Here is a 143,187-nt window from a genome sequence, read left to right on the forward strand (position 1 = left end):
CCGCCACGGCCAGCACGCTGCGGCCGGCGCACCGCGCTGATCCGATGGCAGGAGCCAGGTACTTATCCTGGTCTCCCATGCGGGTGCAGGGCCCAAGGACTTGGGCCATCCTCCACTGCACTCCTGGCCACAGCAGAGAGCTGGCCTGGAAGAGGGGCAACCGGGACAGAATCCGGCACCCCGACCGGGACTAGAACCTGGTGTGCCGGCGCCGCAAGGCGGAGGATTAGCCTAGTGAGCCATGGCGCCGGCAGATCCTGAGCATCTTTTCATGTGTCTGTTGGCCATTTAGATTTCCTCATTTGAAAAATATCTGTTTAAGTCCTTTTGATTTCTCCTATAACCCACTGACCATTCAGGAGCATATTGTTCAGTCTCCATGTGTTTGCATATGTTCTAGAGATTCCTGAGTTGTTCATTTACAGCTTCATCCTATTGTAGTCAAAGAAGATGCATGGTATGATTGCAATTTTTTGGAATTTTCTGAGTCTTGCTTTATGGCCTAGCATGTTGTCTATCCTAGAGAGAGTTCCATGCACTGCTGAGAAGAATGTGTATTCTGCATCTGTAGCATGGAAAGTTATACAGACATCTGTTAGGTCCATTTGGTCTATAGTCCCTATTAACTCTGCTGTTTCCTTGCTGATTTTCTGTCTGGTTGGTCTCTCCATTGCTGAAAGTGAAGTATTGAAGTCCCCCATTACTACTGGATTAGAGTCCATGTCTCCCTTTAGATCCATGAACATTTCTTTTAAATAGCAAAATTCCCTGTATTTAGGTGCATATATGTTTATAATAGTCATATCTTCCTGTTGAATCGATCCCTTAATCATTACATAGTGCTCTTCTTTGTCTCTTTTAAGAGTTTTTGTGTTAAAGTCTATTTTGTCTGATATTAGGAGGGCCACATCAGCTACTTTTTGGTTTCTGTTAGGATGGAATATCTTTTTCCATCCTTTCACTTTCTGTCTGCCTGTATCTTTGTTGGTGAGATGTGTTTCTTGTAGGCAGGAAATAGTTGGGTTTTGTTTTTTAATCCATTCTCCCAATCTATCTTTTAACTGAAGAGATGAGGCCATTTACATTCAATGTGACTATTGATGAGTTGGGATTTTGTCCTGCCATTTTTCCATTACCATTCCTCTTGTTTACTTTGGATTTCCTTTGTACTTTCACTGGGAGATTTTCTGCCTTCACCTTTCATAGTGATGACCATGTTTCTGTGTTTCTGTGTGTAGCACATCCTTGAGCATTTTTTTGTTTTAAAGATTTTTATTTATTTATTTGAAAGTCAGAGTTACAGAGAGAGGAGAGGCAGAGAGAGAGAGAGAAGTCTTCCATCTGATCGTTCACTCCCCAATTGGCCACAATGGCTGGAGCTGCACTGATCTGAAGCCAGGAGCCAGGAGCTTCTTCCAGGTCTCCTTACATGGGTGCAGGGGCCCAAGGACTTGGACCATCTTCTACTGCTTTTCCAGGCCATAGCAGAGAGTTGGATTGGAAGAGGAGCAGCTGGGAGTCGAACTGGCACCTATATGGGATGCTGGTGCTTCAGACCAGGGCATTAACCTGATATGCCACAGCACCGGCCCCTCTTGAGCATCTTTTGTAAGGCGGAATTGTGGTGATTTATTTGAAAGGTAGAGTTAAAGAGAGGCAGAGGCAGAGGCAGAGGCAGAGAGAGAGAGAGAGAGAGAGAGAGAGAGATCTTCCATCTGCTGGTTAATTCCACAAACTGTCAGAATGGCTTGAGCTGTGCTGACCCGAAGCCAGGAACCAGAGCTTTTTCCGGATCCCCGATATGGGTGCAGGGGCCCAAGGACTTGGGCCATCTTCTACTGCTTTCCCAGGCCATAGCAGAGAGCTGGATCAGAAGTGGAGCAGCTGAGACTTGAACCGGAGTCCATATGGGATGCCAGCACTGCAGGCAGTGGCTTTACCCACTATACCATAGCACCAGCCCTGGAAGGTCTTTATTTCACCTTCATTCATAAATGAGAGCTTTGCAGGGTACAGTATTCTGGGTTGACAGTTTTTTTCCCTTAAGACTTGGAATATAGCTCGTCATTTGCTCCTAGCCTGTAAGGTTTCTGATGAGAATCAGCTGTGAGTCTAATTGGAGATCTTCTGAAAGTAATCTGGTGTTTCTCTCCTGCACATTTTAGAATCTTTTTTTTTTATGTTTTACTGTGGAGAGTTTGACTACAATGTATAGTGGTGAGGATCTTCTCTGGTCATGTCTGTTAGGAGTTCTATGTGCCTCCTGTTCTTGGAGGTCCCTTTCTTTCTCCAAACTAAGGAGGTTTTCTGTAAATATTTCGTTAAAAAGACCTTAACCTATTAACCATTAGCATGCGATTTGGGGAGGGGTCAATCCCCAATACCTTGGGGCCTTTGGAGGACTTCTAAACTATGACCCCAACCAAAGCATGTTGCATCCTGCCCATTTCCTGTGGTGGCTTCTCAGGCCTGATCCCTTTCCTCTTGCACTTTTACAAGGGAATTGCTTTGTCCTTATTGGCTTCTTCCACCCTGTGCCTCAGGGTCTGTTCTTGGCAGGGCTTCGTCTATCCGAGCTGCCTGTGGAGCAGCTTCTTGGGGAGTCACTCTTGAGTCATAGCACTGGGTTTGAAGCCCTGGCCCCATCACTTCTGTAGCTGTTCGGTATCGTGACGCTAACTTATCTTTTTGAGCCACCTGCTACTTCTCTAACTGTCAAAAGAGAAAATAAGGGGAGGGCTTTTGGCACAGCTGTGGCTTGGGACGCCCACACTCCCTATCAGAGTGCGGAGTTAGAGTGCCTTCCTGCTAATGTGCCTCCTGGAGGGCGGCAGGTGTTGGCTCAAGTACTTGTCCTCCTGCTGCCCATGCGGGAGACCTGGCTGAAGTTCTGTGCCTCTGGCTTCAGGCTGGCCCAGCCCTGACTGCTGTGGGCATTTGGAAGATTTCTGTGTGTCTGTTTTTCTTTCTTTGTCTCTTTGCCTTTGAAATAAACTTAAAATAAGTAAACAACTTAAAAAGAGAAAATAATGATTGTTTCCTGTGTAGAAGAGAGATGACTTGTACAGGATGCATTGCAGATAAATAACTGGAGGTGACTGTGATCCTGACCATCAGCCCAGACGTCGCGACTTCAGGAGCTCCACACTTACAATTCTCTCTGTTCATACTAATAATTATTCTAATTGTAGCCACTGTTCTTCCCCAGTAAAATTTCAATCTCTTATATCAAGATTTTTCTTTCTCTTTTTTATCAGCTTTGCCCATATTTTCTTACATATATTTTTTGAATCCACAGGCTAAATTGCTGGCTCTGTTTTATTTGGGACCAAGTAACTGATTGGAAGAGTTAAGTAATTCCCAGTTCTGTGACATTTATAGTACAAAATGAATGTGTCCATAATCCATGTTAACGTGTCTCTTTGCTTTTACCAAGAATCAGTAGGTGTCATCATCGAGTGATGTGTGGGGAATTTGGAGCTTCCTGGATTTTCCACATTGCTCTTTAACTTGCTGATTTAAATGCAGGCATCAGGGAGATTGTTCTGGAACTGGAAGAGAAGTAGGGGCCGTGGAAGTAAAGGTCAGGAGTGCTATAGCTATAGCCAACGGAATTCCAGTGCCTGATTCAAAGGGTCCTGCACGTTGGACCGAGCTGAAGCCGCAGCTGCAGAAGCATGCATTGCCTTGCGCGGGATGGGCAGGGGACACATGGAGGCTTCAACTCTGCATCGTGCTGTCTCACTGTGGCTCCATCCTGTGTCTAGAGAGCTCATCTCTCCAGGAGGCTTCTGGAAGTCCTCCCTGAGTGAGCAAGTTCCTGGTGAGAGGGGAGTTCAAGAGTGGGTGCGGGGCAAGGGCTCAGGTTCCTAGAATGCAAAGGTGATACGATTGCTGACATGCAGTCCACCCAGTGTTTGGGATACTATACACCCTGCTCTGAAAGCATTTTAGTTTTGGCTGGTGGAGTGGATGAGTTGATAAACCAGGTGACACTCTAAAAATGCAGTGTTATCTGGAGAGGGGATCACAGACTCTGGGTAGCTTTAGGGTTACTGCTAACAGCTGGCAAGTCTGAAGGCTTTCACAGCACTTTCGATAGACTTAGTAAATATGAATTATTTATCAGCAAATACTAACTTCACAGAGGACGATTACGTTGAATAAAATGCAACTTTATTTAAAGACATCATTAATCTCAGTGAAACTTTTTCTTACCCACATTTTTATTGATGCATTCCAAAAAGTACCTACTGCTATCCTTTTAGTCTTTTAAATTATCATATATAACTTTTTAAGGAAATGGATCTACTTACCAAAATACTATTGAGAGGAACTGATTTAGTTGATTTTTTCAACATTGTATTAAAACAAATACCCTTTTAAGGAATGCTTTTTTATCTTCATCTACTTGAAAGGCAGAACAGGAGAGAGAGAGAGAGAGAGAGAGAGAGAGAGAGAGAGAGAGAGAGAGAGAATCTTCCACCTGCTGGTTCACTCCCCAAACCAGCAACAGGGCTGGACCAGGCTGAAGCCAGGAGCCCAGAATTCCATCCAGGTCCCTCCCATGGGTGACTGGAGTCCAAACACTGTAGCCTTCATCTGCTGCCTGCCACGTGCATCAGCAGGAAGCTGGATCTGAAGCTGAGTAGCCAGGACTCAAACCTCCCCCAATAAAACTTCATGTGAATTAACACTCAGGGTGGAGGAAGTGTAATCTGGCATTGTAGATTCCTTTTGGGGATGGGGACTAGACTTGACAGTAGAGGATTTTTCTTCTGATTCCTCAGTAATTTTAAAAGCTCCTGAAGTGCTCTGTGGTGAGGTGGAGTGAAATGTGGGGAAACAGACCCACGTAATGTAGTTTCCATTTGTGTCGGATCAGGAAGGACGTGAGTTGTTAAATCTGCGCATCCTCAGTTCTTGTGTCTTTTTTTTTTTTTTTTTTTTTTTGACAGGCAGAGTGGACAGTGAGAGAGAGAGAGACAGAGAGAAAGGTCTTCCTTTGCCGTTGGTTCACCCTCTAATGGCCGCCACGGCCGGCAGACCGCGCTGATCAGAAGGCAGGAGCCAGGTGCTTCTCCTGGTCTCCCATGGGGTGCAGGGCCCAAGCACTTGGGCCATCCTCCACTGCACTCCCTGGCCACAGCAGAGAGCTGGCCTGGAAGAGGGGCAACCGGGACAGAATCCGGTGCCCCGACGGGAACTAGAACCCTGTGTGCCGGCGCCGCAAGGCAGAGGATTAGCCTATTGAGCTGCGGCACCGGTCCAGTTCTTGTGTCTTGGACCAACATATGGGGTAGGGTTCTGATGGGATGTAGGTGGTATTCTCCAACTGGGACACTCTCGGAAGAGCAGGGAGAGTTTAGGAAAGCAAGGTGGCTTGGTACCCTGGGGCCTGAAGGAGAAGAGGAGGGGAAAGGGCTGGCCCGGAGGAGCTGTGGGTCCAGGAGACGCTTCCAGCTCAGGAGCCAGCCTGGCCTCTGCATTTCCTCACAGTGACTCTCTGGACACTCTCCGGGAAGACAAGGGCAGGGAGCCGGGCGTAAAGCAGAGTGCAGAAAGGTGGACTGTGGCTCTGCAGGGACCAGTGGGAGACACTCACCACCTCCAGATCTGCTGGGGAGCTCAGACAGTGCCCACTTCCAGTGTAGGCAAGGGGGTGTGGAACAGGCTCTGGACTCACACCAGTCATGATTTGGTTTTGTATGGTTGTGAACCTATGTGTTTTCACATCAATCCCTCAATGTCTTTGAGTTTTTGTTTTTCATTTGTAAAATGTATATAGAAGACTTAATGTCCCCAAGTTGCTCTCGGGTTTGATGTGTTGATTAGAACACAGTAAAGTCTGTTTTGATATTGAAACATTTGGAGAAGGAACTTTTTTAAAGTAAAGATTTATTTATTTGAAAGGCAGAGTAACAGAGCAACAAGGAGAGGAAGAGAGAGAGAGAGAGAGAGAGAGAGAGAGAGAGAGATCGAGATCCAGAGATCTTCCACCTGCTGGTTCACTCCCCAAAAGCCCACAACAGCTGGAACTGGGCTAGGCTGAAGCTCAGAGCCTGGAACTCCACCCAGGTCTCTCCTGTGGATGGCAGGGACCCGAGTACTTGAGCCCTCATCTGCTGCCTCCCAGCACACTAGCAGGGAGCTGGAATGGAGAGCTGAGCTGGGAGTGAATCTGATACAGGGAGCAGGCCTCCCAAGCAGCGACTTAACCTGCTGGACCTCAGTGCCCACCTGAGGAAGGGACCTTTGGACTTAGATATCAGCATCTTTGCTCTCGCCCGTCAGCTACCAAGTGTCTCCTACAGGCTCTGTGCTTAGGAATTTTATGTTCTCTGCAGTTTTGAACTTGGGCATGTATTCTATGGGGGATGTCAAACTTGTATGTTGTACAAGCATCAGCTGTGGTCTGATCTTAGTAAGGGTCCTGAACACATATTTTTTTACTAGTATTCAATTTTGCTTTTGTGCTGATGTGATTAATAAGATACAAACTTATTTAAGAGTGTTACAAAGTCACAGCATTTTTTTGCAAGTCATGGCGTATTTTCCTCTATCACAGGGTCCCCAGAGGCACACTGTCACGCTGTGGGTTGAGAAGCATCCTTTTTTCAGATTCTAAAAGGAGTCTTTGCAGATAAAGCATTTCAGAACCACGGTTGTATTTGGGCTTCATGAATCAACTTTACACGTCAGTGTCTTGAGCCAACCCCTTCCTGTGCTGCACACTTACCCTGAAGGCAGTGCTAGGCCCCGTTCAATAGCGATTTGTAAATGAAGACTCCCCCACCTTCAAACTCTCCGTGTAGACCCTAAACGGGAAAAAGTCAATTTTACAGCAACGCCCCAATAGGGGAATGGGAACGAACTCTGGAAAAGCAGGGGTGCACGTCCTAAGTGCATCTCCCCCACGTGCAGTAAGAACAAGGAAGCAACGCAGCCTCCTGCTCTTCCATCAGGGGCTCCGGGGCAACCGGGCTGTCCTGGTCCTGCTACGGCTCTGGGCGCAGTGTGACCAGAGGGGCGACTGTGCATGTGACCAAGCCTGGCTTTGCACTCCTGAGAGCAGGAGACCGGGGTGGGGGGTGGGGGTGGGGAATCTGGACAACTGACTTCTAACTGGGGCTGATGCACAAACAGTCCTGTTACAAGGTTATTTTTACTTTCCACAAGATAGCTCCACATTGTAGGGATGGAAACATTTCCTTCTCTACATGCCATGGTTCCAAGAAATCTTATTACAGAATGTCAGGACTGGAAGACTCTCTGCAGTCTGAATTTCTTTTCGAGAATCTTCCATCCGGTGGTTCACTCTCCAGATGGCCACAGTGCGCAATGGCCAGGGCTGGGCCAGGCCAAGTACAGGCCTGGACCTCCACCCAGGTCTCCCAGGCAGGTGGCGGGGCCCAAACTCGGGCCATCTTGGCTGCTATGCACAGACACCGGAATCCCCACTCTTTGGGGCTCTGCTCTCGGGCTTCGGTGTAACCCTACGCCACAAGGCGGCCCCACGGATTTTTACTTTAAAGCTGGAAGCCTACCTAAAGAGGCGAGTGGACCCCTGGACAGCCACACAAGTCGTGGTAAAATTCGGACCCTAACTCATTTGGGCGAGAACACACGTTCGCCACCCTACCGAGGGTGAAGCAAGCAGGCCGCGGTCTGGGCTCTGGGGACCCACCTCAGAACACACGCCCTGAGCTGCGACCCACGGAGGAGGGCGAGGGCTGACCCTTGTACTTAGTACAAGGAGGCCACCCTACCAGGTAGGCCTGATGGCCTCACCGCGGAGTAGTTTGGCCAATTATCCGGGTCTCCACCTCTGCGTAGGAGCCGCTCTCCCAGTGAGGTGCAACGGCAGACTTTAAAATCCAGGGAGAGGCGGGGATCTGCATTGGTGGGGGGCACTGCGCTCAAACCGGTTACCAAGCTGAGAACAAGCCAAGCCCTTACGTGCAGCCCAGCAGCCAAGGTCACCCCGGGCCCGCGCGCGCTGGTCCTGCTCAGCACTTGCAGGCTGGCGCCGCAGAGCTGGTGGCCGCCTCCCTCCGCGGCGCGCTCTCGCTCGCACCCGCGCCCGCGTCCCTGCCCCGCCCGGGCCTGCGCAGGCCCCGCCCCGCGCGCCGGTTGGCGCTCGCGGACATGATGAAACCGCGCGCACGCCTTACGCGAGCGGGCGAGCCCCGAGCGCGCCGCAGCCCGAGCCCTCGCGCGCAGGTGAGCCGGGCCCGCCGCGGCACCGGGGAGCGGGGCGGAGGATGCGCGGCCCACGCCGGGCGCGCGGGGCGGGGCGGGGCGCACCTGCCGGCCGGGGTGCTCGGGGGACCGCGCGGCCGCAGCCGGGAGCCCGGGGTGCCCCGCACAGGAGGTGCGGGAGGCCGGCCCTTGGAGACGCGGTGCAGTCGTTAGCTGATGGCGCCGAGGCCCGGGGCGCTTCTCTCATCCGAGGGCTCTGCGGCCGGCTGGCTGCAGCGCGCACGTGGCCACGCGGTCGCTCTCCCCGGGCCGGGAGGGAGGGTGCTGTCGTTGACAGCTGGCAGTCACAGCCCGCTGTGCGCGTTCCCCTGGCCGGCTCCGGGACCGCCCCAGCAGAGAGAGCTGCTCCGGGCGGTGGGAAGGCCAAGGGGGCTGGCGTTGCTGTTTTTCCGTGGCTAGCTCCGGGTGGACGTTACAGTTTCAAATAAAGGGGCGGTTTCTTCGCGGCCCGTGGTCTCCGTTATCTTTTCAGGGTCGGGTGCCGGATCGGCTCATGTTTTGGAAGCACCGACCGCTGCTTTTGCAGGGATCAATCGCAGTCATCAGAAATAGAGCGGGCCTTGCACCTGTCCAGGGTGGGTCAGTGAGGCCTTACGGTGAAAGTGAAATGCTAGGCGGGGCCTCGGGACTTGCTGCAGACCTGAACTGTGCCGAAGCGGCGCTGTCCAGTTCCGGAGGCGCTAATTGCACACTTGCGAACTGATGGCTGCTGCAGGGGTAAAATATACTGGATTTTGACTACCAAAGAGTTGCAGCTCCTGTCACGGTTTTATGTTGATTATGTGCTGTAGCAGTACTGTTTCTTGTACATTGTGTTAAATTGTTTAAAAGTGATTTGTTTTAATGGGGGGCTATGAATAGATTGGACATTACATAGGTGGCTCCCGTTTCTGTTGAATAGCACTGCGGTAGAAGTTAATGAGGAAGTGCAGAAATTGCTGGAACAGGCGGCAGCAGTGGGGACGAGCATTGCGAGCAGGGGCTTTGTGCTCCTCTAAGAGTGATCCCTATAACAACGATGGGTTGTAGTTTTAATTTGCTTTCTTCTTGCTGAGAAACAGGTGCAGGTCACGGACTTGTTCGCAGTCTTCCCCTGAGCTCCGTGTAGCGGTCAGTATGTGTTTCCTCTCACTAAGCAGTGAGAAGACTTTGGTCGATGGTTCCCCGACGGCCAACTTCATTTTCAAAGCACTTCCCCAGCCCATTTTTCGTTGGAGTAGGTCGGAGGTAGATTGCTTGTTAGTAGTCACTTTGTTACCGCTGATGGAACCCCGGGGACTTGTTCTATTAGTGAGCAGATGAGAAGGTCACGTTGGCCTAGCTGATTGGGGAAAGTGAAGAGACAGAAATTCCTACACCTGATAGACGGGGCGGCGTCTCCGAAAAGGGCTGGGGACCCAGTCTGCATTCAGCCTGGGCTTTTATGGACATGAGGATGGGTCCCCCATGCCCTCTCCCCTCCTCTGTCTTCTGGGAGAGTCTGGGTGGGAGAATTTGGATGTGGAATTCCCCTAGACAGATCCCTGTGGGCAGTACTGGCCGCCAGGGGTCTTATCTATTGGAGAGGCACAGGACTCCTGCAGTCCAGTAGGGCCAGTTGCTTCACTCCCTCAACTCAGCGAATTCCCGTTGCTGAAGGATGGGCAGGGGGCACCTTGGGCAGGGAGACGGACAGCAGGCTGCGTCCTGCTTTAAGGACTCGTGTCCTCACTCCGTTGCAATTCAGTTTATTTTCTTATCATTGTCTTCGGCCCCTCTTACACACATAGGCCAATATTTGCTGGCTGCTTTAACAGCCTCACTTAAATCTGCATTTTCTTCCCAGCTCTTAAAGTCAGTCTTCATTGTCGGCTCTTGGGCCAGGTGTGTGGAAGAGACTCCCTAAGGCTTCATTTCCAAGTTACTGAAATGCTACAATTTTCCATAACTTCAGTTTGGTCTTAGTGAAAGGCCAGCCAGAGCATTGGTTCATTCAGATAACAAAAATGAAATCGCTTCCAAGGATTGCTCCTAGTGAGATATCTATATATAGATTTAAATCTATAAATCAATCAATCTCTTTAGAGTTTCCCCAGATTATCTAGGCATTTGATGAAGACTTGGCAATTTTTGAAAATGCCAGAATAGTTACTTTCCAAGGCATGGATTTTGGTAAAATAGCTGATAGCATCCAACTACAGTTGCTTCTTATTTCACAGCTTAGAATTTGAAATTGAAAAGGAATTAATGTTTGTAGAAATTTGGTGTTTGCTTCTTGGCCTACAGGGATGAGCTGAGTTGCTTTTTAAGGCTGCTGCATCTGTGTATGTCCTGCCTACCTTGATTATTTTATACTTTCTGAATATTCTTTTTTTTCAGATTTCTTTTACTTTATTAAAGAATTTTACATTTATGTGCAGGAGCTACCTTGATTTCTTACTGAGCAAGCTAACTTTGAGACAGAAATGTTTGAGAACATTTTTGTCATTTAGAGCATGCGTTTGTTTTGTTTTGCTTTAAAGATTTATTTATTTGAAAGGCAGAGTGATAGAGAGAAAGAGGGAAACAGAGGAAGAGATCTTCTGTCTTCTGGTTCACTCCCCAGGTGGCCACAACAGTGAGGATTGGGCCAGGCCAAAGCCAGGAGCCTAGAACTCCATTCAGGTCTTCCACATGGATGGCAGAGGCCTGAGTACTTAGGCTATTATTCATTGCCTTCTCCAGCGTTAGCAGGGAGCTGGATTGGAAGTGGAGCAGCTGGGACTTGAACCAGTGCTCTGATATGGGATGCCGATGTCGTAGGCAGCAGCTTAAACTGCTGGGCCACCATGCTGGTCCTGGGACGAGAACATTTTTAATAATTAATATTTATTTATTTGAAAAGCAGGGAGATATTTCTTATCTGATGGTTCAGTCCAGATGGCCACAATGGGCCAGGCCAAAGCCAGGAGCCAGGATCTCAGTCTGGGTGGCAGGGACCCCAAGTACTTGAGCCATTACCTGCTGCCTCCCAGAGTGTGCATTTAGCAGGAAGCCGGTATGTGAAGCAGGGCCAGGGCTCAAACCCAGGCACTCTGAACTGGGATGTGGGTGTCCAAAGCTGCATCTTTGTATTATTATTATTATTATTTTAAAAGGATTCATTCATTTATTTGAAAGGCAGAGTTAGAGAGGGGGGAGGCAGAGAGAGAGAGAGAGAGAGAGAGAGAGAGAGAGAGATCATCCATGTGCTGGTTTACTCCCCAAATGGCTGCACTGGCCATGGATGGGCCAGGCTAAACCAGGAGCCTGGAACTCCTCTGGGTCTCCCACATGGGTGGCAAGGGGCCCAAACACTTGGGCCATCCTCTGTTGCTTTCCCAGACACATTGGCAGAGAGCTGGATCAGAAGCAGAGTAGCCGGAACTAGAACCGGCACTCAAATGGGATGCCGACCTCGCAGGCAGCGGCTTAACCCCCTGCACCACAATGCGGGCCCTCACAGCTGCGTCTTAACCACTGCACCAAATGCCCACGCCAGGACATTTGGATACCCAACATTTTGTATTTTCTGTCAACATGTTTTGTTTGTTACACACGTATTTCATTACATTGCTTTCTTTTTCTCTTTAGACTTTGGATCGTCACAGTTGAACAGATCACTTGGAGGTAAGCTAGACATTGCAAAATGCTTGTAAGGGCTTTGTATCTTAATATTCCCCTGTGGCAGTGTGTATGATCTTCTTGTCTGCCCACTATATTCTGCCTACGCTTTGTCCAGGGAAAGAAAGGGCATATTACATTGTCAAGGAGACCCAAGAGAAGACAAGTAAGGTGCAGAGTCTCCTCCACCTTTGAAAGATTTTGAGATTTTGGGGGTGGGGAAAGTTGAATCTGGGCTCCGGTTGGAGTCAGCTGCAGGTTGACCTGAGCCCTTGGGGGCAGACTCAGGATGCAGAACGTGAACAGCCTGCGTGCTGCCTGTTCTAACCAACCACCAAATCCCCAAGTCGGGGAGATACAGGCTGTGGTGGCTGCCAAGCTGTTGTGTAGCTGGTTGGATGTAAAGGTTATTCATCTTTTCTAAATACTTGTAAGTAAATGAAGTCATTCTCTACTCTTGTGCTCCTGCCACCCTAATGGAAAAATCACTATAGATAAGGTGGCTTGTCTCAGTGTTGGGAGTGTTAGGCAAGTTTCTGGCATCAGGGCTTAATGCAGACTCGGACTGGATATTGAATATTTGTCCTGCTCTTCTCTCCGTAGAGAGCCCGTAGCTCCGTTGCACCATGTGTGGCATTTGGGCCCTCTTTGGCAGTGACGACTGCCTGTCCGTGCAGTGTCTGAGTGCCATGAAAATCGCACACAGGGGTCCAGATGCATTTCGTTTCGAGAATGTCAATGGATACACCAACTGCTGCTTTGGATTTCATCGGTTGGCAGTGGTTGACCAGTTGTTTGGAATGCAGCCAATTCGAGTGAAGAAATACCCTTATTTGTGGCTTTGTTACAACGGAGAAATCTACAACCACAAGGCGGTAAGCGAGTTGAAAGCAGGCGATGTCTGGAGGGGATGTAACCTCAGAGCTAGTTGGTCATAATAGTATTACACGCTCCGTGTGATGCCTTCTACTTTCAAAGCCCTTTTCTTGTCCATTATCTCATTTGTTTCAGTTATACAGATAGACAAGGCACTGATACACCAAGAGAGAAGTCGGTCACACAAACACACACAAAATAAAAGTCACAGAAACTGAAGTTACCATTTGGGCCTTTGACTCTCAGAATATGTTTTTCTGTTAGGAATATAAATATTACCTAAGGGCCGTGCTAGGCTCACTGTCCTCTGCTCTGGGCTGGGCATGGTGGGGCAAATGAGAGCTGTCAGTTGCCTGAGGAGATTATTCTCTCCGGGGACAGAGGGAGAGTCGTTGCTCATGCCACGGGTGTTCTGGAAGAATGAATGCAGAATTGCTGAGCAGGGGAGGTCCACTGTGAGGAACGGTGGTTGGAAGCCTCCTGGAGAAGCGACGCTTGGCTGAGACCTGGCAGTCAAGGATCAGCTCATGAGGCCAGAAGCACTTCCTGCAGCAGGAAGAGCGTGTGGAAGCCCCAATGTGGGCGGCAGCCCTGGGAGTGCAGTGAGCAGTAGGCAGGTGGGAAGGCTGAGCTTAAGTGGAAGCAGGGCCACTAAGCAGCTCTTTTTTTTTTTTTTTAAGATTTATTCGTTGGGGCCAACGCAGTGGTGTAGTGGGTAAAGCTGCCACCTGCAGTGTCTGCATCCCATTTGGGCTCTGGTTCAAGTCCCAGCTGCTCCACTTCCAATCCAGCTCTCTGCAATGTCCTGGGAAAGCAGTATAGGATGGCCCAAGTCCTTGGGCCCCTGCACCCGCGTGGGAGACCCAGGAGAAGCTTCTAGCTCCTGGCTTCAGATTGGTGCAGCTCCAGCCATTGTGGCCATTTGGGGAGTAAACCAGGGGATGGAAGACCTTTCTCTCTCTCTCTCTCTTCCTCTCTGCCTCCCAGTAACTCTGTCTTTCAAATAAATAAAATCTTAAAAAAAGATTTGTTAATTTGAGAGGCAGAGTTACAGAGAGGCAATGGCAGGGGGGTGGGGGAGAGGAGATAGAGATCCACTGGCTCACTCCACAAATGGGTGCAGTGGCCGGAGCTGGGCCGATCCAAAGCCAGGAGCCAGGAGCTTCTTCCCAGTCTCCCATGTGGGTGCAGGGGCCCAAGGACTTGGGCCATCCTATACTGCTTTCCCAGGCACATTAGCAGGGAGCTGGATTGGAAGTGGAGCAGCCAGGACACGAACCATAGCCTGATGTGGCACTGCAGGCGGCAGCTGTGTCTGCTACACCACAGTGCTGGCCCCCCTAAGCAAGTCTTTGTAGCTATGGTCAGCAATGGGAATACCATCTAAGAGCGGTGGCAGTTGAGGACTTTAAGGGAGATATTGGGGATGATCATGCTTACAGCTTTTATATAATGCTGCCACTGATATCTCCCGGCATCCGCCTACCTCACTGATCAGAGCCAGAGGGCAGAAAGGTGGCCTGCAGCAAGTTAGACTCGCAGCAGCACTGGGATCACAGATGCCTCCCATCTGGCGAAAGCTTCCGCTTAAAGTGTGGGTGGTGGGTAAAGGAAATTCTGACCCTAGGAACCAAAGGAACTTCCAATCGGATTATTTGGCTAGTGTTTCATGAGAAAAAAAATTTTAAATCTGTGGCTGACAGTTTCCTTTTTGTTTATCACCACTGTCCAACTTTCAATGTGGAAATCCTTTCAAATATAGAGAACAGAGCAGTGAATTCCTGGATTGACCAATCCTAAATGTTTTGCCCTATTTGCTTTTTCTCTGTTTCTGTGTGCACACTTTCAATCTTGGGCTGAATCGCTTGAGAGTATGTTGCAGGTATTATGGTACTTTTCCTTCAACATGTAAGCATTTATCTTCAAAGAACAAGCACATTTTTTCTACTTAAGCAATACTATTAAACCTAAGAACTATAATACCTTCCAACATTTAGTTCGTATTTAAATTTTCCCAAGTGTCCCAAGAATTTTTTTTTTTTTTAAGATGTCATTTAATTTATTTGGCAGACTTACACAGGGAGTGTGAGAGAGAAATCTTCCATCCACTGGTTCACTTCCCAAATGGCTGCAAGCAGGAGCTGGGCCAATCCAAAGCCAGGAGCCAGGAGCTTTGGGCCATCTTCTGTTACCCTCCTAGGTGCATTAGCAGGGAGCTGGATCAGAAGTGGAGCAGCCCGTATGGGATGCTGGTGCTGCAGGCAGAGGCTCAACCTCATCCAGGATTTTCAGTTGGTTTTACATTAACTTTTTTTCTCTGCAGCCTCAACTGAAAACATTGAGTGCAAGTACGAAGAGGACGAGGGAGGCCTTGGCTCATCAGGGTTGGCAGGGGCAGGGGAGAGCCACAGAGCTTTGGGTGCAGCTTCCTGGGACCTGCTCTGCGTGTGGCGTCAGCGACAGCCTCTGCTGTTCCGCTGGGGCTTGGGCTGAAAAAGCTTCACTAGGAGTTTGTCCGTGAGAAGTGGGGGTGGAAGGACCTCCCTCTGATGACCAGCACGTTTGTCTTGGACCACATGTCTGCCGTTGTGCTGGGACATTTATTTTTCAGGGAATGTTGCCAAGTTCTCTGTATCCCTGTGCTCTGTATTTTCATGGGTAGGTGTTTGAGGCTGAACTGGCAGAACCTTGGCTTATGCTGTTTCCCAAACCAGAAGTTTACAATCGCAGAAAACACCTTTTGAGTGGCTTGGCAACCAGGCAACCTATGTTCTTAACACACATTTATATGTGGATCATGTTACCTGCCTCGTATGGCCGTGTATGGTAGGCACATGCTTCCCTCCACGTGTCACTCTTCTGGTATGTTACCATGCATTCTCCTTTTCAGAATGCAACTGAAAGGTTCACCATTCGGCTTTGTGTTGTAAGAAATGAAACAAGCTCTGTTTTGATAATGCCTTGATTCTTCCAAATCACTGAAGTGCATATAAGACTCACTGAGCACGGAAGTCACTGAGGTTACTTCGGCATAAAACGTCTAGCGAATGCACGAGGATTCTAATGTTTTGTTTTGCTGTTGCCTCCCCAAGATGCAACATCACTTTGAATTTGAATACCAGACCAAAGTGGATGGAGAGATCATCCTTCATCTTTACGACAAAGGAGGAATTGAGCAGACAATTTGTATGCTGGACGGAGTGTTCGCATTTATTTTACTGGATACGGCCAATAAGAAAGTGTTCCTGGGTCGAGACACTTACGGCGTCAGACCTTTGTTTAAAGCCATGACTGAAGATGGATTTTTGGCTGTGTGTTCAGAAGCTAAAGGTACTGATAGCATTTGTCTACAGCTCCTCATTGTTGTCGTAGCCTTGGGTTTTCTTCGAGAGCATAGCTGCAAATTCCATGTGGGCAGTTGGAAACTTTATGAGTGACCGCGTAAATGCTGGATCCTCTGAGCTTGGCTTTTTGCACAAAACAAAGGCGATGGGTCCTCGCTTCCACCACTCAGACTCTGACTCCTTGAGGGATGGTGAGCCTGTGTAGGCTCACCTCCTTTTCTGTCAGGCTAATAGCTTTGCATCTGATTAGATCCTGTATCTCTTCAGTTTACCTGTGTCATTGTGTAATGGGAGGATTGGGTCTGCAGTTACTGCACCGTGATACCTTGCCGCACTTAGATCCCGAGCAAACAGGAGCATTTTAAAAACAGCTGCATGGATCTGTAATTCACATACCAAGTATTTCACCCTCTTAAAGTATGTGATTTAATGGCTTTTAGTATATTCACAAATATCTGTAAGCCCAATCCATTTTAGATTTTTTTTAAAGATTTATTTTTATTTATTTGATTTGTTTTTTGTTTGTTTGTTTTTTTTTTTTTTTTTTTTTTTTTTTTTTTTTTTTGACAGGCAGAGTGGACAGTGAGAGAGAGAGAGACAGAGAGAAAGGTCTTCCTTTGCCGTTGGTTCACCCTCCAATGGCCGCCGCTGCAGCCGGCGCACCGCGCTGATCCTGGCAGGAGCCAGGAGCCAGGTGCTTTTTCCTGGTCTCCCATGGGGTGCAGGGCCCAAGCACCTGGGCCATCCTCCACTGCACTCCCTGGCCATAGCAGAGAGCTGGCCTGGAAGAGGGGCAACCGGGACAGAATCCGGCGCCCCAACCGGGACTAGAACCCGGTGTGCCGGCGCCGCAAGGTGGAGGATTAGCCTATTGAGCCACGGCGCCGGCTTATTTTTATTTATTTGAAAGACAGAGTTACAGAGAGAGGTTGAGTTAGAGAGAGAGGTCTTCCATCCACTGGTTCACTCCCCAGATGGCTGCAACAGCCAGAGCTGCACCGATCCGAAGCCAGGAGCTTCTTCCGGGTCTCCCAGGGGGGTGCAGGGGCCTAGGGACGTGGGCCATCTTCTACTGCCTTCCCAGGCCATAGCAGAGAGCTGGATTGGAAGTGGAGCAGCCAGGACTAGACCTGGAGTCCCTATAGGAGGCTGGTGCTTCAGGCCAGGGCTTTAACCCACTGCACCACAGTGCCGGCCCCCATTTTAGATTTTTTAACAATCACTTCACAAAGGCATACTGTGCCCGTTAGCCATCACTCTCACCCTTCCTGGTTTATCCCATATGTCTCCTACCCTCCCAGTCAGCCTCCCGCAGTCACCAGGTCTCCTTCTGTCACTGTGGTTCCCCATTCTGCACGTTTCATATGAATGAAATCATATCATAGTGTGGACCATTGTGACCAGATTCTCTCGCTCAGCATAACATTTCCAATATTTGCCTATGTTGTAAAATGTTTTAGTACTTATTTTTTAAAAATTAATTTTTTTGAGAGGCAGAAAGAGAAAGAGTGCTCCCATCTGTAGGTTCACTCCCAAACACCCACAACAGCTGCGTCTGGGCCAGGTGGAAGCCAGGCGCTAGAAACTCGACCCAGGTCTCCTGCATGAGTGGCTGGGACCCGTTTACCAGAGCCATCGCCTGCCCTCTTCCAGGAAGCTGGGGTTGGCAGGAGAGCTGGGAGTCGAACCCAGACACGTTGATACAGTATGCTGACCTCCCGAGCGGCATCTTGGCAGTCAAGCTAAACGCCACTCCTGTACTTACTGTAAAGGCCAAATGCTGTCCCACTGCATGGGCAGAGCACGCTTTGTGGTTCTGCCAGTTGGTGGACTTTGGTGCTCCTTCCCCCTTTTTGGCTATTATGAATGACGCTGTTGGTGTGTGGGCACACGTTTTCTTTGTCTTGGATGTGTACCTAGGTGTGGAGTTGCTGAGGCATGGCTAAGTTTGTTTGGCAGAGTGACCGCTTCCATTTGTATTCCCTCCCGTAGTACAGAGAGGGTGCAGTTTTCTTGCACCCTCCTGCTCGCCTGACTTTGAGTAGGCAGCCTCCTGTGTGCAGTGCTATCTCATTGTGGCTTTGATTGCATTTCCCTGGTGACTGCAGCATCAGGCATCTTTTCCATTGTGGATTGGCCATTTTCATTTCTTCTTGAAGAACTGTCTCTACAGAGACTTCAAACGCCTCCCCCCACCCTTCCTGGAGGTCATTTATTCAAAATAAAAACGAATGGAATATTTGTGTAGAGCAGTTTTAGGTTTCAAGAAAATTGAGCAGAAAAGGCAGAGAGCTCCCATGTGCTCGCTCTGCTCGGCCAGTGTTCCTACCATCCATGCTCTTTGTTACTGTGCTACTTTTGTTAGAATTTATGGACTGATACTGCTACATTGGTGTTAATTAAGTCCATAGTTTTATCATGTATCCACCATTCCAGTATCATATAGAATAGTTTCCTTGTCCTAAAAATCTCCCATGATCCACTTACTCATTCCCCACCCCCTTCCTTGTCCTGTATGCCTGTCAATACAGGCATACCCTGATCCACTATGATGTTGCCTTTCCTAGGATATCATAAATGTGGAATCACACAGGAGGCAGTCTTTGCAGACTGGCTTCTTTCACTTAGTAATATGTGTTTAAAATTCCTCCACATCTTCTCATGGCTTAATCACTCATTTCATTTTATCACTGAATAACATCCATTGTATAGCTGTGCCACAGTTTGCTTATCCATTTTTGAACTGTTCATCTTTTAGTTGTTGATCTTTTTACGATTTAATTGCAATAGTCCCTTATGTATTCTAGACACCAATCAGCAGGACGGTCCTCAGGGTTGCAGGATATAAGCTCAGTGTACACCAGCAGCTGTACTAGATGCAGCAAGCACTCTCCCCTAGCAGGGAACAAACAGAAAACAGCTGCATTTGTAGTAGCAATCAAAAAGGATAGAATTTAACAACACAAGTGTAAGACTTGTACTCTGGAAATTCTAAAACAGGGTTAAAAGAGAAAAGAGAGAAGGTCTAAATAAATGGAAAAGTGTCCCATGAATCAAAGAAACTTGGCTATAACTCAGCAATTCCAATCCAGCTCCCTGCTGCGGCCTGGGAAAGCAATGGAAGATGGTCCAAGTGCCTGGGTCCCTGCACCCATGTGGGAGACCCAGAAGAAGCTCCTGGCTCCTGGATTTGGATTGGTCCAGCTCTGACTTTTGTGGCCATTTGGGGAGTGAAGCAGCAGATGGAAGACTTTCTCTGTGACTCCCTCTCTGTAACTCTACCTCTTAAAAAAAAAAAAAAAGGTTACTATGATGTCAGTTTGGTTACTACCTATAAGGACTTACTGAGGAAATTATAAATATCTAGTGTTATACATAGCGGATTTCGGCTTTGAGTTCTAAAGATCAGGTGTTAAAGCTCCTGACAGCAAATCATTTTGCTTGCTAAAGGATTAGAGCCAGGCAATTTTTTAAAAACACCTCAGTGATGACCAAAAACAAAAACAAAAACAAAACCCAGCTAGTTTTTATATGTTTGCTTTATTACAGAACATAGATTTTCTTTTCTTTTTTAATGTGTGTACACGAGAGGAAAGAAGTAGACAGAGAGCCCCCATCTGCTCACTCTGCACATGCCCATGAAGGCCAGAGATTTGCCGGAGCAAGGCCGCCCTCCAAGAACTCAGCCCAGTCCTCCCACATGGGAGGCCAAGACCCAAGTATCTCAGACATCACTGCCGCCTCCCAGGTTCCAACCTCGCAGGAAGCTGGAGTCAGGAGCCAGAAGTGGATGTTGAACCCAGGCAGTCCCGTGGGTGATGTGGGCGTGCAGCTGTCATCTTTTTTTTTTTTTTTTTTTTGACAGGCAGAGTTAGAGAGAGAAAAGTCTTCCTTCCGTTGGTTCACCCCCCGAAATGGCTGTTATGGCCGGCTCGCTGTGCTGATCCGAAGCCAGGAGCCAGGTGCTTCCCCCTGGCCTCCCATGGGGTGCAGGGCCCAAGGACTTGGGCCATCCTCCACTGCACTCCCTGGCCACAGCAGAGAGCTGTCCTGGAAGAGGGGCAACCGGGACAGAATCCAATGCCCCAACCAGGACTAGAACCCGGGGTGCCGGCGCCGCAGGTGGAGGACTAGCCAAGTGAGCCGCGGCGCCGGCCCAGCTGTCATCTTATTCGCTAGGCCAGATGTCTTCATCAGAAATGCCAGGAAGGGGGAAGGAACTCAATCCAGGAGAGTGCCTGTAGCTTTGAGTAGCAGTGTAGCGTGGCGTATGTTCCTGTGCCGCTCTCCTCTTGCAGGTGGGTAGATGGCAGGGCTTTGGGTAATTGAAAGTGTTTTCCTTTTTTGCATATATAACGGGCATGTGTGGTACTGGAGAAAGTACACTGGCGTTTAGAGGCTATCACCTGCCCACGTTGAGTCTGAATAAAGCCCCGCTCTGACCCCGCAGGTCTGGTCACGCTGAAGCACTCCACGACCCCCTTTCTGAAAGTGGAGCCTTTTCTTCCCGGCCACTACGAAGTGTTGGACTTAAAGCCGAACGGCAAGGTCGCGTCGGTGGAGATGGTCAAATACCATCACTGCAGGGACGAGCCCCTGCACGCCCTCTATGACAGCGTGGAGAAACTCTTCCCAGGTAGCGGAGCCCGCCCCCTGCTCCCGCCCCGCGGGAGTGGCTGCCTCTGGCCACAGTGGGCCTGGATGTGGCAGCCTCTGTGGCTGCGCGGACACGGCAGGTGTCTGTGACTGTGGCCGTGGCCGTGGCTCTGGCCATGGCAGGCGCGCACCTCGAGCCACGAGCCCAGTCTGCCCTGGCTCTGCTGGAGCCGTGTCCTGTGCTTGCTGTTTGTAGGCTTCGAGATAGAGACGGTGAAGAGCAACCTGCGAATCCTGTTTGAGAACGCGATTAAGAAGCGGTTGATGACAGATAGAAGGATTGGCTGCCTCTTATCAGGTGAGGCCGATTAAGAAAACCTAGCAACTGGGAAAGAAAGGATTTGTAGCTGTCCCTGAGGTTCCCACTATGAAATACTGGCTGTAGGATTAATCTCTCATTGCATTTACTATTCCTAGTTATACTACAGCATATTTGTGCATATGTGTGTTACTGATATAAGGATGAGCTACATTTCTTTAGAATACTGTGTAGTTTTTTTTTTTTTTTAAATTCATTTATTTATTGGAAAGACAGAGTGAGAGAGACAGAGAGAGATCTTCCTGCATTAATTCACTCCCCAAACAGCCACAACAGCCCGAGCTGGCCTGGCCGAAACCAGGAGCCAGGACCTCCATGGGGTCTCCCATGTGGGGAGCAGGGTCCAGGTGCTTGGGCTGTCCTGTGCTGTCTTCCAGGGGAAGGATGCTGGATCGGAAGCATAGTAGCTGGGACTTGGGCCAGGCACTGTGTTATAGGACGGAGGTGTCCCAGACAGTGGCTTTACCTGCTTCATTGCAAGGTGCACCCCCATGCATTGCTTATTAAGCCAACTCAAATACACTTACCATCTTCACAGGTTATTGTTCAGTTTTCCCCTTGTCAAAGTTGATTTTCAGTTTAGAAAACTTGAGGGTCTTAAAGGATCAAACTGCCATGGATGTTTAGCCGGAATGTGAGTTGTGTGTGTCCCTGTGTTATGCACGGTTCCTGGGTAACCAGCACACTTGCTCTCTTCCCTGTAGGGGGCTTGGACTCCAGCTTGGTCGCTGCATCACTATTGAGGCAGCTGAAGGAGGCCCAGGTGCAGTACGCTCTGCAGACGTTTGCCATTGGCATGGAAGACAGCCCCGACTTACTGGCTGCGAGAAAGGTAGGGACCATTCCACCTGTGATGTACTTAGGATGGCCTTGAGGCTGGAGTAAGAACCGGGTCTGTAACCAATGATTCCTTTTCTGCTGCTGTAGTGACTCAGGTCATTTTTATTTTAAGATTTATTTTATTTATTTGAAAGGCAGAGTTAGAGCACGCAAGAGAGACACAGAGAGGTCTTATCTGTTGGTTCACTCCCCAAATGGCAGCAAGAGCTGGGGTTGGGCCAGGCAGAAGCCAGGAGCAAGAAGCTTCCTCTGGGTCTCTCTCATGGGTGCAGGGGCCCACGCACTTGGGCCATCTTCCACTGCTTTCCCAGGCCACTGCAGAGAGCTGAATAGGAAGTGAGGCAACTGGGACTCAAACCAGCAGCCATATAGAATGCAGGCATTGCAGGCAGTGGCTTAACCTGCCATGCCACAATGCTGGCTCCAGGGTAATTTTTTTTTTTTTTTAATTAACTGTAGTAAAATGAGTGCGATGTCTGAATCTCCACTGTACTGTACACTGGACTCTGGGCTTTTTCTCTGCCTTGACCCAATCGGTCCTCCTTGGGAAAGTGAGCGCCCGGAGTGGTGGGAAGGCTGAGGCGTTAGAGTCTGGTTACCGGCTCCTGGCTATGCCGCTGGTCCTCACATGATGGCAGTAGCTTGTCCAGGATGGTGCAGTTTTGAGGGGAAAATGATATCTTTCGTACAAAGTACATAGGATGGAACCTAGCATGTATCATATACCTAGCGAATGTTAGCTGTTTTTGTTATTTTTTGTTGTCTATAAGCACTGTGTTTAGAACCATGGGCAGAGGGGACCTTGTACCCATTCAGTGTGCGGGAGACTGAGCCCTACTCTGGAAGAACTGAGAAGGGAGGAGAAAGACCTTAGGCACAGGCCCAGGGCAAGTGATCCATATGGGAGAATCCAGGAGAGCCCCAGACAGCAGAATGAGAGGAGGGCTGTTCCATGTGGCGTTAACGTGTAGATGTCAGGGAGGCACAAGGAGACCACATTTAGCAGGGCACTGTGTTGGACCAGAGAGGCGGGGCAGGTTAGGTGAATGGGCGGGGAGGAGGGGGCACCAAGTGCCTGTTGGTGGAAGCCTCGGGGTGGGAAGAGCTGGTGGGAGGTTGGCTTCCTGTGGCTGAGCACGGGGCGGAGACATTGGTGGGCACGGGCCCCTGGCTGGGCAGTTGCGTGTGTGGCCTGGTGAATCGTTTCCGCTTGTTTTCTGCTATTGTTAATGCACAGTGCTTTCTGAACTACCATCCTGTTTCGTTTCGTTTCGTTTCGTTTCTTTTCTTTTCTTTTCTTTTCTTTTCTTTTCTTTTCTTTTCTTTTTTTCTTTCATTATTGATTGAGAGGCAGAGAGGGAAAGAGAGAAAAACAGTTGCACAGAGTTCCCATCCATTGGTTCACTTCCCAAATGTCCCCAAAGAGCTGAGGCTGGGTCAGGCCAAAGCCAGGAGCTGGGAACTCAGACTGGTTCTCCCATGTGGGTGGCAGGGGCCCAATTACCTGAGCCATCACCTGCTGCCCCCTAGGGTGTGCAGTAGCAGGAAGCTGGACTTGGGAGTGTAGCCAGGACTCCAACCCCACCATTCTGGAATGGGATTCTAGCATCCTCAGCAGCGCCTTAGTCACTGTGCCAAACGCCTGCCCCCTGTGTGATGTTCAGAGGGCGTTCTTTATAACAAGTGTATGGGTGTTTATTTAACCAGGTAGCAAATCACATTGGAAGTGAGCACCATGAAGTCCTCTTTAACTCTGAGGAGGGCATTCAGGCCCTGGATGAAGTCATATTTTCCTTGGAAACTTACGACATCACAACCGTTCGTGCTTCAGTGGGTAAGGCATTTTATGGTACTCAAAAAGATTTTATTTTTTTTATACGGGAGAAGAATTAGGCTTTAACAAAATGCTATTTCAAGCAGCAGTGTAAGAACTATTATTGATGAGTGAATACAGATAAGATTCCTGTGTGACTAATTAATTGTTCAAGACCATTTGAGAAGTCCTTGATGTCTTTTTAGTGAACAGAAGGATACCTGGTTCAGCCTCCACATCTCGGGGGTCAATGTCTGTGCTCCCCGGTGTGGACACCTGTTTCCTGCCCCTCCCTTTCCCTTCCTAGTTTCTTTCTGTAACATTTCCTGGGCTGAAGTCTGAGTGAGATGGGGAAGTGGTTCTCCGACATCATGCATTTTCAGTAAGGACTCCTTATTTTAGACGTATTTTGGTAAATACCCCATCACACAACCTTTCAATCACTAGGCTAGCGCTCCCTGCGAACAGTACTGGTTTTATCCTGGGGTCTCCTGCGGACACTGGAGTAAACCCCAAGTCAGATGGGGCCCATGTTGGTGAGCCTCTAATGTCATTTTAATTTTTAAAACTTATTTGAGAGGCGGAGAAAGAGAGGGAGAGGGAAAGAGAGAAAGAGAACAAGAACATGTGCCCAAGTGCTGGACCATCCCCAGTGCTTCTGAGAGCTGGAGCCGGGCTGGGCCTGAAGCTGGCAGCCAGGGACTCCGTCCAAGAGTCCCAAATGGATGGCAAGGAACCCAAATATTTGAGCCATCCCGCCTGCGCCCCAGGGTCTGTGTTGACAGGCAGCTGGAGTCGGAGCCAGAGCTGGGGACTGAAGTGGAATGGAGGCATCTTAACCACTAGACAAGAGCCCCCATACCCCCTGATATGCCTGTCTTTGAAAAGACTTGCAACGGAGGGCAAAACAGTCTTAGATATGACAAAGGTTTTAGGCCCTGCAAAGCATCATAGTAAATAACAGACATATCCTAGATCTGCATTGCTACAGTTTCATAACATGGCGTGGGATTAGGAAAAACAAATTTTGAAAGCTCCTTAGGGGGGTGATAGTAAAACAAAGTTGAGAAGAAATACATGTTTAGAGGAATGTAGGGTAGCCACCCAGCAGGCAGGGCGTAATAAATTAAGTAGTCTCCTCAACTACATGTGAAATTTGGGAAATGAGAAGCAGTAGTAGGAAATAAAAACAAAATTAACAATTACCCAAGTCCTCCATATCTTTGTGTAGTCACACCAGGGTGAAAGGCAGGATTTTTAGGTGTGAGAGTCACTGTTCAGTTTAGCCAGATTTCAGGGTGCTCCTTCTTGGTCTAAAACACTAGAATTTTAAAACTTTTTCTGAATTACAGAATGGTTCTGGGTTATGCTATTGCAACAGGGCAGGGTAGCTTACGAGGTCATTATTCTAGAAACCGCGAAGGTCAGTGCAGTCGTAAAGCTTGCAGTTGCTTCTGAAAACCGATTCATAAAAGGCATCTTGGGAGGGGCTTATGTTGACATTGATTTCTCTCGTCTAAGGCATGTATTTAATTTCCAAGTACATTCGGAAGAACACAGACAGCGTGGTGATCTTCTCTGGGGAGGGATCCGATGAGCTTACGCAGGGTTACATATATTTTCACAAGGTAAGGCCGCTGTATGGATGGATCTCTGAGCTCCACTAAGGAAAGCATGAACTGTTTGATCTTTTCTGTTGTCTGTGCTTTTGGCGTGACAGTCAGATCTCTGAGTATCCCGCGAGCTTAGAAGGGGAACTCTGAATACCTGCTTTATGTTTCCTTGGGGAAGGAAGAAGTCACAGAATTTCCATTCTTTAGTGAGGTGGGGTGGGCGCTGCATTTAGCCACCACTTGTGACTCCGGCATCCCCTATTGCAGTGCCGCCTTGAGTCCTGGCTGCTCTGCTTGCGTTCCAGCTCTCTGCTGATGCACCTGGGAAGGCAGCAGTAGGTGGCCCAAATACTCGGGCCCCTGCCGCCCCGGTGGGAGACCTGCCATGTGGTCCCTGATTCCTCGCTTCTGCCTGGCTCCGCCCTGGCTGCTGCATCCACTGGACAGTGAACAAGCAGATGGAAGATCTCTCTGTCTCTGTCCTTTTCCTTCTGTCACTGTGCCTTGCAAATAAATAAGTAAATAAATGAAGTAAATACTACCAACAAAGCTAGTTAAGCATGGGAATCACCATTCTGTCATTCCTTAGGCTCCTGTGGCATTATGGCTGCTGCACAGGGTGTCTGTTTTAAGATTTATTTACTTATTTGAAAGGCAGACAGACAGGGAGAGGCAGAGATCTTCCACCTGCTGGCTCACTCCCCAGAAACATTCTTCCACACGGGTAGCAGAGGCCCAAGCACCCGAGCCGTCCTCCACTGCCTTCGCAGGTGCGATAGCTGGGGGCTGGGTCGGAAGCAGAGGAGCCTGGCCCGGGACGCGCTGCGATGCGGGATGTGGGTGACCCACGCCGTGGCGTGGCCCTCTGCGCTAACGCTGGTTCCTGTGCCGCCTGTTCTGGTGCTCCCAGCTGTGGGCGGAGGGAAGGGGTGGAGCCTTCGGGAAACCTGTGGTCTCTCCCGCGTTGAGTGTTGAGATCTCGGCACGACCTGTTGGTGTTTCCGTGACCTGAGCTGTTTGTGTGTCTTAGGCCCCTTCTCCCGAGGAGGCCGAGGAGGAGAGCGAGAGGCTGCTGAAGGAGCTCTACCTGTTTGACGTGCTCCGAGCAGACCGAACCACTGCCGCGCACGGGTAACTCGGGCTTCTCGGAAGCCACTGCAAACAGGAAGAAAACAAAAGCAAAAATGAAAAACAAACTCCGAAGCCAAAAGCTCAGTAGCTGATTTTTTTTTATTCAGTTGGCTAAATGCTGTGTGTATGGCTTCTATAGAGAAAACAAAGCTGTCTCTTAACACGGCCCGAAAGGCTGAGGCCGATTGCAAAGTGCTGCTGTGCTGAAGGGCAGAGGTGTTGTGTGGGTTGTTTTAGATGCAGTGTCCATTTTTAGTTACTTTTTAGACTTATGACTTATTTGAAAGGTAGAGAGATGGAAAGACAGAGGGACAGAAGTCTCCCATCAGCTGCGGCAGTGGCCATGAGAAGAGGCAGTGAGAGGTTTGACTCTTATAAGCCCATGGTTCTTTGGGTTTAAAGTTTCACATCTTTGCTGGTTATGTTAGAGAATTGAGGATTCCTACTATTCACGATCAGCAACGGATATTCCATGTTTTAGTTGCTTCCATGGAATCACTGTTAGACTAGGACATGATTGAATATGGGCCTGAGGAATGAACTGAACTTGTCGCTCAATATGGGCTCTGGTTCAAGTCCTGGCTGCTGTACTTCTGATCCAACCCCTGCTAATGGCCTGGGAAAACAGTGGAAGATGGCCCAAGGGCTTGGGCCCCTGCACACATGCTTTGGTCTGGTCCAGCCCTGGCCTTTGCAACCATCTGAAAGACCTCTCTCTATGCCTCTGCCTCTCTCTCTGTAACTGCCTTTCAAATAAATAAAATGAATCTTAAAAAAGAGTCACTAGGATTCAGGGGACAACCAAGGTGGCATTTGATGCAATGAGGCAATACTGTGGAATGCTGGTTTATATTGCTTACTGTGTGTGAATTATTCACCACTTAGTAGTAGAAGTGGAGAGTTGTTACTGCAGTTGTTAATAGGAGATGGGCTCTTCTAGAGAAACCTCTGAGTTGGAAGAGTTTGGGCAAGGTGCATTCTTAATGATCAGACTTGTGTTTAAGTGTTCAGGGCAAGAGAAGTGAAACTCACCACGTCCAGTGGTTGATTTCATGTCCCGGCTGGGTTAATATGCATTGTTTTGAATGAAGATTTTTGGATTTCTCCATCAGTGTAGGGAAGCCATGAAGAGGGCTGTGAGCTGACCCTGTAGTGTTAGCATCACTGCGAATCTGGTTGAATTACGGGCAGCTCCACTCCTGAAGGCAGAGTGACAGGCGCTGCACACCCATTCTGACACAGACTTTTCTTCTCTCCTGGAAGCCTTGAACTGAGAGTCCCATTTCTGGATCACCGCTTCTGCTCCTATTACTTGTCTCTGCCCCCGGAAATGCGGATTCCTAAGGTAGGTAAACCAGCTCAGGGGCCGCGCCGTCCCTGCTGTCAGGTTACCCTGGCGACTTGGATGTTCCTTTTGTTTCCGCTTCAGAATGGGATAGAAAAACATCTCCTGCGAGAGGCCTTTGAGGACTCGAACCTGATCCCCAAGGAGATTCTCTGGCGACCAAAAGAAGCCTTCAGTGATGGGATAACCTCCGAAAAGAACTCCTGGTTTCGGATTTTGCAGGAATATGTTGAACATCAGGTAAAATGGCCTTAAAAGATGTTTTCAATAGAACATTTTGGAAAGAGCTCGAACCGTTTATCCATTTTGCCTTTAGTTTGGGCATTTTATATAGGCAGGCATGAGTCGTAGTTCCTAAAGCCGGTTTTATAAGAACTATGTAAGAATTAAATGGTGTGGAAAACTATAGAGAAACTATAGAGTAGTGTCCAGAATCTAAGGAGGGAGGGCTCCCTGATTTGTCCTCCCAGGCCTTCCTCTGACACCCGGGGGACGTCTGCTGGTCTCGGTATTGTTAGACACCACTGACTCCAACGCTCAGCGCCTCCAAGCATAACCGTGCACGTGAAGGTCCCCTCGTGTCCTGCGGCTGTTTCAGCGTTTTCCAAGTGATGTGTGATTCGGAGCCCGTTTGTGAACTCCAGAGACCTGCCGTGCCTTCCGTCTCTGGCTCCGTGAAGCCAGCTCAAGAGTACAGGGATTCGCGTGCCCTTCCTTTAACGACCGTCTGGCTCCTCCGCTTTCTCTCCTGCAGGTTGATGATACTATGATGGAGGCAGCAGCCCAGAGATTCCCCTTCAATACTCCGAAAACCAAAGAGGGCTACTACTACCGGCAGATCTTCGAGCGCCACTACCCGGGCCGGGCTGACTGGCTGACCCATTACTGGATGCCCAAGTGGATCAGTGCCACGGACCCTTCCGCCCGCACTCTCTCCCATTACAAGTCCGCCGCCAAAGCTTAGCTGCTTTCCCTGATGTCCAGGGAGACTAACCGTTCCTTTTGGTGTGAGGGTAAGGGGCTGGGGACGGATATGGGGACGGTGAGGGCCAACCACTGAGGCTTGCCTGAGCGGGAACAAAATAAACGTCTTACATCTACAACGTCGCGCTAGTTGTATCTCTTCATTCAGACCCTGGCTTAGAGGTCAGTGAGTTGGCAGCTTTTCCTGTGTCAAGGGGAGGCTGTGGGCGAGCCAGCTCCTGCCAGAGCTGCTCAAGATGTCTGGGTCTGGGGCCAGTGTTGGGGTGAAGCCACCACTTCCCAGATGAGCACTGCTGGTTTGCGTCCCGGCTGCTCCACTTCCAATCCGGCTCCCAGCTAATGTGCCTGGGAAGGGACTAGAAGATGGCCCAAGCACTCGGGCCCCTGCACCCGCCCCTGCACCCATGTGGGAGACCCGGATGGAATTCCTGGCTCATGGCTTCTGTTGCATTTGGGGTGTTGAACCAGCAGATGGAAGATCTCTCTGTCTCCCCCTCTCGAAGTCAACTTTAAAGAAGCCTGTTTCTCTCTCACACACATTCTGCTTCCAGGCCTGCCTCTTCTTTGTCTGCCTTGGTTCCGGCCTCGCTCCCAACAGCTGACTAGGTCGACCCTGGAGCCCAGAGTCCTTCAGTACTGCATTCCAAGATAGCTCATTTTTTCTTTCTTTAGGCTGAGCCAGCATCTCTCTGGAGACTGCTATCTAGGGCAAGGGCTGAGCTTTATTTAATTATTGGACATGTTTGAATTTTGCTAGTCATAACATAATCAGAAATTAAGTGTTATAAATAGTGGCAATTGTCACATGTGAAAACAGCAAAATAAGATAAACCTGGAAATTCTTTTAGGCATACAAAGTGTTCCCAATTCTACAGAAAGTAAAAACAGCAGTGAGTGACAGCGGTGACATTTTAATGTATTTGAATTGTAAATAAGACTTTTATAAAACAAGACTCTGGTATTTGTGTACAGTCACTTTCTGTATTTATACTAAAAAGCTATTTCTTACCTCAAGTATATTGAAAATTTCCCTTAACTAAAATGAACCTGTAGAATATTATGTAAACTAGGTCACCAAGAAAATGATAAAACAACCTCAGATCACATCACTTCTCATCTGCACTTGAACTACAATCAGTTCATCCTAACTTGCTTGGAATTTGATACTACTGGATCAGGTTTGTGGCCTGATTACAAAAGTTTAAGCACCAAGCTGATTGAAGAGAATTGTGATTAGTGCCTTTTTATTTTTCATTGAAAAATTCAAAGTTGTATCCAAATAGATCCTTTTATGTATGAAGCAAGCATTTACTATTCCAGCGACTTTGCTAATGAAATGTGTGCTTGCCCTGTTACTGAAATACTTAACCAAATTTTGTTTTTTAACTCTTTTAGGCTCTTGGACCTCCGCTGGAAGCAACAGCTCTACCGTTGGGGTATGAAGCAGTTGCTTGGATAATATGCCAACAAATGGGCACGTCTGTGTTCTGTTAAAACTATAAAAACATGTAGAAGTGGGGCAGGTGTTTGGCTGAGCATTAAGACCCCACTTGGAGTGTCTGTACCCATATCAAAGTGCCTGGGTCCCAGCTCAGCTCCCCAATCCAGCTTTCTGCTAATTTGTACTCTGGGAGGCAATGGTGATGACTCAAGTGGTTGGGTCCTTACCATCCACATGGGAGACCTGGATTGTGTCCTGGGATCCTGGTGTGGGCCTGACCCAGCACTGGCTGATAGAAGCATTTGTGGAGTAAACCAGTGAATGGAAGCTCTCTTCCTGCCCATTCTGTTTGCCTCTCAAATAAAAATAATACAAACTAATGAACAGAAAAACGGGTTAATTCTGATATGGTCCTTGAGCTGTAGTTTGTTGACTTCTGCCCTATAAGAGCCCACACTAAGCATTTTGGGTACAAGGAAAGTCATCTAAACTTGACTTGGGGAAGTAGATTTTCATTTGAATGCTCATTGGTGATTCAGGGACAATATATGGAAACACATTGTGAATTTAGTTATTAGGAACTTTTGAAAAAGGAACAAGTAGCACACAAATAGAAGAATGCTTGGTTGGAAAGGCAAGTAGGACAGGGATGAATCTACTTGGCAAGTGGAAAATCAAGAGTGTTGGAGGCAAGGCGTGGGCCATCACCTACAATTTATTTATTTATTTAAAGATTTATTTTATTTATTTGAAAGAGTTAGAGAGGGAGAGACACAGAGAGAGGTCTTCCATCTGCTGGTTCACTTCCTAGATGGCCGCAATGGCCGGAGCTGAGCCTACCCGAAGCCAGGAGCTTCTTCTGGGTCTCCCATGCTGGTGCAGGGGCCCAAGGACTTGGGCCATCTTCTGCTACCCCAGGCCATAGCAGAGAGCTGGATGGGAAGAGGAGCAGCCGGGACTAGAACCGGCGCCCATATGGGATGCCAGTGCTTCAGGCCAGGGCTTTAACCCACTGTGCCACAGCGCCGGCCCCCATCACCTACAATTTAAAAACATTTCCCCAAAACTCTGGAAACGCCACTCGTGGCTTGGTTCCCGGCATACCCACTCCTGGTAAAACCTCCCTCTGCCAAGCTACAAGATGCCAAAAACACTTTGGGAAGGTGGTTGATGGTGATTACCCAGCATGCAGTGCAGGACTGAGGGATGACATCAGCAGGATGTCAGTGTGCAGTGGCAGGGGCTCCAGGTGTTTAAGCTTCAGTGACCGTGTGTTCCTGTCCTATTTAGATACCTCCCAGAAATCCTGACAGTACAGATACTGAAGCCAATTTTATAGCAGCAAAGTGCAGGCCCATCTCAATGGCAGCCGCTTGCTGGATTTCTGATCACACACAAGACCTATGTAAGGGGCAGGTGTTTCTCCTGATGGTTAAGGCGCTGGTTGAGACACCTGCATCCCATTTTGAGGCATCCGAGGCTCCTCAGTGTGCGGCTCTGGCTCCCAATTCCAGCTCGGTGATGGCTCAAGTGTTGGGTCCCTGCCACCCATGAGGGAGACTGGACTCAGGTGCCTGGCTCCTGACTATGGCCTGGCCACCGCTGGCCATTGCAGGCATTTAGGGAGGGAACCACCATGGAACTCTGTGTCTAATTGTCTAATTGTCTGCCCCTACATAAGGTTCAGTGTAACATTAGCCTTTCCTCTGTGACTTCAATAGTGGAAGCTTTAGGAGATGGTGGCCCTGGGATCCTGTGCACAGGACCCGGTGGCCTGCTGTCCTGGACCGTATTCCTGGTAATTCAGTGCCGACGGGCAGGTGGTGTCTAATCCACACAGCATGCTGGCAACAGACAACCCGGTGCTTTCACGCAGGACCTGGAAGGTGATTAGCCGTCAGTGTCCCGTATCAGCCTGAGTGCACTCCCCAGGGGACCTGCCCTTTGAAAGTCCCACTTGCTTTTAATATCTGCTGTAATGGTATACTTCTATTTAAAAACGACAGGCAAAAGCCACCTAGAATCGCAACGCTCTTGTAAACAGGCTTGGCATTTTTCATGCAACCCCCTCACTGCAAGGCCTAAGTAGGCAGACTTGGTTGCCAGGGCCTGAGAGCTTGTCAAGTCCTGTAGAAGGAGCATATGGAAAGGCATGAGGCTAGGCCCCACACGCTCTGAGGTGGGTGCGTGGGTCCCCCGAGACGGCCAAGTCAGCGCACGCTCTGCGTTGGGGGTGCTTTCGTTTGGTCTGGGGTCCGCGACCCGGATCCTTGGGTCCCCTGGCCTTGAGGCAGCAGGACAGAGGCTGGGCAGGGCGCCCGCAGCGTGTGGCTGCAGATCTAGGCAGTGCAGGAATCACTAGCACCTGCGCTCTGCGCTTGGCTGCGTTAGCTCCTGCCGCCTGCAGGGGGCGGAGTGTGGCCAGGGCAGCGTTGCTGGCTCCACGCACAACCTCCAAGCCCGGGCGGCTGCTCCTGCTTCCTGGAGCCCGGCAGTGTGTTCTGATTGCCCGGGCGCTGCGTGACTTCTGAGGCCAGGTCACAAAAGGTGCTTTCTCTTTAAAAATTTGCTTCTCTTGCCTTGCGGCGCCGGCACACCGGGTTCTAGTCTCGGTCGGGGCACCGGATTCTGTCCCGGTTGTCACTCTTCCAGGCCACTCTCTGCTGTGGCCAGGGAGTGCAGTGGAGGATGGCCCAAGTCCTTGGGCCCTGCACCCCATGGGAGACCAGGAGAAGCACCTGGCTCCTGCCATCGGATCAGCGCGGTGCGCTGGCCACGGCGGCCATTGGAGGGTGAACCAACGGCAAAGGAAGACCTTTCTGTCTCTCTCACTATCCACTCTGCCTGTCAAAAAAAAAAAAAAAAATTTGCTTCTCTTTATTTGATAGGCAGGGCCACAGAGACAGGCGGGAGTTGGGAGAGATTGTCCATCCCCTGTTTCACTCCCAAATGCCTGCAACAGCCAAGGCTGGACCAGGCCAAAGCAGGAGACGGGAACTCCATCCAGGTCGCCTACCCGGGTGGCAGGAGCCATCATCTGCAGCCTCCCGGCGTGTTAGCAGGAAGCTGGGTCCCTGGCATTCCGGTATGGGATGTGCACATCCGCGTGGCAGCTTGCCCTGCTGTGCCAGGAACCCCAGGCTGGCTCGCTCTCCTGAGGCCCCGCCTACACGGAGGAGCTGTGTGGGAGTCTGGGCTCCGGGCTCCCAGGGAAGGCTGCCGTGAGAGCCACCATCAATCGCCAGGCACGTGCGGGAGGGAGCCGCAGTCCTCCAGCTAGGCCCCAGGCCGGGGCAGTGAGAGAGGCCTGCCCTGCCCAAGCTCTTCACCAGGAGTCTGTGAGTATCAGAGACGGCTGTGTGACAGGTGGGGGGTGGCGTCGTGAGCAAGGAGAGTCGCGGAAACGGGGAGACTCGTGACCCCTGCCTTGCCCAGGTTAAATAAATCGCCAACACGAGGTGGTTTTCAGTTAATTGCTTAGAGCTGCAGCCAGAGACGCTGGCTCAGGTCCGAGGCGGTGCTTCCAGGGCGCTGGTGCTGCCTGCAGACGCTGCAGCCCGGGTCTGGGCTGGGAATCGGGGTCAGGGGCAGCGGCTTCTCTGCGCGCCTGCTGAGAGCGGGAATGGGGGAGCAGGCCACCTCCCGGACAACCGCACCGCGCTGAGCCTCTCCTGCCACGCACTGGCTGCAAGACGCTGGGAAAAGAGGCCTCGCATTTCGCTGTCTTGCCACGTGGAAGTCATTCGTTCTCAAACCGGACGTCCATCCTGGCCTGTGGAGGCCGCTGCTGGCTGCAGAGGGGGCAGGGGCCGCCAGAGGCTCCTTCTAGACCACACGTGTCTGCCATCAGCAAGGCAGCGGGTGGGGAAGGTGGTCCATCACGCACCCAAACCTGCAGCTCCTACTGCAAAGGGAACGTTCCTCGCGTTCCATACAAGTCACACGGCTGCACCTCACTCAGCCGGGGCTGCTCCAGAAAGGAGAACCACACACTCGGGGAGCAGCAGCGAGACGCCCGAGTCCGTTCCCGTCACCCAGGAACTCGCGCCCCTGTGTTTCCTGCGTGCGAGACACACTCAGCCTCTCTCTCGGGAAGCCAGGTGAAGATTCCATCCCGTTGTGGGCGCCCACCCAGAGGCTGGCCAGGAGCCCGGAGGGGCCCTGATGTGGGAGCTGGTTCCGGGGCTGGAGCTGGCCCTTCTGCAGCACTCGGAAGAAGCCGTGCCTGTTGCCCACATCATAGGGCAGAGCAGAGATACTTCAACACGAAAGCTCATTCTGGTGCCCCGGGGGGCAGAGGGGACACGGCGAAGCCCGGCAGCAGTGCCGTCTCCGGCAGAAAGCTGCCCTCAGACGGCACCCCAGCTGACGGGGGTGTTTGCGGAAGCGGTCAGGAGTGAAAGAGCCTGGGCAGCGGTGAGAAACGAGGAACACGTGGGGTGGGGTGGGGCTTCAGCGGCTGATTGCTAACAATAAAGTGATGGCTCCTGGCAACCTCGTTTTGGTGACACAATGGGAGTCACTGTTTACTGATCATCCTGGTGGCCCAGGACCCCTCTAAAAGCTATAATCAATTTTTTTAAATTTAAAGATTTATCTATGTATTTATTTGAAAGAGTGGCAGAGAGAAAGACAAGATCAATTTTCCATCTGGTGGTTCATTCCCCACAGTGGCTGCAACAGCCAGGTCTGTGCCAGGCCACAGCCAGGAGCCTGGAACTCCATCCTGGTCCCCTACATGGGAGGCAGGGCTCAAGCACCTGTGCCATCTTCTGCTGCCTTCTCAGCAACATTGGCATGGAGCTGGGGCGGAGGCAGAGTAGCCTGGACTTGAACTGGGGCTCCAAATGGATGCTGGCATTGCAGATGGCGGCACGTGCTGGCTCTTGCTGTGATCCGTCCTCAGAATTGCCCTGTGCGGGATGCACCCTTGATGTCATCCACATTTTGTGGGTGAGGGGTGTGATGTGCAGGGGGCTGGTGCTGCACGCTGAGGTCACAGAGTTGATACTGGGAGTGGACTTTGTCTTTAACCTCTACTCTTTGTGACCTTTCCAAGGGATAGAAATATCAAATATGATGGCATATGTGGAAAAACAAAATTGCATAATTTTTTCTAATTCATTTTAATGGCGACATAGTTCATTTACGGGTAGCTCATGTTAGCACATGTACTAATTTAAGATACATGACGATTTTTAAAATTCGTAATGTACCCACCTATGCATGTATTCTTTCTGTGGTTTGGGTCTTCTGTGAATTCTTCCCTGATTTCCGGCTCCATCTGGTCAGGAAGTGAATGCCATTAATTTATGGTCCTCTTTGCAACTTGGAGAATGTTTATACTATTCAGAAAATAAGCTGCTCTCATAAATTGTCAGTGTCTTTCAGAAACTGGTTTTGCAGCAAAGGTATTTGATTTCCGAGTGTTTGGAAGATAATGCACAAAACCACAAGGTGGCACCCATGACATGTTTGTCCTGTTCAGGCATGTTTGCATATTTCTAGAAGGCAGGGAGAGAAGAAACTCATTTGTGCCAAAGCGTGGAGATGACATGTTCATTCATAGAATCAGCTCCAGCACAGAACCTCTGCAGGTGCCATGAGGTACTTAGGGGACAGCTCTAACCTGTGCAGAGCTTAGGAAATTAAGTGAGGGGGCTCTGAAAGTTCACAGGAAATTCTCATGATCTTCTCATTCCATTTCTCCACAAACTGAGCCTTATATCTCCCTCTCCTTTGACCCTCCATCCTAACCACATCTGCAGAAAGCACTTTCTGAGAAAAGTGAGATCCCTTACACCCCAGAGGCTAGGAAGGGTGTGAACAACCCCAGGTCAGCTTTGATTTGCTTTTTGAATGCATTCAAAAATCCACATCGGCTCATTTTCATAATCACCCGTTCTGCTTACCCTGACTCATCCATTGAAATGCTGCTGCTAACAGATCAAATCTGTTTTAAATTCTCTGCACAGAATCCCAGCTACCACGTCCTGATGACTTGCTGTGCCCCTGACATGGTCTAGGATCCTTCTCAGTCTCCAGCAGTCTTGACAGGGACCCACTATTGCTGCTATTCCCAAGCAACCCAAGAATTGAAGAAGAAAATAGCCAGCTCATGGCCAATGGAGTTGCCTGTTGATGATAAGAGGCGCCCTGCATATCAGGGCAAATTTCATAGCTGGTCCAGTGACCCATGGCCATTGGGTGGGTCTCCCCGGCACTGACCATCAGCCTTTGCAAGAAGGGTCTTCTTTAGTTCTTTCCAATAAAGTGGGGGCTTCTCCCATTGACAGTACTTGATGAGGTTGAGCTCATGGACCAGGGCTTTCATGGGATTGCTAGCCATTGGGAGCAGAGGTTTTGAAAGTGAAGGGGCAGGGAAGGCCCCGGGTGGATGTTGTTCTGTTTCAGGCGTGAGAAGAAAACACAGCTGGAAGGAATGAGTCCTTGGGTCACGTGGCAGGAGGTGTGGGGCTGTGCATCCAGCAGCAACCAGATAAAATTCCATGAGCTGCTGGCTTGGGGTCTTCGTGAATACACTGAAGGCAACATGAGCTTAAACCAGGTCCCTTCTGCTGTAGCTGGCGCTGGGGTTCTCTGGGTTGTGGAGCTCTCAGATGACCACAAGGTGGGGCTAGAGGATATTTGATGGACTGGCTCACGCGTGTGGTGGGAGTTTTGCTGTCAAATTCAACACTGGAATCTTGAAAGCATGTGTGCATTTGCAGTTTGTTTTTGTGGCCTTAGATATATGAGAAGACACAACCCCAGGTGGTGACCTTGTCATCTTTGCTGTATTGGATCATGTGACAGTGATGTCATAGAGGGTGGCTTGCTTCGCAAAGCCAGCTCTCTCCCACCAGCCTGAGCTTGAAGTAAACCCACCAACTGTTCTTTCCTAAATCTGTGACTCACCTTGACAGGTGGAGGGGGAAGGTGGTCTCCCCAACTCAGATCCCCACTGAGACGGGGGATGAAAGAGGAAGTGGGGGTGGGGAGACGTGAGCTCTGTGTTGTGCGGACAGCAGCAGACAGGTGAGCATGCATGGTGCTGTCACATTCGCAGAACCCACACACCCCGATGCTGAGAGGAGGCAGCCTGGGGAGCTGCAGCCAGTAACAGCAAGTGTAGCTCCTGGGACCCAGCCCTTCCACGCCGAGTGCCAGCTCTGCTGTTCTTTGTAGGAGAATCCAGAAATCCAGAGCTTTGTGGAAAATCTCCTGATTTAAAACTATTGATTAAAATATGAATTTTGTATCAAAGAAAACATGTCCTACATGCTAACAATAACCTGTGTAAATTAACCTGGACAGTTCACACAGCTCAGTAATCCACCCTGACTCCTGTTCTTAATATAAAGGTCGAGAAGCACATTAGTAACTACAAGTAAGAATATTTTAATAGAAAACTTTTATTTAATAAATTTCAAAAGTACAAATTTGGATTATAATGGTTCTTCCCCCTATAATCACCCACCCACCAGCAAACCATCCCATCTCCTACTCCCTCTCCCATCTCATTCTTCATTAAGATTCATTTTTAATTATCTTCATATTACAAGTAAGATTTTTTAAAAAAAATTTTATTTTATTTGAAAGGGAGAGAGAGACAAAGACACACAGAGAGATCTTTCAGCCATTGGTTTTCTCCCTAGAGCCCTACAACAGCCAGGGCTGGGCCAGGCCGAAGCCGGGAGCCCAGAACTCAGTCTGGGTCTCGCATGTGGGTGCAGGGACCCAAGCACTTGAGCCATCACCCTGTCTCCCAGCGTGTGCATGAGCAGGACCCAGAGTGGAGGAGCTGGGACATGAGCCAGACATCACCAGGCGACATGCAAGTGTCGCATGTGGCAAATGCCCTGCCCAAGAAAGGGTTTTGAGGCGGTTCTGTTCTCTCCATCAGCAAACCTGTGCTGAGAGCCTTTGTGGCCAGGATGTTGCGCTCCTCAGAGAACAACCCAGTGTGTGTGTGCAGGGGAGGAAGCATGTTTTTCTCCACCATCTTCAGCTCATGGCCAAGGCACCTATGACAAAAGGCTAACAAGAAAGGCATACATGTGTGTTTAAGTCTTATGTGACACAGGTGTCCTAATTGGAAACGAAGCCGTGCAGAAGCACTTAGGGTGAGTGAGTGTTACGGGTTTGGTGAACGGTGGAACATGCTGCAAGGCAAACAGGACTTGGTCTAATAGTAATCCGCAGAGACAAGCTTAGCAGATCTGTGTGTTCAGTTCTCTGGGTGTAGCGAGGGCCTGTGTCACACCAGGGTCTTGTGAACTGCTTCCGGAAAGACCCGAAAATCCCCCCTAGTTTTTATGACCTGCTTTTGGGAAGGCCGGAGAGAGCTTCTTGGTTCTGTGGCTCATCAAGATGCCAAAGTGGCGTAGCTTGGGATGGCATGTCCTGAGCCCCACCTATGTGCGTGCTTTGTTCTGTTTGGGTATTTTGGTTCTCTTGTCTCCTGCTGTCAAGTGTTAATTCCCCATGATCAGGCATCAGAGCTCTTTAGCCTGAAATGTGGTGTGGAGATTAATTTAGGATCGTGGTAATAACCAACTCTTAATAGAGATGTTGATTGAGTTACTTACCATGTTGTGTGCATTCAAAAGACATCTATAATGTCTCTATTTTGCAGATAGAGATGTGAAGTTTTTAAAATTATTTTTTTATTTTTATTTTTTATTTTAGTATTTTTTATTTTTGACAGGCGGAGTGGACAGTGAGAGAGAGAGAGAGAGAGAGAGAGAGACAGAGAGAAAGGTCTTCCTTTTTGCCATTGGTTCACCCTCCAATGGCCGCTGCGGCCGGCGCGCTATGGCTGACGTGCTACGGCCGGCGCACTACGGCCGGCGCATTGCGCTGATCCGAAGCCAGGAGCCAGGTGCTTTTCCTGGTCTCCCATGTGGGTGCAGGGCCCAAGGACTTGGGCCATCCTCCACTGCACTCCCGGGCCATAGCAGAGAGCTGGCCTGGAAGAGGGGCAACCGGGACAGAATCCAGCGCCCCGACTGGGACTAGAACCTGGTGTGCTAGCACCGCAAGGCGGAGGATTAGCCTATTGAGCCACGGTGCTGGCCTTAAAATTATTTTAAAGATTATTTATTTATTTGAAAGGTAGAGGTAGATCTGGGCTGATCAGAAGCCAGGAGCCAGGAGCTTCTTCCAGGTCTCCCATGTGGGTGCAGGGGCCCAAGGACTTGGACCATCTTCTACTGCTTTCTCAGGCCACAGCAGAGAGCTGGACTGGAAGAGGAGCAGCTGGGATGTGAAGTGGTGCCCATATGGGATGCCGGCGCTGCAGGTGGAGGCTTAGCCTACTATGCCACAGCAGCAGCCCCTGAAGTTGTTTGTATGTTTGCTATAAGATTTATTTGAAAGGAAGAGCAATGGGGGGTGGGAGGGAGGAAGGGAGGGAGACAGAGTGAGAGAGAGAGAGAGAGAGACTCCCCAAATGGCTGCCATGGTCAGGGAGGGGCCAGGCTGAAGTGAGGAGCATGGAAATCCATCTGGGTCTCTCCCATGGGCGACAGGGACCCAGGGACACCGGATATCATGTGCTGTCTCCCCAGGTGCATTAGCAGGAAGTGGGAGCTGAAGTGCAGTAGCCAGGACTTGACCAGCACTCCAGCGTGGGCTGTGGCCTCCCAAGCAGCAGCTTAACCCGCTGAGCCACAAGGCCGGCCCCAGCCACGAAGCCTTTTTAGGCTGTGGAGCAACCATCAGAGCAAGAGAAACAGGGTGCATCCCACCCCCCCCCCCCCGAGCCTTTCTCTTACTTGCTCTGAAAGGAAAGCCTCATCGGGGGTGTGGCTTTCAGTGTGCCAGTGACAACAGCGTGGGCACTGTGGACTCGGGACTCGGGCCGACTTCCCCACGGGCACCCCAGACCTCTGCTGTCATCTCAAACTGTCCAGGACTCACACCCCCACCCCACTTTATGTTCCATGCCCTAGCTCAACGGAGGATCTGAGTTGGGGAGGCTGCCCCCCCCCAACATGGCCAAGGTGAGGCACAGCAGGGGAGGGAGCAGTGGGTGTGCTGTACTTCACCCCGAGGCCGAGAGGAGGGGGCAGGCTTTGCAGCGCAACCCAAGGTCTGAGGAAGACCCAGAGGCTGGGCCCTCCTGAGTGCGGCTGATAGAGCTCGCTCAGACTTTCTGGACGCTGCGACGGTGGATTTCAGGGCAGGAGGACAACCTGTTCTCTTAGCGGTTGTGCCTAGGTTATGTGCTGCTTATGCGGGCGCAGGGACGTGGGACTCTGTTTGGGCTTTTGTTCCGACCCCTACAATGTTAGCAAGGTTGGAGTGATACTCCCGTGGAGGCGACAGTCTCCTGACTTTTCTTTATTTTAGCCTCCAAGTCTGGCTTTGCACCTGGATTCTTTCTGATTGATCCATTCTTTCTTTCTTTTCTTTTTTAAAAAGATTTAATTATTTGAAAGAGTTTCAGAGAAGGAGAAAGAGAGACAGAGAGACAGAAATTTCTTTCACTCCCTAAATGGCTGCAATGGCTAGAATTGTGCCAGGCTGAAGCCAGGAGCTGTTTCCGGGTCTCCCACGTGGGTGCAGGGACCCAAGCACTTGGGCCATCCTCCACTGCTTTCCTGGGTGCATTAGCAGGGAGCAGGATCGGAAGTGGAGCAGCCAGGACTCGAACCGGCGTCTATGTGGAATGCCAGCCCCCTTTCCAGCTTTAAGACCGGCTTACTCAGACATCAGTTTCTCTGGGAAGCCCGTGTGATCCTTTTAAAGCTGGGAGTTTTCTGCTACTCAGCCTCATAAAACCAGACAGACTGCCCCTCTCAAACCAGGGCAGTGCAGGAGAGCTGTCTCACCACGCATCTGCAACACTCAGGGTCTCACCAGGTGAACCACTCCCTGCGCTCTGGGCATAAAGGGTTTGCTCTGAGGAATTAGGGGCTGGCTTACCTAGGCGGAGAGCTGGGGAGTCATGAAGGCCAGGGAACCCAACTGTGACCGCTCTGTAGTTGGGTTACTTTTGTCCACCTGGGAGACCTGGACTGGCTCAGTCATGGCCATTGCAGGCATTTGGAGAGTGACCAGCAAATGGGAGCGCTCTTGGGAGAAATGAAGTCAGAGACGTTCCCCACTGTGCGCCCAGTCTCAAGGTGTCCCAGGACACACACTGTTCTCCAGAGCTCGCCAGGGAGCTGCTGGGAGCCTCACTGGCTTTGTAGGCTGGGGGTGGTTGCCGCGGGCAAGTGCAGCTTCTTTCTTCCACAGTTCCAGTGCCTTCCCACGGCTTCCCACGGCCGCGCCCCCTTCCGGGACAGGGAGTTGTGGGAGCAGACTTTCAGGGGTTGTTGGTTTTTCCCAGTTACCAACAGAACATCTCCTCTGCCAAAAGACAACCTCTCTACTGACTTAGTTCAGTGATCTAATTGGGATTATTTTCAGTATGTGAGCCAGGTGGCATTTCATCTAGACAGCCAGGCTGCCGTTTCTTAGTGCAGTTGGAGCAGTAACCAGGAAACAGCATAGTAGGGAAAGCAAATTCCCTAACATCTGGTCACTGCAGGTTCCTTCCCAGGTAAGCATTATGCGGGCACTTGCTTTTCATGCACACTAAAACCAGCCGGTCTGGGGATTCGGCTTCTCTCTCTCCCCCTCCCCCTCCCCTCCCCCTCCCCTTCCATCCTTCCCTCTCCCCCTCCCCCTCCCCCTGCCCCTCCCCCTGCCCCTCCCCCTCCCTCTCCCCCTGCCCCTCCCCCTCCCTCTCCCTCTCCCCCTCCCCCTGCCCCTCCCCCTCCCTCTCCCTCTCCCCCTCCCCCTCCCCCTCCGTTCTTCCCTCTCCCCCTCCCTCTCCTGATTTCTCAGAAAGCACAGAGACAACTTAGTTTCAGTTTGGTGATATGCAACTTGAGCTTGATTGACTTTTATTTTAAAAATTACATTTTTTACACTTTTTTAAAGATTGACTTTTACCTATTTGAAAGGGAGAGATTGTCCACCTGCTGGTTAGCTCCCCAAATGGCCACCATGGCCTGGGCTGCAGGCAGAAGCCTAGAACTCCATCCAGGTCTCCCACATGAGTGGCAGGGGCCCAAGCACTTGCTTATCTTCCTCAGGCTCATCAGAACTTTCACATTCTTGAAATCTAAAATTCTATGTAGGAAGGAAGCTTTGCAAGTCAGGCCACTGGACCTGGTGAGGCCAGAGGGCCAAGTCTCCAATATTAGTTACTGGATGACTATTCCAAGGCACTGTGCCTATTAAGTGAACTGCCACTAGGTGGTGCTCTTGCTTGTTTGTTGTGATAAGATCCCTGCCTTTTTCAAAGAGGATTGATTTAAACCAAGTCAGGAAGGTTACAACTCTTTTAAAGCAAATGAACTGTCCCTCAATAAGGGTGGGGGGGGGGAAGGGGGAAGGGAGGGAGGGAGGGAATATCATTATGTCCTTAGAATTGTATCTACAAATCACATGGAATCTGCTAAAAACTAATTAAAAATTAAAATTAAAAAATTAAATAACTGTTGGCCTGAAGTGCACATGTTGTTTCAAACAAGAACCTAGGGAGGAGGAGCATTGTTAGGCTTCATTACAAATTATACTTGAGAATTAACACCTTTGTATCTTTTTAAAAGATTTTTATCTTTTTATTTGAAAGATAGAGTGACAGATTGACAGAGGCAAGGAGGGAGGGAGAATATCTTCCATCCACTGGTACACTCCCCAGATGGGCCCTACAGCCAGGCCTGGCCTCGGCTGAAGCCAGGAGCCCGGAACTCCATCAGGGTCTCCACAGGGCTGGCTGGGGTCCAAGCACTGGGGCCAGCTTTGCTGCTCGCCCAGGTGCATAGCAAGGAGCTGGATGGGGAGCGGAGCAGCTGGTACACAGATGAGCGTGCATATGGGATGCTGGCATGGCGGCTTCAAGTGCTGAGCCACTGGCTCCTCTCCTTTGTATCTTTGATTTAGAATTTCTTGAAAGAATCCTTAACCATACAATTAGGAAATTACCTATGAAATTCTTCAACTCCTTTTGGGAAACCTTACAAAAGGCTTTTAATTTGGAAGGAGGCCAGCACCATTTCCCTAGGGGCTATTTTGAAATGTATGGGAGCACTGTTGGTGGTCCAAGACTGGGAGAATCCACTTGTGCCTGGAGGATGGGCACCCGGATGCTGAACATCACGGAACAGGAGGCACTGTTCTTCCTGAATGCCAGTCGCAGCTCCTTTGGGAACCACCGAGTCACACGTCATCCAGGGACATCTTATAAAGCCCATTTTTTGAAAGCCTTGTATCAAAAAGGGTTTCTAGTTGGGATATATTAGTAGTTTTTCTACACTCTATTTATATGTGCAAACTTAATGGACTGCGGCACTCCAAACCTTTGCTTTAATAACAAACATAGCCTTCTGCTAGGCACGAACTCTGATAGCCCAACCAGTATCAATTTGATTTATCAAGTGAGTTAAATTAGTAATTTGCTCAGCAAGGTTGCACTGGTAGTTGAAATCAATTAATTAGATTTGTGAACAGAGTAGTTAGTGGTGCTCCGAGAGAAACACCACTGGGGACACATCTATCTCCCATTCTCATCGGGGGCTCCCCCTGGGTCCTCCAGCAGAGACAGTGACCCTACGGTGGCCAGCATTTGCCGCAGTATTTGCTCAGTGTTACCCTGAGTGCTTTGGGTGCAGTTTGTTCTGTGGCAAATGTGGAGGGCAGGAAGTAACCAAGTCTGTTTTCCTCTGTGAGTGCATTGTTCCTGGAAATATAATTATTCTGTTCATTTGCAATTGCCTGTCATCTAACAACACATTAGTCTAAGCCGAAGGATTTTTCTTGTTGGCTGCAAATGGCTGTGATCATTAACTTGTCACTCTAAACACACCGTGTCGGTTTTCCCCAGGAGTTCCAGGGTGCCGTATTAATAGTAGGGTTTACCGTGTTCTAGCACAAATTAGTGAGACTCACACGCTGCTTTGGGAGGACAGGGCTGAATTTCTTTGCTTAACATGATGCCATTTAAAATATTAGGTGGCCAGATGTGGAACACAAAAGACTTATTTAATTAACATATTTCACCTGATTATGCAAAATACTGAATAGTGACAAAAGAGCTTGAGAACAGGATTTGATTATTGTGGCCAAACTCCTGTAATGTTTTCTGGGGAAATTAGCTCCCAAAGCATGGCTGATGTGTTGTAAACTTTGTGCTCTAAGTTTCAGCTCCAGAGCAGGACGTGGTGAAGGTTGGCTGTCCTTCGCAGATGCTGGAGAGAGGCATTCTGGGATGCAGACAACACACACGGAAGCAGTCATCAGAAAGGTAGTGGAACTCCAACCACAACACCATCCTCCTCTTGTGTGCGGGACAGTACCCACAATGCTTCAGTAGTGAGGGCAAACTGGCAAGCTGAGTCTCTAGCGAGATGAGGAAGGGGGAGTGGACGTGTAATCAGAATCTTTTTTTTTTTTAATGGTCATTGGAACTTTCTTGGTCTTTCAAGGGAGTTAACGTGAGGCCCATTTAGGGAAGTTCTGCGTTCCGATGTGTACGTTCTGTGTGTTGAGAGTGTGTAGAAGATAAAAACGCACACGTGGTTAATCAAGGTGATGTGCTCAAATATGGTACTTGGTTAAAAAAAGTTTTAAAAGGGAGGAAATGGAAGTTTTGTGGGTACATCGCTGGTCTTCTGAGAAGGTGGCTGAGTGAGCACAGCTCTGCCTTTGTCCTCTCTGGGGACAGCCCACTTGAGCTGGGAGGACTTGAAGTTCAACTCCATGCCAGTGCTTACGTTCCTGTTGTCACGGGGGTTAGAAATCAGTCTGGAAACAAACATCCAAAATGACCTACTAGCACGAATCTACAGTCTCTGATGTATTGGACAGTCTTACTGGGGAAGCTCAGGGGAGGCCGGATACAATCTTGTTGGAGATGCCGGAGGACATTTATACATTAGACGTGGCCAGATTAGATTTGTAATTTGATGACTTACTTTTTCAGTTGGCCTTTTAAGAGAGTACAGTAGGATCAAGATTATGTAATGCTTTGATTTGTAATAGACAACGGAGCTTCTGACTCTTTTCATTTCCTTATTTCCCTCTCTCCAAACTGAACCTCACTTACTTACTCACTTGATGCTTGGCAGCTCCCACTATGAGCCAGCATTATAGGCCAACAGTAGTTTTTTTTTTAATGCTTATTTGTTTAGCAGGTAAATTATGATAACTAGTAGTAAGACAAAAAGATTAAACCAGTTCCCTTCCTCACATGGGCAGAAAGAAAATAATGAAAAAAGAGGAACAGAATTGCAAAGTTGAGATATAGATCTCTTAAGGAAAGAACCATAATAACAGTGCACTGTGATTTTTCCCAAATGCTACATTAGCATCATTGCATAGATTTTGAAATGCTGTGTTCTTATTTTCATCTGTTCAAAATATTTTCTGATTTCCCTTTTGGTTGCTTCTTTGACCTATGGATTTCCTAAAAGTGTGCTATTTAGTGTTCAAGCATTTGAAGATTTTCCAGGTTTCTTTCTGTTGCTTATTTGCTAATTTAGTTCCACTGGGGTCAGAAAGAATACTTTGTATGATTTGAATATTGTTTTTATTTATTTTTAATGCCTGCACAGAATGGAACTCTTTGGACTTGAGTAGTGTATTGCCAGATTAAATGAAATGAGCTGCTGTAACTCACAAATCTTTGTGGCTTCACGCAATAAATGTTTTCATATTTTTCCCAGCCCAGAGAGTGTTTGCTAGGCGACCTTTCTAGTGATGATTCAGGCAATTAACTGCTTCATTTAGTGGTGCTGTCACTGTCTCTTCCCATCTCTTCACTGGCGTCTCTGTACCTAGGTGCCCAGTGAGTGCAGAGAAAGAGCAGGGAGCTTATACAGGAAGCTCTAGAAGCTGATGTTGGAAGTTCCTTCCGCCACTTCCACTCGCTTTCTACTGGCTGTCACCCAATCAGGTAGCTCAGCCTCCCAGTCAGGAGGGCAGAAGATGTCGCTAGGTGTTCTCAGGAAGAGGAGGCAACAGATATGGAAGACGCTGGCATCCTGTGCTGAAGTACGTTCCTGATCATCTGGAATGAGGCTACCTTTGGTAAGTGTGGGGAGCAACTGAGACTAGACTAAATTACTGGAATTAAGACTTATTCTATGCATCTGCTCTCCCACAATATGGCGCTGGGGAGGAGTAAACTTCTACGCAGCTGCCTCTCGCCAATTTGACTGATAAGCTGCAGGAGCTGATCCTGCTCCTGATTGGAGGAGAGCAGCGTGCTCGGCGTGTGGGCAGCAGAGTTGGGATTGGTGGAAGAGGACTATAAAGGAGGAGAGAGACAACATGCACCAGGAACATCTGAAGGAACACCTGAGCAGCCCCCGAGAGAGCCGGCCGGTGGTGTGCCGCTCCCCCGCGGAAGTGGGGAAAGTGGCAGGGGGAACCGCCCTTCCACGGAGGTGGAGGGGTCGGCAGCCAACCCGGGAAGGGCCGAGCAGACAAAAGAACAGCGCAGGGTCCTGTGTTGTTCCTCCACGAATGGGGGAGCGACAGGAAAGGTGTATTCTTATATTCTTTGATCTTACAGAGTTTTGGAAGATACTGATTATTTTTATCTCTAAAATCTCTCAAGCGCTCTTCCTGTAAAACTGCAGGAAAGTGCAGTGAGTCTTTGTAGGCTTAATGCTCTCTGCTCACAAACCCAGTGGCTGTTCCTGGCTTTGGATGTTTCGTTTCTGCGACTGCAGGTTGCCCCCTTCATTGGATCTGGGTTGTGGCTCCTTTCTTCATCATCTACGAACACACAGACAGAGACAGACACTGGGTGGTAGTGAAGACCTAGCTGGATGGGCAAGGGGAATTCCAACATGGAAAAGACAGACACTTGCATTGCTGTTTTGACGTTCCTGCAACCAGGCTCTAGTACACAAGGCTCCACTGGTCATTTCCAGATGTTGGGATTGGGCCTCCTGGCATGAATGTCAAAACAACTCTAAGGCCATCCCCCACCTCCCAAATTTTCTGTGTCTTTCCCCAAAGCACTTACATAAACAAACAATCCAAACAACTGTTTCTCAACTGCCAGAAGAATTCAACAAAATGTTCCCTTGATACAACCAAAACCACTGGCCAACTTAGCAACCAAAGAACAAAACCAACAGGAAGCAACCTCTTTTTGCCAGAGGGGAGCATCTTTTTCCTAATTGCGCTGGACAGTTTCAGCCCTGTGAAGACTCAACATTTGCTATACAACACCCTTTGGTTATTGATTTGTCCCTCAAAAAAGCTTTTAAGTAATTCCCCCAAGTAACAGTTTTATCCTCTCACTTCCTTAAAAAAAGCCACTTTTCCTGTCTTTGCATTTGTTGTTTGATTCCCTTTGTCATTTCCCCCTGTTACTCCAGTATTATGTCTAATAAGAATTCCAGAATTTTAAGACATTGTTTGCAAAGTGAAGGAAATCTGAGTTTTCAGTCTTCAACTCTGGCAGATTCTCAACCTGCTCTGCATATTAGAATCACTTGGGGAGCTTCTCAAACCCTTGGCCCTTGGCCCTTGGCCCTTGGCCCACACTCCAGACCAATAAAACTTGATTGGGAGCTGGGACAGGAGGTAGATATAAAGGTCTTCATGTGACTTCAATGTATTGCCAAGATGGGAGGCTTACGGAATTGGACAGATCCATCTTCAATTTTGAGGAGTTAACTTTTAGATTATGGTTAAATTGCAATAAGATATATGCGCTTTGCAGAGCAGAGTGTACCTTGAGAGCCATTTCTCTTGGGAAATAGCCTGCAATTCTCTTGGATTGGCACTGTTTGAAGATGCTGACACTGGGATATGAAGTATTGACTTCCAGAGGGAGTTAGACTTCTGTTTTGTCTGCAAGCAAAAGCATCAACCACAGTAATAATTTGTCAAATTTTCACCCTTCCAACCTGGGTCTGAGTTCCTTTACCAGGTGAATTTTGTCTGGTAATTAAAACACTTCACAGTAAATACAACTTAAAGACAAGGATATTTTATTGAATTTCACCTGGCTAAGGTGATTAGCAAGTTGATAAAGCTTAGAATCCTCGATAGGAAGGAAATATAAGGATGATGAAATAATTGCATAGATACCTAAACTCTCAGCCCACCCACTGTAGTATTAGTCAAGCCCACTCTGTGCTATTAGTAAGTTAATTCCAACACTGCTTTTCTGAGCCCCAGGTTATCTACTCAAAACAGTGAAAGTTGTCTGAATTCCATGAATTTCACCTTTTGCATAATTCAGTATTTACAAAGGAATTGGAGAGTGACATGATAATGCCTTTGGATGTCTTTCTTAGCCAAGAAGTACTTCCAGTTCCTACCTGTCAGGGACTGGTAGAGGGGTTGTCTTCCTCCTGTTGTGGCTCCCAGTCTGTTATTTCTTATCTGTTTGGAATCAGCTCATCTTAGTTCCCCAATTAGAAATTTTCAACATAGTTAACATAACTTGCTTCTCACTTTGGAATATCTTTCAGGTGTTTTGCTTCCTCTACTGTTCAACTACCATGCTTAAAAAAAAAAAAAAAAAACAACGATTTTTTTGAAAGGCAGAGTGACAGCGAGGATGAGACAGGGAGAGAGAGATTGTCCATCTGCTAGTTCACCCCCCAAAAGGCCATGATCATAGGGTCTGGGCCATAGTGGTCTCCCGGGACGCAGGGATCCAAGTACTTGGGCCATCTTCTGCTGCCTTCCTAAGCACATCAGCAGGGAGCTGGCTTGGAAGCAGAGCAGTGGGACTGGAACTGATGCTATGATGTGGGATGTCAACATCATAGGCTGTGGCTTAACCTGATACACACAATATTGGCACCTCGACTGCCACTTGGTGTGGATCAGGCCTTTGCCCCTGAACTTCTTAGCTGATGTCCCAGCTCTGTCAGACTCTGACTTGTTCATTAGCCCTTGTTGACTACTTGTTTACTTGTCTACTTGAATTTTAACTTCTTGGACAATTCTAACACAGCCACAAATTTCACATTCCTAAGCTGGCTTCCTAAGGCCTTTCATAAGCAGAGCTTCTAATTCTCTGACATATTTCCTACTGTACCAGCCTCCAGATTTTTCCATAGGAAAGTCTTACATTTATTTTATTTTTTATTTATACAAAGTGAACACATTTTATGTATTTCATATATACAGGTTTAAAAACATAATGCTCCTTCTCGCCCCACCCTCTTTCCCTCACTCTCACTCTCTCTCCTCCTGTCTTATTTTCTTTTAATTTTTACAATGGCACACTTTCAATTTACTTTATAATTATAAGCTTAACCCTCCACTAAATAAATAACTCAACAAGTGGTAAGTAGAAAAACAACTGCTGTTTCTCAAGTATCCTCAAGATATTATATAAATAATAATCAAATCTCAAAATGTCAATTTCACTCATATACATTACATTTTTTGTACTTTGTATATTAGTTAGAAATTAGAAATTGGGGAAAATATGTGAAGTTTGTCTTTTTGAAACTGACTTTTTTCATTAAGCATAATAGTTTCCAGTTGCATCCATTTTGTTTTGAAAGACAGGATTTCATTCATTTTATGGCTGGGTAGTATTCTATTGTCTATATATACCACAATTTCTTTGTCTAGTCATTAGTTGTTAGACATCTGTGTTGATTCCATATCTAGCTCTTGTGAATTGAGCTGCTATAAACAAGGGGATGCAGATAACTCTTTCTTATGCTGGTTTCATTTCCTTTGGGTAAATTTCCAGAAATGGAATAGCTGGGTCATATGGTAGATCTATTTTCAGATTTCTGAGAAATCCCCTTACTATCTTCCATAATATTTGTACTGTTTACATTCCCACCAACAGTGTTTTGGGGTACCTTTTCCTCCACGTCCTCACCAGCATTTGTTATTTTTTGATTGTTGGATGATAGCTATTCTAACTGAGGTGAGGTGAAACCTCATTGTGGTTTTTGTTCACATTTCCCTGATGGCTGGTGATCCTGAGTATCTTTTCATATGTCTGTTCATATCCTTAGCTCATTTCTTTTTTTTAAAGTTTTTATTTAACGAATGCATTTTTCATAGAACAACTTTAGGAATATAGTGGTTCTTTCCCCCATACCCACCCTCCTACCCTGACTCCCATCCCACCTCCCTCTCCCTCTCCCATCTCCTTCTTCATTATGGTTCATTTTTAGTTTGATTTTTTTATATATGGAGGACAAACTCCATGTTAAGCACAGATTTCAACAGTTTGCACCCACACATATAGAGTACACTTTGAGAACAAGATTTGCAGTCAATTCTCATAGTACAACTCATTAAGGATGGAGGTCCTACACGAGAAGTAAGTGCACAGTGACTTCTGTTGTTCCATTAACAATTAAAACTCTAATTTATGATGTCAGTGATCACCTGAGGCTCTTGCCATTGGCTGCCAAGGCTATGGAAGCCTTTTGTGACCACAGACTCCATCGGTATTTGGAGGCATCCAGAAGCAAAGTGGAAGTTCTCTCCTCCCTTCAGAGAAAAGTATATCCTTCTTTGAAGGCCCTTTCTTTCCACTGAGGTCTCATAGAGATCCTTTGTGTAGAATATTTTTTGCCACAGAGTCTTGACCTTAGCCCATTTCTTAACTGATTACTTGTTTTATTGTTGTTGAGTTTCTTGAGCTCCTTGTATATGCTGGTATTAATCTTTTATCAGATGTATAATTTGCAAATATTTTCTCCCATTCTGTCAGTTGCCTCTTCAATTTGTTGAGTGTTTCCTTTTCTGTACAGAAGCTTCCTGGCTTGATGTGATCTCGTTTTCTATTTTTGCCTGTATTGCCTGTACTTCTGGGGTTTTGTCCAAGAAGTCTTTGACTATGCCAATGTTTTGCACTGTTTCTCCTATGTTTTCCTCTAGAAATATGATGGTTTCAGATATTAGATTTAGGTCTCTGATCCATTGTGAGTTGATTTGTGTATAGAATGTAAGGCAGTTTTTTTTTTTAAAGGGTTATTTATTAGGCCAGTGCTGTGGCTCACTAGGCTAATCCTCTGCCTTGCGGCGCCGGCACCCCAGCTTCTAGTCCCAGTCGGGGGAACCGGATTCTGTCCCGGTTGCCCCTCTTCCAGGCCAGCTCTCTGCTATGGCCAGGGAGTGCAATGGAGGATGGCCCAAGTGCTTGGGCCCTGCACCCCATGGGAGACCAGGAGAAGCACCTGGCTCCTGCCATCGGATCAGCGTGGTGCGCTGGCTGCAGCGCGCTGGCCGCGGCGGCCATTGGAGGGTGAACCAACGGCTAAAGGAAGACCTTTCTCTCTGTCTCTCTCTCTCACTGTCCACTCTGCCTGTCAAAAAAAAAAAAGAGTTATTTATTTATTTGAAAGGCAGAGTTACAGAGAGGCAGAAGCAGAGGCAAAGAGAGAGAGAGAGAGAGAGGGAGAGAGAGAGAGGTCTTATATCCGCTGGTTCACTCCCCAAATGGTCGCGATGGCCGGAGCTGCACCAATCTGAAGCCAGGAGGCAGAAGCTTCTTCCTGGTCTCCCATGTGGGTACAGAGGCCCAGGGACTTGGGCCATCTTCTACTGCTTTCCTGGGCCATAGCAGAGAGCTGGATCAGAAGTGGAGCAGCCAGGACTTGAACCAGTGCCCATTAGGTTGCAGGTTTCACCTGCTGAGTCACAGCGCTGGCCCCAGTAGGTAGGGGTTTTGTTTCATACTTCTGTATTCAGAGATACAGTTTTCCTAGCACCATTTGTTGAAGAGACTGTCCTTTCTCCAGGGATTGATTTTAGCTCCTTTGTGAAAGATTAGTTGGTTGTAGATGTGTGGATTAATTTCTGGGGTCTGTAATCTGTTTTGATTGATCCACATGTCTATTCTTCTGCCAGTACTAGGCTGTTTTGATTATAACTGCCTTGTAATATGTCTTGAAATCTGGTATTGTGATACCTTGAGCTTTATTTTTTATTGTTTATGATTGCTTTAGCTATTCAGGGTCTCTTGCAATTACATATGAATTTTAGAATGAAAGTCATATATTTTCTTTTTTTAAGATTTATTTATTTATTTGAAAGTCAGAGTTACACTGAGAGAGGAGAGGGAGAGGGAGAGGGAGAGAGAGAGAAGTGTCTTTCATCTGTTGGTTCACTCCCCAATTGGCTGCAACAGCTGGAGCTATGCTGATCCAAAGCCAGGAGTCAGGAACCAGGAGCCTCCTCTGGGTCTTCCCATGTGGGTGTAGGGGCCCAAGGACTTGGACCACCTTCTACTGCTTTCCCAGGCAATAGCAGAGAGCTGGATTGGAAGTGGAGCAGCTGGGTCTTGAACCGGCACCCATATGGGATGCTGGCACTCCAGGCAGCAGCTTTACCCGCTTTGCCACAGCGCTGGCTCTGAAAGTCGTATATTTTCAAAAGAGGGAATGGGATACTTAATGATAACTATTAGTTATCTTGAACATTGCTTTCAGTGCAGTGAAATTCTCTGAAGATCAAGTCTAGTTGATTTATTAAAATACAATTCATTCATTTCCCCTGGAACCTATTGCTCTTGCCTTGGGTAAATCACTTTGTCACTTGTCTGGCTACAAAGGTATGATGGTAACTCCTCATTTCCATTCTGTCCTTGTAACAGTGAGCAGTCCAGGGAGATGTAGACAAGCAGGATTCTTGACAAGTGATGAAGAGAAGATGCTATCGTTTTTGAGATGCACGTACAGCTGACTGATTGGAGAACAGCTCCTCCCACCCCAGAAAACAGCACTAGGGTCCCTGTCTAGTGTGTCTGCCTCTCAGTCCTCCATCTCCAGGGATGTGGCCAGTTCTCAACTCCACTGAGGGGGGCAGGCTCAGGTGATCAAGTCTTCTACTTTATAAGCTACTCTTCCCAGCTCTTTGGACCCAGGGTGAGTAGATAGCATCCTAGTCTACTTAGGGAGCTGTAACAAAATGCCATAGGTCAGATAGCTTCTTAACACATTTATTTCTCATAGTCCTGGAAGCTGCAAAGCCCAAGATCAAGGTGCTGGCAAATTTGGTGTCTGGCAAGGGCCTGCTTTCTGGGATACAAGGCTTCTAGCTGTGCCATCACACAGTGGAAGGGGATTTCTCTGGTCTTGTCAGGCCCTTGTAAGTGCACTAATCCCAATCTCAAGGGCTCCACTTTGATCATCTAATCACCTCCTAATCTGATCACACTGGGGATTAGTTTCAACACAGGGATTGAGGGTAGGGGGAACCACAGGCATTCAGACCACAGCAGACCATCAACCCAAACATAGGGAAACCACAGAGCTGGGCCAGTGGACTACAGCGGGGTGGAGTCAATTATATTTACTCATCAAGGCATCTGCGCTAAGTTATACGGCTACCTGTTAATGGTAGTAACAGAAGGTACAAAGGAAATGCACAAAAACGCACAATTGCCTCAGCATTTTGCAGTTTGCTTTATCTATGGCGTTCATCACCACCTTCTTCTCTTTCTTCTTTTTCTATCTTCCTCAGTATTTGTTTGTTTATTTGAAAAGCAGAGTGACATAAAGGGAGAGACAAAGAGAGAAATATTTCATCCACTGGTTCAACAGCCAGGGATAGGCCAGGCCAAACCCAGGAGCCAGGAACTCCATCTGTCTCGTGCAAGGGTGGCAGAGACTCAAGGATTTGAGCCAACATCCTTATCCAGCACAATGCTGGATAAGAAGTGGAGCAGCTGGGACTCAAACCGACACCCTGAAGGGATGGTAGTGTTGCAGGTGGTGTCTTAGTCCACTGTGCCACAACACAGGCCCTATCTTCCATTAACTTTCTAAAGCAAATCCTGTGTATCATGTTATTTCATCAGTTTTTCTCTAAATGCTTCATTATTTAAAAACAGTTTTATGGAATTAATAGTAATTTTTAAGTATAATCTTATACCCAGTACATATTCAAGATGTCTCAATCAGAAACCAGAAGCCAAGAACTTCTGGGTTTCCCATGTAGGCACAACACTGGGCCATCCTCCCCTGCTTTCCCAGGTGCGTTAGCAGGGAGCTGGATTGGAAGTGGAGCAGCCGGGACTCGAACCGCCGCCCATTTGGGATGTTTGGCATCACAGGTGGGGACTTTACCTGCTGTGCCACGTTGTTGGCCCCCATCTTGTAGCTTCTTTAACCTTTTAAGGGTTAAACTTTTTATTCTAATTCTTACATTTTCTAGGGAGGGAGAGTTAGAGGCTTGACTGAATATTCAGGCATTATTTTGGGGCAAGATTACATGAAAGCTACTGTTGTAGGTTTTGTGTTGGGTCATGTTCTGCAGCACATCCTGGGGTTGTCCTGCTTGTAGAAATGCAGAGGCATGTTAGGTATGGCCACATACTGTCTGCCCCTCTCCCTGTGGACAGGTGGACACCCTCTCCTCCCTTCAGTCTGGTCAGCTCTTGTGTCCTACTGGGCCTTAGAACCCTACACTGGTAGCCACAGGGACAGGTTCTAAGAAACTTGGCTAAAGCTGCTTTGGGGAAGCTGCTCTGTCTGTGGCTCCCCCATCCTCTTTTTCTACTCCTACTCTCAGAGAGCATTTTTATTAACTCTTGATTTACCCTCCCATTGCCTATTTATGAAAATCTACATATATAAACATATATAATCTTCTTTATCCCTTTTAAAATATAATACTATCCATAGTATATCATACATTGCTTTTTTTTTTTCACTTTGCAGTATAACCCAAGCATCATTCCATGTCAGTAAAAAATGTTCTCACTCCTTTCTCTGGCTGTGCATTCCTACATTGTGCGGCTGTCTGAGAGTCTGCTCCACCAGTCCCCTTTTGCTGGAAGTTGGGTTGTTCTCAGCTTTAACCTTTTACAGATGATGCCACAATGGATCTTGTGGTATGACTACCGCTTGGTGCTTTTGCCAGCATGTCTTTGAGCTATATTTCCAGGAGAGAGATCGATGTGTTTTCAGAAGGGCATGTGTATGTGTAATGCTGCTGGCTGTGGTCAGCTGAAACTGGGGAAAGCAAAGGGAGACTTACAGGAGAGTTGAGAAGGCGACGGAAGTTTGGAAATGACGACAAACGTGGAGACCCAGAGGAAGCTTGTGGTGGTTCCCCAGAGGGCCATGGAGGGCAGGCAGTTGCCAGAGCTATCCGAGTATCCCATGGGGGCCAGGTCCCTACTTGGGGTCCAGTACACCTGCATCCTTAAAAAATTATCCCTTCCCCCCTTCCCCCTCCCTCCCCCTCCCCCCCTTCCTTCTCTCCTTCCCTCCTTCCTTCTGCCTGCCCATCCGTCCGTCCGTCCGTCTGTCTTTCTGTCTTTCTCTTTCTTGTGACCTAATTGGGTCTGTGGGCCTCGGCCCCAAGAGTCTCACTGGAATACTCACACAGTAACCTTCTTTGAAAAGGTTCTGCCATGATTATGGAAACTTCACCCAGTCTCCAATATTTTCTGATGAAAAATTTCACACTGCAAAATTGAAACAATAGTGCAACAAGTGTTTCTGTGTCCATGACTCAAATTCAACAATTACAAATCTTTTTCATTTGTACTTTTTTTTTTTGTGAGAGTATTTGGAACAGAGTTTTAGATATGATATTTCAGTCCCTGAGTACTTCGTATGCATTTCCTAAGAATAAGAACATTTTCCTTAACAGGCACTCTTATCAGAATTAACAAAATCAGCAATAACTTCCTAATATCCCCTGATAGCTCATCCATATTAAAGTTTTCCCATTATTTGCAGAATTTTGTAGCTCCCTTTTTGTTCAAGGCATACTAGAATAATGTACTACATTTGCTAAATATATATATGAAATATCTAATTATTGTATCTATATTCTATCATGTGAGTATACATCAGAATGTTCATGGAAAATACAATTAAAAGATAAGTTTATTTTGGTACAAAATTTGTGAAATCCATATTTTTTTTTTGACAGGCAAAGTAGACAGTGAGAGAGAGACAGACAGAAAGGTCTTCCTTTTCCATTGGTTCATCCCCAAAATGCCGCTACGGCTGGCTTGCTGCACTGATCTGAAGCCAGGAGCCTACTTCCTCCTGGTCTCCCATGCGGGTGCAGGGCCCAAGCACTTGGGCCATTCTCCACTGCCTTTCCAGGCCACAGCAGAGAGCTGGACGGAAAGAGGAGCGACCGGGACAGAATTCGGCGCCCCAACCGGGACTAGAAGCCAGGGTGCCGGAGCTGCAGGCGGAGGAGGATTAGCCTACCACGGCGCCGGCCCGAAATCCACATTTATTTGCAGTTTGCATGAACCTCATGAAGGCACCCTCACATAGATAAGCCATGAATTCATGTTAAGGAAATATGTTTAATATGCATCAAGTGGGATATGTCCACAGAGAACATGCGATAGGATATAAAATCAATGCACAAAAATCAACAGCCTTTGTATACACAGGCAATGCCATGGCTGAGAAAGAACTTCTAAGATCAATCCCATTCACAATAGCCACAAAAACAATCAAATACCTTGGAATAAACTTAACCAAGTTAAAGATCTCTACGATGAGAATTACAAAATCTTAAAGAAAGAAATAGAAGAGGATACCAAAAATTGGAAAAATCTTCCATGCTCATGGATTGGAAGAATCAGTATCATCAAAATGTCCATTCTCCCAAAAGCAATTTATAGGTTCAATGCGATACCAATCAAAATACCAAAGACATTCTTCTCAGATCTGGAAAAAATGATGCTGAAATTCATATGGAGACACAGGAGACCTCAAATAGCTAAAGCAATCTGTACAACAAAAACAAAGCCAGAAGCATCACAATACCAGATTTCAGGACATACTACAGGGCAGTTGTAATCAAAACAGCATGGTACTGGTACAGAAACAGATGGATAGACCAATGGAACAGAATTGAAACACCAGAAATCAATCCAAACATCCATAGCCAACTTATATTTGATCAAGGATCTAAAACCAATCCCTGGAGCAAGGACAGTCTATTCAATAAATGGTGCTGGGAAAACTGGATTTCCACGTGCAGAAGCATGAAGCAAGACCCCTACCTTACACCTTACACAAAAATCCACTCAACATGGATTAGAGACCTAACTTTATTAAGTTTTATTAAAAAAAGTTTTAAATTCCTAGTGAATAAATTTTATCATCTATGGAGAAGACCAAATGATTTTTCTCCCTTTATATCTTAATATGAGTATAACAAATTTTATATTAATGTATTTCCAATATAAACTATTTCCTTTCAAGTCCACTTGGTCATGCTATGTTTTGATAAGGTTGCTGTTGGGTTTTGTTTGCTAATATTCTACTTAAGATTTTTTCATTGCTGTGAGTGTGAGTGGTTCCTGGTTTTCTGTGTGTGTGTATATGTGTGTGCATGCATATGTTTGTGTGTAGTGTTTATTAGATTTTTATTAAAATGTTACACCCATGTCAAACTCTTGGAGTTTTCTTCAATACCTGTGTTTTGGAACATTCTAAATAAATTGGTATTAGTCACCTTTTGGGTATTGGTGTGTTTCCTCTGTGGCGGTTTTATACACCTGGTATTTTCAAGGGAGTAGCAATAAACTTGATTATTGTTGCTGTTTCTTCTATTAAAAAGCGACATATTTAAACATATTTTTAAAAATATTTCTGGGGTTAGTTTTGCTATATGAAGTTTTGTTAGGAGATCACCAATTTCATTGCAGTTTTCAATGCGTTCATTTTTTGACATACATGCAAATAATGTCTTGATTCTTAATTTGTCCTGTGAAGAGTTACTTCCTCATTGCAATTTAATATTTTGAGTCTATGTGATTTGGAGTGTCCCATTCTCTTGATGAGGTGACTAGACTAATTGTTTATTTTTTCAAATCCTTTCAAATATCTTTTAAATTTTAAATTATTTTTAATAATATTAAGTTATGCTTTCATTTATTCCTTCTGAGTTTTGAGTTAATTACTTTCTTATTCTAACTTTTTGAGTTGAGTGTTTAATTGATTTTCATCTCATTTATATTTAATGCGACTGATTTCCCTCTAGTCATTGCTTTAATTATACTCTATAGATTCTGATTTGTGATATTTATGTAGAAATTTTTTAGAAATTTTAGTATGTATTTCTACTTCAATCCATGTGAAATATTGAGTTTTTAAATTTCCAAGTGGAAGGGCCTTTAAAACATTTATTATAAATTTCTGGTTTATTGCACTGATGATTATATAATATTTTTGACTGTCTTTACTCTGATAATATTTAGGAAGATTTTCTTTGTGACTAAATATATGGTCAATTTTTATTAGTATCCTGTGTTTACTTGGAAACCAAAGTGATGTTATCTAAGTTTAGTCTATTCTTGCTTCTCCCATAACTTCTCCCATAGCTTCTGAGTTTTTTTTCAGTATTTAGTCATTTATTTTAATTTTATTCAGAAAGAGACAGTGACAAAAGATACACAGAGAGACAGACATACGGAGGGAAAGAGTTCAATCCATCCATCCCTTGGTGCAGCCCCAAAAAAAGGCTTGCAACAGACAGGGCTGGGCCAAGCTGCAGCCAGGAGCCTGGAACTCAGTCTAAGTCTCTCCAATATGGGTGGCAGGGACTCTAGGACCTCTCTTATCACCTGCTGCCCCCCAGGGTACATTAGCAGGCAGCTGGACTGGGACTCAAAACAGGCACTCTGATGTGGGATGTGGGTATCTGAAGTGGTGCTTTAATTTCTAGGGCAAATTCTTGTCCTGCATTTGCGTTTTGAAGCTTGCTGTTAATGTCACTTGGGAACACTAGATATATTATATAAATCATGCCCTTAAACATTAAAACTTGTCCTTGTCTTGTTTCATACCTTTTGGGTTGAAGTTTACACTGCCAGATACCCAGATCTCCAGGTTTTGTTTGTACTTTCCTACACTTTGATCATCCATTTAGCTTTAGCCTCTCTGAGTCCTTTTAAATGTGTCTCAAATTTTACAATTATGTTTTTTTGTGAGTCAGTCTGAACATTTAAAAAAGTCTTCTTATTATGAAAGTAATGAGTGATTACTGTAAAACAATTGGGAGCTACAGAAAATATAAAGGAGAAAAAAACAGGCACTTCTAATTCTCTACTCCAAGGACAACTACTGTAGGCATTTGGTTGTATTTCATTTCATTACTTTTCTGTTCTTTATTAAATATTTGTTATGACGCATTTCTGTTTGGTGTGGTGCCTGTTTTAAGAGAGTGCTATTTTTTAGGATGAACTGCATTTCCATTTGTTTTTGGAACCATTGAGTGCAATGTACTCACTTTTTCTGTGCTCTCACATTCAGGTACTCAGAATGCCCACTGATAGATTTATCCTGAAGTTCTCATATGAGTTTTTTTTTTTTTTTTTGACAGGCAGAGTGGACATTGAGAGAGAGAGAGACAGAGAGAAAGGTCTTCCTTTGCCGTTGGTTCACCCTCCAATGGCCGCCGCGGCCAGCGCGCTGTGGCCGGCGCACCGCGCTGATCCGAAGGCAGGAGCCAGGTGCTTCTCCTGGTCTCCCATGGGGTGCAGGGCCCAAGCACTTGGGCCATCCTCCACTGCACTCCCTGGCCACAGCAGAGAGCTGGCCTGGAAGAGAGGCAACCAGGACAGAATCCAGTGCCCTGACCGGGACTAGAACCCAGTGTGCTGGTGCCACAGGAGGAGGATTAGCCTAGTGAGCCGCGGCACCGACCTCTCATATAAGTTTTTTTAAAAAACTACCATTGGCTTTCTCATGAAACATTTGAGTCTTGCACATTTTGTGGTTAGGTGGAGTGTACCCTGTGCTCTGCTGGGCTTTTGACTGGTAGGTCAAGATTAGTAGAGAGAGCGTGTAATACATCTCTACACTGGGACTATATTGAAGGGAAGGGTGCTATTAAGATTTAGCTCAGGATAAGAGGCATAAACTGAGACGATCCTGGGCACACTGGGTTCTCCTAATCACGATGGAGATGAGAAGCTCCATGCTGGGGTTACCACCCCATGTTCCTTCTGCCGGGCTGCCTTCATTCTCATACAGCTGAGAAAAATGGGGTTTTGGATCTTCTCCGTCTCTCTCTTGCTCTTGGGCTCGCACGTGCTCTCTCTTGCTCTCTCGCTCTCTCACTCTCTCTTGCTCTCTTTTGATGCACACATTCTTCTCTTTCAGACATACAATTGTTGTCTAGTTGATATTGTCATAAGTCAACTCAATGTAGCACTCACCAGTTGAGAATCTGTGGTTGTGATCATTATTGATCTTGTTTTTCAATTTCTGTTCTGGTCTTCACGATGAGGGCGTAGTGTCTGAGAAAGTTCTTGGAAATCAGCTTGTGTCTCTGCTCCTCATCTTGCTGGCTATAAACTTGATCTCTTCTTTGCTCCTGTGGCCTTTGTCAGAATCTCATGTTCTTGCACTGTACCCTGGCACTCAGCAGACACTGCAGGCATCCACACCAGGTTCCTGAATCTGAGCAGCATCTGCGAGCTCAAACATATCGTTACTCTTGGTTACTGCACATTCAACTTTATAAGCCCCAGTAGGCACACCAGGCTGATTGTTAAAGTAGATAATGATGATTTGTGCCTACTTGGCATAATGTTGGTGCCAGCAATTACAAAACAAAGGAAAGAGCTAAAAAGTGTAATAAATACTAGATATGGTCAGATTTTTTTCTGCAGCTAAGATGGTTATCGAGATAGCTGTACCATAAGCAACAGATGTATCAGTGTTGATTCTCTTGTTTACATTTTTAGTATTGAGGAAGTCCTGAAGAAGCTTCTGAAGCTTGGCAATGTGGGTAGGGCCACCGAGCAGACAGCCATGGACCTATGATTTGTCCTTGTTGACTTGATGTAGGGTCTCTTCACAGGATTCAGCAAGCCACAAAACAACTTGGATTTCAATTTCACATTGATTAAACACTTGATGTAGATACCTCCAGTGTCTGCTAAACACAAGGGTATTTTGAAAGAGGATAAGGTTATGACAAAGGGCACTCAAGTAATGAAGAGATTGAAGTGGAAGTGGAAAAATACAAAGACAGAGAAAATTAATCTATGCTTTGTGCTGAAAAGCATTTGTTTAGCTTGTTTATCAGCCTTCTCATTCTAATGTCCTTTTTTTATGTTACACTTGACCTTGCCACTGAAATTGTTGATCTTTTGTTAAGGAAGTCGTTTCCACCCAAGCAGATGTCTCTAGCTGAAGAGTGCACATCAAGGATTCTGTCTTCAGGGGAGAGCAAGGCTACATCAAACGTGCTACTCCTGTGCCCAGGATCAACACATTTTGTTTGGCAGTGAATGTTCTGTCAAAGCCGTAAGCAATGGTGGTGGCAGTTGGCTTGTTGACAATGCAGAGACCAGTGATGTTTCTAGTGTTGTTTGTGCTCTAGCACTGGGAGTCATTAAAACGATGCTACTGTGAAAATCCCCCAGTTTGACAAAGTTGGCTTCTGTAATTTCATTTATCTTCTTCACACCAAAGTTTAGGTAGAAGTTTTCAATCCCTTCCTTTTATATTCCATTACAACCTTTGGCCTGCCTATCTTTTGGAGAATGAATAATCACATTGGTGTCCAGTCATGTGCTTAGCACCAAAAGTCATATTGTGGGGTTCATGATAACTTGATCAATGATCAATCATTTTACTGCCTGTAAAGGTGACATAGCATGGATGATCTTCCTTTCTGTAAGCTCCGGAATGGTCTGAACCTCCTCTTCCGGGGAGACACCCTCTTCGTAACAGGTTGCATAGTAACGGCTGGTGTGGGATTAGTGCCAGCTGCAGGTGTCTTCAGTATGATGCTTCAGGGGTTGGTGGAACTCTTCAGGGACAGACAGCAGAGATGCTGCTGCACGCCATAGCGTGAAGACGCGAATATGCACAAAGAACCGAATGATGAACCCGACTCTCGAATTCAGCATCTCCTCATGTGTCACATGATACTTTCTGCCAAGTCATTTAAAATGTTGAGTGTAGCTGTGTTTTTCTTGCTTGTTGTCATCTTTGACTTGTGTTTCTAACTCAGCATTTGTGGGATTTGTAGGCTGCTATGTATATATTGCTAATTCCTGTACTGTTGTAAATCCTTCCATTGTTGGATTATATTTGAATTTATTTATTCATTTTCCATGTTCCTGGTTATTTGTTAATAGGATGCATCCATTTTTTATTATTAAAAACAATGCTGTTGTGATTATGAAAGCAAGGATCAACAGATTCAATTATATTAAAATAGACATTGTATCAAAAACGTCTTAAGGAGATAGAAAAGACAGTGCGTAGAATATATTTGAGGCGCATAAAACCACCAGCAGAGTGTTAGTGTTCAGGTTGCATAAGGAAATCCTACAGATCAAAATGAAGAATATAAAAGTCTTAGTAAAAATGGGAAAAAGTTATGAGACACTTTACAGAAGAGCATAAGAGTAAACCTGAATGACCAATAAAAATGCTGAAAGATGTGCTCTCTCACTTACAAATCAAGAAGAATGCAAATAAAACCCACAATAACTATACTCTTCACACTAAAATTTAGACATGAAGCCCAAGTGCTAGTGAAGATATAGATTGATGAAAACCCATTTTGCCTGTCTCAAGGATGTTGAAATTTGTACATTGATGAGGAGAGTGAACTGGCACTACCTGTAAGACCAGTTTTAAGAATACCACTTGGAGCTGGCACTGTGGCATAATAGTTTGAGACTCTGCCTGTGGTGCTGGCATCCCATATGGGGCCCCATTCATATCCCAGCTGCACCTCTTCTGATCCAGCTCTCTGCTGTGGCCTGGGAAAGCAGTGGAAGATGGCCCAAGTCTTGGGTCCCTGCAACCACGTGGGAGACCTGGAAGAAGCTCCTGGCTCCTGGCTTTGGATCAGCTTAACTCCAGCCATTGTAGACATTTTGGGAGGGAACCAGTAGATGGAAGACCTCCCTCTCTGTCTCTCTGTCTCTGTGTGTGTCTGTAATGCTGCCTCTCAAATAAATAAATATCTTTAAAAAAATACCACTTGCTCAGTACTTCTATGTTAAGGATGTACCTGAGAGAAACTCTTACCCAGGCATTCAGAGAAAGGCTTTCAAATGCCCTTGATGATATTTGGTTTTAATGAGCATTTCTGTGTTAGCAAAAATTTATATCATTCAGCTCACACTAACTTTTAAACTAGAATGATTATTTTCATCTTTAATTCAGTGAATGTGTGTTAATATATAAATCGATCAGCAAAAACTCAGTGGTTCTAACTGGTCATTTTCTTTTAAATGTATTATATGCCTGCCACATGTTAGGTGCTGGAGTGGGTAAGGCAGAGTAGCCACTGATTGTTACTTCTAAGCTTTTGAAATTTACACAGTTACTCCTCTTTCTGTTCATATGAACACCTCTGTGCCAGAAGGTGATTTCTGGCTCTTGAGGGCGTGGCACGTTATCTGGATTACGCTGCCCGTGTTTGCTGCCATGAGCATCGAGGATGCTCCGTGATCACGGGTCGCTGGTGAGCAGTGATGCAGCTCTGCCTGCCCGTCCTCTGGGCTCTCGTCTGTGCAGATACATTAAAGACATCCATCTCGTCACTAGCAGGAAATGAATAAACAGACGCAGAATGGCTGGTGAAATTAGGAGGCTCAGACGAGAAGCGTTCCCTGAAGTTCCATCTTCTGGAGCTGTTCCATCCCCAGCTGCTGAGATGCAGGGGAAATAAGAATAATAAAATACAATGAAGGAGGAAGAGAAGAGGAAGCGTTTCTGTATGCTCTTAAGTGCACCAGCTAATGCAGTGCCTTTCAGAGAGAACATGAAATGCATTTTAAAAAGATTTTTCTTTAAATCAAAGAAGGATGTTGACATCATTTACATCCTAGGTATCAAAAACTGTATTCGATGTGTGTCAGAGAAACTCATTTTTACATTCTACTTATTCACCAAATTTTTGAACACTTCTCTCTCAGTTGGCGAAGTGGATTTTAATTATATAAATCTGATTTCAGAGCTGTCAGTGTCGATCTCATCAAACCCACTAGAATGGCAGAAATACTGCAGGCAAGTAATGTCTTCTATTATTACATATATTCTATTGATCCATTATTTAAGAATAATTTTGTGTGAACTTTTAGGCAAAATCACGTCAGTGTCCAGGCAGTATAAACTCCCTACTGTGACAAAGTGATCACTGGTCTGTGGCGTGCCTGTCCCGCTGAGCCCTTCTGGATTTTTCCTGTTCTGAGAAGTAGTAATGAGGTGCAAGAATACATCTTGATTTTCCTCCAAACAAACTGGTGAGATTCAGGAGATGGTCACCAGTACCCAGAGCGAGACTTTGTTCATTTCACAGCAACCATGTGTGGCAGAGAGAGAGCCAATAAACACTCAGCATGTTACACCTTCCCTGATCTTTATAGAACACTTTGGTAGAACGTGTGCTGTCCACCATGGCCTCCTTTGCCCTATTGCTGCTGAACTTGGACTACATCTGGGGGTCATGGGGTGAGAAGGTGTCTCTTCTGTCCTGATACACTGTATGTCATTCCCACTCTGCAGAAGCAGGATTCGCTATCCGGATCAGTGACACACACACGCACGCACGCACGCACGGCAGGAAATGATTGTTATATAATGAGGCTTTCTCCACAGGCGAGCAAGGCTTAAGAGAGGAAAGAAAGGAGAGTGACTTGGGGTTCTTGTGGTGGGTAGTGTTTGGGCCTGGGCTGAGAGTACCTGCACCTAAGCAGATATTTAGGTATCTTGGATTTCCTGCTAGAGCCAAAGGAGGGAGCCCTGGAGATTTGTTATGGGCTTGTGCAGATGTGGGGCGTGGCAGGAGGTGTAAAAGATGTCATCCATCAATAGGGGGAGTCTCTGTTACACTGTGTGTGCCCCTGCTTCTAAGAGGCAGATCACAGTCCTCACATACGTCAGGTTGCTCGGAAATCGCTGTCCCTTGATGTTCAGTGTGCAGGAAATCATTGCTTCTTTCACATGGGCTACTTGTCTCTATTTATTGGTAACATCATGCATTATATTAAACTTTCTCTAAATTCGACCTTTCCATGTTTTCAATTGCCTGAGCTCTCCAGTACTTACTGAGTTCAAGTGAAGCAATAAAATACACACTTCTTAACCCAATCTGGTGAAGCCATTGAAAAACGCTTTCAATCCTAGGCTGAGCAGGACATCTGGTTCTGAGCCACACACTACTCCCAGAATCCCTGAGGGGCAGATGATGTAGGCAGAAGAAAGCAGGGAGGAAAGAGGGCTTTGTTACCTCCTAGAGAAGTGGAAAAACAAAACATTACAGTAGCAGAGAAGGTCTTTCTTCCTCTCCTTGGCGAGGAGGAAAGGTTTGTAGACAGGTGGAGGAAGGGAACCAGAGAGGAGGACGCTGGGGCTCATGGCAGCTGTGGTTGGGAAGCCATTGTGCACAGAGAGACGGATGGATGTGTCCAGACTCGCCATAGGCAAAGCTCTGCCCTGGGACTGGACCAGGCTCCTCGTCCTGGGAACAGAGTGGCTCAGCTCCAACACCAGGGGCTTTTCTGGACCATGGCTCAGCAGAAAGATGATGAGAAGCTAACAAAGGCTCTTAGGAAGCTCACGAGGCTAGGGAAGAAGATGAAGGACAGGAGACTCACAGACAATGTTAACTAGAAATATAAGGAAAGGGGGAAACTTGCTAGGAAAAAAAAACATGGAATTGATACTTCGTGGAGTCATGCTTGATATCAGCTAGTGATGGATGCATAGAAGTGGAGAAGATGGGGCACAGTAGGTCAAGCCACTGCTGGCGATGGCAGCATCCCGTATTGGAGTGCTGCTCTGCCTTCAATCCAGTTCTCTGCTAATGTGCCTGGAAAAGCAGTGAATGATGGTCCTAGTGCTTGGACCCCTGTCATCCACATGGGAGACCTGGATGAAATTCCAGAATCCTGGCTTCTGGCTGGCCCAGCCCCAGCCAGTGTGGCCATTTGGGGAGTGAATCATCAGATGGAAGATTTTTCTCTCCCATCTATCCTTTTTTTTTTTTTTTTTGACAGGCAGAGTGGACAGTGAGAGAGAGAGACAGAGAGAAAGGTCTTCCTTTGCCATTGGTTCACCCGTGCCGCAGCCAGTGCACCGCGCTGATCCGATGGCAGGAGCCAGGCGCTTCTCCTGGTCTCCCATGGGGTGCAGGGCCCAAGTACTTGGGCCATCCTCCACTGCACTCCCTGGCCACAGCAGAGAGCTGGCCTGGAAGAGGGGCAACTGGGACAGAATCCGGTGCCCCAACCGGGACTAGAACCCGGCGTGCCGGTGCTGCAAGGCGGAGGATTAGCCTAGTGAGCCGTGGCGCCAGCCTCTCCCATCTATCCTTCTCTTTCTCTCTTTCTGTGTTACTGTGCCTTTCAAATACATATTTACATACATACATACATAAATCTTTTTGAAAAGATACCAAGTAATTCTCAGGAGAAAAATAGCAAGATAGTTGGGCACAAAATTCTAAATTATATTCATTTACATACTCATTCATTCAAAAACATTTTTATTGAGTGCTTATTATGTTTGGTGCCTTGTTTTAGGCACAAAGAATAAAATGGGAAAGATGACAAATCTATCTTCCAGAAGTTTATGGTTGAGTCTAGTGCCTGGAAGAACAGAAGGTTGAAAATTACACAGGGGCACACCCAGGAGAATCCAGGGATAGAACAAAACTGATTTGCCTACACTTTAGGAAAGGGAATACATTTTTTTTTTGAAATTTATATCTTACTCTGGATATATTTTTCTAGAAACCAAACATACTTTTTATAAGTCTTTATAGCCATGAGTCACTTGATGATAGGGATGCAGTCTGAGAATGTGTTGGTGATTTCATTGTCAAGGGAGCATCAGAAATGGTACTTATAAAAACCGTGGATGATGGCCGGCGCCGTGGCTCAATAGGCTAATCCTCCACCTTGCGGCGCCGGCACACCGGGTTCTAGTCCCGGTTGGGGCGCCGGATTCTGTCCCGGTTGCCCCTCTTCCAGGCCAGCTCTCTGCTATGGCCAGGGAGTGCAGTGGAGGATGGCCCAGGTGCTTGGGCCCTGCACCCCATGGGAGACCAGGAAAAAGCACCTGGCTCCTGGCTCCTGCCAGGATCAGCGCGGTGCGCCGGCTGCAGTGGCGGCCATTGGAGGGTGAACCAACGGCAAAGGAAGACCTTTCTCTCTCTGTCTCTCTCTCTCACTGTCCACTCTGCCTGTCAAAAAAAAAAAAAATAAATAAAAAAAAAAAAAAAAAAAAAACCGTGGATGACGTCACTCTGTCATATAACCCTATGGGACTTCCACTGTATATGCAGCCTGTTATTGTCTGAAAAGTCACTACATAGCACAGGACTGCATAGCAATGCAACGTAAACCTCAGTGAGGGGCTTCCCTCCAGCCCTTGAGGCCTACGTAGCAAGGATGTGGAGCTCAGTTCTCTGTGAACGTCCAGAGGCGGGAGAGGGGCAGGGCTGACGCATGATCTTAGAGTCACCCTTCTCTGGAGTACGGCTCCTCACTGGCCAGCTCTTGCCTGGAACTCCGCCTTTTCCTCAGGTTCTGCCTCTGCACACCAAGCAGTCTTCACACACAAGGAAAAATAGTCACCAAGATTAAGCAGAGGTTCCTGACTCCAGCCCTGTCGATATTTTGGGCTGGAGAGATTCTTGATCTTGGAGTTTGTGCCATGCATTGTATGGTGTTTAATATCCTGGGTCTCTGCTCGTGAAATGGAATTGGCAACCCTCCCTCAAACCCCGAATTGTGACAACCAGTTAATAATCACCTGGCTTATATCATATACCAACTGTTCTTTACCTTGAAGTGCGGTTCTGACAATGGCAGTGGTCTGGTGGGGGGATTGTGGCGTGGATCTTGAGTATAGAAAAGCACTGGTCCAGGGTCACCCTGTTGGGCTACTTAGGAGGGAATGGTTCCACTGTGTCTTGTCAACAGCACCCTGTGTGCATTCTGTGTGAATGGCACTCCCGAGAAATGTCTCAGTAGTTACCTGCCCAATACACAGCTGCCCTTCTGTCTGCCATGAGAGACCCAGGCACTGAGGTGTCGTGAGGGGTAGCCCAGACACAGCTGCAGATTCATCTGTAGTGTCCCCAGCCTTCCCTGTCAATATGTCTTGGCTTTCTTCCCTCCTGCTTCTGCCCTCCAGTTTCTTGCACCTACTGCCCTCCTGACAGCGACAAATTTCTCTGTTAGCAAATGTCCACTGTGAATTACTGTCCTGGGTCTGAGGGGCCCTGATAAAGGACTGAATTTCTAAGGGTGGAAACGCTGGCCCTATCACACCTGGTAGTAGTGACAATGATAGTATTTGTTAGCTCGGCAACTGCTTACTGCATGCCAGTTTTTTTGCTGGAAATGTGTGCTTCATTTAGGATTAACTGTTGTTTTAGGAGGTGAGTGGGGTCATCATTCCCACAGAGCTGTGCTAAGTAGCAACAGCTTACGGATATGGTGATGGAGCTTCTCAAATCATACGATGTATGTCCTCATGGTGCCGGTACCCACTTCTGCACTGGGTCTAAGTCTAGCCTTGCCCATTCTGATCACTAAGACAGAGACAGGGAACCAAAGTCGCACCTATGCTCACTTTCAGGGGTCAAGGTTGGGGCTTGGGGAAACTGGGGGAAATCACCAGCTGGCTGACCGTGGGACAGTCTCAAAGCCAGACTCCAGCCAGAAGGGATGTTACTCGGGCAGCTAGAAATTGAATCAGGGTGGAGGGTGAGGCCAGAGTGGGCCTGGGGTGGGGAGAATAGAAGCCCTGAGGGGCCTAAAGTCTCCAACCGGAAGCTAAGAAGATCCAAAGGCAGATGTGGAAATGAGGTGCAGTGTGACCTAAGATGTGGTTCCGTGTCCAGGTCACCAGAGTGCTCATTGCTGCCTGTCTCAGCAGCTGGCTATGCTGGGAGAGTAGGCCTGACGAAGTCACAGGCAGAGGATTGGGCCAGCCTCACTGTTCACTCCATCTTGTCCCACGGGCAGATCGCATAATTCAAGTCTCCTGAGGGTAGCAACCACAAAACTAGACAAGTAAGTAGGACCTGGGCCAATTCACTGTATAATCTCAGAGGGAGATGGAATTATCAATTATTCAATAGGGCAACCAAAAGAGTGTCTTTAGTTCTCAAAATGCCTCTCTATGTGCACGTAAAATTTCACCATGGAAGATTGATTTACTTGGGTTAGAGCTGATGTACATGTCTGGGGAAACTGGAGTGGAGAGAACTTCATTTTCCATTAAGATCTGAAGAGAGGATGGATTTCCATCGTGAAGAGAGAGTGAGTGCTAATGAAAGGGTTGCAGAGCAGGTAATGTTTTGTTTTGTTTTTTTTTTTTTTGTTTTTGTTTTTGAAGGGCAGAGAGAGAGCTCTGTCCAGTGGTTTACTCCTCAAATACCAACAGTAGCTGGGGCTTGGCTGGGACCAAAGCCCCGAGCTGGGAACTCCATCCAGATCTCCAGGGAGGGTGGCAGGAACCTAATTACTTGAGCCACCACCTGCTGCCCCCAGGATGCACATTAGCAGGAAGCTGGAGTCAGGAGCCAGAGCCAGGGAATCCAACCCAGGCACTTCCATAGGGGACACAGGCGTCTTAGATGCTAAACCAAATTCCCACTCCAGAATGGGTGAGTTTGATGCTGGCTTGTGAGAGAAAGATGGAATCTGGATATTAGAAAATGCCCAGTGAGAGCCAGACAAGGAGGGCACAGCTGAACTGCTTCGTTTTTGTAGGAGGCAGACTGTGGGGGAGTTAGATCAGGGGGCTGGTGACACATCAGACCTTGACTAGATAGTGATCCCAGCATTTGAAGATCCCAACTCTTTGACTACGTTCTTTTCAGTCATTGAGCTTCATTTGAATTATTTTTCTCCACTGATTTTTTTTTACTATGTTACATCTTTCTTTGTCATTTTAGGTTAACCTCTGGGTATGGCAATATCACTTAGTTTCAGTAATGAGGACCAAACATTTTCCTGTAAAATGTCCTTGCGAATTGCCAGGAAATCCAAACTTTTTCAGAAATTCAAAATGTCCTTTGGTAGAAATTGAGGAGGGATGTGCAGCAAAACCTTCTCAAAGATGAAGGATTGTGGCATCATTTCACCAAATGCTAGTTCAGCTCTGGATTCTGTGCGCAAGGACTACAGGAAATAGTTCCGATGGTGGCAGTAAAATCCCAGAGCATTTTTGCACTTAACTATTAAACATAGAATTATAGATATTTAGGCAGAATACCAAATGGGAAAGCTCGCTTTGTATGTGAACAAGGACTATTTAAGAATACAAGTCACTCTACAGACACCATCTGAGGTTCAGTAATGAGAACATTTCATAAATGCTCATAGTGGGAGGAATGTTTTATTAATACCACACCACTGGTAGTTTCAGAAATGTCTCTCAAAGTTCCTCCTGAAGCATTCCATGAAGTCAGGTTGTTGCGTAGACAATGGAAATAGCAGATGTGGTCCGAGGTCTGTTCTGAAGGAAGATGCCGTAGGGTGGGAGTGGCTGGGTAGGGGCAGAGGACAAGGCACACAGGGGAGGGGTGTTTCCCGAGGACAGATATGAGGAAGGAGGAGCAGGGCTCCTGGGTAAGGGAATGAATGCTGCAGTAGGAGGCAGGAGCCTGTCCCCTGGGAAGGGGTCTCTACTCAGTGTACATTGTGCACTTGGAGGTGGGTTGTCTTGTCCAGGGCTTCAAAGAGCAGTCTTGGGACTGGCACTGTGGGTAGTAGGTTAAGCCTCTGCCTGCAGTGCCAGCATCCCTTGTGGGCTCTGGTTCATGTCCTGGGTGTTTCTCTTCTGAACCAGCTCTCTGATGATGGCCAGGGAAGGCAGTAGAAGATGGCCCAAGTGCTTGGGCTCCTGCACCCATGTAGGAGACCTGAAAGAAGCTCCTGGCTCCTGGCTTTGGATCAACCCAGCTCTGGCCATTGGGGCCATTTGGGGAGTGAACTAATGGATGGAAGAACTCTCCCTCTCTCTCTGTAACTCTGCCTCTTAAATAAATAAATAAATCACTTTTTTAGAGCAGTCTTTTCATTAGAATGCTCTGTCCATACTATTCTATTTTAGATCTATGTAATTTTTAAAACCATGGATTTAAAAGACAATATGAGAGAGAGAGCTAGTGAGTGAGATCCCATTCTCTGGTTCACTATCCAAATGCCTACAATGGCCAGTGAGGCTGAAGCCTGGAGCCAGGAACTCTAATACAGGTCACCCATGTGAGTGGAAAAACCCAATTTCTTGAGCCCTCACCACTGCCTCCCAGGGTAAGAATTAGCAGAAAGTGGGAGTCGGGAACTGTAACTCTAATGTGTGATGTGGGAGTCTTAACTGGTGGTTCAATAGCTAGGCCAAAATCAAATTGTTTTAAATAGATTTTTAACCTTAAGTATCAACTATTTCAGGTATACAAATAGGGATTAAGAGGCTAATGAACACCCATATTTGAATTTCGCAGCTTCAGAAATAGCACAGTGCATATATTGTTCAGGCCCATCTCCAAAGTAGCAAAGCATAGCCAAGTGTGTAACATGGACATTCTACTACTAAGTGGGTATTCTTGGGAAACTTTGCCCTTTGTGGATGAGGAGACAGCTACTGAATATTTACGGGAGCATTGTTCATAATGAGGAAGAAACTGGAAAACCCAAGTGTGCATGAACAGCAAGATGCATGCACAAGTAAGGACTGATCCTATGGTAAAGTACAATACCTCAGGGAAAAGGAGTCACTTGCAGTGTGCATATCAACGCGGATCTCAAAGGCATCAACAGCAGAAGAAGGAAGTCACGGGAGAAGAGACAGCATGATTCCATTGCAAGTATTCACACAGAGCATACAACCAGAGTGTGACTGCAGACAATTGCAGAGTAGAAGTTCCCTCTGGGCACTGAGGGGCCATGCAATCATGGAGCGGCTGCTGGCCCTGCTATGGTTCTGTTGTTGGCCTGGGTAGTGGGTCTGTGGGGGTTTACTTATTGTTGCTCTGTAAACTGTGCAAACACTCTCTACATACTTGCATGTCGGTTGTATTTTATAATTCTTACACAAGGAACCTATGGACAAGGCAATAACCTCCCTCAAGTTTAAGGTCAGCTTCACTTGCTCCTGATGCCATTAATTTGGCTGTTTCAGCCCAGCCCTCCCCTGTTCACTCTGTAGGCTCCTGATGCTTTTAGTTTCCCAGTCCTCCATCGTCCTGGGTCTCCCGGACTCCTTAGTACCCTGCTCACCTGCCACACCCTGTGAACCCATCGCAGGGGTTCCCTCCCTTGTCTAGGCCAGCAGTAGCATGCAGTGCTCCATGAGGCAAGAACTAGTTCACACTTAAGAACAGAACTATGGAAAGTGATAAATGAATTACCGAAGCTCCTTTCCATCAGAGACCTGCTGTGTAGTGAGTGGTGTGCGAAGTGTTGGGATACAGCCCTTGTATGCAGCCGGGACCCCAGCCTCTTACAAGCCAGCAGGCAGGCTTCCCCTGGCTCCCCAACACCAGTTACTTGGCAGTGGCTGCTGCTGCCAGACCTCTCTTGGTGAGGATTTCTGTCCGCCACAGGGGAAGAGGCAGCATCTGTGTAATATGAGATTTGCTATCCCTGGTTCTAAAGTCTAAACACATGAAAGGAAGGTGAGGAGGACAGGGTCACTTCTCTAAACACTGTTTGATGCATCAACATGCACAAACACGTTACCTACAGGTGCCTGGACACCATGTGGACAAAGTCAACGTCTGCCCAGTAAACCCTGTGGAATCTTTATCCTGCGAGCTTCCCGGGTGCTGTTTGTGCTTCCCGTTTATTCAGCACTGACCACGAACCCTTTTGTCTTTACTCCGTGTTTGCATTATCTGTTCAACTCAGGTATCAGCTTTGTAAAGGATAGAGAAGCTGCATTTGTATCACATTTGTGTCCCCCACTGAGATTAACTGATAACTCTTGTCTAGGAGGGGACCTGTAAAAGCTCATGCAAAATGCAACTGTCTTTTTTTTTTTTTAAAGATTTATTTATTTATTTGAAAGGCAGAGTTACAGAGAGGCAGAGGCAGAAGGAAAAAGAGAGAGAGGTCTTCCATCTGCTGGTTCACTCACCAAATGGCTGCAATGGCCGGAGCTGGGCGGATCTGAAGCCAGGAACCAGAAGCTTCTTCTGGGTCTCCCATGTGGATGGAGGGGCCCAAGGACTTGGGCTATCCTCCACTGCTTGCTTCAGGCCATAGCAGGGAGCTAGATTGGAAGTGGAGCAGTGGAGACTCGAACTGGTGTCCACATGGGATGCCTGCACTGTGCACTGCAGGTGGTGGCTTTACCTGCTATACCACAGTGCCGGCCCCACAGCTGTCTTTTAATTCTGTCTTTCCACAAACTTATTGAAGTAACCTCATATTAGATTTGTAAATGAGCTTTTATGATTTCAACACCAGGACTGATGCAAATGTTAAGTACCATTTAGCTATAATGGGTCATGACAAACCCAATTCACCTTGCTGGTTTAATTTTCTAAGGGATGGCTTACATTTCCTGGAAATGCAGCAGCCTTGAAACCTGAGGTTCTAACTTGGAAACCAATGATAAAGTTAATAGCATATAGGAAAACTGATACTTAGTATTTTAATTGTTGCTTCCTTAAAGAAGTGTTTTTAAAGGTTGAAATAGTGTTAACACTATACTTTTAAAATAGCATCCCACCTATATAGTATAATTTAAGGTAAGTACCTTATAGCATATTTAAAATACAGGCTGTCATTTTAAATATATACCCTTTACTTTGTTGCTGAAAGTTGGGGGTTTGTGCACTGCAGAACATAACTTGTTCCTTTGGACAGAACAATGTAAATAGTAGAAAATGGAAATCAGCCGTAGAAAAAGCTGGGGCACACAATATAGCTTAAATATGCTGTACAATGTTTCTGGTGGGAGAGTGAGATTTGGGAAAGATATCTTAGAATCAATGGGGGAAGAGAAAACGCAAGTAAGGTAACATATTGAGAACCTGAGCTACTTAAAATTTTAGTGAAAGAAAAGCAAGAGATTTTTATTTTTAGAGACCACTTGAGTTCCAAAGATGGACTTGATGGAGTACTGGCCTCATCGATCTACTTTCGTTGTAATTTCAGGTACATATGTGATTCCAAAAGCAGGCCCATCTGATGGCTGATTCTGTAAAGACAGCAGGTGACCCAGGCATTCCACCTTGGGTTTAAGGTGAAAGTGAAGGTGTCCTGGGAGGAAACACCACAGCCAGACCTCTGTTACTGATAACCGATCCTTAAGCAGAACAGATTATGGTGGAAGGGAAGCAGAGAGAGCGTAGGAACGATCATGTGAATTATGGAAAATCCAAACTGGAAACATATCTATCCATTGTGACTTCCTAAGCAAATTCAATCGACAGCTATTTTTCTTCTCAAATGTCTGTGTCGAAGTAAAAATTCTAAAGTGCACATGTGTGTGCACAAGTGTGCATGTGCTTATGGGTTGTGTGAAATATGTCATACCTTACCTGTTTAGAAATGACAACTGTTTCTACATTGACTGTCCCTAGTCCCCTGTAACTACTGAGTTCCTTATCACATTCCAATCCCGGGAATAAGCTGGGAACAAGATGCTTTTTAAGAAACACAGAACAGTCTCCCTCTTCTACATGCCTATGCCATGGGATGCAGGTGGAAATCTGCTGCTTTCTCCCTTGGAAGCTCTGTTGGGGAGTGAGTCAGTGTTTTCCTGACCAATTTTATTATAACTCTTCCTGTGTGTATGTGTACATATATAGTTAGTATCACATAATTTTCATTTTAGTGTATTTCTCATAATTGATATGATAAAATTAACATTCAGTAAATGAGAAATGGTTTATTATTTGTATGACAGACAGTTGGTAAAATGCTAGTTAAAAATTGAGGATATTGAAAATAAAACTTGAATTTTCTGCTGCAGACATAAAACCAACCTAAATTTTGTCTAGCTTATAGATAGCCAGTTTCAGAATATATGTTCCAGACAAAATCCATTGAGTGGGTTGGGGCAGTTCAACTGCATGTTGTGAGCAGATATTTTTCCTGACTATTTAGATTTTGAGAGAAATTTCTCTTTATCAAGTAAGCAATGATTTGGCTACAGGAAAAAAAAGGAAATACTGTTAAATTTCCTGCAGAGGGGAATTAAAGTTGGGTATTAATGACATGATGAAAATTAAAATTTGGATAAAGTCCATGAGCTAAAAACACCTGACAACTAAGATTTGGAAATGGTTGCGTTAAACCAGGGTGTTGGAGAAATGACCTTGGAGCAGCCCCTGGTGTTTCAGAGCTCCTACACCTGTTATAAACCCAGGGTGGCTGCAGGGATCTTGACTTACCCAGGGGAATGGCTCTGCCTTTGGTCCTGAATATATGGTTGAAAGGACACATGCTCATAGAGCTTCCCAAAATATTATTGTTATCTAAGTAGGTAATACAGTTTTTGTTTTGGAAGCAAGTAAAGGGTGAAGTCAGCATGGGTTAATGTTTTAGGAGAAATTTCTTATTAGGATAATAGATGGAAAAGGAGCTACAAAAATTCAACTCAAATGTTTTGCAAATTTATCTAAAATAAATAGTAAACATCAACAATCATATCAAAATTAAGTATAATCTATTACAATTGGCCACCATCAATGAAACTTGGCAAGATTCTTGTATTCACATGTATAGAGAACAGTAGAGGAAGGTAAATTCTTAATTTCCACTATCCAGAAAGCATTCTGGTGAGTCTGATGTATCTTGGCAATATTTACTACAAAGAAAAAATAGCAAAATTCTTTGAAATGGGTAAAAAAAAGTGAGAGGAAAAACCAGACAATAGTTGAGTTGTCCCTTCCATATGAGCTCTACCTTTCACTGTCTTTGAGCTACTTTACAAGCCTGTAATTTCTAGGAAATTGATAGGAATGTAAATTGTTCTTGTCAGTAGGGATATAAATTATATCTAGTGTAATGCAACTGGTTATCGCTCAGTGGACTTACAACAGTTTTGCTAGTTTCTTATCTACTTAGATTGATCTTAGCATTCCTTATGATTTATGTGCATAGAGGTACTCCAAAAATTCATGAAAAAGTAGAATTAAAAGATGTTTATTTTGATGCCTCCAATTTTTGAAATCCATGTTTTTTTCATAATACACATTTTCCATGAACTTTGTGAAGACCCCTCATTTGCATCGATTTCAAACATTATGGGCACCAAAATAAACATGGTTAGTTCCACTTTCCATGAACATGTTGAAATGTGCTAGTATAGGATCTTTTGGAATTCTTCTACAATTTAAATGGGTTGTAACATGTTACAGGGTCCTTCATTAACTGAGTTAAATTGGACCTTTGGCATGTATTTATTTTGTATTGATACGCGAATCATGATTATACCCTCTGTTGAGAATTATCCTTTAATATGACCAAATTCTCAACCTGGAAAAGAAGACACTGAGCAGGTATCCTGGGGTTTTTCTTCTGCTGACTGATGAGTCGTAGAAACTTCTGCCAGGAACAAGTAGATGCGATGCATAAAGTGGACTGTGGAACTGATTCATTTTTTTTACATTAACATTTTTTTTTGTAATTTTTTTAAATCTTATTTAATGAATATAAATTTACAAAGTAAAGCTTATGGATTACAATGGCTTTCCCCCACACAACTTCCCTCCCACCCTCAACCCTCCCCCTTCCCTCTCCCTCCCCGCTTCCATTCACATCAAGATTCGTTTTCAATTCTCTTTATATACAGAAGATCAGTTTAGCATACATTAAGTAAAGGTCTCAACAGTTTGCACCCACATAGAAACACAGAGTGAAAAATACTGTTTGAGTACTAGTTATAGCATTAAATCACAATGTGCAGCACATTAAGGACAGAGATCCTACATGAGGAGTAAGTGCACAGTGAGTCCTATCGTTCACTTAACAAATTGACACTCTTGTTTATGGCACCAGTAATCACCCTAGGCTCTTGTCATGAGTTGCCGTAGCTATGGAAGCCTTTTTTTTTTAACTTTTATTTAATGAATATAAATTTCCAAAGTACGGCTTATGGATTACAATGGCTTCCCCCCCATAACGTCCCTCCCACCCACAACCCTCCCCTTTCCCATTCCCTCTCCCCTTCCATTCACATGAGGATTCATTTTCAATTCTCTTTATATACAGAAGATCAGTTTAGCATACATTAAGTAAAGATTTCAACAGTTTGCTCCCACACAGAAACATAAAGTGAAAAATAATAGATGATTTTTTAAATGAAGATGAAATCAGATCAGACCTATTGTCATGTTTAATCCCAGTGAGAGTCAAGTTGGGAATTGATAATTTCTTCTTTTTCTTTTTTAACAGAAGATCAGTTTAGTATACATTAAGTAAAGCTTTCAACAGTTTGCACCCCCATAGAAACACAAAGTGAAATATACTGTTTGAGTACTCGTTATAGCATTAAGTCTCAATGTACAGCACGCTAAGGACAGAGATCCTACATGAGGAGTAAGTGCACAGTGACTCCTGTTGTTGACTTTACCAATTGACACTCTTGTTTATGGCATCAGTAATCTCCCTATGCACCAGTAATGAGTTTCCAAGGCTATGGAAGCCCCTTGATTTCTCCGAGTCTTATCTTGTTTAGACAAGGTCATAGTCAAAGAGGAGGTTCTCTCCTCCCTTCAGAGAAAGGTACCTCCTTCTTTGAAGACCTGTTCTTTCCACGCCTGAAATACTCTCATGGGCTTTTCAGCCAGCTCCGAATGCCTTTAGGGCTGATTCTGAGGCCAGAGTGCTGTTTAGGACATCTGCCATTCTATGAGTCTGCTGTATCTCTCACTTCCCATGTTGGATCACTCTCCCCTTTATTTATTCTATCGGTTAGTATTTGCAGACACTAGTCTTATTTATGTGATCCCTTTGACTCTTAGTCCTTTCATTATGATCAATTGTGAACTGAAATTGATCACTTGGACTAGTGAGATGGCATTGGTACATGCCACCTTGATGGGATTGAATTGGAGTCCCCTGGTATGTTTCTAACTCTACCATTTGGGGCAAGTCAGCTTGAGCATGTCCCAAATTGTACATCTCTTCCCTCTCTTATTCCCACTCTTATGTTTACCAGGGATCACATTTCAGTTAAATTTCAACACTTAAGAATAACTGTGTATTAATTACAGAATTCAACCAGTCATATTAAGTAGAACAGACAAAAAAATACTAAGAGGGATAATGTATTAAGTTGTGCATTAACAGTCAGGGCTATGCTGATCAAGTCACCATTTCTCATAGTGTCCATTTCACTTTAACAGGTTTCCTTTTTGGTGCTGCTCTACCCATCTCCTTCACAGCGCAGCCAGACCACCAGCTGCCTGAATCTCCTCCTTACCATTTTCTCTGAATCTAGAGGAGGCTTCTCTATCAGGTGAGGATGACTGAACACTGCTCAGAGCAAGCCTTGGCTGAATGACACATGGTAGCTGATGTGTAAAGACACCAGTGGCTTTATCCTTTAGTTTTGAGATACACACATACACACATATTTATATATAATTATTTTCAAATGTTGGGTTAATGTGTAATACTTATATGTTTTTAAGGAGTAATGTGTGATATTTCAGTATATGTATACACACACACACACACACACATATATATACACACACACAATATAAGCTAATACTACCAGGAAATTAGCCTTTCAACTTCCTTATCTTTTTTTTATGTTTAGAGCCTACCAACTCCTCAGTTCAATTCTTTGCACAGAATCTAATAATTTTTCATGAGCTATCACCAGCCCACTGTGTTGCAAAACACAAGTACCTGTTAGATTTTAAGACACGTACTTGGAATTACTGCCCATATCTTGCACAAGGTGTTATGGCTGACGTTGTCTACAGTTGTGCCTGGTTTCACAGTCACAGTATTTGCTGAGTGACTATCCTTCCAGCTTCTTCCTGTACTCTCTGTTGGATTTCTGTACCTCTCCAAGAAATTATTTGCTATCGAACACTTGCCTCGGGATGTACTTCACAGGAACCCAAATTAAGACAAGCACCAAGAAATCATTCACCCTATTCCAGAGCAAATGGAGTGCTTGGGCCAGGCTGTCTGACTTCATCAGTCAGAATTTTAGAGGAATGATAGCAAAGTCAATAGTTTTAACTGAAGAGCACCTTGTGAAGGAACTGTTTACCAAGATGTGAATCGTGGCAAGGAAACCAACGAAATATAGTAAAGCATCCTTGGACAAGCAATGCCAGAAAGCCTTTTCTGAAAGGGAAGAAGGGCAGGAATTGTGTTAGCAGACTCACATGGCAGGGGCCCACCTGGCAGATGACAGTAAATGAATGTAGCGATCGCAGTGCCATAGCAGAGGAAGGAAGGAGTTGGGAGAATGAGGACCATTCTCTCTCTTCCAGCAAAGTAAAAAAAGGGAAATCAAAATACAACTAAGTGAGGACAGAATCCACTCTGTCATAAAACCTAAACTGAGGGATATATGCTTGACACATTGAATCACTTAGTAACAACTTGAATCTAAGAAAGAGCTCAAAGGTGCTAAAGATGGAAAGGAAACCTGTAAACCTGAGAGAATAATTTCAGGATCAAGTTCTGATAACCAAAGAACTAGTAACTGTATAGAAAAGCCCATAAATATACTTGGTACAGATGATAGAATTCATGACAATGAGAAAAGAATAACAGGTAATATTAATGAAAAGCTTATAAAGATTAAAACTATCATGACACCAATAGATATTAATAACAAATCTTACATGGAAATTAGAGATATCTTTTAAGTAAAGCACAAGAAACTAAAATAAGTATTTAAAAATATAATACGAACAAATATCCTAGAAATAAAAGAAGGAAATATTAAAAATGAAAATGCATAATCATGAACTGGCGCTGTGGCTCAGCAGGTTAAAGCCCTGGCCTGAAGCACCAGCATCCCATATGGGCGCCAGTTCTAGTCCCAGATGCTCCTCTTCTGATCCAGTTATCTACTATGGCCTGGGAAAGCAGTAGAAGATGGCCCAAGTCCTTGGGCCCCTGCACCCACGTGGGAGACCTGGAAGAAGCCCCTGGCTTTTGGCTTCAGATCAGTGCAGCTCCGTCCATTGTGACCATCTGGGGAGTGAATCAGGTGATGGAAGACCTCTCTCTGTAACTCTGTCTTTCTAATAAATAAAATCAATCTTAAAGAAAATAAATAATCACAAATTTCATCCAGAATATTCAACATTGAGACATATTCTAGTTACACTGTTATACCTTAAGGAGGAAGAACATGCCAAGCATCTACATAGAACAATCTAATCCTCATCAAAGAGAAAAAATGAAAAAAAAGTAGGATATGAAATTTCTCAACTGGAAATTGCAAACTGGAGAAGATTGGAGCAATCGCTGTTCTGCAGGAAATCTAGTGTAACTCAAGGATATTTTACTGAGCAGGATGTTGTTCAAGGGGAAATACAGTGGGTGGATGTTCTCAGCATTGCTAGTAAAGGGTCCTGAAAGAGCTGGTCTTTGAGAACATCTTGACAGTAGACTTCGAACAGCTTGAAAGGGAATAAGGAGTCTTTTGAGAGAAGAAAAATGATTATTAACAAATATGGGTGGGGAGACTCTTAAAGACAACATGCAAACCATGGCTGGAATTGAGAGTATACATGTATGAGGTGGCACGGTGAGGTAAGACAGGGACAAATCATGGAAGATCTTTACAGTTAGGGGGAAAATGACTTGTTTTATTGGGTTAAGAATGGATCAATGAAGAATCCTGAGACGACAGCTGACAAATCAACCTTGCATTGCTGGTGGGTATTTGTAGTTGCCATGTTTTGGAGAGCTTGGGACTCTCATCATCACTTCACTTAGTACCATGTTATCACGTTAATATTACTACTATCAATTCTCAGTATATTAGTTTCCTTAAGTGCTCAGGTCAACCAATGCAATTATAGCCCTGCTTGTAAACTTGATGTCTAGAAATATTTGTGGACTCTTTCAGTTTATTGGACAGGCAGAGTGGAAGAGTGGACAGTGAGAGAGAGACAGAGAGAAAGGTCTTCCTTTAGCCGTTGGTTCACCCTCCAATGGCCACCGCAGCCGGCGCACCCTGCTGATCCGAAGCCAGGAGCCAGGTGCTTCTCCTGGTCTCCCATGCGGGTGCAGGGCCCAAGGGCTTGGGCCATCCTCCACTGCCCTCCCGGGCCACAGCAGAGAGCTGGCCTGGAAGAGGGGCAACCGGGACAGAATCTGGCGCCCCTACCGGGACTAGAACCTGGTGTGCGCCGGCGCTGCAGGTGGAGGATTAGCCTATTGAGCCACGGCGCCAGCTTCTTATTGAACTCTTATATGCATCACCATTCCATGTATGTTTTACTTACAGGATGCTGCATGAATCTCAATGACCAGAATGTTAATTCATCTCTAGCGCTGACTTACTACCAAAGAGATGACCATGCACTTGGTTAGATATCTTCTCCGTTAGCCAACTTATCATAAAGTTGCTTGCTTGAGTGGATTTCAGTACTTGTTTTCTTTCATCCCTAACAAGAAAATGTCAGTATTCTGTTAGGATTACCTATTAAAAAAGTAGAATGAAAAGCCTGTCCCTTCACTCAACAAATACATACAGACAGAATTCATTATGTAAAAATCGTGGTGGATGATCAAGACAATCTATTCATCCTCAGCCTCCAGGGTAGTTGCTACCTAGTATGTTTGCAGAAAAAGAAGATGATGAGGTCAGTGGAATCAAGAAGTGGTGTTGTATAAAGAGGCGAGGTTTAGTACTTCTGAGAGGCTGAAGGACAGACAGGATTTTCACACACTCAGATTAGGCAGAGGAGCCGTGTTGCAGGAATCAAATTTGCTAAGTATGTGCAGGGTGGGATGAAGAGGGAAATGGGCCCTGGGCATGGTGAGGGCCAGGAGAAAGCTATGAGAATACCAGCATTAGAGTGGTAGCTGTGGAAATGGACAGATGGGCCAGCTGCCAGCTGGCCAGTATAATGAATGCATCTTTTACTGAGTTACTTCCAAAATCAGGCTTCAGATCGTCCTAACTGGAACATTGTCTTTACAATATGCAAAGCCATCATCTGCCACCCCTTTTATTTTCATGATGAAGGGGAGAATCAGAACACAGCTCTTTCACAAGAAGAGCATAATTTTGTGTAGTTTGAAATATATAATCTCAAACCAGAAATTATAAAGTATTCCTGGGTCCCTCAACAACTGTATGTTATTTAGTTTTGATATCTCTCTCTTACATGAAGCTTTGTAAACCTCTGGAATTTTTGTTTAGAATCTGGTGAGTGAGCAAGAAGTTCTGCTGTTCATTTATCTCCATGTCCACAAACCCCATGGCACTGCCCTCCCAAATGGGCTGAGTCCCTGTGTGCCTTCTGCTTCAACTCAGTAGAGCTCCCTGCTGGGCCAGTGTCACCGCAGACTGCTGAGCTGCCTGAGCTCCGTGGCAGGCAGATCCTAAGAGGATCGCCAGCCCCTGCATGTAGGAGGGAGCTGCATTTATCAAGGGTTGTCATTCTCATGACTGGGTGATGTGACATGGGATAGTTGCCTTTCAAAGAGGGATATTATTCTGGGTGGACTGACGTCATTAGGTGAGCCCTCAAAAGGGACTGGGCTCTTCTTGAAGACACATTGAAAGTCTGGGATGAGCAGCATTGATGAGCAGTATTAAGCAGTATTAAGTCTTTTGCTCCTATCTGATGTATCCAGCTTTAAAAAAAAAAGTCTGGGAAACTGGAAGTGTGAGAGATTGGGCCTGACGAATGCTCTCCATTGCTGGCTGTGAATGTTAGGGGACCACATGGCAAGGAGTAAGGATGGCCTTTAGGAGGGGTGCGCACCCCCACGGGACAGCCAGCAGGGAAACAGACTACAGTCCTTTAACTATAGGGAGCTGAATTCTGCTCCCAACCCACACGTGAGCTCCCGCTGAGAATCAGCTGTCCGAGACCTTGACTTCACCCCAGGAGAACTGATGGAGGGAGGCAGATAGCACAGCAAGGAGAATCTGAGGTTTTGCCCACAACACCCTACCCTGCCCCCTGCAGCATGGCAGCCTGGCCTGCACTGTCCCGCGCCCTCCTACCTCTGCCTTCCCTGCCTCTGTGCGCCATCTAAACCCCTCCCACCTGCACTACCCAAACCGCCGTTTTGTGCACTGCCCTGCAGCCCCTTTTGATGTACCATGTACCACCAGCGCCTTCCATGTTTTTGCCATTTAGACCTGGTACCAGCTCAAAATAACCACTATGGCTGCAGGCTGTGTCCTGTGATGGGCTTGAGTTAAATGTCACACAATTACCATGGCAGACACCCCGACTGCCATCACGTACCTGATGCAAAGCCACCTCTGAGATTTCCAGGCAAGGGCAAGAAAGTGGGCAGTACTCAAACCCTGCTCCAAATGCCACCCTCTGTGTATTCAATTACATCCCACTCCAGACACCTCCCCATATGCCTCTAGATCATATAAAGGGACAGCCCTGAACCTTTGCATATAGAATTTGTTGCATATAGAATTTCTCCCCCAAGCTTGCCTGTACTCATTCCCTGGTGTGCACTTTTACTTTGCCTGCAAATGAATTTTACTTCTCTGCTGACTTTGATCTACATCATCTCCTTGAATTCCTTCTGGCGATAGAGACCCAAGCTGCCCACAGCAGAACCTGAGCCAAGAACTCCTCCACACCGTGCCTCGGCTTCTGACCTACAGTTCTATCAGCTCATAAAGGAGAGTTGTTTTGAGCCATTAAGTTTGTGGTAATTGGTTATGCAACAGTAGAATCTAAGTCAGATTTTAACCCTGAAATTTACCTCATTTTAAGGAGAACCGACAAATGCTGCTCACGACGTTAGCACAGCTATTACCAAATAGCTATCTCAGAGGCCAAGACGGCCCTGTCCTGGTGACCCGATGGCGCTGAGAGGTGGCTGGCTCTTCTGGGTCACAGCGTCCTCATCCACAAACGCAGCTCTTAGGGCAGAAGCTATCTGGTTTCTGTAGCCCCGGATTCTCTGATCATCTTCTGGTCGTGTCTTCCTGTAACAGACAATGAAACAATGAAAGCTCTTACCATAAGAGTGATTCTATCCTCTGCTCGCAGCTCTGAGTGGGGAGAGGAAGTGCGATTGCTGGGAATAACACTCTCACGGTTTTGTTTTTCTCTCCCTACTTCCTGGCTCACGCACTGGTCCCACACTCCTCAGACAAACGTGGAGACCTATGGGCTTAGCACCCTGGGCAAGCGTTAAAACCTGTGCGATGGCTTGATCCTTGTGGCGAGGTTGAGGACTACAAATTCTTTAACGCGTTAAAAGTGTCTTGCTACAAATCTCATCTCAAGCGGCCTCATTTTTACATGAGTTTATTTAAAGAAATACATACACAGCTGTATTACACAAAGCAAAAAAATAAAAACAGGCCAGTTATCCAATCAGGATATTTTGTGTCTTCTTTGTGGCAGGTGGAACATGCAATTTTCAGCATTGGAATCCTTCCCCATGCTATGGGCATTGAAATGTGTGGCTACTCCACACACTAACCCAGTGCCAGGAAAGAAAAATGGGGCCATGGTGTAACGCCAAGTGACTTCCTGACCACCGGGAAACTGGGTTTGCAGCAACTTAATGGCTGATTGAAAGTTTCCTATAAAGCTTAAATAGAGTGCTAAGTTGTATTGTCTCCATACTTCCCTCACTGTGATTTGGGTCCCTGTTAAACAATATTCTTAAGGAGAGTCTGGGATTGATTCTAGTTATTCCTCTTGTTAAATTTTTGCAGACCAAGACACTTTTTTTTTCTCTTAAAATTATGGGATAACCTCAGATTCTTTGTAGAGATCTTAATAACGTAGAAAAGTAAAAAAAAAAATCCACATTCTTAGTCATGAAAAAAATCATTGTGAAATTCTTGATGTCTCCTTCCATACTTTTTCCTTCCCTTCCCTTCCCTTCCCTTCCCTTCCCTTCCCTTCCCTTCCCTTCCCTTCCCTTCCCTTCCCTTCCCTTCCCTTCCCTTCCCTTCCCTTCCCTTCCCTTCCCTTCCCTTCCCTTCCCTTCCCTTCCCTTCCCTTCCCTTCCCTTCCCTTCCCTTTCCTTTTCTTCCTTCCTTCCTTCCTTCCTTCCTTCCTTCCTTCCTTCCTTCCTTCCTTCCTTCCTTCCTTTCTTTCTTTCTTTCTTTCTTTCTTTCTTTCTTTCTCTTTCTTTTTTTCTTTTTCTTTTTTTTCTTTTTAAGACTTACTGATCTATTTGAAAGGCAGAGTGGCAGAGAGGAAGAGACAGAAAGAGAGCTTTATGCACTGGTTCACTTCCAAAATGCCCACAACAGCCAGGGCTGGGCCAGGTGACAGCCAGGAGCCAAAATTCCATTTGAGTTACTCACGTCCTTGGCAGGAACCCAAGTACTTGGGTCAACAGCCTCTGCCTTCCGGGCCGTTAGCGGGCAGCTGGATCGAAGGCAGAACAGCTGAAACTCAAACCAGCACTCTGATGTTGGGTGTCCCAAGTGGCTGCTTAACCCACTGTGCCACTTCACCAGCCCCTCCCTACTGTTAAAATACATACATTTATTTGAATGTGGTGGGATAAGAAGGATTCAGGACCTGTCTGTGCCAAGGGACTAAATCACACCTCTTCCACCTGCCACCTGCTCTAGCCTGACTTGTTCCTGGCGCTTCTGACCGAGATCAGCATTCACTGGAATTTTTTTCCCAGTTGAAGCCCTACTGCATCAGCCCACCTTGCTCCCAAGCCGCAAGTAGCCAGCCTTAGAGCTTTCTCTTCTCAATCCGCTCTGTTTGGAAGGTATCAGTGCATGTCTGTCAATCAGGATCTTTATGTTTACTTTATGTTCGCCTATTATTTCTTGAGACACCTGTAACATGCTGTGTTTAGGCAATCCTATGTTGTTAAACAGATGTAGTTTTTCACTGTCACTAAAATCATTGTGATAAATATTGTATTTGTCAATGTTTCTTTGCCCATTTAATTTCTTGGGTAAAAGACTAGAAGTAGGATGTCCCAGCAAATTGCCATGATGGACATGTGTTCTTTTTCAGGCTCCTCTCATTCTCTTGTTTGGAGACAGAACAAAATGCTGTAATTCCACAGAGGCGCCACAGCCTCCACTCTGGGTGTTGTCTTGGGTCTTGGTGAGACTTTCACACACATCGTCCTGACCGCCCTATCAAACCAGTCCAATCAGTGCGTCTGTGTCTTTAGGTTGTAGTTCTGGAGTGGAGTGATCTAAACGCATAAAAATGGTGAACTCTCTTTGATTTTTTTTTTTTTTGTTCCAGTGAGCATGATTTGAGAACTTAAATGATTCTAGGTTTTTTTGTTATTTATTTTGGACATGGTTCTGAACTTTCTCTTGATTCTGTGAAGTATTTCACATGCTTCCAACAAATGTATTTATCTTTGCTCAAGCTAGACAATAATGCTTAGCATCTGTTGTTGCAACCCTAGTGGAAACAAATGAATCTACCATTTTAAAGTTTTTTAAATATAAATGATCAGAGTGGTCCAAAGTGTATCAGGTCACGTTTCTTTCAACAGGGTGTTAAACTGTCACTTCTTCCATACCCTTTTCAAGGAATTCTTTTTTTTTTTTTTTTTGACAGGCAGAGTGGACAGAGAGAGAGAGAGACAGAGAGAAAGGTCTTCCTTTGCCGTTGGTTCACCCTCCAATGGCTGCCGCGGCCGGCGCGCCACGCTGATCCGATGGCAGGAGCCAGGTACTTCTCCTGGTCTCCCATGGGGTGCAGGGCCCAAGCACTTGGGCCATCCTCCACTGCACCCCCTGGCCACAGCAGAGAGCTGGCCTGGAAGAGGGGCAACCGGGACAGAATCTGGCGCCCCGACCGGGACTAGAACCCGGTGTGCCGGCGCCGCAAGGTGGAGGATTAGCCTATTGAGCCACGGCGCCAGCTACTTCCATACCCTTTTCAAAACAGAACATTCTGAAGCATTTTCCTCTCTGCCAGGCTGGAGGACACTTTTTTCACTTTGCTGCCAATCTTTTATTTGAAGTATTTATCTCTTGGTGTACCTGTAAAAAGGCCTTTTTTGTCCCAGGATTACAAAAGTATTTCCTCTTTTTTAAAAAAAAATTTTTTTAGCAATCTATGTAAATCTTGAACTTGTTAAGTACTTTTTGAATTTGGTGTTAGACATGAGGGAGGACTCTAGTTTTTGGCCATGTGAGTAAAGAACTTTTTTTTTTTTTTAAATTAATGTATTTAAAAGACAGAGAGAGATCCTACCCCCATCTGATCACTCCCCCAAATACCTGCAGGAGCCAGGGCTGGACTGCACCCAAGCCGGGAGCCTGGAACTCAATCTAGTTCTCCCACAAGCATGGCAAGGACTCTAATACTTGAGCCGTTATGTACTGCTTTCCAATGTGTGCATCAGCAGGAAGCTGGAATCAGGAGTGGAGCTGGGACTTGGGCCCAGGCACTCTAGTACTGGCTGCCATTATACCAGCCAACACTTAACTGTGCCAAATGCCTACCCCATGTAGTTTTTAAAATAAAAGATCTCCATACAAGTTATTTCCATTGTAGAGTGTACATTCTTTGGTCCATTAAATATTGGGTTTTATTGTTTTGAGTATTGTTTTACTTTAAAATTTTAAAAAGATTTTAAAAATTCATTTGAAAGACAGTTACAGAGAGGGAGGGAGAGAGGGAGAGAGAGAGAGCACTTTCATCCATCAGTTTACTTCCTAAATTGCTGCAACCTCTTGGGGCTGGGCCAGGCTGAAGCCTTGACCCAGGAACTCCATCTGGGTCTCCCATGTGGGTGCAGGGGCCCAAACACTTGGACCATCTGCTGCTGCTTTCCTAGGGGCATCAGAAGGGAGCTGGATTTGAAGAGGAACAGCCAGGACTCAAACCTACTACACTGTAGCGCCAGTACCTTTTCTGTTACCTTTGCTTATATTTTATATTTCTTTTTCTTTTTTAAAGATTTATTTATTTATTTATTTGAAAGCATTACACAGAGAGAGGGGAGGGAGGGAGGGAGAGAGAGGGAGAGAGGGAGAGAGGGAGAGAGAGAGAGGTCTTCCATCTGCTGGTTCACTCCCCAGTTGGCCGCAAGGGCTGGAGCTATGCCAATCTGAAGCCAGGAGTCAGGAGCTTCTTCCAGGTCTCCCACGTGGGTGCAGGGGCCCAAGGTCTTGGGCCATCTTCTACTGCTTTCCCAGGCCATAGCACAGAGCTGGATCGGAAGAGGAGCAGCTGGGACTAGAAACAGTGCCCATATGGGATGCCGGTGCTTCAGGTCAGGGCGTTAACCCACTGTGCTACAGCAACAGCCCCAAGCTCATGTTTCTTATTTTTCCTGTTTCTTGATACACACACATACACACACACACAGGTTTTTTTTCTCTTTTGATATGTAGTCTCTGATTTCTTCATTTTTTCCCCTCCCCTTTCTCTACTCCTTTTCTATTTGGAAGGGAAGGCATCTTTTTTTCATCCTTTGTACAATTTCCCCTGCATCTTTCAAATAAATTTTTAAATCTGTGTTTTCCTGTCTATCACCTTTGGAAGTAAAACTGTATTTCTTCCAGTCTATTATCCTCCAATTGTTCTGTTTTTACACTGTGTAGCTTTCTCCCCAGGGATTATAGCAAATACGTTTTGTTCTGTAACTCTTGTCAGCACAGTAATTTAGATGTAATTGAGTGGTCATCAAGAGTCTTTTCATATCCTGTCTTCTCCAAGGCGAGTTCTTTGTTTTGTTTTATCATTCAGTTGGCTAAGTGATGTTTTTAAATAGATTTTTCAAGAGATCATGAGTTTTACAATTTTTGATCTTTTACTTCGTGAGAATGTCTTTCTTTTCCTTTCCAGATGGATGACCCAGGAATACCACATCCTGGTTAAAATCTTTTTGTCCTCAACACTTAGTGGACATTTCTCCTACTAGCATAATTAATTGCTAATTAGTTAGTTAGTTGCTTATATAACGCTATAGAATACTAATTTCTACATCTTTATGGTTCTACCTTGTTTTTCCTAGGGAGCTGTCTTGGATTGCAACCAATTATTGTCATTGTGAAATGTGGTTTTACATACCTTCTTACATAAGGTATGACATTTTCTCTAAGTTATGCTGATCAATAATTTAAAAACTTACAGTGACTCCTTCCTTAAGAACATTTTCTAACTTATGAGTTATGGAAATGCAAAATGAAGCTGCATTTCCACACTCACAGATATTCACTATCTTGATCATCAAGAAACGAAGCTGAGTTCAAGACTCCTCGTCTGTCTTTCTAATGCCCATGCCCACCAGAGAGCCTGACATCCAGCGGATGCTCAATCAGGCTGCAGCAGGTGAACAGTGTTTGAAGGAAACAGCCAAGGATTGGGCATGGAATAAAGCCATGCTGGCGTGTGTGAATCAGATGAGAGGTGGATCACAGGAATTTAGTTGCAAGAATAGTCAAAATCCTAAGGTATTGAAACTTAGAAAGGACAGAAAAAAGGAAAGGTGTAAAAAATAGCATTACTTCTATTCCATTTCATTGCTTTAAGTTTTCTTAAATGGTAAGTCTTTTGAGCATAGCATTAATGAGAACCATTTATGATCTTCAAGAGCGTCTTGTTTTTTCCACAGCCTTCCATATGATAAGCATTCAGGAGTTGTGAGTATCATGGTCCTGTGGTGGAATCCTCTCTTGAGAACAAGTGAAATAGACTACTCCAGTGATATATTACAACATTTATAATGAATGGAGAGGGAGTTTTCAATGCCATGCTTGAAAGAACTAATTTGAGTGATCACAGTGCTTAAATCGCTGTGTGTATTTTCTGATGATCAGCTTCTTCTGTCCCCCAGGCCCAGGTCATGGGTCACTTCTTTTTCATTCACACCTCCTGCCCCCAACCCTCCGCCAATGAATGAATGTGAGCACCTACTAGGAGCCAGCACTCTTCCAAGTGCAAGAAGGAATGTTCTCTGCTATCATAGGGGTAGCCATACCTTTTCCTTCCTCTTCTTTGACAATTAGTATGATGTATTTAGTGAGTCTGGGTGTATCTCATTCTCCTGTTGGATACTGGACATTTTAATGTTAGCCCCATCATCTAATTTATGAATGTACACTTATCGCATTATCTTTTTTTAAGATTTATTTTACTTATTTGAAAGGTAGAGTTATGAGAGTGGTAGAGATAATAGAGAGAGATTTTCCATCTTCTGGTTCACTACCCAAATGAGTAGGGCTGGGCCAGACTGAAGCCAGGAGCCAGGAGCTTCTTCTGGGTCTCTCATGTGGGTGCAGGGACCCAAAGACTGGGGCCATCTTCTACTGCTTTCCCAGGCCACAGCAGGGAGCCAGATCAGAAGTGGAGCAGCTGAGACTTGAACCAGCACCCATATGGGATGCAGGTAGCAGCTTTACCTACTACATCATAGCACCGGCCCCTGGAATTATAGAATTTTTACTGTAGTCCAACATATATGAATCAGGAATAAAAAAAAGGATGTAATGATGTATATATTGAACAGGCTTAGTTGTCTATGTAGAAACATCATTAATATGTATTAAGAAAGAATAGCATTTTATGAAATTGCAGTAGGGGAAGTTTTTTAACCTACCTAAATATTGCTTTATGTCTAATAATGACTCACTGAGCGAAGATTCAAAATTATATTTGATTTTATTCTAGAAAAGGACTTTCTTTGGTGTGTGTAAACTAGCTTTGAAGAAACAGATTGTACAGGTAAATACTTCTAACACTGAGACTTACCAACACAGAAGAGAGGAAAGGAAACGGCTGGTGGAAATGCCTTCTTCTGGGGAGCCTTGCCTCCTGAGGAGATGTCAGTTTGGGTTGAGCTTATTCCTCTCTGCCCCCACCCCCACCACCATTTGTTAAAAGTTTGGGAGCAAGAGCGAGAGCAGGAGTGCGAGAGAGTAGTTCCCATCTCCTGCTGCCTCTCAGCGTGCGCATCGGCAGGAAGCTGGGGTCAGGAGCTGGTGTCAGCCCAGACAGCCTGCCCTGGGCTGTGGGCACCGTAGCTGAAGTCTTAATTGTTGAGTCAGGTGTTCACACCCTTTCCCTTCCTCAGCTTTTCATTTCTTCCCATACTTCTCGCCCCAATGCTGTAAACAGTTTGAATATAAGTTATTTTGCTTCATGATCAGATCCATTTACAAGATTATTTTTATTGATAAGATTTTTAAATATAAGGTAATTTTGTATATAAGGCATTTCATTTAGCTCTTAACTCTGTAAAATGTGGTTCATTTGGAGTTGATTTTTGTGTATGGTGAAAGAAAGGAGTCCTACTTCATTTTTATGTGTGTGATTACCCTGTTGCCCTACACCATTTAATGAAAATACTGGTTTTCCCTCATTGAATTATTGGGATGCAATTGCTGAAGATGAACAGGCTGTAAACGTGCAGCTGTATTTCTGGATTCTCCATCCCTTGCACGGATCTGTATCCCTAGCCTTGCACCAGTGTCACGTTGTCTCAATTTCTGTGGCTCAGTACTAAGTTTGGACATTGGGATGTGTGAGTCCTCTAAGTATGTTTTCCAAGATCGTTTTGGCTATTTTGGATCCAGTGCACTTTCACACACATTTTGGGAACTGTTTGTCAGCATCTTCCAAAAGGCAACTGAGAGAGAGCAGGTATAAGCCGAAAGAGTGCGAGACCAGATTTTATCATTAGTGTGTTATTGAAGTACAGTTAACATTGCTAAGCTTTTTGATGTTGCACTTCTAGGAAAGCTTTATTTAAACATTATATATGTTTAATATATGTATATGTTAAATATAAACAATATATATTTTATAGTATATGCAGTATATATGTAATATAACCATATGTATTAACCATTGTGCTATATGCTATTCACATAGCACATATAATAGCAAAGAGGTATTCATACTATTTAAATATAGAGTCATAAATGGATATAACCCATACTTTTCTAGAGTTCTTTTTGGTTTTACTTCTGATTAAATTGTTTTTTTAAAGGATTTATTTATTTATTTAAAAGTCAGAGTTGCACAGAGGAGAGGCAGAGAGAGAGAGAGGTCTTCCATCTGATGGTTCTGAAGCCAGAAGCCAGGAGCTTCTTCCGGGTCTCCCATGCGGGTGCAGGGGCCAAAGGACTTGGGGCATCTTCTACTGCTTTCCCAGGCTATAGCACAGAGCTGGATCAGAAGTGGAGCAGCTGGGTCTCGAACCAGCACCCATATGGGATGCTGGTGCATCAGGCCAGGGCTGGATTGGAAGTTGAGCAGCCGGGACTTAAATGGGTGCCCATTGCTGGCACTGCAGGTGATGGGCTTTATCCACTATGCCACAGCACCAGACCTGTTTTGATTTTCTGAAACTTGTACTTTGCCTGATAGAACCATTGTTGTAGAATCAACATATTAGTGTTTAGCAAGGTTTTTTTAAAATTAAGTTATATTCTGGCTGGCACCACGGCTCAATAGGCTAATCCTCCGCCTGCGGCGCCGGCACACCAGGTTCTAGTCCCGGTCAGGGCGCTGGATTCTGTCCCGGTTGCCCCTCTTCCAGGCCAGCTCTCTGTTGTGGCCCAGGAGTGCAGTGGAGGATGGCCCAGGTCCTTGGGCCCTGCACCCCATGGGAGACCAGGAGAAGCACCTGGCTCCTGGCTTCGGATCAGCGCAGTGCGCCAGCCACAGCAGCCATTGGAGGGTGAACCAACGGCAGAGGAAGACCTTTCTCTCTGTCTCTCTCTCTCACTGTCCACTCTGCCTGTCAAAAAAAAAAAAAAGTTATATTCTTTATTTTGAGTAGTTCCTCATTTATTTTTCTGGCGTATCTCTGATAAATAACAGATAGCTGGACTTTATTTTTTTTCACAAATATGATATCTCTGATTTTTAGTAGGTCTAATAAAACTGCTCACATTTATTGTAAGTATGGATCAGTTTTCATTAGTTTTTTTTTCTATTTAACAAGATTTTTTTCATGCTTTCTTGCCTTGTGTTGATTAATTTGTGTTTGGAACATTTCCCCCTCTGCTCTGATGGGTATATATTTGTCTGTTCTTTTATCTTTAGCCTCTGTGCATTTTGGGGTCACATACAGAGACTTACACTTTGTTTTTAAATTCTGGAATATCAATTTCCTGTGCTTTTCAATAAGAAAAGATATTAGCATGCGTTTATTCTCTTTCCCACTGTCCTTCATCCTCCCCTAACACACTCTCAAGTTCACATCTTTTGGAATTTTATTTCCAGGTTCTTTACTTAATACACATATACATAAATACCGCCTTTAACTTAGCAATACTTTAAAAATGATTACTTTGTTCACAGTGTTTCTTGTTAACTACTTCCTGCCCAATCTAGTTTTCTTCTTACTGAAACACATCCTTTAGTCATTCTTTCAGAGAAGGTAGGTATATTTTATGAGGTTTTGGTTTTCATGGAAAATGTGTATTATGAAAAACTTACACATAGCTTTCAAATTTTTTGCAACCAAATAAACTTAGAATTTAACTAAAATTTTCCAAACTTTTGAAGTACCTGTATTTTTGGAAAATGCCCTTAATTGTGAAAGAAGCTCAGTGGTTGAATTTCTTTCACTGGCCTTAGGAAGATACCCCCCACCCTTCTTCCTCACCCTTCCTAATAAAGACATACTTACTGGCAGTTGTAAAACCTTAGATCTGTTGTTGCAGTACCCAAATCCTGTCTCGTGTCTCATGCAGCCTAAGTTCCTCAGACCTTCTGCAAACTGGAGCAGTGGACAAGTCTCAGGATAAGGCAGCACACTGCCCGATGATCGTCAGTCTAATGGAGAAATTCTTTACTCCATCAGCTCTCCAGCAGTGGAGCGCTCCGGAGCTGATCTCGGGGTGTGATGGTTTTGATAGACTTAAGCTAACAGCTTTTAGTTGGTTTTTCTTCTTCTGTTCATCCTCATTATTAAATAATAGTTTGGCTACATATTATTTTCCTGGAGAATTTTGAATATTTCCTGCCCAGTCTTATAACCCTGACATTGCCAATGACGTTTACTTTCTGCGTTGGTCAGATCTGCATTCTGGGGTTGGCAGCTTCCCCTGTAGCGTATGGCTGTGATTTCCTGTGGACTTTCATTTTCAGGGATCTGTATAATTTCTGGTCTCATAAAAATCCTTCCTCTTTTTCACAAATCCCAATATTCTTATTATTTTGAAACTTATTACTTTGAAAACATATCTTTTTCAAAAACCATTCCCAATGACTTTACATTAAAAAGGGAGACATCCACTAGTGTTTAAATTGAAATATGATACTCTTACTGTGGTTCATTTGGGTCCATATAAAACTAAATCCTTGGAGAGTGGCATTGAGTAATTTTTACTCCATACCTTTATTTATTTGACTTTCTGCTTATTAATTTCTTTTTGGTTCAAGATAATGGAGCACACACTATCTTGCTGAATGTCTTCCTTTCTCCCTTCCAATGCACCTGCCAGCTCCAGTGCCCTGCAAGTGTGCTTACCTGTGTGGGCAGCATCTTGGACTCCTAGTCCTGTTTTCCGGTTGGGTTTGTCCAATGGGAGTCACCATTCGGTCAGATGGCCAGAGGAGGGGGAGTTCAGGATGTTTGTTCCCTTCCTCCCTGCAGGCATACCCATCACTTTGTTTTGCTCTGCCCCCTGCTGAAGACAACAGCTATCAGTCAGCCCTATGCATACAGTGCTGCTGGGTCCTCCCTCATCTTGAGTCTTCTGGTCTAGAGGCAACAGTGGCTCCCAAGGGTGTGAGTGTTGCTAAGTATATTCCCTTGCTGGCTTCACCACACCCTGCCCACATCTTTGTAATAAATTCCTTTACGCAGCCCTCTTGGTATTACTCAGTTTCAGTATCATCTGTGTTTGTCCTGACCCAGACCATGCAAAAATGAAACCAAAACAAAGAAAAACAAAACAAAACAAAACAAAACAAAACAAAAACCTGAGCAGTATAGGGATAGTTAAATCCATAGCTGGGTCTTTCTGCTGTTTCATAACAGAATAAAATATTTAGGAACGAATATAGAAAACTTACTTTCGTTCAAGAAAATATGTCACTGAGGCAAGGACTAATAGGTGTTTTATGGGTACGGACTCAAAGGGGACGTTTCTTTCCTCTGCCGGGATCAGGCCGGTGCTTGGTTTCTGGGCCTGGAGGGAAGGCGGGCACATGGGGTCTCACCGATGCCACTCAGCAGGTGGCACCGAGGGATCTTGGGGTTGGCAGGGTCTGGGTGGCTGCAGTGTAGCCATGAATGCACAAAGCACTGCACCATTTCGGATGCAGTCCTAGCTTTTATTTGGGAGGAAAGTATTTCAAAAGCACCCCATACTGCTGCTACTTCCACGTGCCTATAATGCCATTTTAGCAGCTAAAACATGGGACTAATTCTCTAGTTGACAATCAGAGAAGAGCTAGCAGTGACAGCAGGTGCATGCATGGAGCACTGCTGTGTGGGGGAGATGGTGCTTACTGTGTGACACGCATCATTTCACTCCGCCCTCACCTGCCCTGCAAAGAGGGGAGACTGTGGCCATGCTGAGGTACTGATGAGGAAGATAAGGCAAAGAAAATGCAGGCAAATGCCAATCATTGCAAGGTCGCTGACTGCTGGGGCCAGGGTTCACACTGAGTAGCCTGACTGAAACACACACTCTTCGCAACATTGCTCCTCTTGTTACCACATCTGCAGACATAGATATGTGTAATAGGAAAATACTACTTTGTGTCTAACAGCAAACCACATTATGTTGTCCCGTGTCACTACATGCTCACAATTCTGAAAGATGGTATAATAATCTGTTATTTCAATACACCAGTCTGATAATCACTTTGTTAGATCTTCAATTGCTCTGCTACTTCTCCCTCAATAATTCCTTTCTAATCCTGACTCTTCTTGTATTATAATCTCTAACTCCAGCACTTCCTTAAACTTCATACTCCCATCTGTAAAATGAAAAAAAAAATAATAATAATAATTGCCTCATGGAGTAATTAAATATATATATAATTTTAGCTATTGTGATCATTATTTTTAAAAAAATATTTATTTAAAAGTCTTGGTTAGAAAGAGAGAGAGAGAGAGAGAGGAGATATTCTATCTGCTGGTTCAATTCCCAGATGGCTGCAATGGCCAGGGTCTCCCACATGGGTGGCAGGGTCCAAACACTTGGGTCACCATCCTTCACCTTTCCCAGGCCACTAGCAGTGTGCCAGAGCAAAAGTGGAGCAGGCAGGACATGATCTGGCACCCACATGGGATGCCAGCATCGCAGGTGGTGGATTTACCCACTACACCACAGTGCCAGTCCCATGATAATTATTTATTATAATTATTATTCTTTGTTAAATGTTGCTGTTTGGATCTCTACAGGACTGGCTTTCTCTCTTTTCTTTACCTTTATATAGCTTGCTAATATTTAAATGTATTATGCCATAAGGAAAATGAGTTGAAGCTTTTTTAAAAAAGCAAACTACTCAATTAAAGATAGAAAAGTTTAAATACACTTTAGCTCTCCTTTCCACCAACTAGTTTCATTGATCAACAGCAGTCACCAGTCCAGACTAAATTCATGGAGTTTTACTTCTCTGAATAGCCCTTGGCCTGAGTTACTTGTCAGTGTTGTGTACTTTCTGCAGTCCAAAAGCTATTCTAAGGAACTTATCAATCCTTCCGCTTGAGTAAATATACCTGAGCCTCCATTCATTGTACCCTGAGGCATGCACTTCGGCTGGACGGTGCCAAGGGTGTTATCACTGCATAGGAACTCCTCAGAGAGGCTGTCATTGAGTTCTTGTCTTCATTATGAGGGCGATGCCCAATCATCAGTCCCTCAACTTTCCGAAGTGTCAAGTCGACAACCTTTGTCAGAGTGCGGTTTGACACTAATGCACCTGAGCATTTAGACTTGGGCTCCAAACAGGGATGGAATGACAGGGAGCTCATGTGATATTTCACCCAACAAGGAAATAACCAGTGAAATGCGCCTATAAAATAATTTATTTTCCTATTTATAAAAGGAAATCATAGAGATATACACAGAACTTACTCTATGAATTCAGAAATCCATGTATTTTCTCCATGAATGAGGTCATATATCATACAGGTTGGCAAAGAAAGTATGTATGTGAAAGATAGATTGCATTTTAGCCAAATCAGCTTTGAACATATTTCATCCACTGAAAGAAAGCCCACTGATTTAACACAGGTGTTAATGAAAGAATAGGACAATATTTTCAAGATATTTTTTTCTTTTATTTAAAATGTTAGCTATCACAACACATCATACAGTGAAATGGAGACCCTGGGATCACATGAAAACTTGTAAAACATCTCTATGGAACCACAAACCGTGAAACATGCTGCAGGGGTACAAACACAGTTTGACACCAAGACTCAGTACATTTCAGCCCTGAGACACACAGGGCAAGTGTGTGACTGCACGAGAGCCCCCGCCCTTTCCAGATGTGACCGCTTCGAAGCCACGCTTTCTTCCGGCGATGACATTTTAACACGATTTTACCATTTCATTGAACACTGTGCTTTGTTGAGAGGTTTGCACTGATTTCTACCTCTGAGGGCATCTTCATATTAGAATTACATGTTTACAACACATTTTGGCACAATAGGAAAAATAAACACTTTTCTTTAACGTTTTCAACTAAAACAACAAGTTATTAAATAAATAATCATTCCTCATAGTGCACGTCACATTTTACCTTTCACTGCCCATTGACATAAATGAAGCGGCATGAATAATACTGTAGGCAGTTTATTTACGTCTTCTCTCGTAATTCTGCATGGCGCTCCGTTCATAAGCCACTGGAAACAAAGGAGGTAAAGTGTTCTTTAAGAGAATTCACCGAGGGAGTTAAAGCTCAAGACATCACAGTAATTGATTTTAAGCTCGTAAAGATTTCTCTCTCCAAGGAAGTTTTTCTGAGGATGTTATTTGCACATTTCCACACTTCTTATCATTCTTATCCCGACTAGAAGTTATCTAGCTGCAGAATTCTGGTTTTTTTTTTTTTTTTTTTTTTTTTGTCAACCATCATCCTAAAAGCTTATTTCCACGATACATTGCAACATCAATTCTCAGCAGTTTTGTCAAGCAGGGTCAGATACTACGGGGAATTCACAGCAGAGATGATGTCTACAGTAACCAGGAATAGTAGTAGGATAAAAACAAAACTTATTCTAGGATGTGATCCATAAGCCACAGGCCACACACCGAATCTGGCCCACCATCTGTTCTTGTACATAAAGTTTTATTGGAGCACACACCCATTGTCTAGGGCTGCGCTCTTGAAAATGGCAGCTTTGAGTCTGTTGCAGAGACGACACAATTCACAGAGCCTGAAATATTTATGATCTGCTTCTTTTCAGAAAATGTTTGCTGATCTCTGTTCTAGGAGCCCTTAATGGCGTCTCTCTCTCTCTCTCTCTCTCTCTCTCTCTCTCTCTCTGTGTGTGTGTGTGTGTCTGTTTCTGTTATGAATTCTTCACTGTGATGTATGATCCTAGAGACTAAAAACAACCTAATTTGCTGGCGGGAGGTCAATTGAGCCTTCTGGATACAACACAGTTTAACTCATCTCCAGGGCACCCTAATGGTCCGTGGAAGATTAAAGGATCTCTTACCACAAAAGGGTACAGATAAGGCTGTTGTGGTCAAAATACCTGAGGATTTTTTTTTTTTTATCACTTTAGCCAGTGCTTTACACACTAGATTTACCTTACAGACAAACAAGTGCTTTCTGAAATTGTTTGACTACCAACAGCCCTAGGCATCCCAGACCCTCCTCTAAACATTCTCCCAGGTGAGGATTTGTAGGGTGAGTCGGTGGTCCCCAGTGGTAACCGGAGCCAGCCATGCCTTCCGAAAGGTGAGCAACCATGAAGCAGAAATGTTTCACATCGACTATGTCTGCAGCTCCGAGGTGGAACAGTGTGAGCCCCTGCCTGCAGAGTTTGGAGGGAGGCAAAGTGTTCACTTCTCATTCTGCCTTGTTTATCTGAGGAGGAGGAGGACGGGCCCAGGTTTGGTACCTGACAAGCCTCAGGAGCCATGACTGTTTTCAGAGAAGTGACAGGGACGCTCCTTTAAGGCAATGGAAGACAGCTCTGCGAGTGGGCTGGAGCTTAGTCCCGCTCCAGGGATGCAGCATTTCCTACCTGGTCCCAGAACTCGCTGAAACCCTGTGGGAACTTTGCGGGCAGCAGCTCGTGAGGGTTTCTCTGGGGGGGGCTCCTGGATTTCCCAGATCCTCAGTGGGTCTGTGCCCACCCAAGCGTAAGGGTCAGGTGGCTGTGGGACAGACTAGAGCAGTCTTGCCCTTACTGAGCACCTGCGAGGATTCCTGTGGGACCAGTGACTGCGTGTCTGCCCAAGTTTTTCCTTTTATATTTAACTAAGCTGGAAGGACAAAGATTTCATTATAAATTGATCTTGAGTCATTTTAGTGATTCTATTTATTATTATCTATAATATACTTATTCAAATGCACTTAGTGTGTTTTAAATTGCATGATACCTGCATTTTGTGCCAAGTTAAACATACTAAAAATCTGTATCAATTCTGGCATGGAGAGTTAATGACTAATGTGATTATCCAGGAAAACACGGTTATGTGAGGACTAGTATGCATTGATTCAAAAAACTCACTGTGTTTTTCATTTGTATTCCATTTTCAAAAGCTGGACGATAATACCTATTAATAAAATGATTACAAGGTTTCCCTAAGGCACACTGATAACTTCTTTAAATTCAACAAGGAGCCCTAAAACAACCTGTGAGTATAAAAGTCGTGTCTAAATTTAGAAAGTGGTGACTCAATAAAAATATTAGGATAATTATTTTTGCATGAATTCAGAAAGTTAACAACTAAGCTGGCATTTTTTAGTTACAGATTTTCTAGAAATTAGCAACATTCTAAGTGGGTATTACAATTGCTGACTTCTTCCTAATTAATCAGATGTTTGGTATTTTATAGAAAAATAAAGAAAGTTTGACTAGCTTTTCAACGGAACCTAAGCTAGGAGTTACAAAGCCTGAAATGCTTAATAGGTCAGCTACTAAGAAAATTAGAGAAGAAAGAAATATTCAGCCTTTTTATCAACTGACAGAGTTGTTCAAAGTTAAAATTGGTTTGGAGAATTGTGGCAGCCTTCTCTCTGTGGGTTTTAATAAGCTTTACTGATCTGCGACACTCTAGGCTCCTCTTAGAAGGTTCTGGAGTGGGCCCTGTCCCTCTCATCCTCTCCAGCACCCATCAGGACTGTTATATTCTGAGCATCTGTAGCTTCATAAAGAGCAAATGGTTTGTAGACAAGGTTTGTTTTGTTTTGCTTGCTTTGGAAAAGCTGTGGCGTCTTGTGTAGCGCTCAGATTACATTGGTAATAAGTGAAAATCATTCTCATCGCGCTATGCACTGCCTTCCCCTCTTAGCTCTGTAAGGTGAACTACGAGTTACTTAACAGATCAGTGGGGAGGAATATTAGAGCAGCTCAAAAATTCAGGCTGGATAATGGTCATGCGGGGCAGACTCGGGAAAGGCTGGTGGTGTGGGAGAAACAGGCTGATACTGCGGCGATATCAGCTTCAACACCTGTAAATCCTTCTCACAGCACTAAGACTTCTTTTCACATAAGTACTCATTTTTACCTCTTGTCATTCTCATTTTTTCATACTTTGAAAATTGTCTAATAAAAATAATAAAAGTAAATTTGAGACACTGTCTATTTTCAGGTAGGATTTCATACATACCAGAATTTAAAGCTCTTTTGCCCATTAGTCCAACAAAGGAATCTGTTTTATGCCCTGGAAAAATACATGTAGGGGTATTTTAATATGTATGTCTTTGAGGAAATATATCACTAAAACTAGCAAAAAAAATAAAAAAGCACCTAAGTATATTAGCCTACATAATAAATACATCTATTTCAAATTTTAGTGAGCCTAAAGCAATGAAAATTCCTTGTAAATCTTACAAATTACCCTAAGGCAACACCATGAAAGAATTTTTCTCAATTCTGTATCTAAAATTAGCAAGTACTCTTTATTCATGTGATATTTGATCTATCATTTGCAATACTGATAGAATCTGAGCTAGCTCTGACTTTCAGGGAGTCAGTTTCAGGTTTGTATGGGAGATAGATAACTAAGCTTGTTTCCTCGTGAGACTAAATGTATTATTTCTCAGAAAGCGAGTCTTAGTTAAGTCAGATTCGAGCCCTTGATGATTAACTATCTCTATTTTATTAGATCTTTAAAAATAGTCTATTCTTGTTGGAAGAGTGAATTTGACTTTAATAGAGTACATTTATTTCTCTCACATAGAACTTCATTATATATAATTCTCTTGATAGACAAGTCCTTAGAAAGTAAATATGTATAGCATTTATTTATTTTCAAAGATAAAAATCTTTGGAAAAGATTTATTATTTTAATTCTAGTGGGAGAATTTCTCTTGATTTTTGCAGTATCCTTGGGACTAGGGCTGTTAGTTTAATGCGATCTACTTTGCCATCCAGGCAGCCCAATTTAAGACAAGGCACATAGATGTACTGTGTGATTAACGTGGACCCTGGGACTTCCTGTCAATTTGGCTCCAGTCACCGGGATACTAGAATCTAAGGACCCTCAAGTGCATAACTCTGACATTTTCTCCACCCCAACAAATGCTCCCTGTGTGTTGGCTGGCGAAAGCTTCCCGCTGCATTATGGAACCAAAGATCTTCATGTCCATCATTATCTTTACATGGATTCTACTTAGCTATTCACTCCCTCACTCACTCAATTGCCTGCTGGATGACCTCAAAACATGATCTTCTAGGAGACCCAGCATATTAAGGTGAGTGAGAAGGAGCCCATAAATACTTGGATTTGGGTACTAGGGGAGGCTGGAGAGGACTGTGTGAGGTGGGTCACAATCCTGTGATTTGACTTCTTACCAAAAACTAACAATTTATAGGGGCTAAAGGACAGCTTCCTTTCCTTTTTAAAACATCAAGTATCTTTTTGGTAAGAGCCATATTTTTAAGAAACAGAGCTTGACGCAATCATATTCTATATAATAGGAGTCTCATCCACTCTTATATAGTCTCCATTGACATATTAAGTCTATGTTAAGACTGAAATTAAGGTCAGCTATTGCATAAAGTGGTATTCAGTCTTGTTAACATTTGCACTTGAGAAATGCCAAAATAATCTTGAACTTACTTTTGTGAGAAATCTGGCCGTGTCCTGGCAGGAAGAAAGGTAACAGTTAACCAACACGTGCAAGATCTGTGCAGAGCTCTATCACATCTCTTAAAGAGGCTGCTAAAATACATCGATTTTCAAAATATGCAACATATTCCACTCCTGTCCCACCCTGAGAAATATAGCGGGACCATAAAGGCTAACCAGATTATTCATAATAAAAAGCAAACTAGTTTACAGCCCAAAGAACCATCACCGAGGGCTTTCTCTAGACCAAGGCTTCACACCCAAGATGCTGGGACACCTGAGGTCTGGCATTAACTGTCAAGCTGTGCCACCTCTCATCTTCAAGGCCTGACACCCCACCCGTGTGCGAGAGAGAGAGAGAGAGAGAGAGAGAGACAGACAGACCCATCTCTTTACCAAACAGCATAACCAGGATACTGCGTTCAAGCCCTACAAGATTTCCTTCACTTTTCTAATGAGAATTCACGATAGTCAAAGATTGATAGAGTGTTTACCATAAAGAGCCTTTAACAGGGCCACTTGTTTTTCAATTGAGGAATCTGACAAGAGAGGAGTTGGCATTAACTATTTACGTCCCACTGATGTCGCCATCAACCCAGGGAAACTGTGTTTCCATCTGGAGCCTCGGCACAGCCAGGTCTCGCCTAACCCGGGGGGGGGGGGTGGTCAGCTTCCACGTGCACCACGACCCTGCGGACGCCTCCCCAAGAACGCCCCCGCCCGCCCCTCCCTTGCTAATTGGTATCCTTAGTAAGGGGCGCGCTGAGCTAAGGCTGGGTCCTGGATTTGGCGGTTTTGTGCACTCGAATGCCGGCGAAGCCCTCCCTCTGCAGGCAAGTGCGCACAGCGCCTTAGAGAGGTCCCGAGTCCCACCGCTCTTAGGATGGACTTATCTACTCATGGAGCAAGACACGAGCGAGCAGGCAGGGAGGGTTGCCCATCTCACCAGCATCCCGTTTGCCCATTAATCCAAAGAACTGCTGAGGCTTGGGTCTCCGGGCGATTCTCTGCAGCAGGTGCTCGAAGGGCTCGGGCAGCTCCTCCTGGAAGACAGACGCGCGGACACACGGGCGTGTGGGCCACGGAGCCAGGTGCGGGGTGGCCCGTGCCATTCCCAAAGCGCGCCCCAGCCCTGGGCGAGCCCCAGCGAGCCAAGGCCCGGGCGGGGAAGCCAGCTCTGCCCAGGGGGGAGGGGGGTCTGCCCCACGTCGGGCGCGGTCTGCCACTCCCGCACCACTCCAGCCCCGCGCCGTGTCCTCAGGCCCGGAGCCCTGCTCTCCCCTCTGCTTCCACGGACCCTGCTCATCTGCAGAGCCGCCCTCCCCCGAGCCCCTCCAGCCCTCCGCCGTGACTTTGTCTCTCCCTGGTGCGGGCTCCAGCGACCTCTTGCTGCCCCGAACACACACAGGTGTGTGTGTGTTTGCAGGGGTGGGGGGAGGGGGTGCTTTCCCCGCAACCCGCACCGCAGGCTCCCTGGCGCCAACACCTACGAGAGCCATCTAAAGCGAAACTCGCAGGTCCGCAAAATGAACTCGCAACGACCAGTGAGCCCCCGCTGAGCGCTCCTGTCCCCGGGGACGTTTCCCAGCGCGCGGACAGGGCGGGAGACTGAACCTGCGCGAGCAGCGTCGCTCCGGGATGAAACCTTGCGAGGTTTCCAGCCTTCTGGCAACCCGGGGCTCGTAGGGGCGGACTGGACTCTCTCGGAGAGATCCCAGACCCTGCGCTGCAGCCCCAGGGAGAAAAGTTGGGTCCTGGGTGCAGAACCAGGGCGGGAGCGAGGGGGCGGGGTGGGGTAGGGTGGTGGAGCCGCTTCCAGCACTGCGCGCCCGCACTGCTGTGGCCGCGGCCGGGCAGACCCGCAGACTTCGCGGGGTCCCAGCCCCGGAGGAGCGGCGCGGGCTGTTCCCGGACCCGGGCTCACCTTGATCTGGTCGCTGTCGGACCAGTCGGACCAATAATTTAGATCATCGTTGGCTCGGATGTCTTCCGCAGACAGTTGGGTGGAGACGAGAGCCAGGACTGCCAGGGCCACGAGGATTTTCATGTTGGCTTTCTGGGGGGCAGTGGGAGAGAAGGGGAAGGGAGGTGGGGTGGAGGAGCCCGTTGATCGGAGCGGCTGTCAGCGAGTTGGGGCAGCGGCATTTTCGGCCCCCAGACGGCACCCGGGATGAGTTGAACCAGGATGAGAAGCGCGCCCGGGTCCCGGGCCTCTGCTCCCCAAATCCCAGCAGTCCTAGGCTCCCCCAGCCCCCAACCACCAAATCGCACTTCCCTTCCCGCGGGACAAAGAAGAGGGTCAGTCTCCCACCCCGGCCACGCGGGATGGCTGCGCTGTGGCCCAGCGCGGGCACTTACGGCGACGGCAGGCCCGCGGGTCCCTGGGCTGCTCGGAGCGCACGCCGCGCGGTGCGGGAGGAGGTGAGCGCGCGCTGTGGCCCGCTCGGAGCCGCGCGGTTTTTATCCCCGGCTCGCGGAGCCTCCGGACCCACGTGACCCGCCCCCCCTCCCCACGACTTTCTGCTCAATATTTAATTAGCCGCCTCTTCCTTCTCTGCCGGCGTGATTGAGAGTTTCCGAGACGGCAACCCGTCGGTGCCCATCACATCTGGACCCCACTGGGCCCGCAGTGACGCAGTGTTAGGCAAGTCGAGGCTTCCGCATCCGTCTGCGGAGCTGACGCCCCCTCCCCTCGCCTTGACACCTGAGATTACTCATCAACCTCCAGCAAAGTGACTCACTCCTTGGACTGGGCCGACTTTGGAGAAGCGATAGTTTTGAAGCCAGCCGACCGGGTACCTGCGGGCAGCAGGACCGGGTCGAGGGCCAGCGGGCCACGGAGGGGGCGCTTCCGTGGGCCTTCCCGCCTTCACCTCTCCTAAATCCCCGGCAGCACTCACACTTCCCCAGCGTTGAGAAAGGGGTGTCTCAGGCTCATAGCGCTTCCGGGGAGGGAAGAGGATTTATTATACGCTTTAGGGAAACTGCACCCAGAGGCGTCCCGAGGTGGCTCCTGTCCCCCAAATCCTCCTCGCCCTGCACAGGAGGGCGTTTTTGCTTCTCTCCCACCCTGTCTTGCACGTGCCCGGCACTCTTAGCTGGTGTCACCCAAGGCATCCGCGGGGACTTCGCCTGTGCATCAAAGTCGGTGCAGTGAGCACGCAGACCGGCAGCCGTGCAGTCGTCCACAGCACAGAATTGTTAGGAAACTAAGGTCAGCGCCTGCTGGAGATCACAGCTTCCCAGGAGTGCACGCTTGCCTTGAAGACACATTTCCTTTACCTGAAGAGCAGAATTACAGGTGTGTGTGCGTGTGTGTGTGTTGGGGGGAGATAGAGAAAAAGTCCTGTGGGCTGGTTCACTCCCCAGATGGCCTCTACGTTCCGGCCTGGCTAGGCCAGAAGCCGGGAGCCAGGAGCTCCATCTGGGTCTCCCATGTGGGTGCAGGGGCCCAAGCACTTTGGCCGTCTTCTGCCGTCTTCCCTGGGAGCTGGATTGGAAGTGGAGCTGCTGGGGCTTGGACCTGGGCTCCATTATGGGATCTGACGTTGCAAGCAGCCGCTTAGCCCACTGGGCCACAATGCTGCTGGAGACTCGTTTCTCACATCTTTATCAAAACTGAATGACATTGTATTTTGGGTGGAATAGTTTTCTCTTTTATACTTAGTATTAAAAACTTCAGGCAATTATAATTTTAAGTACAATGCACGATGGAAATAAGTTTTCGGAACTTAAGTATACCAGTAATACTTTTCCTCCAATATTTGTTCTTAAATGACAGTGAATTTTGAAATTTTCATGTGTCTCTCAAATTTTTTTGACCTAGCCTCACAGTGTGAGCATTTCCTGTTTTAGTTTTCAAAACGTTTTAAATGGCAAATTATAAACATACAAAAGTAGAACAAATCATCGATTTGAAGCAATTTACTTGTTCAAATACAGTACTTCCTATTTCTCCTCCACTCAGATTATTTTGAAGCAAATCCCGGACATCTCATCATTTCATCTGCAAACATTTTAGTGTATCTATCTAAAAGGTAAGGATTCTAAAAATAAAAAGATGAGGACAGCGTTGTGGCATAGCTGTTAAAGCTGCCGCCTGCAGTGCCGGCATCCCATATGGGGAGCTGGTTCAAGAGCCAGCTTCTCCACTTCTGATCCAGCTCTCTGCTATGGCCTGGGAGAGCATTGGAAGATGGCCCAAGTCCTTGGGCCCTTGCACCCGCATGGGAGACCCAGAAGAAGCTCCTGGCTCCTGGCTCAGCTCCAGCCATTGTGGCCATTTGGGGAGTGAACCAGTGGATGGAAGACCCTTCTCCCTCTCTCTGCCTCTGCCTCTCTGTAACTCTGCCTTTCAAATAAACAAACACAAATTTTAAAAAAAATATATAATCATATAAGAGTGGGAATAAGAGAGGGAGGAGATGTACAAATTGGGACATGTTCAAGTTGACTTGCCCCAAAATGGTAGAGTTAGAAATGTGCCAGGGGATTCCAATTCAATCCCATCAAGGTGGCATGTACCAATGCCATCTCACTAGTCAAAGTGAGCAGTTTCAGTTCACAATTGATCATAATGATAGGATTAAGAGTCAAAGGGGTCACATAAACAAGACTAGTGTCTGCTGATACTAACTGATAGAATTAAAAAGGAGAGAATAATCCAACATGGGAAGTGGGATACACAGCAGACTCATAGAATGGCAGATGTCCTAAATAGCACTCAGGCCTCAGAATCAGCCCTTAAAGCATTTGGATCTGACTAAAAAGCCCATGAGAGTATTTCAGGCATGGAAAGCCAAGACACACTGGCAAAAAAAAAAAAAAATCAAACAAACAAACAAACTTAAATGAAAGAACTCCGCGAGTGAGATCCTAGTGGAAAGAACAGGCCATCAAAGAAGGAGGTACCTTTCTCTGAAGGGAGGAGTGAACCTCCACTTTGACTATGACCTTGTCTAAATAAGATCAAAGTCGGCGAACTCAAAAGGCTTCCATAGCCTTGGCAACTCATGACAAGAGCCTAGGGAGATTACTGATGCCATAAACAAGAGTGTCAATTTGTTAAGTCAACAACAGGAATCACTGTGCACTTACTCCTCATGTAGGATCTCTGTCCTTAATGTGTTGTTCAATGTGAATTAATGCTATAACTTGTACTCAAACAATATTTTACACTTTGTGTGTCTATGTGGGTGAAGTCTGTTGAAATCTTTACTTAATATATACTAAATCAGTCTTCTGTATATAAAGATAATTGAAAATGAATCTTGATGTGAACGGAAGGGGAGAAGGAGTGGGAGTTGGGAGGGTTGCAGGTGGGAGGGAAGTTATGGGGGGGGAGCCATTATAATCCATAAGCTGTACTTTGGAAATTTATATTTGCTAAATAAAAGTTAAGAAAACATGATTATTTGATCAAAAAGCAAAGTAATTTCTATGATATTAAATAATCAGTCAAGGGTCAGATATTCCTCATTGTCTCATACGTCCTAACTGCCCCATACAATTTCACAGTTAGAACCAGGACGGCAGTGATGTCTGTTTGCACTTACCTGTCTTGTCTCAGTTCAGGCTGCTAGAACCAAGTATCCTAGACTTGGTGATTTACAGCAATGGAAAATTATTTCTATAAAGGCTGTGAGTCTGATGTATACCCCAGGTCTGTTTAGAGAATTTTTTTAAGGATCATTGTGACCTCAAAAGTTAAAACACATTTGAAATATTTCATTTTTAAATTGATGTTCAATTATATATCATTCTTCTAAGGGGCAGGCACTTGATGCCCATTTCATATTGGAGTGCCTGGGATGGAGTCCCAGTTCTGCTTTCTAGTCCAGCTTTCTTTTGATACTCACCATGGAGGCAGTAGAAGGTAGCTGAAGTACTGGGGTCCCTGCCACCCACATGGGAGACCTGGGTTGAGTTCTGGCTTCTGGCTTTGTACTGGCCCAGCACTGACTTTACTGGCATTTGGGGAGTGAACCAGTAGATGGAAGTTTTCTCTCTGTCTCTTTCAAATAAAATTGAAAACAAATGAGTGTTTTGAAAAAGTATACACTTTAAATATACATTTTGCTCTAAATATGTTTTGTTTTAAAATACTTAATTGATATTTTATATATTTATGAATATATAATTTTATATATTGAATATATATATAATTCTTGGCCAACAGGTGATTGTTCACTTGAAACTTTTGATGTGCCTTTTTTAAAAAAAAAATTCTTTTAAAAGATTTATTTATTTATTTGAAAGGCAGAGTGACAGAGAGACAGAGGCAGAGGCAGAGGCAGAGCCCTTCCATCTGCTGGTTCACTTCCCAAACATCTGCATTGGCTGGAGCTGGCCCAATCCAAAGCCAAGAGCCAGGAGCTTCCTCTGGGTCTCCTATGTAGGTGCAGGGGCCCAAGAACTTGGACCATCTTCCACTGCCTTCCCAGGGAACATTAGAAAGCTGAATCAGAAGTGGAGCAGCCAGCACTCGAACCGGTGCCCATAAAGTATGCTGGCACTGCAGGTGATGGCTTTACCCACTATGTCACAGCTCTGGCCCCTTGATATGCCTTTAATTGGCTTTGATAGCTGCCTTGTTTGTGGTATGTAAAGTGTTTCAGGTCTAAGTTGTGTATTTCCTGCCCCAGGCCTGGAATTGCCTTTAAGGTGCCCTTGTCTCCTTTCAGTTAGAAATGGTAGTTAGAGATCATAACCTTAGCATTATAGGTGCACAGTGCTATTATGTTCTTTGTGGCCTGAAGACATTTTCAGGTGCTGGAATTGTGCAGAGAGTTAATCTGCCACCTGTGACACTGACTGCTCATGTGGGTGCCGGTTCACCTCCTGGTTGCTCCACTTCTGATCCAGCTCCCTGCTAATGGTCTGGGAAAGCAGTAGAAGATGGGCCAAGTGTTTGGTCCCCTGACACCCACATGGGAGACCTGGATGAAGCTCCTGGATGTGGCCATTGTGGCCATTTGGGGAGTGAACCACTGGATGGAAGATCTCTCTGTAACTGTGACTTTCAAATAGATAAATAAATAAATAAATCTTTTTTTTAAATACCTGTTCAACGCAGAGAACTAAGACAGGTGTGTGTGTTTGTTTTTATTTTTAGAAGATTTATTTATTTATTTGAAAGGCAGAGTTACAGAAAGTGAAAGAGAGAGAGAGAGAGAGGGAGACAGGCAGACAGAGAGAGAAGGAGAGAAAGAGAGAGAGAGAGGTGTCTTCCATCCACTGGTTCACTCCCCAGATGGCTGCAATGGCCAGAGCTGTGCTGATCCGAAGCCAGGAGCCAAGAGCTTCTTCCGGGTCTCCCACGTGGGTACAGGGACCCAAGGACTTGGGCCATCTTCTGCTGCTTTCCCAGGCCACAGCAGAGAGCTGAATTGGAAGAGTAGCAGCTGGGAATAGAACTGGAGCCCATATGGGATGTCGGTGCTTCAGGCCAGGGCTTTAATCTACTGCACCACAGTACCAGCCCTTTAATGTTTCTAATTTTATTCAGATGCCATAGCTTGCAAATGTGCCATAGTACTTAAAATACTCTTCCATAGAGGTGAGCGCAGAAAATAGTAAGATAACAAATTGATCCAAGAAAGCATTTCCCACTTTTCTCTTATTATCATTAATTGCTAACTTTGTGTTCCTAGTGAGATCGTATGCTTGCTGACACTTTTCTTTGAACTTTGCAGGCTTTGGGATATTTATATTCTTTATTACTTGATTTCCTAAAATATAAAATTTATGAAAATATTCATGAGTAAAATATACATGTTTCTAATGCATGCTAAGTCCATGAGCAGTTGAATGGTGAGCAAAGTAGTTAAGACTCATTTGTTTTTGTTGGCAAATTAAAAACAAGCAGAAAAGCACCAAGAAAAATTATCATTGCTCATTTACTCATAACTTAAAATGAACCACTTTTTTTTTAAGATTTATTTATTTATTTGAAAGTTTGGAATTACAGAGAGAGAGAAGGAGAGGCAGAGACAGAGAGAGAGGTCTTTCATCCGCTGGTTCACTCCCCAGTTGGCCGCCACGGCCGGAGCCACACCGATCCGAAGCCAGGAGCTGGGAGCTTCTTCTGGGTATTCCATGTGGGTGCAGGGGCCCAAGGACTTAGGCCATCTTCCAGTGCTATCCCAGGCCATAGCAGAGAGCTGGATCTGAAGTGGAGCAGCCGGGACAGGAACCAGTGCCCATATGGGATGCTGGCACTGCAGGCCACCGCTTTACCTGCTACGCCACATCGCTGGCCCCGAATCACTGTTAATGCCATAGCATACTGCTCATAACTTTTATTTGTTTAAAGGTTTATTTATTTGAAAGAGTTGCAGAAAAAGAGAAAGGGATAAGGGAGGGCAGAAGGGAGAGAGGGAGGGAAGGACAGAGGGAGAGAAAGAGGGAGAGAGAGGTGGAGGGATCTTCCATGGGCTGGTGTACTCCCCAGATGCTCATAATGGCCCAGAGTAGGCCAGGCTGGAAGCCAGGAGCCAGGAACTCCATCCAGGTCTTCCACATGGGTGTCAGGAACTCAAGTTCATGATCCACCATCTACCATTTCCCTGGCACATTAACAAGCAGCTGAATCTGAAGCAGAGCAGCCAGGACTCAAACCTGCACTCTGGTATGGGATGCAGGCTTCCAAGGCTGCAGCTTAACCTGCTATGCCACAATGCCTGCCCCTGCTCATAGTTTTTAATGGAGGAAAAGTTACTGGATTATTTTTGTAAAATTAGACATTGTTTATAAAAACATCAAGAACTGCAAAAAAAAAGTACAATAATGTATTTTAAAAAATAATTACCTAAAACTCAGAAATGACCACCCTTAACATTAAATAGACATGATTACGAATAGTTTTTTATGCATATTATGCAATTAAAAGGTTAGAGGAATAGACAGATAACTAAAAGTGATAAAAATAGAATGAAACCCTAGAAAATATTTTGATTTAATTATTTATTGGAGAGTCAGAGACAGATATAGAGTGAGAAAGTGAGGTAGAGAGAGAGAGAAAGAGAAAGAGAACCTATCCTCTGGACCATTCCCCAAATACCTGCAACAGCACGGGGGATGCCGAAGCCAAGGGCTAGGAATTCTGTCCAGGTCTCTCATGAGTGGCAGGGACCCCGGTGCTCGGGTCACCCCTGCTGCCTCCCAAGGTTTGCAGAAAACTGGAATCAGGAGCTGGAGCCAGGCAGCAAAGCCGGATCCTCCAACATGCGACACAGGTGTTTTATCCAGTGTCCTAATGGCAGGACCAAACACCTGAGCTCAGGAAGTACTTTTAGTGAAAGGCAGTATTACATCTTACATGACTTTACTGGAACAGAGTAAAAACTAGGGTGAGAATGTTTATTCAACACAAGACATTTTTTCCGCAAAAGAACCAAATGTTAGAAAAAAAGGAAGGTTTTGTGGGAGGGCGTCAGGCTTAGGAGTTGAGACACTCCTGCCCCATAGTGGAGTGCCTTTGTCTGAAGTCCATCTCTGCCCCTGGTGCCAGCTTCCTCTCCACGTCCCATATTGGAGTGCCTCAGTCCCACTTTTGATTCCTGCTAACGTGTACACTGGGAGGCAAGAGGTGCTGGCGCAGGTGTTGGGTCCCAACCAACCAGATGGGAGACCTGGACGGAGTTCCTGGCTCCTGATGTTGGTTTGGCTCAGCCCTGGCTGTTGTGGGAATTTGGTGTGTAAGACCAGCACTTGGGAACTTTCTGTCTACCTGTCTGTCTCTGCTTCTCAAGTATAAGACTTAGGAATAAAAATTAAGAAGCTAGTGTATAACCTTTTAAAACCAGATATGTATGTGCTATGTATTAATTCACTATTGTAAAAGCTGAGTACCTTGCTACTGTTGAACCTCTGCTTATTTCCCTTTGTCTCCACTCCCAAGTTTTGCAGTTACTTTGACATCATTTGGGCTTCTATTATGCACAAGCTGTTTTGCTGCAATGCCTTCGTTGGTTGTCGACTCCTCATTCTGTGTGTAAATGGGTTTATTGTTCACCAGGAGTCCTTTAACCCAGCCTTGGCAAGCTCATATTGATTTTTAATCATCTTTTATTTGGCTGGATGTCATTGTCAAGCAAATTTTTCTTCCCCGAGAAGACTCATACATATTGTATTCCCTGAGTTCTTTCATGTTAGTGAATGTTGATAGCTTCTGAGTGCAAATGACATCTTGATTAGTCGTAATATTTTTATGTTCAATTTCATTTTATCAGAACTTTATGGACATAGCTCCATTGTCCTGTGGAGTTGAGGGTTATTTAGAATTCTTTGATATGTTTCCTCCCCCCTTCTTGCTTTTGTGTTGTTTTCTGCTTGAATATTTGAGAAATTCTTTCTTTATCCTTGACATTCAATAGTTCAACCAGGATATATCTCATTGAATATTCCTGCATCTAATTTTCTTGGAGTATCATGAACTCTTTTTGTTTTTCAAGAGTTTTGCTCTTTAATATATCAAGTTATTCTTTTTCTTAATTTTAGAGAAATTCTACTTTAGTAAGCCTTTGAATATATCTTGAGCTAGAGTCTCTACTTCAAGAATATTGTGGTCTTTCTCTTCAGAATATCATCACCATATATATGCATATAATACTGTAGTGTATTTTATATCTCATGTCTACAGTATTTTCCCAAATTTCAGGGTTTTTTTTTTTTGGCTCCCTTTTCATCTGACTTCACACAGATTGTGTCAACTCTACTCTGTGACAGTAATTTACCTTTATCTGTTCTGCACCTTGCTGTTTCTAATGCACTTATTTTTCCTTAGTCATAGTGTGAAGTCCCCAATTTGTTCTCAAAGACTAGTAAGTCCCCCTTTTATCCCTGTAATTGTTTTACTATTTTATTGAATTTATATTCTTATCAAGATATTCTTAGTGTGAAGTGATGGAAAGAATGTCTTCCATTTCCTGATATGTATTTTCTTCTTCAGTGGTAAAATGCATAAGTTTTGAGCAAACTACCAATTTTAATGCTGGCTTAGCCATTTACTGTCACATAGGCTTGGTAAGTTACTTAAGCAGTTTTTTGGGTTGTTAAGTGGAAAAATAAATAACATTTATTTTATATGACTTGATATAGGAATTAAGTATACATAGAGTGAAAAAAAAAAAAAAACCAGTGCCTAGCACGTGAAATTGTTAACTTTTGTTGTTATTCTTTTTTTTATATATATTTTTAAAATTTTTTGACAGGCAGAGTGGACAGTGAGAGAGAGAGACAGAGAGAAAGGTCTTCCTTTGCTGTTGGTTCACCCTCCAATGGCCGCCGCGGCCGGCGTGCTGTGGCCGGCACATCGCGCTGATCCGATGGCAGGAGCCAGGTGCTTCTCCTGGTTTCCCCTGGGGTGCAGGGCCCAAGCACTTGGGCCATCCTCCACTGCACTCCCTGGCCACAGCAGAGAGCTGGCCTGGAAGAGGGGCAACCGGGACAGAATCCAGCTCCCCGACCGGGACTAGAACCCGGTGTGCCAGCGCCGCAAGGCGGAGGATTAGCCTACTGAGCCGCGGCGCCGGCCAACTTTTGTTGTTATTCTACATGGCTTTTTGTGTGTATGCATGTTTATGTTTGTGTATAATGGTTCATTTTATGTGTCAACTTGGCTAGCTATTGTGCCCTGTTGTTTGATCAAACAGCAGTCTAGGTGTTGCTATGAAGGTACTTTTTAAAGACGTGATTAGTATTTTAATCAGTATGTTGTGGGTGAAATTCTCACCCTTCATAATGTTTGTAGTGAGGGGTTCATCCAATCAGCTGAAGATCTTGATAGAGAATCTTCTGCCTCCAGAGTGCCTGTGCACCCAGGACCGCAGGACACCAACTCCTTGCTGGAAATCACCCTGCAGATTTTAGGCTTTGCAGTCCCGTGATTAAATGAGCCGATTTCTTAAAAATCCATCTCCTTCTTGCTGTCTCTCTCTCTACACACATCCTGTTGGTTGCATTCCTCTGAAGAGCCTCTCTACAGCATGTGATATGCATAGTTCTTGAGCCGTCCCAGCCATCTTGCTGTCGCTTGGGAGGCTCTGGGTAGATAGCTGGGATGACTGCTCGACTCACTTCCTGTCATATCTGAGATTCTCTCCTGCCTCCCTGGGCATCTGATCTCTGTGTAGTCTTGGAGCCCTGTTCCATCACCCAGAGGGCCAGCACTAGAGGTCCCTTCCCTGGTGTCATCAGTTTGCCCCTGTACCCATTTGCATTTGGAGAGAAAATGACCTGCCCCTCGGTTCCTGCGCTCCATGTGTGCCATCATTCCCAGCCTTCGGAGTTTGCCCGGCTCACCAACAGAACTTGTGCAGAGTGCTGGCAGGAGCTGAAAAAAGGCAGGCACGGGGCTCTCTGCTTTCCTCCATAATTTTCTAATTTTTTCTATAGCTACCAGTTTTTGAAGATTAATACATTAATTAGCCATAACTGTTGGTTTGTTTGGTAATAATAGATTTTAAATTTTTCCTGGAATTAATAATTTAGTTTTAGTTTGTAATTATTGGAGAAAGAGAATAATATGTGTTTATATTATCTGATTCATAAGTGTGTGTTAAATTGTGGGATATAACTTATACCAACTTAAGGCCTCAATTCTTCACTGTTTTGTTGCCCCAGACTAAAGCTTTAGAAAATATTCTGAAATAGAGGGATTCTACATCTTATTTTTAAAGATTTATTTATTTTATTTGAAAGGCAGAGCCACAGAGAGGCAGAAGCAGAGGTAGAAAAAGAGAAAGAGGTCTTCCATCCACTGGTTCACTCCCCAAATGGGTGTAACGGCCAGAGCTGTGCTGATTCAGAGCCAGGAGCTTCTTTTAGGTCTCCTACTTAGGTGCAGGGGCCCAAACTCTTGGGCCATCCTCTGCTGCCTTCCCAGGCCATAAGCAGGAAGCTGGATTGGAAGAGGAGCAGCTGGTATGCGAACCAGCGCCCATATGGGATGCCAGCGCCACAGGTTTAACCAACCACACCACAGTGCTGGACCCTGGTGAAAATGTTACATTGGGAGAACATACTATTTGCAAGGTGAAGACCAGTCTGTCCCCTGTAAGAGACTGCCTTATCTTTTACGTGTTCTCTACCTGAGAAATCTCGCTGCTTAGGATAATCTCTGTTTCTTGATGCCTCATGGAGATTCTTTCTTTACTAATTTAGTCAAATGTATATTTGTAAATTTCAATTTTTTATTGTAAAAACAATGTGTTAAGAGAAATTTATTGATATTCACCCTTTGAAAACGTCCAGTTCAGTGGTAGGAAGTGCATTCATATCACTGTGTAGCCATCACCACCATCCACCTCTAGTGCCCTTTTCATCTTGCAATCCTGAAACATAACTCCCCATAATGTCCTTGCCAAAGTCCATGGCAACCACCCTTCTCCTTGCTATTCTATGATTTTGACAGCTTGCATTTGGTATCTTGTGTACATGGAATTATATGGTGTTTGTCTTTTTGTGACTGGCTTATTTAAGTTAGCATAGTACCCTCAAGGTTCATCCATGTCAGAATTTCCTTCCTTTTCAAGGTTAAATAATACCCCAATGTACATGTATACTGCATTTTGTTGTTCATTCGTCTGTCAGTGATGTGAATATGGGCTGCTGCCATGTTTCAGCTGTTGTGAATAATGCTGTGAATACGGATAGGAACTCTTCCAATGCCAGCTTTCAGTTCCCTTTACACACGCAAAACTGGGCTTACTTGAGCGTACAGTAACTCTACTGTTCATTTTTAAGGAACTATTATACTGTTTTCCACAGTGGCTGTGCCATTTTAAATTCCCACCATCAGTGCACAAGGGTCCCAGTTTTTCCACATCCCTGTCAGCACTTATTATCTTCTGCTTAATTTTATTATTTTCACAATAGCTGTCCTAATGTGTATGAGGTGGTATCTCATTACAGTTGTGATTTGCATTTCCTTGATGATTAGGGATATTGAGGATCTTCTTATGTGCCTCTTGGCCATTTCTTTTTTTTCGTTGTTGCCTGTGACTTTTTTGGTCACATCCGAGAAATCACTGGCAAATCCAATGTGAAGTCTTGACCGTGTTCTGTTCTAAGAATTTTGTAGCTTTAGGTCTTATGGTTAGGTATTTTATCCATTCTGAGCTACTCATTATTTATCATGTTAGATAAGGGTCCAACTCCATTCTTCTGAGTGCTATCTGTTGAAAAGACTGTCTCTTCCTCATTGAGTGGTCTTGGTGTGCTCACCAATGCTCCCTTGCCCGCACGCCAGGTATGAACGTGTATGTCCTCCCCAAACTCACATGGTGACATCCAGACCACCCAGGATACGGCAGCAGGAGGTGAGGCCTCTGGGAGGGAAATATGTCACAAGAGTTGAGTCCTCATGAATGGGATTAGTGCTTTTGTAAAAGAATGCTTAGATCCCTTGAGCCTTCCACCAAGTGGGGACACAGCCAAAACGTGGCCCTCTGTGAAGCAAGAAGAGAACTCTCCCCTGCCGTGGGCACCTTGGTGTTGGAGTTTCCAGTCTCCAGGACTGTGAGGAACAAATTTCTGTTGCTTATAAACCACCTAGTCATGGGACTTTTTCCTGGTGACCCAACCAACTAAGACATTGTGGATGTGAGGGCTGACTCTGGGCTTTCTAGTTTATTCTATTTTCTATAATCTGCTGGTTCCACACACTGGCATTGCTTCCATTAATGTCTTTAGACATGGGTTTGCACTCTGGCTTTTGTTTTCAGAGTCTAGGCGAATACCTCTTAGTCACTGCTTTGTCTGTACTGCTGCGGGGTCGATGTCACTCATGAGCTCAGTGTCTGGGTGAGGATTTTCATTACGATAGCTTTATGGTGAGTTTTAAAATCAGCAGGTGTGCATCCTCCAACTTTGTTTATTCTTCATTCTGCACATGTGGTTTGTTCCATTGATGAATCTTTTGTAGGCTGAACCAACCCACTTGGTTGTGGTGTTTAATCCCTTTAACAGGCTACTGAAATCATTTTGCTCGCATTTTAATATGTTTCTGAGAATAATGGTTGGTAGCTTTCCTCATATGTCTTTGTCTGGCTTTGGTATCAGGCATTGCTGGTTTCTTAGAATGAATTAGGAAATACTCTGTCTTAATCTTTGTATAACTTTGAGAAGGGTTGTTACTAGTTCTTTTTTTTTTTTTAATAAAAGGTTTATTTATTTACTTGAAAGAGTTACAGAGAGAAGGAGAAACAGAGAGAGAATGGATCTTCTATCAGCTGGTTCACTTTCCAGATGGCTGCAATGGCCATGACTGGGCCAGGCATGAGCCAGGAGCTTCCTCTGGGTCTCTTACGTTGGTGGCAGGGGCCCAAGTACCTAGGTCATTCTCCACCACCCCTCCCAGGCCACCAGCAGCAGCTGTATCAGAAGTGGAGCAGCCAGGACACCAACCAGTGTCCACATGGGATGCTGCCACTAGGGGCAGCAGCTTTATCATGTATGCCACAATGCCAGCCCCAGTTCTTTCATCAGTGTTTGGTAGAATTCACCAATGAAGCCATTGAGTCCAGTGTTTTTCTTTTATTGGGACATTTCTTGTTGCTGATTTACTTTCCTTATTAGTTATATATCTATTTGGATTTCAATTTATTTGTGATTCAGTCCTAGTAGATTGTATGTTTCTAGGAATTTTTAAAATTTCATCTAGGTTATCCAATTTGTTATCCAACAATTATTCATAGTACTTTCTTATGATTATTCTTATTTTTATGGAATCAGTATAACTGTCCCCACTCTGACTTCTGATTTTGGTAATTTGAGTCTTTATTCTTTGTCCCTTGGTCAATCTAGTTAAAGTTGTGGCTGGCGCCGTGGCTCACTTGGCTAATCCTCCGCCTGCAGTGCTGGCACCCCAGGTTCTAGTCTCTGTTGGGGCGCTGGGTACTAGTCCCGGTTGCTCCTCTTCCAATCCAGCTCTCTTCTGTGGCCCAGGAGGGCATTGGAGGATGGCCCAAATGCTTGGGTTCCTGCACCCGCATGGGAGACTGGGAAGAAGTACCCAGGTCCTGGCTTCGGATCCACGCAGCGCCGGCCGTAGCGGCCATTACAGGAGTGAACCAATGGAAGGAAGACCTTTCTCTCTTGTCTCTCTCTCACTGTCTATAACTCTCTATCTGTCTCTCTCTCTCTCTCACTGTCTACCTCTGCCTGGCAAAAAATTAAAAAAAAAAATTGTGACAATTTTGTCAGTAGTTTTTGAAAGGCAATCTTTAAATTTCATTGCTGTAATTAACCATTTTTCTGTTCTCTATTTTGTCTCTGCCTTATTCTTTATTATTCCTGAATTCTGCTCATTATGTGTTTAGTTTATTCTTATTTTTCTAGTTACTTAAGTTGTAAGTTAGTTGTTTATTTGAGATCGTACCTTTTTTAATGTAAGCATTTATAACTTTATATTTCTTCCTTATCCCTGTTTCTGCTGTTCCAACAGTACTGATATTCTTTATTTTTTTTTAATTCATCCCTAAGTAATTTCTAATTTTCCTTGTGGTTAATTCTTTAACTCATTGGTTGTTAAACAGCATGTTGATTCATTTCCAGAAATGCATTTTCCTTCTGTCATTGATTTCTAACTTCATTCCATCGTGGTTGCAGATGACATGTTTATTATATGTATCTTAAAAAAAATCTTACTTAATTTGGATCTCCTATGTGTTCTATTCTAGAAAATGCGACAGGTACACTTGACAAGAATATGTATTCTGTTGTTGAGTAGACTGTTCAGAAAATGTATATAAGGTGGCATCAGTTACTTTGATATTCAAGTCTTCTATTTCCTTCCTTATTTCTGTCTGATCTATTTATTATTGAGAGTGGCTATTTATGTCTCAAACTAGATTGTAGAACTGTGTATTTCTTCCTTCATTTCTGTCAATTTTTGCTTTGTGTATTTTGATGTAATATTAGGTGAATAAATGTTTATAATTATTTTATTTTTGTAGTATACTGAATTTTATTAATATATACTACTATTTAAGTTTAAAGTCTATTATGTCTGATATTAACACAGCCACCCATATTTAATTTTGGATACTATTAGCATAGATTTTTTCTTTTCTTTTTTTTATTTATTTATTGAGAGGTAGAGTTACAGACAGTGAGAGGGAGAGACAGAGATAAAGGTCTTCCATCTGTTGGTTCACTCCCCAAATGGCCACAATAGCCAGAGCTGCACCAATCTGAAGCCAGGAGCCAGCTTCTCCCTGGTCTCCAACATGGGTGCAGGCTCAAGGTCTTGGGCCATCTCCTATTGCTCTCCCAGGCTGTAGCAGAGAGCTGGATTGGAAGAGGAGCAGCCAGGACTAGAACTGGCACCCATATGGGATGCTGGCACCGCAGGCGGAGGATTAACCTGCTGCGCCACAGCGCCAACAGCCCCAATATTTTTTCTTTTTTAAAAAAAGATTAATTTTATTTATTTGAAAGGCAGAGTTACACTCACCAAATGGCCACGATGGTCAAGCTTGGCCAGGCCAAAGCCAGGAGCCAGGAGTTTCTTCCAGGTCTCCCACATGGGTGCAGGGGCCCAAGCAGTTGGATAGTTCTTCTGCTGCTTTCCCAGGCCATTAACAAGGAGCTGGACTGGAAGTGGATGGAAGACCTCTCTCTGTCTCTATCATTCTTTGTAACGCTGCCTTTCAAGTAACTAAAAATAAATCTTTAAAAAATAATTACTGATAAGATGGGACTTAGTCCTATCATTGTACCATTTTGGGGGCATGTTTCTATATGCCTTATGGCTTTCCTTGTTATTTAATGAATTACTGTGTTCTTTTATGTTTATTTGATTGTTCAGTGAAACATTTCAATTCCTTTTTCATTTGTGAATATTCCTTAGTCATATATTTTTATTCCAGCATGCTTGTGTCAACCATTTTTTAGATCTTTCCAGTTCACGTTGGTACCAGGCTGTGAGTTATTTGCTGCATTTCCTGTGGCATGAGAAGAGGCAGCACTATAAAGGTAACAGCAAGGCTACAGGATCTGAATCATCTGAAGCTAGATTTTAAGCAAAACTACTCAGAACCAGGTCATATGGTCATAGTCTTATCAGAGAATACTAATCCCCATGCATGAACCTAATTACTCATCTAATAATTGTTTCATGATGCTGTTTCTTCAAGTGTATAAACCTTGTGTTGCTGTCCCTATGTCCAGAGAACCATTTCTTATGGGACGCTCTTTTTAGTTCCTGATACTGTAAAGTCAGAAGTGGCCGGGCTATTGGAAAAAGGCACAATATTCCAACCCTCCTGTCATCAACATATGCCATAAGGGGATTAATTCAATAAACATTTATTTAATGTTTGCTATTTGCTGAGTAAATATAGTTCTGGGAAAACAGAGATGAATGAATCATAGGCTTTTCCCCAGCAGGGCTCAAGCCAGAGACACAGGAAACATGGCAGAGGCCAAAATAGAAAGGTGAGCGTTGTACTATGGGAGCAGGAGTGGATTTCCCTACTTGGAAGTCATGGGTTAAAACTCATTCCAGCTTAGGACAAGGCAAGGAGGTAAGAATATGCATTGGATTTTTACTGGAGAAGCCAGAACACACGTAGCAAATTGTGGAGGGAGAAAGTGATTTGGAAGAATAAAACAAGATAAAGTCAACTATCATCCCTTCTTTGTTTAGGTCAAATAGCAACTTCTAATATCAAGCAAAAATAACTTGCTCAGGAGGAAAAGCAAAGCTCACAGCTGTTTTTTTTAACCTATATTATAAATTCCTGATCACTGGTGTTGGTTCAACCAGAAAATTAGGAATCTGGTAGTTTCCTAAACTATGTACAGATAGTCGAGGTAGCAGTTGTTAAAAATCTTTAGCAAATGTGTTTTCCTTCTATTGTTTCTGGGTGCAATTAAGAAATACACATTGTATACACACACTTGCCAAGAGACTAAAGATAATCTCCTTATTCAACATGATGTTGCTATCTTAAAATAATAAGCAAGGCTAATATGTCTAGTGAAAATATTCTTAATCAGATATTGGTTTGGCCAAACTGATTCTTAAAGGTCAAAAATTCAATTAAAATTAGGTATAGCCAGTTGCCTTTGCAAAATGGCAAACACTGGCTAAAAATTGGAAAATAAATCATTTTGAGCCAGATTCGTAGTGAGAATGGTCACAGTCACCTTCATTACATTTCCTTACAACAGAGAAGCATAGTTTTCAGGGTCAAACTGAGAAGCCCCATTGTGAGTATAATCACGTGGACCATATCTTGCTCACTTCTTTCTCTGGGCATTAGTTTAATAGTTAATGTAGCTGACAAATGACTTCAACGTACCACCGTCAGTCCTTCCCGGGTCCACAGCCACTCTGCTGACACTGCGCCCATTCTTTTCTCCAGCAAATAGATCCTGAACCGAGGCTGTGTGTTTCCTCCAGCTTTGCCTCCACGTTGTCTGTACTGCTGTAGAGCTGGTGTTGCCAATGTGCAGGGAGTTCAGGCTGGGGAGATGTCAAAGGGAACTAGTAATTATCTATTCCTATTTTCTAAGTTTTATTTTTGAATCAAATTGAGTCACTGTAAGACACATTATCTGGACTTCATTGCTCTTACTTTCCCCCAAAATACCATCATAGGTCCATGGTATAATGTCTTTGGCTTTTTTTTAAATTTTATTTGAAAGGCAGAGTTACACAGGAGAGAGAAAGAAAGAGAAAGAGAGAGAGAGGGAGGGAGAGGGAGAGGGAGAATATCTTCCATCCACTGATCCACTCCCTAAATGGCCACAATGACCAAGGCCAGGCCAGGCCAAAATCAGGAGCCAGGAGCTGCTTCTGGGTCTCCCACATGTGTGTAGGGGCCCAAAAACTTGGGCCATCTTTTTTCTGCTTTCTTAGGTGCATTAGCAGGGACCTGGATCGGAAATGGAGCAACCAGGACTCTAACCAGTGCCCATATGGGATGCTGGCATTGCAGGCAGAGGTTTAACCTGCTATCCATAGTGCCGGTCCCACGTCGTCGACTTTAATCAGGTGTTTGGATATGAGACTTTTTGGTAAGAAATTGTTTATGAAGAGGGCAGGGGCTCACGCTGTAGTGTAGTGTGTAAAACCACCACCTGCAGTGCCAGCATCCCATATGGCTTCCAGTTTGAGTCCTGGTTGCTCCTCTTCTGATTCAGCTCTCTGCTGTGGCCTGGGACAGCAGTAGAAGATGGCCCAAGTCCTTATACCCCTGCACCTGCATGGGAGATGCAGAAGAAGCTTCTGGATCCTGGCTTTGGGTTGGTGCAGTTCTGACCATTGTGGCCATTTAGGGAGTGAACCAGAGGTTGGGAGACCTCTCTCTCTTTCTGCCTCTGCTTCTCTGTGACCCTGCCTTTAAAATAAATAAATAAATCTTTTTTAAAAAGAGAGTGCATATATTTTTATCCAATGATGATCGTGATTTTAATGTTACTTATTGAAGACTGTGAGGTTTCTTTCTCTTATAACTCAGTGTGTATTTCCTGGACAAGTGATAGATCTGCTTATATTAGATGGGAGCTTTTTAATCTGACATTTTTAGTTCATCTCCCTTATCATGATTTCCTTTTATTTTTCTAGGTTTTTGGAGAACTTTGATTTGATTTTTGGATTTGCTTGTACTAACTTTCTAGCCTTTTTAAATTTTGTTTTTTTATTCCTCTTGTGCTTAATTTTTACAAATTAATCTCTTGCTTCCTTATTGCAAGGAGCCTTAATTGTGCATATTCCAATCAAAAGTCCTATTGAGTTTATATTTCTTACCATTCCCAACACTAATGCCATGGATCGAGAGTCTTCATGATCTCTTTTCTATGTGATTTCAATAATTCTTTAAAGAATTTTCCCTGAGTCTTGAAACATCTTTCCCTAATATACCCAGCAAACATTAATAGTACAACTCTGATTATATTATTCTGCTTTTAAAAAATCTTCAGTAACTTCTTTTTCACTAGAACAAATTTGATCTACTTAGCTCATTACTTGAGATATTACCCAGTATAAATCCATCCTAACTTTCTAGGCCTTTCTACCTCCAGTGTCTTCTTTGAAATTTCTGATGTTCCCCAACTTGACTACTTTCCATCAATCCAATTGCTCCAGCCAGAAATCTGAGTATTGAAGTTAATTTTTACTTCTCTTCATTGTCATCCCTGCCCCATTCATTTATTCAATTAGGATTCTCACCTTTAAATGTATCCCAAATATATAGACTTCTCCCCATGTTCATGGCTACCATTTGGATCCATGCCATGATGATAGCTCCAGAACTACCTCAATAGTTTTCTTTTATTTATTTATTTATTTATTTTGACAGGCAGAGTGGACAGTGAGAAAGAGATACAGAGAGAAAGGTCTTCCTTTTCCGTTGGTTCACCCCCCAATGGCTGCTGCAGCTGGCGCGCTGCGGCCTGCGCACTGCGCTGATCCGAAGCCAGGAGCCAGGCTCCTTCTCCTGGTCTCCCATGTGGGTGCAGGGTCTAAGGACCTGGGCCATCCTCCACTGCCCTCCCGGGCCACAGCAGAGAGCTGGACTGGAAGAGGAGCAACCGGGACAGAATCCGGCGCCCTGACCGGGACTAGAATCCAGGGTGCCAGTGCCGCAGGCGGAGGATTAGCCTATTGGGCCGCAGCACCAGCCAGAACTACCTCAATAGTTTTATTCTCCGCTTGCTGTTTAGGAAACATAATTTGTTTTTAAAGTCTGTTTCATGTCTTCTCTTCCCACTTGCTCTACTTTATCTGTTCTTGCCTCTCATTGGTTCCTTGGATGCAACAATGCCTATCCTGTCTCAGAATCTTTGCCCAGGCTGAATCTCTTGTTACAACAGTAGTTGGCAAACAAACAGCTCATAAACCAAATCTGGACTCCACCTGTTTTTTTTCCAATAAAGTTTAATTGGAACAGAGGCCATGCCCTTGTGTTCAGATATTTTCGTGGCTGCTTCCGTTCTCCAGTGACAGAACTGATGAGTTTCAACAGAGAACAAATGACCTAAAAAGCATATTTACTCTGTCTCCTAGGAGAATATCTGATGGCTACTGGTTTAGAGTATTCAAGCCCTTGCTGTTTGCATGACTGGGCTTTTCCCATTTACAGTCTTAAGTCAAACGTCTTCCTTTTAAAGCTGGAAGGACCACCACATCTAAGCAGGCTACCTTCCAAAATTTCTGTCATTACACCAAGTTTTGGATTCCTTTACATTCACCATAGCTTGTAATTAAATATTATTTGTTTACTTATGACTGTATATTTCATGGGACATGAAATAATATTCCTTATTAAGGGCAGGAAATATGCCATTCTTGTTCTTCACTTTTGTTTTTAATTCTCAGTTCCTAAAATAATACCTGGTCATACTAGGCAATAGTAGATAATAAATGATAGCTAAACAAATAAGTGAATAAGCCCCAATTTTCCAGTTCCATTAAGAAAATCATTTTCCTTTTGCTTGATGAGTGTTTTGAGATCTTTTAAGTGCTCCTTCCCAATTTAACCTTAGTGAGAAAAGCTTTCCTGAATATTCTGCCTGTGGGCCCCCAATGTAGTTTAATTTATATCACAGGTGGAATCAGGCAGTAGTCTTTAAATCTTTATTCTGTATTGGGTTGGTGTAACACCACATTTACCTGAGCAGAATAAAATGGAGGTCTAGAAAAACATTACCCTATTGAATAGTTATATCAAAAGGAAACAAAGATAACTGATAGACATGGTAAAATGATGAAGAATTGCATCAGAGCCATACAGTAAGATGAAGACATATTGGCTTAGAGATCATTCTTTTAGTAAAAGTTAAAGAAACACCCAACCTTTAAAACAATGTGAAATACATGTATGGACAAATGTTCTTGGGAATGAAATTAATTAACTATTCTCTGGAGTGTCTCCTCTGATCATCATATTAATTTAGAAGAAGATGCACATACTTTACCTACAATTACTACAATTTTTAAACATATTTCCTTCATTTAACAAATTTTAATGAGATTTTTACTTTTTTGATTATATTTATTTATTTGAAAGGCAGAATGGGAGACAGAAAGAGAGAGAGAGAGAGAGGGAGGGGGGAAGGAGAGAGAGAGAGAGAGAGAGAGAGAGAGAGAGACTTTCTACCTGCTGGTTAACTCCCCAATGTCTGCAATAGTTGGGGCTGGGCCATACTGAAGCCAGCAGCCAAGAACCCCATCTAGATCTCCCACATGGGTGTCTGAGAAGTAAGTACTTGAGCCATTATCTGAACTGGATCCCAAGCAGAGGCAAGACTCAGTCTTAGGCACACCAATGTAGAATGCAGGCAAATGGAATGCAGGTATTGCAAGTGGTAGCTTACGTGCGTCAAAAGCCTTCCCCTAATTATTACAATTTTATCAGAACAATTTTATACATAGACTCCTGGGACATTTAATTGCTTTATAATCATAAGTTCACAACCACAAAGCTGATAGTTCGGATGTGCTAAGAACCAACATGAAGCTAATAAATTGATTAGTTGTGAAATCTTATTTAAAATGAGTCATCTCCCATGATATTTTTAGTAGGCTGTATGAAAGGGGTAATGAGCAAGGGATGAAGAGGGGTCGATCTTCCAGGATATCCTGTAGAAGTAACCAGTGACATTTTTAGTCAAAGAGAGAATTGAGAGATTTGAGGAGACCAGTTAAATTTGTTAGTGGGAAGGGGTTTTGTCCAGAACCCCGGGCACGGTGGATCAGGTTCACATAGAGAGGGAGGGGTGGCTTTCTGAGAGACTTCACTAAGGCAAAATAAAGGGCAACCTGTAACCTAGAATTTAAAAGAAATCATAAATCCTTGTCTTGAGAAATATCTGGCACTGCACAGTTGGGATCACCCTCCAAGTCTAAGGAAAGCCTGAAGCCACTCCTGCATGAAGCATGGAGAAATCTTATGTTTCAGTGGAGACACTTATTCTGTAAACAGAGAAGGGAAGACCTGCAGTCTCCCACTGTATGTACCTTCTAGAGGCCACGAATCATTGTCAGTGATGTACAGATATCAGTCACAAAGCCATGCTGGTAATAGGGTTATCCTCCATGCAATTACCTGGAGTAACAATTTTATATAGAATAGCATTTGATATTCTACATCTATGTTAGCCAGAAGAGGGATCAGTAGCATTATGGGTAAATGGATTTTTAATTATAAGGAACTAATTTTAGTAGAAGTCCAGTGCTTTCTCTTCTAACCTACTAGGATTTGAGATATTAGAGATTCTTTCTTCCTAACTTAATAAAAAGCATTATGCTGGTAACTGGGAATCCAGAGCGAGCTTTGAAAGCTTACTGCCAATCTTTTTCTACTTTCTCCAGTTCAGGTTCACGCATCATCTTTCCAGGGTAAGTTATCAGTTACAGGAAGACTTCATAGAGGGAAGGAAAGTCCAGTAATTTCTTATTTTTAAATTTGTTCCAATGGAAGATTTATTTAAACTTTCATTCATTATGATTTCTCTATTTTTATTTATTTTTTATTTTTTGACAGGCAGAGTGGACAGTGAGAGAGAGAGACAGAGAGAAAGGTCTTCCTTTGCCGTTGGTTCACCCTCCAATGGCCGCCGCGGCTGGCATGCTGCGGCTGGTGCACCGCGCTGATCCGATGGCAGGAGCCAGGTACTTATCCTGGTCTCCCATGGGGTGCAGGGCCCAAGCACTTGGGCCATCCTCCACTGCACTCCCTGGCCACAGCAGAGGGCTGGCCTGGAAGAGGGGCAACCGGGACAGACTCCGGCACCCTGATTGGGACTAGAACCCGGTGTGCCGGCGCCTCAAAGCGGAGGATTAGCCTAGTGAGCCACAGTGCCGGCCTGATTTCTTAAATATACGCTAGACATACCAAGAGGAAAATAATCATTAATCATTTCAATCACTTCATTCCCTTGTGTGAATGAGATTTTGAAACTTTAAGTCATACAATGTATAGTTATTATTTTTAAAGATTTTATTTATTTGAGAGGCAGAGCTACAGACACACAAAGAGCTCTTCCATCTGCTGGTTCTCTCCCCAAATGGCTGCAGTGGCTGAAGCTGGGCCGATCTGAAGCCAGGAGCCAGGAGCTTCTTTCGGGTCTCCTACACAGGTGCAGGAACCCAAGACTTGGGCCATCTTCCATTGCTTTCCCAGGCAATAAGCAGAGACCTGGGTTGGAAGAGAAACAGCCAGGACTGAACCGGCACCCATATGGGATGGGATGGTGGAGCCACATGCGGAAGCCTAGTCTATTATGCCACAGTGCCAGAACCAATGTGTAGCTATCTTAAAACTTGGAGAGTCAGAGGTGATTAATAAACACTATTTACGATAAATTAGAAGTTATAAGAACATAGGTAATATAATAAAACACAGATGTGCCAAGAAGATGAACATGTTTTATAGTCAGTTTCTATCATTTGCTATGATCTGTTTGACCTTGGGCATACAGCTAACATCTGATTCATATTTCTCTCTCTCTCTCTCTCTCTCTCTCTCTCTGTGTGTGTGTGTGTGTGTGTGTGTATCTGCATCATAAGGTTGTTGTATCAATAATCTGAAATTGCATTATAAAACACATACTATAGTGCCTGGAGAGCAATAGGCACTAGGAAGTTGCAGGCATGATTTTATATCATTGTTATTCACTTTAAATAGTACCAGAGTATGTTTTAGGGAACAATACTCCATAGACAGACATACGTTGGTTTGAAGAATATTTCTCGAGAGGAGTTAACTCTATATGCATAAATGAAACTGGCTTACTTGACACTCAATTTCTATAAATGAAACCATGCCCAGTGTATCTTTACTTTTCTTGATTACATTTCCAAGCTTGTGGCACTCTGGCCTACATTTTGTGAATACAAGCTTTTTGAGTTTAGATAACATCATTAAGGCACAGCTCACTGGAAACAAGTGGATTTGAAAGATAGCTTGCAAGTCATTTGAAAGAGATTTGCTTTAATATTGGTTTCTTGTGTGTATAGAAAGATCCATGATGGAATTTTTTTTTTTTTTTAATTGACAGGCAGAGTGGACAGTGAGAGAGAGAGACAGAGAGAAAGGTCTTCCTTTGCCGTTGGTTCACCCTCCAATGGCCGCCGCGGCCGGCGCGCTGCGGCCGGCGCACCGCGCTGATCTGATGGCAGGAGCCAGGAGCCAGGTGCTTTTCCTGGTCTCCCATGGGGTGCAGGGCCCAAGCACCTGGGCCATCCTCCACTGCACTCCCTGGCCACAGCAGAGGGCTGGCCTGGAAGAGGGGCAACCGGGACAGAATCCGGCGCCCCGACCGGGACTAGAACCCGGGGTGCCGGCGCCGCTAGGCGGAGGATTAGCCTAGTGAGCCGCGGCGCCGGCCCTCCATGATGGAATTTTAGAATCGGAAAGTGTATTAGAAATAATCCTGTCAAATGTGTTTTCAGACAATGGAACTGATGACCAAAAGGACATTTCTAAGGTCATAAAAGTCCGTTATCAGCAGAATCTGAACTCCTGACTTCCAATCAGCTCTTCTTAAGCCTGCTTCCATTTACACAGGAAATTTCGTAGGAGAGATGACAATTCCATTGGTAATGGATCAAAAGGTTTTCCATATGTCCAAAATATGATATTATTTACACAAATTGGTCCTTGTTATACTTTTTTGGGAACATTAGCCTTGGTGATGAGGAAATATGGGGTGAGGCAGGGTGAACTCCTCCCTCCCTCCCAGGCATATCAATAATTGATACAGCTCAGAGGTGAGGTAATTGCTGAAACTTCATGCTGCCACAGGGGAGAGGTATGGGGTATGTGAGCGCTGGGTAAGAGATGCGGTTCTGGGGAAAACAAGCTTTCCTATATAATGTGAGAAACAAGCTCTCTTCCCTGTAATAACGCAGAATCTTCAGTAAAATGTGTATTTCTCATATTGCATTTGTACCTGTGATTCAGTTGTGTATTTCAGGAGCTCAAATTCTTTAATCCTGCATCAAGATGAGCATAGACAACAGTGGTGATTGTTTAACGAGGCTGGGGCATGTAAGAATAATGATAATTAATTCTTATTGAATGCTTGCCAAGTGGCAGCTTATGCCAGGTGCTTTTACATGCCTTATTTCATTTAATTATCTTGGTGACCTTATAACGTGAATACTATTATTATCCATGATTTATTGACAAGGCAACTGAGGCTTTGAGAGATTAATTTAAGCAGAACTCACAGAGACAGTCGATAGAGATAAGATCCAGCTACGACCAATTTATGCTCTACAACGTGCCATCTTGCAGACTCTGGAACTACAGCTAAGTCTGTGCTATTATGTTGCCAACAATGATGTATCTTTGCATCAATAGCAATTCTTTTATTAAATTTTTAATTAACACATGATAATGGCACATGTCTCTGGGGCACAATATGACATCCCAATATGATACTAGTACATACCTTGTGCTGGTCAAATCAGGCACTCAACATATCTGCATCACAGCTCCACATTCAGTAGCTTTGAGTTCCTCCTACGGTGGGATCCTAAGTCATTTGACTTTTTTTTTCAAATGTTAGAATTTTTAAGTTGCACGCTTAACACACTTGTGCAATGCAATAATTAAAATAATTTGAACAACAAATGGCACTCTTATTAATTTTTTTTTTTGACAGGCAAAGTAGACAGTGAGAGAGAGAGACAGAGAGAAAGGTCTTCCTTTAGCCGTTGGTTCACCCTCCAATGGCTGCTGTGGCCAGTGCACTGCAGCCGGAGTACTGCGCTGATCTGAAGCCAGGAGCCAGGTGCTTCTGGTCTCCCAAGTGAGTGCAGGGCCCAAGCACTTGGGCCATCCTCCACTGCACTCCCGGGCCACAGTAGAGAGCTGGCCTGGAAGAGGAGCAACCGGGACAGAATCTGGCGCCCCGACCGGGACTAGAACCCGGTGTGCCAGTGCCGCAGGCGGAGGATTAGCCTATTGAGATGCCACTGGCCCTTTTATTTTTTATTTTTTTTTTGACAGGCAGAGTGGACAGTGTGAGTGAGAAACAGAGAGAAAGGAACTAAATTGCTTTCTGCAGCCTGTAGGATATCATGGTTCAGCTCAACTTTTACTCTCCATTCACTGTGATTTCACATGCTTTTTCCTTTACTAACATGAAAGTACTTTTACTGCACTGCTACCTGGCTAGGAAGATGGGGGAGCAGAAGAGGACTTTATTGTCAGTAGTTCTCAATTATTCTATTTTATTTTATTTTATTTTATTTTATTTTTTGTTTATTCATTTGAAAGAGTTACACAGAAAGAGAAGAGGCAGAGAAGAGAGAGAGAGAAAGAGAGAGAGGTCCTCCATCCAATGGTTCACTCCCCAATTGGCCGCAATGGAAGCTAGGAGCCAGGAGCTTCATCCGGGCCTCCCATGCGGGTGCAGGGGCCCAAGGACTCGGGCCACCTTCCACTGCTTTCCCAGGCCATAGCAGAGAGCTAGATCTGAAGTGTAGCAGCCAGGTCCTGAACCAGCACCCATATGGGTTGCTGGTGCTTCAGGCCAGGGCGTTAACCCACTGTGCCACAGCGCCGGCCCCAGTAGTTTTCTATTCTTTCACATGAAAAGGACCAGCATCATCATTTAAATCTGATCCAGTCCATCTGCATCATACAATAAATTCAGCAGCTAAAAGGAGTATAATAAGAAGGCAATGTTGGTGAAATATATGATACATGTCGGCAGCACTTGCCTCATTTCAGTTCACCTGTTTGCTTCTCCAGTTTCTTGCTTCTTTTGAAAGCAGTGGATTTTTCCTATGCATTTCTGACTTCTTGCATTTCTGCTTAGCAGATTTCTCAGTCCCAGCTCTGTCGGGTTTGACAGACACAGTTGCAGAGAGCGCGGAGTGAGAGCGGAGGCAGCGTGTGCAGTCTGGCCCGCAGCGACTGCTGTCTGCCACATCTCCTTTGACTTCTAAGCACTCGCTGCTCAGCTGAAAAGTTGCAGAGACTAGGTATCACCAGTCTTAGGCATTTTAGGATAATGAATCCTATTTTCTGTCATTCTTGCTGTTACTCTGTACGTGGTAAAATATGTATGAGGGTGGTGTGAGGGTGCTCGAAAAATTTCATAGAAAAATGAAATTACAAGATAAAGTGAATTTTCCATGATTTTTTTTGAAATCCCTTCCTGTGTCTCCTCTGTCCTCAACATATTCTTGGAGTTGGTTTTTTCAGCTGTACTTCCCATGATATAGTTCATATGAGTGAATTGATGTTGGAAAATCAGACATGGAAAACCCTTCTCTAGATCCTTTTAGCCCTTAGACAGGAAGACCAAGAGTCCATCAATTGTTCTGCAGAATAGGGTAAGAAAACTTGAGATATTGCAAGGAAAATAAAGACGGTAAAGCCTGGAAAGGTAACTTACACTGTATAATAAAGGGGAAAGAATGCAAGGGAATGGAATCCAGTCCTAATGATAGATAATGGAGACTTAATGAAGGTGTAAGATGGCCAAGTAACTCAAGGAGGAAAGCCATAGAACCCTGAAAGACAGGAATGTCAAATAATCAGTGTTATTGCTGCAATATAAACACTTTGTCTCCTCACACAACTGTCTTTGAAAACATGGATTGTCTCCTTTTCTTTTCATGGAAATCAGGAATCATACCTAGAATTATCATGAATATGCATCTGAGTTGACACCTTTCAGAGAAATAAGAATTTGAAGTATGGACCAAAATTTAACCATGAAAATATTGAATCTCTTCTTGGTAGTGGCAAGAATCATAACCACCATTCATGAAGATGTTAGGCAAGTTTGCCCAGTTCCCTAGGAACAGGCTCCCTTGGTTGAGAGACATGCAACACCAATAGTACTTTACTTTCAAAATGGTTATAGACCTATTTAAATTTTTTTAAAAAGATTTATTCACTTATTTGAAAGAGTTATATATATGGAGAGACAACGCACACACACACACACACAGAGCGAGAGAGAGAGAGAGAGAGAAATCTTTCCTCCTTTGGTTCACTCCCCAAATGATCTCAATGGCCAGGGCTGGGTGCTCTCCCATGTGAGTGCAGGGTCCCAACTACTTGGGCCATTTTTCACTGCTTTCCCAGGCACATTAGCAGGAACTGGAAAGGAAATAGAGTAGCTTGGATTCAAACCTGTGCTATTCAGGTGGGATCCCGACATTGCAGGTGTCAGTTTGGTTATAGACTCTTGCAAAGCTTTGGAAAATAGGGTAACCCTTTAATCAGCATCAAACCCTGGGGGTCAGATTTAATATAATTAAAACTTTTCCTCTGTTTCTTCTGCCTATCCAGTTGGGAACCAATCAAATTGAGTGCTGAGGCTGGGTGACAAGATTTGTTAGCTGTGCTTCCATTACTCATGTTATATAGGATGAGAACTAAAATAGCCCTTGGCTTTGTGGTTAAGACAAGTCATTTGGAATAAAACACCAATAGGATGTTGAAGGTGAAGAAATGTGTACTTGTTAAAAAAGAGAGACTGAGGCCATTATACGAAAGGAAGTACAACTGAAAAAGCCACACCCTAGAATACGTTGGGGACAGATTTAGGTGAGAAAGAGCTCATTGACTTTGAAGAACCACAGACAGATTGGGAAACTGGAAAAGGCAGGCATGACCAAGGGCAACAGGGAAGGTGGGTTAAGTATGAAGGATCAATTCAAAGTCTGAATGTGAAATGATCAACCCCCCACTCTCCAGACTCCCATGTCAAATATTCAACATTTGAGTATCTACATTCTAAGCAAAACCTCAACAGCTTCTTGTTTTGGAAATTAAAAGTGCCACCTATACTCAGTCCCTCATAAAACTTCCATGCTCTGGCATTGGAATGCTCTGAGTTGAACTCCTTGCATGATCTCAAAGTGGTGGTTCTGTACCTTGTCAACAGATTGGAATTTTTAGGGAATTTATGGAAAATGATGTCTAGTACTGCTTCTGACCAATTAAATTAGACTTCCTGAGGTGTAGAATGTCATCGCCTTGCATTTTTTTTTATAAGCTCTTCCAGAAATTCTAACATGCGGCTCAAGCCCATGAACCATTTCCCCTGTAAGAAACTCACCACATAGCTAAGCCTACCCATTTCACAGAGGTGGAAATTAGTAACTGACTTTTTTTTCAACCTTTATTTAATAAATATAAATTTCCAAAGTACAACTTTTGGATTATAGCAGCTTTCCCCCCCATAACCTCCCTCCCACCTGCAACCATCTCATCTCCCACTCCCTCTCCCATCCCATCCCATTCTTCATCAAGATTCATTTTCAATTATCTTTATATACAGAAGATCAATTTAGTATATACTAAGTAAAGATTTCAACAGACTTCACCCACACAGACACACAAATTATAGACTACTGTTTGAGTAGTAGTTTTACCATTAATTTGCATAGCACAACAGATTAAGGACAGAGATCCTACAGTGGAATAGGTGCACAGTGATTCCTGTTGTTGATTTAACAATTGACACTCTTATTTATGACGTTAGTAATCTCCCTAGACTCTTGTCATGAGTTGCCAAGGCTATGGAAGCCTCTTGAGTTCACCAACTCCGATCTTATTTAGACAAGGCCATAGTCAAAGTGGAAGTTCTCTCCTCCCTTCAGAGAAAGGTACCTCCTTCTTTGATGGCCTGTTCTTTCCACTGGGATCTCACTCACAGAGATCTTTCATTTAGGTCATTTTTCTTGCCACAGTGTCTTGGCTTTCCATGCCTGAAATACTCTCACGGGCTTTTTAGTCAGATCTGAATGCCTTAAGGGCTGATTCTGAGGCCAGAGTGCTGTTTAGGACATCCCTCATTCTATGAGTCTGTTGTGTATCCCACTTCCCATGTTGGATTATTCTCTCCTTTTTAATTCTATCAGTTATTATTAGTGTGGGGAGCAATCCGGACTAGACTGAGTTACTGGAATTAAGACTTATTCTATGCATCTGCTCTCCCACAATATGGCGCTGGGAGAGAAGTAAACAGCTTCTGCACAGCTGCCTCCAGTTCAACCAATAAACTGTAGGACTTGCTCCTGATTGGAGGAGAGCAGCGTACTCGGCGTGTGGGCAGCCTAGTTGGGATTGGCAGAGGAGGACTATAAAGGAGGAGAGAGACGGCATGCACCAGGAACATCTAAGGGGAACATCTATCTGAAGGAACACCTGTGCAGCCCCCGAGAAAGCCGGCCGGCGGTGTGCCGCTCCCCTGCGGAAGTGGGGAATGTGGCCAGGGGGAACTGCCCTTCCACGGAGGTGGAAGGGACAGTAGCCAACCCGGGAAGAACCAGCAGCAAACCCGGGGAGGGCCGAGCAGACGAAAGAACAGCGCAGGGTCCTGTGTCGTTCCTCCACGAAGAGGGGGAGCGACAATTAGCAGATACTAGTCTTGTTCATGTGATCCCTTTGACACTTAATCCTATCATTATGATCAATTACGAACTTAAACTGATCACTTTGATTAGTAAGATGGCATTGGTACATGCCACCTTGATGGGATTGAATTGGAATCCCCTGGCACATTTCTAGCTTTACCATTAGGGGTAAGTCTGAGCGACCATGTGCCGAACTGTACATCTCCTCCCTCTCTTATTCCCACTTTTGTATTTTACAGGGATCACTCTTCATTTAATTTTAAACACCTAAGAATAATTGTGTGAGAAACTGACATTTAAACACAAGTGGACAACCAAGGAGCATCAGAAATTTAAGAAAAGCTTTCAACATAAAGGAGAGAAACCACGACAAGCAAGCATGAAACAAAACAAAACAATGGTACCCATAGATTCAAGAAATTCTAGTCCAACACAAGAATATCATATATAAGAGAAAAGGAAACCAGGTAATTAATAAGTAGCTTTTAAGAATTTTTAGGAGTAGAAGTGTGACTTTGAGATTGATGTAGGCTTCCTGTATCTTCAGTCCCCAAAGAGTTAGGTGTTAGTTACACTAGAGATTGTGACAGCCAGGGTGTTGTTCTTGCTGTTGAGGGACACTGGCCAGCCTGAGTGATGCTGGGGCTTGTGGCACCAAGAGCTGTGGCTCTAAGATGCACAGTGTAGAGGTGACCTTCCATGGGTTCTGAGTGGAGAGTGAGATGGGTGCTGGGGCTTATAACAGCAGGAGCCCTAGTCCCAGGGCTGATCCCTGCTCTAGATCATTGGGGTGACTATGAAGTACTTACAGGAGATTTTGCAGGTGTGAGTCCAGAGGGGTAGAGTGCAGGCAGGTTCCCCAGATCCCACTGGGTGGGTGCCAGTGAGTTTGAGTAAAACATTTTTTGAAGACTTTTATTTATTTTTAAGAGTTACAGAGAGGGGGAGAAACAGAAGGAGAGGAGGAGAGGGAGGGGGAGGGGAGAGGGATAGAGAAATAGAGAGAGATCGAGAGATCTCATCCTTTGGTTCACTTCCCAGATGGCTGCAACAGCCAGTTTCCTGCCAGGCTGCTTCATCTGGGTCTCCCATGTGGGTGAAAGGGGCCCAAGCATTTGAACCATCTTCTACTGCTTTTCCCAAGCCATTATCAGGGATGCTAGAGCAGAATTGGAACAGCTGGGACTTGAACTGGCGCCCATATGGGAAGCACTCATATGATGGCGCTATGCTGCTGGCCCTGAATTTGAGGAAATGATTACTGTTATCATACTGGTGTTACAGGGTACAGTGGGGTTGTTACCCAGATTTCCCACGGTGGGAGCCAGGTGTTGGCGAGGTTGATAGACACCTGCTTGAAGCACAGTGATACAGATAGAACACCCCAGATACTGAGAGTGTGAATTACTCCAAACGTTGTGATAGGACATCAGCTGTCCCAGTTCCACAGCTGGGGTTTGTGTGCCTGGGGCTCTCAGCACTGTGAGCTGGGAGGTGTGGAGGGAACTTGTTTAGGTTGGGTCTTTGTTTTTTATGGGCTGCTGCTGGTGCTGGCCCAGGAAGCTGAGGGGAACTCCCATAGTTGCAGGAGGAGGGGCCCTGCTGTCTGCCCTGTGAGTGGCTCTGGCTCTGGCTCTGCTCACTTCTGCTGATGGTGGAACAGAGATCAGCTGTAGGACTCCTCACAGCCAACTGAATCTGGTGCTTTGGGGGGTAGAGTCAGGGAGGGGAGGGAGGCAATGTGGCTTCCCTCCTTGGGGCAAAGTAGTCACTCACACCCCGGCAGCACCCCAGGGTGCAGTTAAGTCAGTGGGGAACTGTGGGTTTCTCCTTCCGTTAACAGCTGTGGGTGGCAGGGTGTATGGTAGCTTCTTCCTGCCTTGTCCTGGGAAGATGGCGTTTCCAAGCCAGCAGCCAGTGGTGCAGACGGCTGCCGCAATGTGGGTCCTCTTTCCCCACCGTCGCCCGAAGTGTTAGGAAGAGTTGCAGATGGGTGCCTCCTCACACGGGGCACCAAAATGTTAGGAAAGGAGGTACAGAATAGAGAGGAGGCAGTGTATGAATTTACAGCCAGACCGAATTTATTCAGAGAAAATAAATCCATAGAGGTGGGTGACCAGCTGCCCACATGCACATTGATGGAACATGTGGCAGAAGGCCCGAACCCCGGGAGCTGGGCCTTTTTGTATTTCTGGAGGTCTGGGGATGGGGGTGGGGTAGGGGGCAATAGGCAGAGAGGAATTCCTGGAACTGGTCTTTCAAGTCTTTTAGGTGGCTGTAAGGGGTGAGGTATGAAGGCAATAGGGTGTGAGACCCAATTGAGTTTCAAGGGCAAGGAACACATTTCAGTGTTTATCTTTTTTGGGCAATGAGCAAGAATGGCTGAGGCTATGTCATTGTTCCATCACGAAGTCTCTGTTCTGTTCTGTCACTTCTCCACTGAATGTTCCTCTCAGTCTGCTGGGAGCACGGTCCCTCCTTTGCTTTTCTGGCATCTTTCTGTGGCTGAGGTCAGTGTAGCTTCTCACTCCTCAGCCACCTTGGACCCAACAACTGATAAAATTAAAAGAACTCATTAAAACAAAGCACCTTCAAATGACAACTAATGCAGAATAAAGGAAAAAATAAAGAACCATTAATGGAATTCTGATATCTGACTGAGAGAAGTTCCAAGCCAAAGGAAGTAGAATGCAAGGCGGGTGGGGACATTATCCAATAAATAATACAAGAAACATCTCAGAGCTAGAAGACACAGCCTCCAGGCTGAAGCCCCTGAGCCTTCAGACCCTGGAAAATACAAGCATCATCCCAGACATTTGTAGTAGAAATGCCACATTCTATTCACATGGTCTGCAGACAGAAACCAAGGAATAATTATACATTCAAAAATTAATAACCTTCAAAAGAAGTAAACCAGAATAGCATTAGAATTTTCAGCAGAATTCCTGGATGGTAAAAGAAATTCCTGTAGGAAAATGATTTTCAACCCAGTCAACTATCAGTGAAGTGTAAGGCTAGAAGAAATACATTTGGGTACATGTAAGCAAAATAGAATGGTTATTTCTATACATCATTTCTTTTATAAAAAATTTATTTATTTTATCCACTTGAAAGGCAGAGAGACAAGTAGAGAGAGAAAAAGAGAGGCAATAAAGAGAGACAGAGATAGATAAAGAAAAGGGAATAAAAAGAGAGAGGGAGAGAGAGAGAGATTGATCTTCCATCTTCTGGGTCATTCCCCAAATACCCACACACAGCCAGGGCTGGGCCAGGGACCTGAAATTCCAACTGGAACTCCCACATGAGTAGTAGACAATTGCCTGCTTCCTCCCAGGATGCACTAGCAGGAAGCGGGATTGGAAACAGGAGCAGGGACTCAGAGTGGCACTAGATAGGGGATGTGGGTGTCCCAAGAGGCGGCTTAACCTGCTGTGCCACAATGTCTGCTCCCACCATTTCTTAAAGAGTCACTTGAAGATATGCAGCAGGAAAATGAAGCAAACCAAGGTGGAAGGTATGCGATTCAAGGGAAAAAATGGGGCAATCAAGAAAATTAGCAAAACGAAATCCATGCATGGCATCAGCTTTATTAGTCTTCAGAAGGAAAATCCAGACTGCAAAAGGAAGATGAAGAGCTTTAAGAAGTAAGCTTCCGAGGTTGGGAGAACCCTGGAAGGATTTGTTTTTCTTTTATGGAAAGTACCAGAAAAGAAGCAAGATCCACAGTGTTACTGTGTTTTCAGCATCAAGAAATCTATGCTTATTTGGAATTCTATCTGCTTACCAGAGTGATAGTTTGTGGTACTAGTTTGGAATTCGTTAGTGAATAATCAAATTATAGATTTTTTAAGATGAAATCTTGGAAGTTTACATATAGCAAATATTTAAGAGAACTCAAGGTATACCACATTATGAGTTTAACTTACTAGATTTATAAAAAGTGGAGAAGATTTTGTTTTGAAATTAATAACTGATATTTAACACTAAGTTGATACATGGAATTCAAATATTTGAAACTTTAAGTAACCAAATTTGTAGATGAAACAAACATTATTCAAAAGTAATATTAAAAGTAATTGGTCAAATATGCTAGACTGATAAATAGAAACTAAGAACTGTAAGATTAATTTACGAGCCTAAAGAATGGCTATGTATTTATTTCTAGGGCTATTCATATTATTAGTCAATGTGAGTTAAATGTTGATGTTATGGTTCCTACAATTCCAAGTTTATAGAATTTAACTTGACATAGCCATAGTGAGCCATAGTGTATTTACCATGAGAAACCATAACTACCTTTTAAAACTAAAATAAACCTCTGTATAGTTTTCTCTGCAAAATAAAATATGCCCTGGAGGGTATTGAAATCACACATTTCTTCAGAAAAAAAAAAAAAAACAAGGCAATTAACTCCTAGAATAAACTAAAAAAAGAATAAGAAGTGTTATCTTAATATCTATTGGGCATTGGAAAATATGTATGTTGTCCTAATAAAGTAAACTTGCTTTGATTTTATTACTTCTAGAACAATGCATCGACAAAATGGAGGATTGATTCTGATTAACGGAATACCCATGTTACCTATCTTGATAGTTCAATGTTTTCTCCATGGAGAAATGTTAAATGATTGAGGAGCTAGAGATACTTAGCCCTCACTGGACATTATTCAGTGGATACATGCATCAAAACCTCACATGGGGAGCGGGGGCAGGGTAGAATATGGTCGGGTAAACCCCTGCTTGGGATGGCTACATCCTTTTATCGCAGCACCAGTTAGAGTCCTGGCTGCTCTGCTTCCCCTCGAGCTCCGTGCTACAGTGTCCTGGGACACAGCAGTAGATGTCAGCACAAGTGCTTGGGCCTCTGCCACCCACGTGGGAGATCTGGATGGAGTTCTGGGCTCCTGGCTGTGTCCTGGCCCTGTCCTGGCTGCTGCGGGCATTTGGGGAGTGAACGAACAGTTAGAAGATAACTCTTCATCACTCTCACTTTCAAGTACATGAAAACATAAATATTAAAAGAAGAATTGTGAAAAAAACTTCAAATAGTTATGTCATCTTTTAAACAATCACATAGCACCTGATAAATGCATACAATTTTTATATCTGTTAACAAATATAAAATAAATTTTTAAAAAATGTAAAGATGACCAAAGTTAAGAGGAAAGGCAGGGCAAAGGAGAGTCAAGAGAAGACAAGGAAAGCCAATAGCTTAAAATAATAGCTGGAAAGTAAGCACAGCTGACACACAAGAATCCAGAGGGTAGCTAATGAGGAAAAATGAAAGTCACCCAAATTGGAAAGATGAGGGAAATGGAGTTGGGTGATCACTGAGTGACACAAGTATGAGGCTATTTAAAGAGTTCTTGGAAGTGGTATCAAAAAATAAGTTTAATTTGTGCAAGAAACTTGAACTCCATGCATGAGCAGGTCTTCTAACAGTGCAACAGAAAGTGCATGTTATGAAAAATTCTGCGTGGATTTCAATGTTTTTTTGCACCCAAATAAACATCTTTTAATTCCATTTCCCCATGCTTATTGAAGTATCATCGTATCAAGAATTGAGAACTGGTAAGACAAGGAATTGAGACAACAAAGAGCTCATGAACTATATTAACAAATATACTTAGTAATAAAATATACATATGAATAAAGCCTTAGTAACAGATAATATAAGTATAAAGTCCATTTATATGACTAATGTATGTAGTATAAGTAGTGAATGTACAGTACTAATGCATATTCATAAAATATATAAGTGAACAATAGAGGTAGCGGGAACACTGGAACAATACAGATGCTAGGCACTGCATCTGGTGGAAGAAAGGGAGCAGGTAGGGAACACTGCTGGTGAACAGCACAGACATTTCTTTGATCAAAACATGAAAAATTAGTACTGAAAAATCAATGTTACAGAAGAATATTTACTTATACCCTGATGGCCCCTTTGAATTTTTTTGTTTTAATTTGGTAGAAAGGAGTATTGGCCTTTCAGCTTTTTACATGCTTATATGAGCTTGAAAAGATAGTGTGTATTTCAGCAGGCATAAGTAGAATTCATTTTATGATGATGCAAAAATGACCAGGACAATGACACTTAGAAAATATATGTCAATGGGGACAAGGCACGACCTGGAAGGCCACCAACCCTAGGGGTGTTGTGAGGAGAGCTGGACACAGACAGTCCAGCGCTGGCCAGGGAGTGAACAGGCTACCATGGGCAGGAGGCAGGTGACACAAGATGTGCCTCCCATAGTGCTGGGGGCTGCAGACAACTTCAGAAAACCCTCCCCAACTTCCCCAGCATAGATACCAAACAGAAGTCATCAGGAGATGGAGGAGATGGGAAACTCCAAATCAACTGAAAAAACCCGGAATCATCTAAATATTCTTCATCAAGTAGAATGAGACATTGCAATGGAGCCAAAGTTGAGTTAAAGAAAATTACATGTATTCCACTCCTGATGGTGAGATTCATGCCTGTGAGACTGGTTAACAGCAAAGGAAGGAAGTAGGGCCAGGCCTTGAGACGTCAGGGGTTGGCTCATACCCTGGCTCCCTACTGCTGTCCTGGGGAGGACAGCTGAAGGCTGACTTGCTGGGAGCATCATTAACACAGATGCAGAAGAGAAGAGCACCAGTGGACAGTGGAAGGGCATCTGGAGGATTTTAAGAAAAGGATCACGAATTGCTTAGAACCTGGGGGATGGGGAAAGAGATTTCTCCAGAGACACCAGTGGAGCCTGGCCTTGAAGGCACCTATTTCAGGTGTTCATCTGTAGTGCAATGAGAAGGCCATGCCAAGATGGCCGCTAGCAAGCAAGTGTCAGTTTCTCAGGAATGGCTTGGGAAACCACCTGGCAACGGAGCCTGCCTAGCAACAGGCTGTGATTGGTTAGGGCATAAACTGCCCCTTGACCAGATTGGCTGCCTCAGTTATATAAGCTGCTGTAACAACTGAAATAAACGAGTCTGCGGGCTGCTCAACTCTGGCCTGCTTTCACCTAACTCCCAGGGTCTGTGTGGTGACTTCGTGCCTCTTGCCCCCACCATGCTCCTCCTCTCAGAACGAATCCACAAAAACATTCATCTATGAGGGTACTTCCAAAAGTTCATGAGAAAACGAAAGTGAGAGAATTCTGATGTAAAAAGTTGAAATCCATGCAGGTTTTTCATAGTATTAGTTTTTGATTCCTTTTTCAAACTCCTCCCATATGTGCAACAGAAAGCTTGAAGCCCAGCAGTATGCATCCCAGGATTGGGATAAAAAGAGAAAAGTGAGAATTTAAGCACAAGTAAGCATTCTTCATTGTGGTATTGGACAGTACACTTTGCTTTCAAAGAAACGACTGAAATATTTGTTAATGTTTGAAGGAAAATTTAAACCTGGAAAAGCAGCAGATGAATGCTGTTTTACAGAGATACTTACTATTGTGTTAAGAAGTAAAATAGGTTTTATAGTTTATTAATAAATGCTATTAAAGAATATATAGTTTAAAAAATAAAATTGAAAATGTTAGTAGGCAACATATATTGAAAACTTCCATTGGTGTCAGATCAGACAACATACTAATAAATTTTTTAGGATTTAATAAAAAAAACAATAAACTGAAAGCTTCTTTTGACTTTGGAGAATTCTTAATAAAATTCATGTTCTATGTTTCTATTTGCATCTGCTATAAAATTTGTGTTTGCCAAAATCAGCCTATTTTTTTAAAGAGAAAAGAAAATTATATTTCTTGGAGGGTTGCTTTTATTCTTCTACTGAGACAAGAGAAGATAAAAATAATATTGTTTATTTTATTTGATCCATCATTTTCCAATTCACAAAAGAGAAACAGAGAAGTTAATGGATTCTACAGAGTATAGATTTTTCTACACTTCCTTCTGGACTGGCTTTTCCGGAAGTCCTTGGATAAGTTTAACTAGTTGAGCAAAATTACATTGGTTTTTCTAATGTCAGCTTTCCATCTCAGCCTGCAGTTTCAGTGTATTTTAAGTGCATTTCTTCTTTAAGGATGAAGAAAGGCTTAAGTGGTAATTCTTTTTTTTTTTTTTTAAAAGATCATTTTAAAGACGGAGTTACAGACAGAGGTGGAGCCAGAGAGAGGGAGAGAGAGAGAAAGAGAAACAGGTCTTCTATTCCGCTGGTTCATTCTCAGAATGCCTACAACAGCCAGAGCTGAGCTGATCTGAAGCCGGAGTCCGGAGCTTCTTCCAGGTCTCCCATGTGGGTGCAGGGGCCCAAGGACTTGGGACATCTTCTACTTTCCCAGGCCTTAGCAGAGAGCTGGATTGGAAGTGGAGCAGCCAGGACTCAA

General features: G+C 44.9%; 3 protein-coding genes across 12 annotated transcripts; 2 read left to right on the plus strand and 1 right to left on the minus strand.

The window, feature by feature from the left end:
- Window positions 1-8,096: 8,096 nt before the first annotated feature.
- ASNS (asparagine synthetase (glutamine-hydrolyzing)) lies at window positions 8,097-28,923 on the plus strand. Of its 5 annotated transcripts, XM_089315704.1 has the most exons (14): window positions 8,169-8,223; window positions 9,324-9,372; window positions 11,854-11,889; window positions 12,487-12,758; window positions 15,852-16,089; window positions 20,554-20,739; window positions 20,956-21,057; window positions 21,783-21,910; window positions 23,626-23,752; window positions 25,253-25,359; window positions 26,375-26,475; window positions 27,739-27,820; window positions 27,905-28,060; window positions 28,575-28,923. In XM_089315704.1, the coding sequence occupies exons 4-14, from the start codon at window positions 12,510-12,512 to the stop codon at window positions 28,782-28,784; spliced, it is 1,686 nt and encodes a 561-aa protein (XP_089171830.1). In that variant the 5' UTR covers window positions 8,169-8,223; window positions 9,324-9,372; window positions 11,854-11,889; window positions 12,487-12,509; the 3' UTR covers window positions 28,785-28,923. The 5 variants fall into 5 exon arrangements, 4 of the variants coding, with proteins under 4 accessions (XP_051708911.3, XP_089171830.1, XP_089171831.1 ...); XM_051852951.3 differs by lacking the exon at window positions 9,324-9,372 and having other exon boundaries at window positions 8,097-8,223; XM_089315705.1 differs by lacking the exons at window positions 8,169-8,223; window positions 9,324-9,372 and adding an exon at window positions 8,418-8,837.
- A 3,058-nt stretch (window positions 28,924-31,981) lies between these two features.
- Window positions 31,982-81,804, plus strand: LOC149121827 (uncharacterized). The gene is made up of 5 exons (XM_089315626.1): window positions 31,982-32,043; window positions 33,704-34,345; window positions 44,445-44,550; window positions 78,543-78,655; window positions 81,629-81,804. The coding sequence occupies exons 1-5, from the start codon at window positions 31,982-31,984 to the stop codon at window positions 81,648-81,650; spliced, it is 945 nt and encodes a 314-aa protein (XP_089171752.1). The 3' UTR covers window positions 81,651-81,804.
- Window positions 81,805-97,520: 15,716 nt separating this feature from the next.
- TAC1 (tachykinin precursor 1) lies at window positions 97,521-105,054 on the minus strand. Of its 6 annotated transcripts, XM_008261489.5 has the most exons (7): window positions 104,879-105,038; window positions 104,445-104,576; window positions 103,467-103,563; window positions 103,015-103,059; window positions 102,512-102,535; window positions 101,057-101,110; window positions 97,521-98,112 (listed from the first exon to the last, which is right to left on the minus strand). In XM_008261489.5, the coding sequence occupies exons 2-7, from the start codon at window positions 104,565-104,567 to the stop codon at window positions 98,063-98,065; spliced, it is 393 nt and encodes a 130-aa protein (XP_008259711.1). In that variant the 5' UTR covers window positions 104,568-104,576; window positions 104,879-105,038; the 3' UTR covers window positions 97,521-98,062.
- Window positions 105,055-143,187: the final 38,133 nt, after the last annotated feature.

The sequence above is a fragment of the Oryctolagus cuniculus genome, chromosome 16 (genome assembly GCF_051225735.1).
Source record: "Oryctolagus cuniculus isolate XC-2025 breed Fujian yellow rabbit chromosome 16, ASM5122573v1, whole genome shotgun sequence".
NCBI classification, from domain to species: Eukaryota; Metazoa; Chordata; class Mammalia; order Lagomorpha; family Leporidae; genus Oryctolagus; species Oryctolagus cuniculus.

Excerpts from the sequence above, each read along its gene's own strand:
- ASNS (XM_051852951.3), top strand. The coding sequence starts at position 12,510 with ATGTGTGGCATTTGGGCCCTCTTTGGCAGTGACGACTGCCTGTCCGTG. Across the intron at positions 20,740-20,955 it reads CGTGGAGAAACTCTTCCCAG|GCTTCGAGATAGAGACGGTG; the intron begins GTAGCGGAGCCC and ends TGCTGTTTGTAG. Across the intron at positions 21,911-23,625 it reads ACTTACTGGCTGCGAGAAAG|GTAGCAAATCACATTGGAAG; the intron begins GTAGGGACCATT and ends TTATTTAACCAG.
- LOC149121827 (XM_089315626.1), top strand. The coding sequence starts at position 31,982 with ATGGTGGCCCTGGGATCCTGTGCACAGGACCCGGTGGCCTGCTGTCCT. Across the intron at positions 32,044-33,703 it reads TGTCCTGGACCGTATTCCTG|GTGGTTTTCAGTTAATTGCT; the intron begins GTAATTCAGTGC and ends CGCCAACACGAG. Across the intron at positions 78,656-81,628 it reads AGAGGAGGCTTCTCTATCAG|GATGCTGCATGAATCTCAAT; the intron begins GTGAGGATGACT and ends TTTTACTTACAG.
- TAC1 (XM_008261489.5), bottom strand. The coding sequence starts at position 104,567 with ATGAAAATCCTCGTGGCCCTGGCAGTCCTGGCTCTCGTCTCCACCCAA. Across the intron at positions 103,060-103,466 it reads AATGGGCAAACGGGATGCTG|ATTCCTCAATTGAAAAACAA; the intron begins GTGAGATGGGCA and ends CTCTCTTGTCAG. Across the intron at positions 98,113-101,056 it reads CAAAAGAGCTTTAAATTCTG|TGGCTTATGAACGGAGCGCC; the intron begins GTATGTATGAAA and ends CTTTGTTTCCAG.